The 121,896-nt window shown below is 39.7% G+C and overlaps 1 protein-coding gene and 1 non-coding gene across 2 annotated transcripts; one reads left to right on the forward strand and one right to left on the reverse strand.

Annotated features, from left to right (window-relative positions):
• Positions 1–58,459: 58,459 nt before the first annotated feature.
• SRD5A2 (steroid 5 alpha-reductase 2) lies at positions 58,460–115,624 on the reverse strand. The gene is made up of 5 exons (XM_068564959.1): positions 115,344–115,624; positions 68,117–68,280; positions 63,822–63,923; positions 61,290–61,440; positions 58,460–58,526 (listed from the first exon to the last, which is right to left on the reverse strand). Exons 1-5 carry the CDS (start codon positions 115,622–115,624, stop codon positions 58,460–58,462), a joined length of 765 nt encoding a protein of 254 aa, XP_068421060.1.
• On the forward strand, positions 73,075–73,181 carry LOC137778197 (U6 spliceosomal RNA). Its single transcript, XR_011076777.1, has one exon. It is a non-coding gene; the product is annotated as a U6 spliceosomal RNA (small nuclear RNA).
• Positions 115,625–121,896: the final 6,272 nt, after the last annotated feature.

The following is a 121,896-nucleotide window of genomic DNA, read 5'->3' on the forward strand; positions in this document are numbered from 1 at the left end:
CTTTAATTTTTGCCAATTTGATTACTATGTGTCTCAGCGTGTTTCTCCTCAGGTTTATCTTGTATGGGACTCGCTGCGCTTCCTGGACTTGGGTGGCTATTTCCTTTCCCATGTTAGGGAAGTTTTCAACTATAATCTCTTCAAATATTTTCTCTGGTCCTTTCTCTCTCTCTTCTTCTGGGACCCCTATAATGCGAATGTTGTTGCGTTTAATGTTGTCCCAGAGGTCTCTTAGGCTGTCTTCATTTCTTTTCATTCTTTTTTCATTATTCTGTTCTGCAGCAGTGAATTCCACCATTCTGTCTTCCAGGTCACTTATCCGTTCTTCTGCCTCAGTTATTCTGCTATTGATTCCTTCTAGTGTAGTTTTCATTTCAGTTATTGTATTGTTTATCTCTGTTTGTTTGTTCTTTAATTCTTCTAGGTCTTTGTTAAACATTTCTTGCATCTTCTCCATCTTTGCCGCTGTTGTTTTTCCGAGGTCCTGGATCATCTTCACTATCATTATTCTGAATTCTTTTTCTGGAAGGTTGCCTATCCCCATTTCATTTAATTGTTTTTCTGGCGTTTTATCTTGCTCCTTCATCTGGTACATAGCCCTCTGCCTTTTCATCTTGTCTATCTTTCTGTGAATGTCTGTAGGTGTTTTTAAAACTTTGCTTTGTTTCACTTTAAATGTTCTATTCTTTTCTAAAATAGCTGTAATTTCATACCTTCCACCGTTTCTAAGAACAATTGGTCAAAAACATGGCAATAAAAGTGTCAGAAGAAAAACAGAACTGTTAAGTGTTTGGTAGGTATGAAATATAAAAAATATTGTATGCAAATTGCAAATGCTTATAAAACAGGAAGTATCTAGACCTCAAATCTTCATAAGGTAAAGATAGAAATGTTGACTTGCAAGGAAAGGGAAATTGACTCCCTTTTATCTGGAAAAAGGTGTTTTTTTAAACAGGAAGGAACTTTTGCAATCTAATCCAAGCTCTTTATTTTAGAGACAGGGAATATGAATCCAGACGGTGGAAATAATGTGCCCAAAATGTTGATTTGTGGGCATGAGATACACCATGAAATAATGTTCCTGGATGGAGATGTAGGTCAAAAATCCAAGCATAAAATAGTAACTGCAAAAGCAAGATCATGTCTTACATTAGCTTCTCCATCCATGCAGGCTTAATAGATCACTTACATCAATCAGGGAAAAGGGAAGCCCTTGGCAGATTAAAAAAAAAGATAGTCAGTTGTGGGACAGTTACTGTCAACTGAGTAACAGTTGTAACAGTAACAATATTGGCAAAATCCAAAAATCCTACTAGTTTTGCAGTAGGTGGGTCAGACTACATATCCACTGAGAGCTTTTTATTTATGGTCTCTTTACTGAACTAACAAAGCATAACAAATTAATCTCTAACTGCTAATCATAAAGTCCACCAGGTATGTTTATAAAGAACTGCGTTTCCAAAGAAAACCATCCATTACTTTCCAGACACATCCCCTCTACAGGTTGGAGGAAGATTTAAATTGTGCTTTCCAAAAATCAACTTATTTGGGGATTGGTTCAAGATGGCGGAGTAGAAGGATGTGCTCTCACTCCCTCTTGTGAGAGCACCAGAATCACAACTAACTGCTGAACAATCATTAACATGGAGACACTGGAACTCACCAAAAAAGATACCCTACCTCCAAAGACAAAGAAGCCACAATGAGAGGGTGGGAGGGGTGCAATCACAATAAAATCAAATCTCATAATGGCTGGGTGGGTGACTCACAAACTGGAGAACACTTACACCACAGAAGTCCACCCACTGGAGTGAAAGTTCTGAGCCCTACGTCTGGCTTCCCAACCTGAGGGTCCAGCAACAGGAGGAGGAATTCGTAGAGAATCAGATTTTGAAGGCTAGAGTGATTTGATTGCAGGACTTCGACAGGAATGGGGGAAACAGAAACTCCACTCTTCGAAGGCACACACAAAGTAGTGTGTGCATCGGGACCCAGGGAAAGGAGCAGTGACCCCATAGGAAACTGAACCAGACCTACCTGCTAGTGTTGGAGGGTCTCCTGCAGAGATGGGAGGTGGCTGTAGCTCACAGTGAGGACAAGGGCACTGGCAACAGAAGTTCTGGGAAGTACTCCTTGGTGTGAGCCTTCCCAGAGTCTGCCATTAGCCCCACCAAAGAGCCCAGGTAGGCTCCAGTGTTGGGTTGCCTCAGGCCAAACAACCAACAGGGAGGGAACCCAGCCCCACCCATCAGCAGTCAAGCAGATTAAAGATTTACTGAGCTCTGACCACCAGAGCAACACCCAGCTCTACCCATCACCAGTCCACCCATCAGGAAGCTTGCACAAGCCTCTTTGATAGCCTCATCCACCAGAGGGCAGACAGCAGAAGCAAGAAGAACAACAATCCTGCAGCCTGTTGAACAAAAACAACATTCTCAGAAAGACAGACAAGATGAAAAGGCAGAGGGCTATGTACCAGATGAAGGAACAAGATAAAACACCAGAAAAACAATTAAATGAAATGGGTATTAAATGAAATGGGTATAGGCAACCTTCCAGAAAAAGAATTCAGAATAATGATAGTGAAGATGATCCAGGACCTCGGAAAAACAACAGAGGCAAAGATGGAGAAGAGGCAAGAAATGTTTAACAAAGACCTAGAAGAATTAAAGAACAAACAAACAGAGATGAACAATACAATACCTGAAATGAAAACTACACTAGAAGGAATCAATAGCAGAATAACTGAGGCAGAAGAACGGATAAGTGACCTGGAAGACAGAATGGTGGAATTCACTGCTGCGGAACAGAATAATGAAAAAAGAATGAAAAGAAATGAAGACAGCCTAAGAGACCTCTGGACACCATTAAACGCAACAACATTCACATTAGAGGGGTCCCAGAAGGGGAAGAAAAAGAGAGAAAGGATCAGAGAAAATATTTGAAGAGATTATAGTTGAAAACTTCCCTAACATGGGAAAGGAAATAGCCACCCAAGTCCAGGAAGCGCAGCGAGTCCCATACAAGATAAACCTGAGGAGAAACACGCTGAGACACATAGTAATCAAATTGGCAAAAATTAAAGACAAAGAAAAATTATTGAAAGCAGCAAGGGAAAAACGACAAATAACATACAAGGGAACTCCCATAAGGTTAACAGCTGATATCTCAGCAGAAACTCTACAAGCCAGAAGGCAGTGGCATGATATACTTAAAGTGATGAAAGGGAAGAACCTACAACCAAGATTCCTCTACCCGACAAGGATCTCATTCAGATTCGATGGAGAAATCAAAAGCTTTACAGACAAGCAAAAGCTAAAAGAATTCACCACCACCAAACCAGCTCTACAACAAATGCTAAAGGAACTTCTCTAAGTGGGAAATACAAGAGAAGAAAAGGACCTACAGAAACAAACCCAAAACAATTAAGAAAATGGTCATAGGAACATATATGTCGATAATTACCTTAAACGTGAATGGAATAATGCTCCAACCAAATGACACAGGCTTGCTGAATGGATACAAAAACAAGACCCATATATATGCTTTCTACAAGAGACCCACTTCAGACCTAGGGACACATAGACACTGAAAGTGAGGGGATAGAAAAAGATATTCCATGCAAATGGAAATCAAAATAAAGCTGGAGTAGCAATACTCATATCAGATAAAATAGACTTTAAAATAAAAAATGTTACACAAGACAAGGAAGGACACTACATAATGATCAAGCGATCAACGCAAGGAGAACATATAACAATTATAAATACAGATGCACCCAACATAGGAGCACCTCAATACATAAGGCAACTGCTAACAGCTATAAAAGAGGAAATCGACAGTAACACAATAATAGTGGGGGACTTTAACACCTCACTTACACCAATGGACAGATCATCCAAAATGAAAATAAATAAGGAAACAGAAGCTTTAAATGACACAATAGACCAGATAGATTTGATTGATATTTATAGGACATTCCATCCAAAAACAGCAGATTACACTTTCTTCTCAAGTGCACACGGAACATTCTCCTGGATAGATCACATCTTGGGTCACAAATCAAGCCTCAGTAAATTTAAGAAAAGTGAAATCATATCAAGCATCTTTTCTGACCACAATGTTATGAGATTAGAAATGAATTACAGGGGAAAAAATGTAAAAAACACAAACACATGGAGGCTAAACAATACATTACTAAATAACCAAGAGATCACTGAGGAAATCAAAGAGGAAATCAAAAAATACCTAGAGACAAATGACAATGAAAACATGATGATCCAAACCTATGGGATGCAGCAAAAACAGTTCTAAGAAGGAAGTTTATAGAAATGCACCCTATCTCAAGAAACAAGAAAAATCTCAAATAAACAATCTAACCTTACACCTAAAGAAACTAGAGAAAGAAGAATAAACAAAACCCAAAGTTAGCAGAAGGAAAGAAATCATAAGATCAAAGCAGAAATAAATGAAATAGAAACAATGAAAACATTGGCAAAGATCAATAAAACTAAAAGTTGGTTCTTTGCGAAGTAAATAAAATTGATAAACCATTAGCCAGACTCATCAAAAAAAAGAGAGGGAGGACTCAAATCAAAAAAATTAGAAATGAAAAAGGAGAAGTTACAACAGACACCACAGAAATACAAAGCACCCTAAGTGCCTAATACAAGCAACTCTATGCCAATAAAATGGACAACCTGGAAGATATGGAAAATTCTTAGAAAGGTATAACCTTCCAAGACTGAACCAGAAAGAAATAGAAAATATGAACAGATCAATCACAAACACTGAAATTGAAACTGTGATTAAAAATCTTCTGACAAACAAAAGTCCAGGATCAGATGGCTTCAAAGGTGAATTCTATCAAACGTTTAGAGAAGAGTTAACACCCATCCTCTTCTAACTCTTCCAAAAGATTGCAGGGGAAGAAAAACTCCCATACTCATTCTATGAGGTCTCCATCACCCTGATACCAAAACTAGACAAAGATGTCACACAATAAGAAAACTACAGGCCAATGTCACTGATAAACATAGATGCAAAAATCCTCAACAAAATACTAGCAAACAGAATCCAACAGCACATTAAAAATATCATACACCATGATCAAGTGAGGTTTATCCCAGGAATGTAAGGATTCTTCATTATACACAAATCTATCAATGTGATACACCATATTAACAAATTGAAGGAGAAAAACCGTATGATAATCTCAATACATGCAGAAAAAGCTTTTCACAAAATTCAACACCCATTTATGATTAAAACTCTCCGGAAAGTGGGCATAGAGGGAACTTCTGTCAACATAATAAAGACCATATCTGACAAACCCACAGCTAACATTTTTCTCAATGGTGAAAAATTGAACGCATTTCCACTAAGATCAGGAACAAGACAAGGATGCCCACTCTCACCACTATTATTCAACATAGTTTTGGAAGTTTTAGCCACAGCAATCAGAGAAGAAAAAGAAATAAAAGGAATCCAAATTGGAAGAAAAGAAATAAAGTTGTCACTGTTTGCAGATGACACTATACTATACATAGAGAATCCTAAAGATGCTAGCAGAAAAATACTAGAGCTAATCAATGAATTTGGTAGAGTAACAGGATACAAAATTAATGTACAGAAATCTCTTGCATTCCTATACACTAATGATGAAAAATCTGAAAGAGAAATTAAGGAAACACTCCCATTTACCATTGCAACAAAAGGAATAAAATACCTATGAATAAACCTACCTAGGGAGACAAAAGACCTGTATGCAGACAACTATAAGACACTGATGAAAGAAATTAAAGATAATAGAAACAGATGGAGAGATATACCATGTTCTTGGATTGGAAGAATCAATATTTTGAAAATAACTGAACTACCCAAAGCAATCTACAGATTCAATGCAATCCCTATCAAATTGCCAATGGCATTTTTTACAGAACTAGAACAAAAAATCTTAAAATTTGTATGGAGACACAAAAGACTCTGAATTTCCAACGCAGTATTGAGTGAAAAAAACAGAGCTGGAGGAATCAGTCTCCCTGACTTCAGACTATACTACAAAGCTACACTAATCAAGACAATATGGTACTGGCACAAAAACAGAAATAAAGATCAATGGAACAGGATAGAAAGCCCAGAGATAAACCCACGCACCTATGGTCAACTAATCTATGACAATGGAGGCAAGGATATACAATGGAGAAAAGACAGTCTCTTCAATAAGTGGTGCTGGGGAAACCGGAGAGCTACATGTAAAAGAATGAAATTAAAACACTCCCTAACATCATACACAAAAATAAACTCAAAATGGATTAGAGACGTAAATGTAAGCCTGGACACTATAAAACTCTTAGAGGAAAACATAGGAAGAACATAAATCACAGCAAGATCCTTTTTGTTCCACCTCCTAGAGTAATGGAAAAAAAACAAAAATAAAAAAATGGGACCTAAGGAAACTTAAAATCTTTTGCAAAGCAAAGGAAACTACAAACAAGATGAAAAGACAACCCTCAGAATGGGAGAAAATATTTGCAAATGAATCAATGGACAAAGGATTAATCTCCAAAATACATAAACAGCTCATGCAGCTCAATATTAAAAAAACAACATCCCAATCCAAAAATGGGCAGAAGACCTAAATAGACATTTCTCCAAAGAAGACATACAGAAGGTCAAGTAGCACATGAAAAGCTGCTCAACATCACTAATTATTAGAGAAATGCACATCAAAACTACAATGAGGTATCACCTCTCACCAGTTAGAACTGGCATCATCAGAAAATTTACAAACAACAAATGCTAGAGAGGGTGTGGAGAAAAGGGAACTCTCTTGCACTGTCGCTGGGAATGTAAATTGATATAGCCACTATGGAGAACAGTATGGAGGTTCCTTAAAACACTAAAAATAGCATTACCATATGACCCAGCAATCCCACTACCGGGCATATACCCAGAGAAAACCATAACTCGAAAAGACACCTGCACACCAATATTCACTTCAGCACTATTTACAATAGCCAGGTCATGGAAGCAACCTAAATGCCCATCGACAGATGAATGGATAAAGACAATGTAGTACATATATACAATGGAATATTACTCAGCCATAAAAAGGAACGAAATTGGCTCATTTGTAGAGACGTGGATGAATCTAGAGACTGTCATACAGAGTGAAGTAAGTCAGAAAGAGAAAAACAAATATCGTATATTAATGCATATATGTGCAACCTCGAAAAATGGTACAGATGAACTGGTTTGCAGGGCAGAAATTGAGACACAGATGTAGAGGACAAACGTATGGACACCAAGGGAGGAAAGCAGTGGGGAGGTGGGGGGTGGTGTGATCAGTTGGGAGATTGGGTTTGACATGTATACACTAATATATATAAAATGGATAACTAATAATAACCTGCTGTATAAAAAATAATAATATTTAAAAAATAAATAAATTGTGGTTTCCAAGCTGATATTTTATGGAATACCAGTTCTAACAGGTATTTAAGGGATCTCTTGGAAAAAGGTGTTCTAAGGTCAAATACATATGTGAAAAGCTGGCTTAAACAAAGCTTTAAAAATTTCATTGCAGGTCTTGTCAGCGACTTTTCTGTACTTAATGTGCTTTGTGTATGGAGAGTTCCCTAGCTGATTCAAACAACAGAATCTTCCTCTCATGAGTGCTTTCATGGAACACACGTGGAAAAATATGATTGAAAGAAATGCAGAGGGCTTCCCTGGTGGCGTAGTGGTTAAGAATCTGCCTGTCAATGCAGGGGACACGGGTTCGAGCCCTGGTCTGGGAAGATCCCACATGCCATAGAGCAACTAGGCCCGTGAGCCACAACTACTGAGCCTGTGCGTCTGGAGCCTGTGCTCCTCAACGGGAGAGACCACGACAGTGAGAGGCCCGCATACCGCGATGAAGAGCGGCCCCTGCTCGCCGCAACTGGAGAAAGCCCTCACACAGAAACGAAGACCCAACGCAGCCAAAAATAAATAAATAAATTTATTAAAAAAAAAAAAAAAGAAATGCAAAATTTTGCAAACAGCACAATATCTTTCTCACTAAACTTTTTTTTTATTGTGGTAGAATATATGTAACATAAATTTTATCATTTTTACCATTGTAACCATTTTTAAATACACAGTTCAGTGGCATTAAGTACAACACTCACATAGTTGTGCAACCATCACCAACCTCCATCTCCAGATCTATTTTCTTCTTTTCATACTGAAACTCTGCACCCATTAAATAATAGCTTCTCATTCTCCCCTCCCCCGAGACGCTGGCAACCACCACTCTACTTTCTGTATCTGTGAATTTGACTACTCTAGGTGCCTCATACATGTGGAATCATGCAGCATGTTTGTGACTGGCTATTTCACTTAGCATAATGTCTTCAAGTTTCATCCATGTTGTAGCCTGTATCAGAGTCTCCTTCCTCTTTAAGGCCAAACAATACTACATTTGTTTATCCATGCATCTGTCGATGGACACTTAGGCTACTTCTGCCTTTTGGCTATTGTGAATAATGCTGCTATAACTCATTAAGTTTTATTTACCTCAGATTTCACTCTGGTTCTATTTATGAAGTTGAAAAAACTTAGGCCAAAACATTCCTTTCACCCACAAAATCCTTACACATGAGTAAGGGTTTCTGGCCCTGACTAAGGCTCTTAAAAGCTTTGTGTAATCTGGTGTCAAAATGTCTCATAGACACTCTGTTCCACTCTTTCAGGGGAAGCATTTGGCAGCAGCATAGAACCTTCCAGAGAGCTCATGTTCCTACTCCTCCACTCAGCTATGTCCCCTTCCATAAGGAGAAGTCCCTTATACAAAGTGACTTCAAACCCAAATGCGAGTCCTTAGAAGCCTCACGTGGGCACCAGGCAGTGAGCTGTGTGACTTATCCTTGAGAATCAGTTGTTTCTAATTGGAGGAATATATTTTCCTCTCAAGGGAAAGGGCCTTTCATCAAGTAGTTAAAACTCTGCAGTTAACATATTTAGTGGGACAGAATTTTACTGATCTCCATCAAAGGTCTTTTAAGACTTAGAGAAAAAAGAGGAAGTACTATTTGGTGCTATGGGCTTTTTAAAGCCTGAGAAGCATGAGTCAGTATGATCTCCTGTTGTGTATTGACACAATGGGAAGAAAGTACAGGGATTATTTTAGGAATTAGCAGAAAACCGTGTTGGCCAGTCAGACAACATAGTGTGGGAGGAAACAAGTCTAGGAAATACTAGAAGAAAAGCTTCTCTCTCTGGCTTCCGGAAAGTTAAGTTATTAACATCTTCCAAGAGGTCAAGGGGAACTGTAAGAAGTTGAAATATCTGTTCCAAAGGCAGGACACAAGGGTCTACTTATGCTGTCTTGTACTTAACACCCTCCTCTTCTTTAAGCCAAACCTTGTAGCTCCTGACTGCACTGACTCTGGGTGCCCTGTGCTCTCGAGCCCACCCAGATTGCCAGTCCTTTGAGATTTAAATAAAAATGGGTTGAACTTGATCCTGCATAGTATGAGCACACAGCACTCTCCTTCCACCATGATCACTGGGAATTCTTAGTGAGTTATATATTCCAGTCGTTGTGATACTGAGCAGGACCCTGTGGGGTTCCTGGGCACAAAAACCTTTCTGTGTCTCCCATTTCTTGATTACAGGAAATAGGCTTCATTTAGCTTCCATGACCTTCCCTGAGTTCCAAGGGGCAGGTTCAAACAGTTGCTAATTAAGGAAGGGAGGGGATGTGGAGAAGAGGGAGGAACAGTCAAAAGAAACAATAGTGCAGCCTTGGGGCAGGGTCTTGTTTCTCCCTCAAGGGACACACATAACAATATTTTTGAGATGTTTTGCAGATACTGAAACCCTCACCAAGTGGGAGAAATTAATGATATGCTGCCCGCAAACACATAGACGCCAGACCGGTTGGAACCTGAAGGTTAATGATGCTGACTCCCACTTACCTCACCACCAACCAATCAGAAGGATGTCCATGAGCTGACCACGCCCTCTTTGAACCATTACTATAAAACTCCTCACTACCCCCTCCAGGTTGGGACACACAGTTTTGAGAGCATTTGCCCACTGTCTTCCCCTTGGCCTGGCAAAGCAACAAAGCTATTCTTTTCTACTTTACCCAAAACTCTGTCTCTGAGATTTAATTCGGTGTTGGGGTACAGAGGCCAGATTTGGCTTCAACTGCTTAATCCACCTCCTCCTTTCATAGAATTCTCATACTCTCTGCCATCTTCCCTCCTGGAGTGCTTTATCTTCTCCATCTTGCAGCAACCCAAACCTGGAGCTCAGTCCCTTTCCCTTGTTTTTCCAAAGCAACACCACATAAGCAGTTATGAAGAGAAAGGTTTTATTAAGGATCTTGGGACACAGACAGGGAGTCGCAGGCCCTACAAATTCCCCAAGCTTGGATACAGAACCTCTACCTGCCTCTCCTCAGCTGTGTGCACCTTGCTAAGTCCTCTCCCCTATACCCCCTCTCCCTTTTCCTTTGATTATTCCTTGTGCCTTTGGTGGAAGGAGGAAAATAAAGGGGACGGGGGCTGTCTTCACCTTTTCCCTTTTTAGCTTGGCCCTGGACACTCAAAACTCTGCTTTCATGATTTTTGCAGAAATGGTTTTGTCTTCTTTGATGCCAGCCAGCCCAGAAAATTCTTTGAGGGCTACTCTTTCATGTCAAAACATAGCTTATCAAAATGTTTTTCTAAATATAATCCTTTCTCTGAGAGTCCAAGTTTACTCTTCATTAGTCAATATTAAGCCTACTCTTCCTGATGATAACTGACCTTTGCTCAGATCTTACATATTTTTCTAAAGATACTGAGAGTTAGACAGAAATTAGGGCAAAGTCCTGGTTGAGTCTTTTGCTGGCAGATTGCCTAGAGAGGTGCAATCTATGTTTACATTGCAATCTCCCCCTTGCCTGCCTGCACCTCCAAGTCCAATTGTAAGGGAGCAGGACCCAATGGGGCCTTCCCAGGACAGGCTCTTCCCCCATATCCTCTGCCTTAGCTCCTCTCTGAAGTACCTAGATAACAGTATTTGATGCACATTCCCTGAGTTGTTTTACAGATGTGAACCCTCCCCCCAAATGGAAGATGTTAACTACTTGACGACCCTGAGCACAGAGCTCCCACACGTCCTGGAGCCTAAGGACTGATAATGTTAACCCCTGTGACACTACCCTGTTCCCTCACCATCAGCCAATCAGAGACTTGTGCACGAGCTGATCACATACCCTGTGACCCCCCCTCCCTCACCTGGCTTTTTTTGTTTTTTTGTTTTTTTGGCTGCATTGGGTCTTTGTTGCTGCTCACAGCTTTTCTCTACTTGCGGCGAGTGGGGTCTACTCTTCGTTGCGCTGTGCAGGTTTCTCATTGCAGCCTCACCTGGCTTTTAAAAATGCTTTGCCAAAACCGTTCGGGGAGCTCAAGGCTTTTTAGGGCATGAGCCGCCTGTCTCCTTGCATGGCCCTGCAATAAAACTTTCTCTGCTCCGAACTCCGACGTTTCGGTTTGTTTGGCCTCACTGTGCTTCGGGCACGCGGACTTGCGCTAACACTGTCTCTGTGTCAACACTTCCCAGCCCCCTCTTGGAAGCCCAGTTACATTTTCTCATTGAGCATGGACTTCTAGGGGCTGCTGATTGAGGGCCTTCACCTCTGTACCCAAGGCAAAGTTAAGATGCCAGAAGAAGTGCTAATATTCATATCTTCAAAATACATACGGGTGACTTGAAGAAGAGGTGCAGTGCCAAAAACCAAGTCTGGAAATTACAAAGAGAAATTCTATTCTTTTGGTAGAGGCTGTAGGATTAAAATCTCACAGGGTAATTTCCAAAAGAATTTCCAAAAGAATTTTCTTACTGACTCATCTGGGCTCCTCTCCCTGCTTTCTGCAGTTCTTTCATATTTATGGTAAATTCCACCTGATTGGCAGGCAGTATGTGTCAGCAGAGAGAAAATACCCTCTGCTCCAATAGGACTTCGGCTATACTTGTTAGCACTGACCTCTTGATTTCAGGTTGCTTTTGGACTGACTTATGACACCTGCGTGTACTTTTTGGTTGGCCTCCCTGTATTCATCCTGTCTAGAGCTCTCAAACTTACTGCTTCTTCTCCACCTAGAATTTCTCTCATCTGCCTAGAACCCATAGTCAATGCTTAGATGCTCACTCAGAGCTTTGACAGTTCTTATTTGATATGCAATTCTGACAAGGCTTAGTACCTGATTTGTAACCTACAGGTAGGTCATGGTTGATAAAGAGTAGGAGACATGGAACAAGAAAAACAAAGGAATGGAGAGGCATGTGGCTTTGAAACAAGTTAATCTATATCCAAATGAACCCCAGAGAGTATCATTACATTAAAAGTAACGGCTGTTTATATTGATAACCAAAAGTCAATAAGAAAAAGCCAAGTTAAGTTTGGTATTCTTTCTTTAGGAAGGCAGATAAGTAAACAATGTACTTTCCAAAGATTTATATTAAGATATTTTATATTATTAAAGTTATGCTCAAATCTGGGAGAGGAAAAAAGATCATAAAAAGAAAATTAATGTTATTAAATATGCAGCTACAAGCCAGATATTACAGTAGGTATTTTGAATACATACACTGATTTTACTTAATTTAATCCTCACAACAACCCTGACAAGTATGTGCTTTGGATAGTTTTTCTCTAAGACCTTGGAAATTGGAGAAGTAAGTTTATCTTATGAGATGTAAAACTGAGAATCCACTAATTATGAAATAGAATAGAGATATTCTTTGGTATTACCTAAGGAGCAGAATTCCTCCTAGGTCTTAAGATTTGTGATGTTTAGAATCAGAAGGAATTCTGGTCTGCCTTAAAAACATGGAAAGGAGGACCTCAGGGACACCATTTTGGAGAGTCCCCTCCAAGCACTGTCCAGCGGAGAGACTGCCCGAGACCCATGGTTAGTCTGGCACAGGAGGCAACTCCATCTCTGTATGGCTCTTTCTCTGTTTCTATAGCCTGTTCACCGAGCAGCCTTTGATAATTTTAATTCCATGTGGCTTCACCACAATTGACAGAGTTTCTAGTCAGGCTAAAACTTGCATCTGGTCTTCTTGGCAGTGCCTTTCTCATTATAAATGATTAAATCACCATTCTGATTTCATAAATTCTCATCTTGAGAGCTTTGTTAGCATGAGTCAGTGTTCAAGCCCCATCAACCCTAATATATCAGGTCCTAAGACGGTAAGCCAAAGGCCAGACCTGCACCTCAGTGTACTCTCCAAGGTAAATGCTATAGTATATTGTGAGTCTTCTTCATGTTGAACTGGTCTTTCCCAGGCAACACCCCTCATCCCTTTCTCAGGGTCCCTTTCTCCAATTCAGGAAATAGAAACTACTTTGAGAATTTTAAGCAAGAAAGGATTTGGTTCCTAAAATTAGGTTTTTTCAAAATCATCAGAAGGGCTTAAGGATCAGGTTCCAGACTGGTCCTCTTGGAATAATCCCCAGAAATAGAGAACTGATCCACCATGGGAGCTATTCCTCTGAGACTGTCACTGTAGCTATAGAAGCAAAAAGCCACTGCCCTGCCAACTACTTCTCATGCTCAGAAAATTGGAGAATGGACAGCCCAATCTGTGATCAGGATAAGAAGTCATACCAAGAAGCTGTGGACACTACCCCTCTTTCTCTATCCCCAGGAAACTGGAGACTTGACCCTGGAACCATCTGTAGAGATGTCATGTGTTTCCACAAATTTTTTTCCCAGAAAATGGCCTCCTTTTACCTCTAACTTTCTAAAAATCATACAAGTGTATCAAATTGGTAAAATCAAATTCATATTTTGAACTGAGAAATCTGAGAAATGTAGTTTTTAGTCTTCCAGCCTCTCCAGTGAGAAGAATGCTAAAATGGAGACTGGGTGACCCAATCCAGAGCATCCAGCACAGATGCTTTTATGCTCATTTTACAGATGAATTTTCCAAAGAGGGAAAGTAACTTAAACAAGTCTATCTAGTAAGTGGAAGAACTGGAACTTAAAAACAGATGTCTAGGGCTTCCCTGGTGGCGCAGTGGTTGGGAGTCCGCCTGCCAATGCAGGGGACACGGGTTCGTGCCCCGGTCTGGGAAGATCCCACATGCCAGGGAGCAGCTACGCCCGTGAGCCACAACTACTGAGCCTGCGCGTCTGGAGCCTGTGCTCTGCAACAAGAGAGGCCGCGACAGTGAGAGGCCCGTGCACCGTGATGAAGAGTGGCCCCCGCTTGCCACAACTAGAGAAAGCCCTCGCACAGAAACGAAGACCCAACACAGCCAAAAAACAAAAAAACAAAACAAAAAAACAAAAAAAAAACAGATGTCTAATTCATATTCTTTTTACTCCACCACTGTGATAGTCACATATCTGGGTAATTCACTTTTGCAAAGGCTCTATTCCCTGAACACGAGGTGACTGCTGCAGTTCAGTTACCATCCTCTAATGGAGTCTTGCCTCTTGGTGGTACTACACTTGTGCAGGACCCAGGGATGCAGAGGAGGAATGAAGAGACTGACCTCAGTGGCTGTAACAACGCTGTGCCTCTTCGTGGACTCACCCACCTAATGCTAAACCCCGTACGTGTGTCTCTGACTTCGCCCTCTGATGTCTACTCTGCCCACCTCCTTCTGAGTCCCAGCCCCTGGAAGTGTTCCCAGCCATCTCACTCCCTGCCTGTTCCCTCTCCCCTCTCGTCTCCGTGAAATTTACATACTGATTTCAGCTTAAGGTTTTGGGTGTGTGTTATTTACATACCTCTCCTTAGAATGGCTGACCTCCCACGCTCATGAGAATCTGATTGGCCCCTGTTTTTCCCCGCCTAAGGGTCACCTACTAACCTGGATAATATCAGTAGTATCTGATAAATGAGGTCAGAGATTAAATTTACCTACTCTGTGGGCCATGGTAAGAAGTTACATTTTATTCTAAAATAAATTGTGTGTGTGTGTTTAGGGGAATACAAAAATTAAAACATGGAGGCCAGTAAAAAAGCTATTGCACTGATCCTGGTAAGAAATAATTGTGTATATAGTGGGTTGAATGGCATCCTCCCACCCCCGCAAAAGATATGTCTACATTCTAACCCTTGGAACCTGTGAATGTGAACTTATTTGGAAAAAAAAGATATTTGCACACATAATTAAGTGAAGAATCTCGAGATGAGATCATTCTGGATTATTCAAATGGGCCCTAAATCAAATGACAAATGTTCTTATAAGAGACCGAAGAAAAGACATAGAGACAGAGAAGAATGTCATGTGAAGATGGAGGCAGAGGTTGGAGTGATGTAGCTACAAGCTAAGGAGTGCATGGGACTGCCAGAAGCTGGAAGAGGCAAGGAAGGATTCCTTCCTAGAGCCTTCAGAAGGAACGTAGTCTTGCCAGCACCTTGACTTCAGACTTCTGATCTCCAGAACTGTGAGGAAATGAATGTCTGTTGTTTTAAGCCACCTAGTTTGTGGTAATTTGTCATGGCAACTCTAGAAAACTAATAAAGTATATTATTTATATCGTTGAATAAGAAATTATCCTCAAACATAGCAGCTTAAAATGATAAACATTTATTGTCACACACATTTGTTTTCCAGGTGTGACTTAGCTGGGTAATTCTGGCTCGGGGTTTCTCATGAAGTTACAGTCAAGAATGTCAACTGGGGTGACATTAACTGAAGACTTGAATGAGGCTGATGGATCCACTTCCAAGATGGGTCACTCAGCCTCACCCCCCAACCCATATGGATTTCTCCAAAGGGATGCTGAGTGTCCTCATGACATGGCAGCTGGCTTTCCCCAGAGCAAAATGTGATTTCACATTGTCATTTCCACCACTTGTATTCATGAGACGTCACTAAGTATAACACACAATCAAGAGGAGGGGAGTTAAGCTCCAACTTTCGAAAGGAGATAATTAAACAATTCATAAAAATATTTAAAAACAACCACAAGAGCACAAACCAGAATGGTAAGAATGGAAATAAAAAGTAAATGAAAAGACTTACAATATATTTTGAAGATACAGTTGAAGGATTATCAAATGGATTGTATGTGAGCTATGAAAATGACTCCAAAGTTCTGACCTGAGCAACTAGATGAATGGTGACACAGCTTAATGAGAGATGAATAGGTTTGGAGGATGATCAAGAATTCTGTTCTGGATCTGTTACACTCATAATGTCTATTAAATATTTAAGTTTCTTTATTGAGTAAACAAATAGATTTATAAGATTAGAAGCAAGGGGAGACATCAAGAATTGAGATATAAATTTAGGAGTTATTAGTGTAATGTGAGAAGGACACAAGTTTTGGAGGGTCAGTGTGGAATGCTATAGACTGAATGTTTGTGTCCCCCACAACATTTATGTTGAAATCTTAACCCCCAATGTGATGGCATTGGGAGGCGGGGCCTTTGGTAGGTGATTAGGTCATCAGAGCAAAGCCCTGATGAATGGGATTAGTGGCCTTATAAATGCCCTTATAGACCCCAGAGAGCTTTCCTGCCCCTTCCATGATGTAAGAACACAATGACAAGATGGCATCTATGAACCAGGAAGTGGGCTCTCACCAGACACCAAATCTGCCAGCACTTTGATCTTGGACTTCCTAGCCTCCCGAACTGTGAAAAGTAATTGTTTGCTGTTTAAGCCACCCAGTCTATGGTATTTTGTTATAGCAGCCTGAATGCACTAAGGCAGAATATAAATGATATTTAAAATCATGCCATTATTTGAGATCACCTGGGAAATGAGCAGAAAAGCAATCTTAAGGTTGTGCTCTGGGGAATTCCAAGATTAGAGGTTAAGATGAGCGGGAGCCAGAAAGGAGATGAAGAAGGAGTGGCTGGAGAGGTAGAAGAAAAACCGGTAGAGTGTGGTATCCCAGAACCAAAGTGAAGACATGGTTTTGAGAAGGAAGAAGTGAAAACCTATTTCAAATATTGTTGAGAATCTGAGTCAGATAAGGAAAGAGATTTGACTATTGACATAACAAGCTGGAAATCTCTGTTAACCTTCAGAAGAATGGTTTCAGTGGAGGGATGGAATGGAGGTGGCTGAGGAGAGAATGGGAAGTAAGGATGTGGAGAAGAAAAATAGAGAAAAGCCTTTCAAGGAGTGCTGCTATACGGGGACAGTAGCTGGAGTTGGTGTGGGACCACAGAGGGTATTTTAAAAGAAGGAGCCTTCGATAGAAGCAGGAGTTGTTAACACACTGTCATAGGAGGGACACTATTGCTGGTTGGTGGGTGGGAAGGTGAGGCAGTTCTCTTTGTATTGCTTCTATTTTCTCACTGAAATAAGAAGTAATGTCATCATTGGCGGATAAGCAGGGGCTTGGGGATTGGAGGTTCACAGAAGGGAGGAAATGTGTATGAGTTGACTCAAGTAAAAGAGCAATTGATAAGGGAAATGCAGTTTCCATTTGTACTGAGGGTCCGTTTGTACTGTGTGGACATCAATTTAGAGCGAGACCAGCCTGCAGGCTGGTGTAGAGGCCCAGATAAAGCCAAGAGTCAGATTTCCCCAGGGCTGGGGCTTGCCAGATATGTAATGGGCTGGGGAGAGGGCATAGCAAGGGAATCGCCAGTGTAAGCAAGGAACTAATTATAGTGTCAATGACAGTCATTGGAACCAGGTAGGATAAGGAGGGAAGTGAGGCCATGAACAGGGATGAGAGAAAGTGAAAAGGTGGTGGAGTCCATGGATCTTGATATGGTTAAAGAATTGTTCTGGTGGGATTTCTGAGGTAGGTAAGAAGTAAGATTTTGGAAGAAAATGAAGTCTTGTGATGACTGAATATGTTTGACTTAAGATACTCTAGAACAATGGTCAGCAAACCATGGCCTGTAGACCAAATCTGGTCCACCATCTGCTTTTGCAAATAAAGTTTTATTGGAACACAGCCATGCTCATTCATTTGTACATTGTCCAGGATGCTTTAATGCTACAACCACAGAGTGGAGCATTTACAACAAAGACTGCATGGCTAACAAAGCCCCAAATGACTTCTGTCTGGCCATTTACAGAAAATGTTTGCTGACCCATGTTTCCAGCAGCCAAATCTGGTCCTTCCAATCTGTGCTCCCATGGAAAGAATCAGCCCTGAGCAATAACCCCATCACACCCAGGGAAGTGAGCAAACATGAGCCCAGTGGCCAAGCATGTGAACTTATTTGGAAAAAAAGAAAAGATCTTTGCACACATAATTAAGTGAAGAACCTCAAGATGAGATCATCCTGGATTATTCATATAGGCCCTAAATCTAATGGCAAATGTTCTTATAAGAGACCAAAGAAAAGACATACAGACAGAGAAGACTGTCATGTTAAGATGCAGGCAGAGGTTGGAGTGATGTAGCTACAAGCCCCCTCCTTGAAACAGCCATGACTGAAGGAAAGGGAAAAGCTGCAAACACACAGGGACCGCCTGAGACTAGGACTTTTCAAGACCCAGAGGGGGCTGATGAGAACCTAGGCTTGACTACTTCTCTAGGGAAATGTGGCATGTCTTATGGCAAAGGTATGTGTATATGCAGGGTGTGTGCATGTGTCGTTTAAAAGGGAAAGGGCAGCAAGAAATGGGAAGAGGAGAGTTAAGAACCCCTCTCACATGGAACTCCACCACCCAATATTTCATAGACCTGGCAAGGAAACTAACCTCTTGCTCAGGATAAAACAGGGAAGCATGAGAGCAGAACCCATGACACAGTGCCTGGTTTCCTGCCACCACCGCCAGCAGCCCCACCCTGTAAAACTTTACAGCACAGCCCTAAGCTTTTCTACAAAGATCTGCTCACTGCAGTATCAGGATCTACTGAAGAAAGATAGGTGAGAAAGACAGTAAGTTAGATCTTCTAAGTTTTCTGACCCCAGAGGGCTTGTGGAGGCTTGTTCTCTGTCAGAAAAATGAAGCCATTTACCCCATCAGTTACTCTGTTATTGCTTAATTATCTCTTCCCTCCCAGACTCTCAGCTCCAGGAGAGTAGGACTGCACCTGGTCAGCTCATCACTGCCTCTCCAGCACCTTACGAGTGAATTGCAGAAAGGCAGCAGCCTCAGTCAGCCAGAGGCCTTTACCCTCACAGCAACGTTATGAGACAGGGACTGTAATTAACTCCCATTTTACAGATGAGTGAACTGAGGCACAGAGAGGTTAATTTTTCAATATTGGTTCAACTTCTTGAATGTTCCAGGAAAAAAAAAATTAAAAGAGTGGTAAAAACCTATTTATAGGGGTGCACATTTTTCCTTTGGCCCCAGGCACCAATGTGGCTCAACATGGTGCTGGCTTTGGTTAAGGAAGAAGAATGTGACTCAGCTTTGGTGCCCAGGACCCCTGGAGCAGAGACAGAGGGAGACACTCAAGAGGTCCCCAAAGTCACAGTTACCTCTTCATACAGCACTGAGTAGAAGAGAGGAGGAGAGGGAGAAAGAGATGAAAATTACAGAGTAACTGAATAGACTGGACACCAGAGGTGGAGAGGGTGTTTTTCAGGAAGCTGATAGTCCAGTGTTGGAAATGAGAGCAAGAGCCAGCAACACCAGGTTTCACAGCGATGGGAGAATCAATTTTCCATATAGGACAGCAAGTAGGACAGGCCCACAACCACCTAGCCAGGGTCTGGTTTCCTGCCAAGTGTAGGTGGTGTGTTACCTTCAAAATAGATCATCTTCCTCTCAAATGTCCTGTTCTGCAGGTGGAAAAGGAACAGGATGATTTACCCTCAGCAGCTTTTTCTCCCAACTCTTTCTTTGTCACTTTTTCTGCCTACAAATTTCCACCACTCCCAGATTCCTTCTCTTCTTTCATCATAACTCTTCTCCAGCGTCCACATCTACATCTTTTATTCTATCCATGGGGAAAATGGCAATAGCGTGGGGGCCAGTGTATGCTCCCATTACTTAACCTTAATAAAAATGCCCTCAAACTGGATCCTTAAATTTAATTTCCTCCCCCGTCCACCTCCCTGCGGCTGCCCCGCCAGCCAAAAAGTTTCTCCAGGTGCGGAATTCCGGACTTGGCAACTACCAGCACAGAGTGTGCTTGCCAGTCAGGAGCCAGCCTGCATGATGGCTCAAAGCGTAGCACCTAGTAGGATCTCATTATTTGGTAGCTCTTACAGGACTTAGCGTAGTTGCTTGCACACAGTGGACGCACATTCGAGGAGACAGTATGGCAAAAGAGCAGCCTCTATGCGGACAGGGCAACTGATATGTCAGAAACTGAAGCAAGAAAGTACTCGGCAGAGGTCGGAGACAAGATGGCTGACTAGGAGGATGCAGAATTCATGTCTCTGCACAACTAGGGCACCTACCAGGCACCGGTGGGGGACCAGGGACCATGGACACCTAAAAGGACAGGAGGAACCCCAAGCCACCGACTTGTGGGATCTTGGTTCCCAGGCTGGAAGTCGGGCCTGAGTTCCTGTGGTGGGACCTCTGAGTCCAACCCGTGGAATACCAGAGAACCTCAGACCCCAGGGAATATTAATCGGAGTGAGGCCTCCTGGAGGTCCTAACCTCAGCACCAAGACCAGGTTCTATCCAACTGCCTGCAAACTACAGTGCTGCATGCCTCAGGCCAAACAATCAGGAAGACAGGAATACAGCCCCACCCAGCACACACACAAAACAATGAAACAACAACAAAAAATGTTACAGATGAAGGAGCAAGGTAAAAACCTACAAGACCAAATAAATGAAGATGAAATAGGCAACCTACCTCAAAAAAAATTCAGAGTAATGATAGGAAAGATGATCCAAAATCTTGGAAACAGAAAGGAGAAAATACAAGAAACATTTAATAAGGATCTAGAAGAACTAAAGAGCAAACAAACAGTGATGAACAACACAATAACTGAAATTAAAAATACTCTAGAAGGAATCAATAGCACAATAACTGTGGCAGAAGAATGGATAAGTGAGCTGGGAGATAAAATGGTGGAAATAACTACCAGGGAGCAGAATAAAGAAAAAAAAATGAAAAGAATTGAGGACAGTCTCAGAGACATCTGGGACAACATTAAGTGCACCAACATTCAAATTTTAGGGGTTCCAGAAGAAGAAGAGAAAAAGAAAGGGTATGAGAAAATATTTGAAGAGATTATAGTTGAAAACTTACCTAACATGGGAAAGGAAATAGTCAATCAAGTCCAGGAAGTGCAGAGACTCCCATACAGGATAGACTCAAAGAAAAACATGCCAAGACACATATTAATCAAACTATCAAAAATTAAATACAAAGAAAAAATATTAAAAGCAGCAAGGGAAAAGCAACAACTAATATACAAGGGAATTCCCATAAGGTTAACAGCTGATCTTTCAGCAGAAACTCTGTAAGCCAGAAGGGAGTGGCAGGACATATTTAAAGTGATGAAAGGGAAGAACGCACACCAAGATTACTCTACCCAGCAAGGATCTCATTCAGATTCGATGGAGAAATTAAAACCTTTACAGACAAGCAAAAGTTAAGAGAATACAGCACCACAAAACCAGTTTTACAACAAATGCTAAAGTAACTTCTCTAGGCAGGAAATACAAGAGAAGGAAAAGACCTACAATAACAAACCTAAAACAATTAAGAAAAGAGTAATAGGAAAATACATATCGATAATTACTTAAATGTAAATGGAATAAATGCTACAACCAAAAGACATAGACCAGCTGAATGGATACAAAAACAAGACCCATATATATGCTGTCTACAAGAGACCCATTTCAGACCTAGGGACACATACAAACTGAAAGTGAGGGGATGGAAAAAGATATTCCATGCAAATGAAAATCAAAAGAAAGCTGGAGTAGCAATTCTCATATCAGAAAAAATAGACTTTAAAATAAAGACTATGACAAGGGACAAAGAAGGACATGACATAATCATCAAGGGATCAATCCAAGAAGAAGATATAACAATTGTAAATATTTATGCACCCGACATAGGAGCACCTCAACACATAAGGCAAATGCTAACAGCCATAAAAGGGGAAATCGACAGTAACACAATTATGGTAGGAGGCTTTAACACCGCACTTTCACCAATGGACAGATCATCCAAAATGAAAACAAATAAAGAAACACAAGCTTTAAATGACATATTAAACAAGATGGAATTAATTGATATTTATGTGATATTCCATCCAAAAGCACCAGAATACACTTTCTTCTCAAGTACTCATGGAACATTCTGCAGGATAGACCATATCTTGGGTCACAAACCGTGCCTTGGTAAATTTAACAAAATTGAAATTGTATCAAGTATCTTTTCGACCACAATGCTGTGACACTAGATATCAATTACAGGAAAAAAACTGAAAAAATACAAACACATGGAAGCTAAATAATACACTACTAAATAACCAAGAGATCACTGAAGAAATCAAAGAGGAAATCAAACAAATGGCAATGAAAACACAATGACCCAAAACCTATGGGATGCAGCAAAAGCAGTCCTAAGAGGGAAGTTTATAGCAATACAAGCCTACCTCAAGAAACAAGAAAAATCTCAAATAAACAACCTAACCTTACACCTAAAGCAATTAGAGAAAGAAGAACAAAAAAACCCCAAAGTTAGCAGAAGGAAAGAAATCATAAAGATCAGATCAGAAATAAATGAAAAAGAAATGAAGGAAACAGTAACAAAGATCAATAAAACTAAAAGCTGGGTCTTTGAGAAGATAAACAAAATTAATAAACCATTAGCCAGACTCAACAAGAAAAGAAAATAGAAGACTCAAACCAACAGAATTAGAAATGAAAAAGGAGAAGTAACAACTGAGTCTGGAAATACAAAGGATCATGAGAGATTACTACAAGCAGCTATATGCCAATAAAATGGACAACCTGGAAGAAATGGACAAATTCTTAGAAAAGTGCAACCTTCCGAGACTGAACTAGGAAGAAATAGAAAATATAAACAGGCCAATCACAAGCACTGAAATTGAAACTGTGATTAAAAATCTTCCAACAAACAAAAGTCCAGGACCGGATGGCTTCACAGGTGAATTCAATCAAACGTTTAGAGAAGAGCTAACACCCATCCTTCTCAAACTCTTCCAAAATATAGTAGAGGGAGGAACACTCCCAAACTCATTCTATGAGGCCACCATCACCCTGATACCAAAACCAGACAAAGATGTCACAAAAAAAGAAAACTACAGGCCAATATCACTGATGAACATAGATGCAAACATCCTCAACAAAATACTAGCAAACAGAATCCAACAGCACATTAAAAGGATCATACACCATCATCAAGTGGGGTTTATCTCAGGAATGCAAGGATTCTTCATTATATGCAAATCAATCAATGTGATACACCATATTAACAAACTGAAGGAGAAAAACCATATGATCATCTCAATAGATGCAGAAAAAGCTTTTGACAAAATTCAACACCGATTTATGATAAAAACCCTCCAGAAAGTAGGCATAGAGGGAACCCACTTCAACATAATAAAGGCCATATATGACAAACCCACAGCAAACATTGTTCTCAATGGTGAAAAACTGAAAGCATTTCCTCTAAGATCAAGAACAAGACAAGGTTGCCCACTCTCACCATTATTATTCAACATACTTTTGGAAGTTTTAGCCACGGCAATCAGAGAAGAAAAAGAGATAAAAGGAATCCAAATCAGAAAAGAGGAAATAAAACTGTCACTGTTTAGAGATGACATGATACTATGCATACAGAATCCTAAAGATGCTACCAGAAAACTACTGGAGCTAATCAATGAATTTGGTAGAGTAGCAGGATACAAAATTAATGCACAGAAATCTCTTGCATTCCTATACACTAATGATGAAAAATATGAAAGAGAAATTAAGGAAACACTCCCATTTACCATTGCAACAAAAAGAATAAAATGACTAGGAATAAACCTACCTAAGGAGACAAAAGACCTGCATGCAGAAAACTATAAGACACTGATGAAAGAAATTAAAGATGATACAGATGGAGAGATATACCAAGTTCTTAGATTGGAAGAATCAACATTGTGAAAATGACTATACTACCCAAAGCAATCTACAGATTCAGTGCAATCCCTGTCAAACTACCAATGGCATTTTTCACAGAACTAGAAAAAAATTTCACAATTTGTATGGAAACATAAAAGACCCCAAACAGACAAAGCAATATTGAGAAAGAAAAACGGAGCTGTAGTAATCAGACTCCCTGACTTCAGACTATACTACAAAGCTACAGTAATCAAGACAGTATGGTACTGGCACAAAAACAGAAATATAGATCAATGGAACAGGATAGAAAGCCCAGAGATAAATCCATGCACATATGGTCACCTTATCTTTGGTAAAGGAGGCAAGAATATACAATGGAGAAAAGACAGCCTCTTCAATAAGTGGGACTGTGTAAACTGGACAGCTACATGTAAACGAATGAAATTAGAACACTCCCTAACACCATACACAAAAATTAACTCAAAATGGATTAAAGACCTAAATGTAAGGCTAGACACTCTAAAACCCTTAGAGGAAAACATAGGCAGAACACTCTACGACATAAATCAAAGCAAGATCCATTTTGACCCACCTCCTAAAGAAATGGAAATAAAAAGAAAAATAAACAAATGGGACCTAATGAAACAAAAGCTTTTGCACAGCAAAGGAAACCATAAACAATGCAAAAAGACAACCCTCAGAATGGGAGAAAATATTTGCAAATGACACAACTGACAAAGGATTAATAGCCAAAATATACAAGCAGCTTATGCAGCTCAATATCAAAAAAACAAACAACCCAATCCAATCCAAAAATGGGCAGAAGACCTAAATAGACATTTCTCCAAAGAAGACATACAGATGGCCAAGAAGCACATGAAAAGCTGCTCAACATCACTAATTATTAGAGAAATGCAAATCAAAACTACAATGAGGTATCACCTCACACCAGTTAGAATGGGCTTCATCAGAAAATTTACAAACAACAAATGCTGGAGAAGGTGTGGAGAAAAGGGAACCCTCTTGCACTGTTGGTGGGAATGTAAACTGATACAGCCACTATGGAGAACAATATGGAGGTTCCTTAAAACACTAAAAATAGAACTACCATATGACCCAGCAATCCCACTGCTGGGCATATACCCTGGGAAAACCATAAATCAAAAAGAGTCATGTACCACAATGTTCATTGCAGCACTATTTACAATAGCCAAGACATGGAAACAACCTAAGTATCCATCGACAGATGAATGGATAAAGAAGATGTGGCACATATATACAATGGAATATTACTCAGCCATGAAAAGAAATGAAATTGAGTTATTTGTAGTGAGGTGGGTGGACCTAGAGTCTGTCATACAGAGTGAAGTAAGTCAGAAAGAGGAAAACAAATACCGTATGCTAACACATATATATGGAATGTAAAAAAAAAATGGTTCTGATGAACCTAGGGGCAGGACAGGAATATAGATGCAGATGTAGAGAATGGACTTGAGGACATGGAGAGAGGGAAGGGTAAGCTGTGATGAAGTGAGAGAGTAGCAGTGACATACACACTACCAAATATGAAATAGATAGCTAGTGGGAAGCAGCCACATAGCACAGGGAGATCAGCTCAGTGCTTTGTGACCACCTAGAAGGGTGGGCTAGGGAGGGTGAGAGGGAGACTCAAGAGGGAAGGGATATGGGGATATATGTTTGCATATGGCTGATTCACTTTGTTGTTCAGCGGAAACTAGCACAACATTGTGAAGCAATTATACTCTAATAAAGATGTTAAAAAATTAAATATATAAATAAAAGAATGACACTGTTTTTTAAAAAAAGAAAGTACTCAGTGGTCTATGTCAGTGTCAGTGATACTGTGACAATATGACTTACTGAGAAATTGAGCGAAAAACTAAAGGAAATGCTTTCTGAACAGAGCTAAGAAAAAGATAACTATTTTTCGATCCACAAAATATCTGTCTTAAAAATGGGAAATGTAATATTTAAAGATTCTCTTGAAAGTTTGTGGATAAATATATATATGCAGTAAAATTTGAAGGATATGGTAAGCATGCTTTTAGGAGTACTGTTTGTAATGAAGGAACTCAGCTGCACTTTAAATAAACCTTTACATTATGAACATTTCTTTTCATTTTCTTAGTAAAAGTACTATAAATCAGTATTCTTAATGCATGTATAAAATGATGCCTTACACATCTGACATGGGACTTTTCTACACCAGCAGAGAGAAAGCACTATTTTTCCTAAACAGAAAGGCTGTTATTTGCAGATCTACTCTACTGCTCTGAGTCATTGATGGTTACAGGCTTTTATATTTAACCTGAAATGCAAAGCATTTTTTTCCAAGGCCTAAAGTACAGTCGTTTGGCAAGGTGCAAAAAAAAAAAAAAAAAATTTAATTTCCTAACCAAGACTTTCCATGCTCTAGGCTTAGAAAAGCATTTGCATGGGAATGGCAGGTAGCAACTATTACAGATAGTCTTCAGACTTCAAATTTAAAAATAAGACTCGTATTTGTAAAAACTGCCTGCAGGAAAAAAGATGGTGAGTTTTTACCAGCTTGGGGTGTTAACTACCACACCCTTAACACATTCATGTTTCCTTCCTACATAAATATAATCCAAGAATCCTCTGAGAATTTCCTTGAAGTCAACAGGGGAGGATGCCCCAGATAGGGGAGATAAGACCTCAGCAGGAGGGTGGGATTAGATTTTGCCATCATAAATTAGATAATTTCCAAATAAGTTATTTGAAAAAGGTGCTGATAGCAAACATTCAAAAGAAGACATGTATTTGCCCAGTAAATAATAAACATCTATAAAGGTCCATGGCATTTGTCCAAGGGAGTAAAGTACTGAAGCTCTATAAAAGAGTCAAAGTATTTTTCCAGGAGAGTAAAATGGTGAAGATCTATATAAAAGTAAAAGCATCCAAGAGAATAAAACATTAAAGACGCTGTGGTGGTTGAGATTTTATCTTTTAGAATCAACTGGGACTGGCCTGGGCAGATTGAAACGGAAGGTCATTCTACACATATACCACATTTAATTGCATTAGTTACTCTGACTCATTGAGAAACCCACAAGGTTGCCTGATTCAAATTCAGCCAAGAGCAAGAGAAGCCTCTGCAATTAGTCCGATTAATGAAAGCTGCTTGGCTGCTTGGGCCTGGTAACCCAGAAGATCCTGCGATGGTCACCGTGTCTGCAGCAGATAAGGATACTGAATGGAATTTCTGTCCAGCCCCAGTAGAGGCACAGAACCCTAAGGTTTTGAAGCAAAGCCATGTCCTCCGCTTCAAATGTCTATTCTCCTTTGAGAAACAGCTTCTGGCTTACTGCTGAGCCCTAGTTGAGACTGAATGCCTGACCATGGAGCTCAAGGTACAATTCCATCATGGCTATTCATTATGAGCTGGGTATTATCTTTTTTTTTTTTTAACATCTTTATTGGAGTATAGTTGCTTTACAATGGTGTTTTGTTTCTGCTGTATAACAAAGTGAATCAGCTATACATATACATACATCTCCATAGCTCCTCCCTCTTTTGTCTCCCTCCCACCCTCCCTATCCCACCCCTCTAGGTGAACACAAAGCAACAAGCTGATCTCCCCATGCTATGCGGCTGCTTCCCACTAGCTATTTTACATTTGGTAGTGTATATATCTTCATGCCACTCTCTCACTTTGTCCAAGCTTACCCTTTCCCCTCCCTGTGTCCTCAAGTCCATTCCCTATGTCTTCATCTTTATTCCTGTCCTGCCCCTAGGTTCTTCAAACCTTTTTTTTTTTTTTTACATTCCATATATATACATATATATATGTGTGTGTTAGCATACAGTATTTGTTTTTCTCTTTCTGACTTACTTCACTCTGTATGATGGTCTCTATGTCCACCCACCTCACTACAAATAACTCAATTTCATTTCTTTTTATGGCTGAGTAATATTCCATTGTATATATGTGCCACATCTTCTTTACCCATTCATCTGTGGATGGACATTTAGGTTGCTTCCATGTCCTGGCTATTGTAAATAGAGCTGCAGTGAACATTATGGTGCATGATTCTTTTTGAATTATGGTTTTCTCAGGGTATATGCCCAGAAGTGGGATTGCTGGGTCATATGGTAGTTCCATTTTTACTTTTTTGAGGAACCTCCATATTGTTCTCCATAGTGGCTGTATCAGTTTACATTCCCACCACCAGTGCAAGAGGGCTCCCTTTTCTCCACACCCTCACCTGCATTTATTGTTTGTAGATTTTTTGATGATGGCCATTCTGACTGGTGTGAGGTGATACCTCATTGTAGTTTTGATTTGCATTTCTCTAATGATTAGTGACGTTGAGCATCCTTTCATGTGTTTGTTGGCAATCTGTATATTTTCTTTGGAGAAATGCCTATTTAGGTTTTCTGCCCATTTTTGGATTGGGTTGTTTGTTTATTTGCTATTGAGCTGCATAAGCTGCTTGTATATTTTGGCGATTAATCCTTTGTCAGTTGCTTCATTTGCAAATATTTCCTCCCATTCTGAAGGTTGTCTTTACATCTTTTTTTTTTATACAGCAGGTTCTTATTAGTCATCAATTTTATAGACATCAGTGTATACATGTCAATCCCAATCTCCCAATTCATCACACCACCACCACCACCACCCCGTGGCTTTCCCCCCCTTGGTGTCCACACATTTGTTCTCTACATCTGTGTCTCAATTTCTGCCCTGAAAACCGGATCATCTGTACCATTTTTCTAGGTTCCACATATATGCATTAATATACGATATTTGTTTTTCTCTTTCTGACTTACTTCACTCTGTATGACAGTCTCTGGATCCATCCACGTCTCAACAAATGACCCAATTTCATTCCTTTTTATGGCTGAGTAATATTCCATTGTATATATGTACTACATTGTCTTTATCCATTCATCTGTTGATGGGCATTTAGGTTGCTTCCATGACCTGGCTATAGTAAATAGTGCTGCAATGAACATTGGGGTACATGTGTCTTTTAGAATTGTGGTGTTCTCTGGGTATATGCCCAGCAGTGGGATTGCTGGATCGTATGGTAATTCTATTTTTAGTTTTTTAAGGAACCTCCATACTGTTCTCCATAGTGGCTGTATCAGTTTACATTCCCACCAACAGTGCAAGAGAGTTCCCTTTTCTCCACACCCTCTCCAGCATTTGTTGTTTGTAGATTTTCTGATGAAGCCCATTCTGACTGGTGTGAGGTGATATCTCATTGTAGTTTTGATTTGCATTTCTCTAATGATTAGTGATGTTGAGCAGCTTTTCACTTGCTTCTTGGCCATCTGTATGTCTTCTTTGGAGAAATGTCTATTTAGGTCTTCTGCCCATTTTTGGATTGGGATGTTTGTTTTTTTAATATTGAGCTGCATGAGCTGTTTATATATTTTGGAGATTAATCCTTTGTCTGTTGATTCGTTTGCAAATATTTTCTCCCATTCTGAGGGTTGTCTTTTCGTCTTGTTTATGGTTTCCTTTGCTGTGCAAAAGCTTTGAAGTTTCATTAGGTCACATTTGTTTATTTTTGTTTTTATTTCCATTACTCTAGGAGGTGGATCAAAAAAGATCTTGCTGTGATTTATGTCAAAGTGTGTTCTTCCTATGTTTTCCTCTAAGAGTTTTATAGTGTCCGGTCTTACATTTAGGTCTCTAACCCATTTTGAGTTTATTTTTGTGTATTGTGTTAGGGAATGTTCTAATTTCATTCTTTTACATGTAGCTGTCCAGTTTTCCCAGCACCACTTATTGAAGAGACGGTCTTTTCTCCATTGTATATCCATGCCTCTTTTTTCATACATTAGTTGACCATAGGTGCATGGGTTTATCTCTGGGCTTTCTATCTTCTTCCATTGATCTATGTTTCTGTTTTTGTGCCAGTACCATATTGTCTTGATTACTGTAGCTTTGTAGTATAGTCTGAAGTCAGGGAGTCTGATTCCTCCAGCTCCGTTTTTTTCCCTCAAGACTGCTTTGGCTATTCGGGGTCTTTTGTGTCTCCATACAAATTTTAAGATTTTTTTTGTTCTAGTTCCATAAAAAAAATGCCATTGGTATTTTGATAGGGATTGAATTGAATCTGCAGATTGCTTTGGGTAGTATAGTCATTTTCACAATACTGATTCTTCCAATCCAAGAACATGGTATATCTCTCCATCTGTTGGTATCATCTTTAATTACTTTCATCACTGTCTTAAACTTTTCTGCATACAGGTCTTTTGTCTCCCTCGGTAGGTTTATTCCTAGGCATTTTATTCTTCTTGTTACAATGGTAAATGGGAGTGTTTCCTTAATTTCTCTTTCAGATATTTCATCATTATTGTATAGGAATGCAAGAGATTTCTGTGTATTAATTTTGTATTCTGCAACTTTCCCAAATTCATCGATTTAGCTCTAGTAGTTTTCTGGTAGAATCTTTAGGATTCTCTATGTATAGTATCATGTCATCTGCAAACAGTGACAGTTTTACTTCTTCTTTTCCAATTTGTATTCCTTTTATTTCTTTTTCTTCTCTGATTGCTGTGGCTAGGACTTCCAAAACTAGGTTGAATAATAGTGGTGAGAGTGGACATCCTTGTCTTGTTCCTGATCTTAGAGGAAATGCTTTCAGTTTTTCACCACTGAGAATGATGTTGGCTGTGGGTTTGTCGTATATGGCTTCATTATGTTGAGCTAGGTTTGCTCTATGCCCACTTTCTGGAGAGTTTTTATCATAAATGGTGTTGAATTTTGTCAAAAGCTTTTTCTGCATCTATTGAGATGATCATATGGTTTTTATTCTTCAATTGTTAATATGGTGTGTCACATTGATTGATTTGCGTATATTGAAGAGTCCTTGCATCCCTGGGATAAATCCCACTTGATCATGGTGTATGATCCTTTTAATGTGTTGTTGGATTCTGTTTGCTAGTATTTTGTTGAGGATTTTGGCATCTATATTCATCAGTGATATTGGTCTGTAATTTTCTTTTTTTGTAGTATCTTTGTATGGTTTTAGTATCAGGGTGATGGTGGCCTCGTAGAATGAGTTTGGGAGTGTTCCTTCCTCTGCAATTTTTTGGAAGAGTTTGAGAAGGATGGGTGTTAGCTCTTCTCTAAATGTTTGATGGAATTCACCTGTGAAGCCATCTGATCCTGGACTTTTGTTCGTTGGAAGATTTTTAATCACAGTTTGAATTTCATTACTTGTGATTGGTCTGTTCATATTTTCTATTTCTTCCTGGTTCAGTCTTGGAAGGTTATACCTTTCTAAGAATTTGTCCATTTCTTCCAGGTTGTCCATTTTATTGGCATAGAGTTGCTTGTAGTAATCTCTTAGGATGCTTTGTATTTCTGCAATGTCTGTTGTAACTTCTCCTTTTTCATTTCTAAATTTATTGATTTGAGTCCTCTCCCTCTTTTTCTTGATGAGTCTGGCTAATGGTTTATCAATTTTGTTTTTCTTCTCAAAGAAGCAGCTTTTAGTTTTATTGATCTTTGCTATTGTTTTCTTTGTTTCTATTTAGTTTTTTCTGCTCTGATCTTCATGATTTCTCTCCTTCTGCTAACTTTGGTTTTGTTTGTTCTTCTTTCTCTAGTACTTTTAGGTGTAAGGTTAGATTATTTATAGGAGATTTTCCTTGTTTCTTGAAGTAGGCTTGTATAGCTATGCACTTCCCTTTAGAACTGCTTTTGCTGCATCCCATAGGTTTTAGACTGTCGTGTTTTCATTGTCATTTGTCTCTAGGTATTTTTTGATTTCCTCTTTGATTTCTGTAGTGACCTCTTGGCTATTTAGTAACGTATTGTTTACCCTCCATGTGTTTGTGTTTTTTACATTTTTTCCCCTGTAATTCATTTCTAATCTCATAGCATTGTGGTCAGAAAAGATGCTTGATATGATTTCACTTTTCTTAAATTTACTGAGGCTCGATTTGTGACCCAGGATGTGATCAATCCTGGAGAATGTTCCATGCGCACTTGAGAAGAAAGTGTAATCTGCTGTTTTTGGATGGAATGTCCTATAAATATCAATTAAATATATCTGGTCTATTGTGTCATTTAAAGCTTCTGTTTCCTTATTTATTTTCATTTTGGATGATCTGTCCATTGGGGTAAGTGAGGTGTTAAAGTCCCCCACTATTATTGTGTTACTGTCGATTTCCTCTTTTATAGCTGTTAGCAGTTGCCTTATGTATTGAGGTGCTCCTATGTTGGGTGCATCTGTATTTATAATTGTTATATCTTCTTCTTGGATTGATCCCTTGATCATTATGTAGTGTCCTTCCTTGTCTCTTGTAACATTCTTTATTTTAAAGTCTATTTTATCTGATATGAGTATTGCCACTCCAGCTCTCTTTTGATTTCCATTTGCATGGAATATCGTTTTCCATCCCCACACTTTCAGTCTGTATGTGTTCCTAGGTCTGAAGTGGGTCTCTTGTAGACAGCATATATACGGGTCTTGTTTTTGTATCCATTCAGCAAACCTGTGTCTTTTGGTTGGAGCATTTAATCCATTCACGTTTAAGGTAATTATCGATATGTATGTTCCTATGACCATTTTCTTAATTGTTTTGGGTTTGTTTTTGTAGGTCCTTTTCTTCTCTCGTATTTCCCACTTAGAGAAGTTCCTTTAGCATTTTTTGTAGAGCTGGCTTGGTGGTGGTGAATTCTCTTAGCCTTTGCTTGTCTGTAAAGCTTTTGATTTCTCCATCGAATCTGAATGAGATCCTTGCTGGGTAGAGTAATCTTGGTTGTAGGTTCTTCCCTTTCATCACTTTAAGTGTTTCATGCCACTGCCTTCTGGCTTGTAGAGGTTCTGCTGAGATATCAGCTGTTAACCTTATGGGAGTTCCCTTGTATGCTATTTGTCATTTTTCCCTTGCTGCTTTCAATAATTTTTCTTTGTCTTTAATTTTTGCCAATTTGATTACTATGTGTCTCAGTGTGTTTCTCCTTGGGTTTATCCTGTATGGGAATCGCTGCGCTTCCTGGACTTGGGTGGCTATTTCCTTTCCCATGTTAGGGAAGTTTTCATCTATAATCTCTTCAAATATTTTCTCTGGTCCTTTCTCTCTCTCTTCTCCTTCTGGGACCCCTATAATGTGAATGTTATTGCATTTAATGTTGTCCCAGAGGTCTCTTAGGTTGTCTTCATTTCTTTTCATTCTTTTTTCATTATTCTGTTCTGCAGCAGTGAATTCCACCATTCTGTCTTCCAGGTCACTTATCCGTTCTTCTGCCTCAGTTATTCTGCTATTGATTCCTTCTAGTGTAGTTTTCATTTCAGGTATTGTATTGTTCATCTCTGTTTGTTTGTTCTTTAATTCTTCTAGGTCTTTGTTAAACATTTCTTGCCTCTTCTCCATCTTTGCCTCTGTTGTTTTTCCGAGGTCCTGGATCATCTTCACTATCATTATTCTGAATTCTTTTTCTGGAAGGTTGCCTATCTCTACTTCATTTAGTTGTTTTCCTGGGGTTTTATCTTGTTCCTTCAACTGGTATATAGCCCTCTGCCATTTCATCTTGTCTATCTTTCTGTGAATGTGGTTTTTGTTCCACAGGCTGCAGGACTGTAGTTTTTCTTGCTTCTTCTGTCTGTCCTCTGGTGGATGAGGCTATCTAAGAGGCTTGTGCAGGTTTCCTGATTGGTGGGACTGGTGGTGGGTAGAGCTGGGTGTTGCTCTGGTGGGCAGAGCCCAGGAAAATTTTAATCCACTTCACTGCTGATGGGTGGGGCTGGGTTCCCTCCCTGTTGGTTGTTTGGCCTGAGGCAACCCAACACTGGAGCCTACCTGGGCTCTTTGGTGGGGCTAAAGGCAGGCTCTGGGAGGGCTCACACCAAGGAGCACTTCCCAGAACTTCTGCTGCCAGTGTCCTTGTCCCCACGGTGAGCCATAGCCACCCCCCGCCTCTGCAGGACACCCTCCAACACTCGCAGGTAGGTCTGGTTCAGTCTCCTATGGGGTCACTGCTCCTTCCCCTGGGTCCTGATGTGAACACTATTTTGTGTGTGCCCTCCAAGAGTGGGGTCTCTGTTTCCCCCAGTCCTGTCAAAGTCCTGCAATCAAATCCCACTAGGCTTCAAAGTCTGATTCTCTAGGATTTCCTTCTCCCGTTGCCAGACCCCCAAGTTGGGAAGCCTGACGTGGGGCTCAGAACCTTCACTCCAGTGGGTGGACTTCTGTGGTATAAGTGTTCTCCAGTCTGTGAGTCACCCACCCAGCAGTTATGGGATTTGATTTTGCTGCGATTGCACCCCTCCTACCGTCTCATTGTGGCTTCTCCTTTGTCTTTGGATGTGGAGTATCTTTTTTGGTGATTTCCAGTGTCTTCCTGTTGATGATTTTCCAGCAGCTAGTTGTGATTCTGGTGTTCTCACAAGAGGGAGTGAAAGCACGTCCTTCTACTCCACCATCTTGGTTCAGCCTCTCAAGAGGAATTGTCTTTTTGTCTTGTTTATGGTTTCCTTTGATGTGCAAAAGCTTTTAAGTCTCATTAGGTCCCATTTGTTTATTTTTTGCTCTTATTTCCATTTCTCTAGGAGGTGGGTCAAAAAGGATCTTGCTGTGATTTATGTCAAAGAGTGTTCTGCCTTTGTTTTCCTCTAAGAGTTTTATAGTTTCTGGCCTTACATTTAGGTCTTTAATCCATTTTGAGTTTATTTTTGTGTATGGTGTTAGGGAGTGTTCTAATTTCAGTCTTTTACATGTGAGCTGGGTATTATCTGAATCCCAGTTTATAGCATTGGGCATGCATGACACCATGCTGTAACTGAGTAGAAATGGTTCTAAAACATAAGCAAGTTTGATGAATAGGTGGCTCAGTCTTCCATGGCACCTACTCCAGCTGTATCGCTGCTACAATTGGAATTACATCTGATTAACTCTCCAAAAATGTACAGTCATTCTCCAAGATGCATCTGCCTTATGGCCAGACCAACAGGCAAATTAAGTAAGGATATGGAAGGAATCACCATTTCTGCATCTTTCAAGCCTTTAATGGTAGTACCAACAATTGCAGTTCACCCAGGGATTAGTAGGGAGAGGAAGCCCCAGCATCTTCTGCTTGGATCTCCCTACTTTAATAACCTTCAGCCCATAAGTGAAGGAACGAACTTGGTAATTCTGCCAGTTGCCAGTGTGTCTATTCCAATCATGCATTTGGGAACTTAGGAAATAACCTGAGGTAAATTCAGACTTTCTAGGCCCACTGTGAGGTCAATTTAGACTAAAACTCTGCTTATCGCCCAACCTTCACAGGCCCCCACTCTGGCAGACTACAGGTGCATTTCAGGTCCCCAGGGAGTAACATTCATTCCAACTTATTGTCTACAATTCCTAAAGATATTGTTATTTTTCTTTCCTTAAATTTCACTATCATCATGCTATATGGATGCAGGTCCTTTGGGGGAAATCTTGGAGGAATATTTACACTCTGTAACTCTGGTCGTGTCATGGGCTTCTTCCTCAAGGAGACCCAGTCCCTTCTTCATTCAAGAGGCTACAAGTCACTGAACTGGCTTGAGTCTGGGATCAGGGTGAGAGCACAAAGTTCTACAAGATCTGTGTCCAGGTCTCAAATGTTTCTGATTATATTTATTACTTTCGTTGAATGCGCATCTATCAGTCCTAAGGACACAGATCAAATTGTCACAATGGGTCACAATATTCACATTGCTGTCCCATCCCTACTGACCATTTCAGGACCTGGGCCATGTTGTCTCAGGCAGTTAAGTGCTGGCACTTAGTCTCAGCCACTCTGGGGGTGTATTGTAAAGTGGCATCTATCACTTTCATGCCCAGGTAGCAAGAGACAGACAGTACAGAGCTTTACAAAATTATGGTGTTTCTCATCAATGCGTTTCTCAATGCTTTGGGTCTTCCTGGAGACACAGTGGAATATAGGAGGGTCACACCTGAAAAATGTATTCCAACTTTCTTCTCCCTAAGCTTCTGGATTTCTTCCTTTCTGTTTCACCAAAGAAGTTATAGCACCTCAGATTCATTGAATTAGGCCACTGTTGAGTCCAGATTTCAGTCAACTAAACAAGCAAGCTGATAGCAATCACTCCAGCTGCTCTTGATAACACAGTTTTCAAAATCTCTGGCAATTGTACCTATATCAATAGATGCAGTTTGATCCAATATGAATGCCATCATCCTTGGTAGCAAATACTGTGTCCATCAGGATTTATTCAGAAAGAAATGGAAATCACCTTAGGTATTTTCAGCTCAAAGGGATTTAATGCAGGAGATATTGCTTAAAAGTGTTAAAAGGACTAGAGAACCAAAGTGGGGAGAGGTGGGGAGAGGTACTGTCACCCAGAGATCAGGCACTACAAAAGTCACTACCATCTGTATTAGTCTGCTCCAGCTGCCATAATAAAGTTAGAAAGCTACTGTAATCATCAAGGGGAGTGATCATGGCAGCTGTGATTGGGGTGATAGCTGTGGCAGTGGTTAGAACATGGATTTGTTGATGAATTGGATGTGGAGCGTATAAGAGAGAAAAGTTCTGGATAGCTCCAAGATGGCTCAGTGGCAATTTTTACAACAAAAGCCAGAGTGCCCTTGATCCACAGACCTCTTCTCTGACCCCTCTACACTCACGCCCATAGTGATCACACCCAATCTCATGGATTTAAATGCCATATATTTCTGTATATACCTCCAGCCCTGATATCCAACTCATATACAGTATCTTCAGACATGTGCATCCAACTGTCTTCCCAATAATTTCACTTGAATAACTACTAGATATATCAAAGTTATTCTACCCCAAACTGGACTCAGTTCCTCTTCTACATTTTTAAAAATGTTTCTCCTCAGATAGTCCCCCATCAGTTTCAATCAATTGCTCAGGTCAAAAAACCCAAAACTCTTAGCATTATCCTTGACTTCTCTATTTGTCTCACACATTACATCCAATCCATCAGCCATGATATTGGCTCTACCTTTAAAATATAATGTAAATCCAAGCACTCCTCACTCTCTCCATCACTACCACTCTGGTTCTTGCCACCACCCTATCTCACCTAGACAACTGCCCTAACCCCTGGCTGGTTTGCTTTGTTTTATATTTGAGGCCTTATTGTCTATTCTCCAAAAAGCAAGCAGAGTCATTCTTTTAGCACTTAAGTTTGCTCATGTCTGGCACCTGTCCACTTGAGCGCCTTAATGGATAGAACATACTGCATTCTCCATTGCTCACCATTCACCTGAGGCTAAGTCAAGGAACCACAAAATTCTTCCAAACACTCCCGAACCATCAAAACATAAGCCTAGGCGTTAGGAGGTTTGCCAAATCTCTCTGTATTTGATTCTCAGCCTTTTAAATAAAATGATACTTCTTAGTCTTTCATCCTCACATTAGCCTTTGAGCTCCACACCTCTCTTGCACCATCTTCTCCACAAATCCCTTAAGTGAATGGGTCATAATCCTTCTCACCTTTTATTATTCTCCAGGTAGTAACAGAAAGAATACAGGTTTGGTAGTTAGCCAGTCTTTCAAATCTCATATCTTTCATCAATATTATGGACATAATACCTACTTATCAGGGTTTTATGACATTAAATGGGATAAAATATACAAAATGCCTGGCTATAGTCAGTTCTCAATAAAGGTTTCCTTTCCCATTCCCTTCCCCCAATATCTACTTACTCTCCCTTTCTTCTTTTTTTATCCTGCTTTCTTCTTGAATCGAGTCAACTTTGTATACACTCAGCCACAGGAGATCTGCCAAGATAAAAAGGAAATTGAAGCAGATGGCCAAGTTGCTTTGACATTCTCAAACCCTACTTTTAATGATGGGAAGTAAGACTCCCAGGTTAAAGCAGCAAATGGTGCCATTTGAGACTAATTTAATTCTCTGGCTTCACTTGATTTGAGGAGACCAGGTTTTACTCCCCAACCTGTTCAACCTGAATCACTGTAAAAATGACCAGTTTCTTCTGTTGCCAAAAGTAGTAAGATCTCAGAAATATGGTGGCTCAGAGAGGGGAAGTCAATGTGGAGTTGATTTCATTTGATAGGATACTTAAATCTCAGTGCCTGCAGAGAAACTCTATTTTGTTGAAATATGAGTGTATTTGGCTCACACCATATTTTTATTTATATAATATAGCTTAGTATAGTGAAAAAGAGAAAAAGCTATTATATGCACACCCTCTCAAAGAAACCTATTCTTAAAATGTTTCCCCCATTTTATGACAGGAAATATATACAGTATATATACTTCTGGAGGGCCCTGAAAAAATTAGGTTCCTGAAGATCTTTATATGTGGAAAAAATATGATAGTAAATACAACCAGCAAACTGCAGCCAGACAAGGTGATTTGTGGCTGTTTAGCAGAGCAGAACCCTGATTACACCTACAAAATGTTATCAGGGGACTGAAACAGATTAAACAGACCATCTATCACTTAGTAGCAGTTTTCTTTGTTTATAATCTATTCCTACATGTTATTTATCCCTGATTTAATAATATAATAAATTACTGTTTGGAGTTTTCAAAAGCATCATTTTCTGTTTCATTTATAAAGAAGCAGTTGTTCGGGCTCAGGTGTGGGCCCTGGAAAACCCTGTTACATGGAGCTGAGGCTACTAACCCATGACCCAGTGTTTCCAAAGCCTGGCACAATCTCTTACCTGGAAGCACATCTCAGGAAGGAGCTAAATCTCCAAAAAGTGTGAGCGACTGCCCCACTTCCTGGGCACTTGACTCCACACCCACTGGAATAAATCTGTGGCGTAAAAAAGTGATACAGCTCCTATCAAAACGGATGACCTGGAGAGCTGTATTCAACAACAACCCAAGCAACTCAAATAAGTGGGTCCAACTAAGAGAGCAGAAATCACTGAGCAAACTTGAGTGGCTCGTTCATTGAGCTCAGGTGGGATCTTAACTACAGTCTTTGGACTAAGTATGCTCTATCACACAGCTTATTTGCCATGTTTAATGAACAACATAATTAAAAACAGCAGGGGCAGAGAGCAGCTACCACAGATACTAAAAGGAACACGTCTTCATTCATAGGAAACTTGGCTTCACTTTCCTTCATTTAGAGGTTGAGCTGGAGCAATGGTAAATCCCACATTTCCTATGCTAGTGCAATAGTATCTATATTCTTTGCACATACAGTGAATATTTCTGCAAAAGCACCATCATGTTTCCACACAAATCTATGACACAACTTAACTACAAGGTCTGTACAAGTAATAATAATTTTAAAAAAGCAAAACATGTCAGGTATCTTGCTGGAGATCAATAGGCAGTAGTGGGGACCATGACAAACTGCACAGCATATTGGATGGTGTGTACTTAGAATAAAGGGGGTAGCTGCCAATCGGCTCCCACTTATTGTTGTCATGTGGAAATTCAGGTTTAAAGGGTAAATGAAAATCTGGATTTTTGTTATTTTTCATTTATTTTAAACACTATTTAGTTTAAACAAACAAAATATTCCTGAGGCTCCATAATTTGCAACCTCTGATTCAGCCAATCACTCTGACTTTGCAGAGACCCCTGATGTTGGGGAGCAGTTGAGGTCCCAGACCAGTCACTGATGATGACCACAGGAAGACAAGGTATGAAAGGAAGATTATGAGTTCAGCTTGAGGCCACCGAGTTTGGGAGAGGAAATCAGGGACCTGAGGGCATTTTCCTGGGAGCCCACCAAGACTTAGGAAGCAGGAGGAGGAGGAATGGAGACTGAGAATTAACCACCCAAGAAGTGGAAAGAAAACCAAGGCAGGGGACAAACATCAAGAGAGAAGAGGGGGTTAAGGAGGGAATGGTCAGGTGAGAGAAATCATACATGGGGTTGAATCCCTTATTTGGTATCTTACTCAGTTTGAGCTTCTGTAACAAAAATGTCACAGTCTTGGTGGCTTAAACAACAGAAATGTATTTCTCACAGTTCTGGAGACTAGGAAGTCCAAGATTAAAGTGCCAACCAATTCAGTTCCTGGTGAGAACACTCTTCCTGGTTATGTCCTCATACGGCAGAGAGGGAGAGGAAGCAAGCTCTCTCACATCTCTTCTTATAAGGGCATTAATTCCATCATGAGGGCTCCATCCTCATGATATATTTACCTCCCAAAGGTCCCACCTCCTAATATTATCACAGTGGGGATTAGGGCTTCAACATATGAATTTTGGAAGGACGCAAACATGCAGTCCATAGTACTTGAAAAGGACAGTTAAATGTCTGCTGTTTTGGGCCAGTAAGAGGTCCTTAGTGGTGACCTTAGTGAGTGTTGTGAACAGACTGAAAGATGGACCCACTGATCCCACCTGCTGGTATTCACACCCTGTGTGGTCCCTCTCACATTGTGCCAGGTTGGTCTGTGCGTCAGATGGAAGGATGAATGTCTGAGTGGATAAATGTATGTGTGGACTGACTGACAGAAAGGAACTCTGGCAATTTTGTCTATCCTTGGAGCACCCCCATAAGTAGAATGTATCCCTTAGGATTATCTTACTTCATTTTTGCGTATCTGTGGGGAACACATGAGACAATGGCATTAAAGATTATTTTCAGTTCTGACAGCTAGCTGTCACTCATTGGGAATTAGTTGAAGGTCATCCTGATAATAAGCATCTAATATCTCTGCAGTTCCAGTTCTTGGTTTCAGAGGCCCCCATGGCTGTGTGTTTTCCACTTCAAACCTGCCAAAATGAGAACAAGTCCCACAAATCGACTGCTGCAGAAGAGGCAAGAATCTGTCAGCATTCAGAGAAGGCTTTCCTAGTCATCACAATTCGTTTTCATAGCTACTGTGTGAGATTAGTTAGGCAAGTGTTAATCCCATTACACAACAAATCTTTGACTAAATTCCATTCTGTCAAAAATACAGTAAGTCCTCTACATATGAACCTTCAAGTTGCCAGCTTTCAAAGATGCGAACATGCCCCTGTATGCCAGCTGTTGTACTGTACCACTGTACTTTTCAAGGTACTGTACTGTAAGATTAAAAATATTTTATTTTTTGTGTTTGTTTGTTTTTTATGTATTATTTGTGTGAAAAGTATTATAAATATATTACAGTACAGTACTATATAGCCAATTGTGTTAGTTGGGTACCTAGGCTAACTTTGTTGGACTTAAGAACAAATTGGACTTACGAACGTGCTCTCCAAACGGAACTCGTCCGTATGCATGGGACTTACTGTACGTATATGCATTATGTTAGTAGCCTTTCACTTTTTTCAGGGACACAGTCACATGTGCTTATGGTGTTATTCTTATTTGAGCAGAGTTCCGCTTCTCCCTGCTTTAAAGTTGGGGGGAAAGCACGAGGTACATGGAAGGTCTCAGACAAAAAGGAAGGGAATGAAAATCTGCACTAATGTACGGGAGCCTACAGTTTATAGAATGTCTACCGTGCCAGACACTTGATGTGTATGTCACTTTGACCCTCATAACAACCCTGAAGGGCAAATATTGTGATCCTTGCTTTACAAACATGAAAATTTGAGAAAGTAGTGCTATGATGATGTGGAGCAATTAAAACTCCCATTAAATTAAATTTAAACAATTAAAACTCATTGTGTGAGTGTAAAATGGTCCAAACTCTTTGGTAGTTTCTAATAAATATAAACATACACCCACCTTATCCAAACATTCCACTTCTATGTATATAGCTAGGAGAAATGCAAATATACGTCCACAAAAGGTCTTTTCCTAATAGCAGCTTTTTTCACAATAGCCAAAAATGGAAACAACCCCCATGTCCATCAATAAGTGAAATAAGAAAAATAAATTGCAGTATATTCATACCATAAAATAATAGTCATTAAAAAATAATAAATTAATGATACACACAAAACTATAGGTGAATCTGCATATATAGCTGTATCCTATGCGAATCTGTGTCAGCAGGGTGTAAACGGTCGGTCACATGTTCACCAACCTTGGATACCATCCCTCTATTTCTACCCATCTCTCTTGGGTTTTAGTATTCATTGTCTTGTGAGTGGTTTTGCCTGGTTTGTGAAATCACTCTGGTGTTTCCTCTTGTTTGGAAACCCCTTACTCTGTCTTCTGACCTGCTGGGAAATTTGGACACTAAGTAAGAAGGTGCAAATAAATTGACTTAGGTGACCTCTGAACCAGACCTTAGCAGGAAAACCCCCTCCTCCTTTAGCCTTTAATGGGCTTTTCCTTGACTTTGCATCTCTTAAACTTTCCTCACTGGGGAGGCTGAGAATAAGGAATGGCCCAGGACAAGGGATCAAAAGACCCCCTTACCTGCTTTTGATGTCAGTGTTAACCCATTCTGAAGCTGAGTAGTCAGCCAGCTCACCACGTATTTGAGGGAAAAACTGCAATAATACAGTGTTATTGCCTGGAGCTCTTCCTCTGTATAGCTCCCTGGAGAGCCTGTGCTGGCCACTGTGGCTAAACTTGGGGGATCCTGGGAGCTGGCAAACGGTCACCTCAGTTGAACAAACAGCTACATAAGAATTAATTCTCATTCCCCAAACTCATGTTCACTTTTACAACACAGTCACCATGTGGACAAAAACAGCATGGCAAGCATCTTTCTGCAATCGAATCTTCTTTTCCAAAACACTTTCTTTCTTTTGCCCATCCCAGGAGACCTCAACTTAGGCAGCCTTTTGCCATTCAAAAGGCCCTGAATTGGCCCTTTTAGAAGAGGATCAATTAGCAAACCAGCATTAGACTATTCTCCTTTATTCCAGGCTGCAGCAGTATAAGGCACTCGTTAATAAAATAGAGTCACATTTAATATCCATTAATAAAATGGATAGAGGAAAAGGAGAGACCCAGAGAATAAATTAGCTGTCGTATTGATTATAATTTTTTTGCACAAACTGTGGGCTCTGTTTCTGATAATGAAGACTAACTTAATAGAAAGAAGGCTGAGAGGGATTACGTCAGATTTCCTTTTACCAGATCTCTTGGTTCCAGAGCACTTTGCTCTGCATCTAAGCTTCAGATGTTTGTTTACTGGAGAAAAGCTTCAGTGAGCCATGAAGAGTCCTTTAAACATCAATTCCCTCTTGGTTGCAATGTTCTAAGCAGATGAAGCAGGCAAGTTACTTGGTACAGAGATAAGCTTGAGGGGCAGGAGACCCAACAAGATTTTAGGTTCTCCTTGAAGGAGAGATAAAACAACTGATAGTTTAAAATAGAGACAACGTGTTAAGAGAACACACACCACCCTCCCCACTACTCCATCAGGTATATCTTTGGTCAGGTACCTACATTTCCAAGGAAGGAAAAGTTCTACTTTTCATGCTGGTGGGAGGCAGATTGGGACTTGCTCTACCAGAGGCATTAGATCTACACTTGGTGAGCTGAGAATTGTTTGCAGGAAAATGTTCATAAACTTGCAGATCCCTTCAGGAAACTCCTTCAAACTCCAGAAACACAACACATCTAAAGAATTCCAGGGAACAAATAAATTACCCCTAAAGGGCTTGCACGTAGGCTCACTCAACAAAAACCAGTGCAAAAATACCAGATTGAAAAGCACATGAACTATAAGTGAAGGGAACCCACTTAGTAATCTTGAAGCATCTGCCAAAAAGGCAGGAACCAGTTAGGACATTTCCTGGGGACTGAGTCTCTTGTGGGAGCCATTTATATGATCTTAGGCTACCTTGATAATACCAGCACTGGTGGACACCATTTTGGAACTCTCTATCTAACCTGTTAGACCAGTGGGTTTGCCCCATCAAGAGCCCCATCCACTCCTGCACATTGGCCAGGCCTCACAGCCAACTGAGCAATAGCCTCACCCACCAACACCCCATGGCAGCTGCCACTGGGCCCTGCAGCCATTCCAGGAGCCAGCCCCACCCACCAATATCCCAGTGGCAGCCATGGACCCACCACAACAGAAGGGCACACACAGCCCACATAGGGGACATGCCTTAAACACTTGGCTTTGGTGACGAGGGAGGATTGCACTTCTGAGCCCCAGAGGACATCTCCTAAATAAGGCCACTCCTTCAAGGCTGGGAGAGAGAGCTGATTTACCTAATACATAGGAACAAACACAGAGGGAAAAGGTAAATATGTAATAAAGGTAGTAGATCCAATCACTTATAAAACAAGCATGAAGGTTAAAAGACAAAAGTAGTAAAAAAAATTAACTAAAATTACAATAATTAGTTAAGGGATGCATAAAGTAAAAAGACATAAATGTGTCATCAAAAGAATAAAAGGTGGGGGGTGGCATAAAATGATAAAGCATTGGAATGCATTCAAATTTAAGTGCCTACCAACTTAAAACAGACTGCTACATACATAGGATGTCATAGGTGAACCTCATGGTAATCACAAGGGAAAAAATATAGTAAATACACAAAAGAAAAGCAGAAAGGAATCTAAACATAACAATGAAGAAAACCACCGTAACACAAGGAATGAGGGAAAGAGAAGAAGAAAGGAACAGAGAGGAACTACATAAAAAACCATATGAAATATGACATATCAAAATCTACAGGATGCAGCAACAGTGGTTCTAAGAGGGCAGTTTATAGCAATACAGGCCTACCTCAAGAAACAAGAAAAATCCCCAATAAACGATCTAACTTTACATCTAAAGGAACTAGAAAAAGAAGAACAAATGAAGCCTAAATTAGTAGAAGGAAGGAAATAATAAAGATCAGAGCAAGAATAAATGAGAGACTGAAAAACCTTTTTAAATCAATGAAACTAAGAGCTGGTTCTTTGAAAAGATAAACATAATCAACAAACCTTTGATTAACCAAGAAAAAAAAGAAAGGACTCAAATAAATAAAATCAGGGATGAAAGAGGAGAAGCAGCAACTGATAACACAGAAATACAAAGGATCATAAGAGATTATTATGAACAATTATATGTCAAAAAAATGGACAACCTGGAAGAAATGCATAAATTCCTAGAAACACAATCTTCCAAGACTGAATCATGAAGAAATTGAAAATCTGAACAGACCAATTACTAGTAAGGACATTGAAACAGTTACCAAAATCTCCCAATAAACAAAAGCCCAGGACCAAATGGCTTCACTGGCAAATTCCACAAAACATTCAAAGAAGATTTAATACTTATCCTTCTCAAACTTTCCAAAAAAATTGAAAGGAGGGAATCCTTCCAAACACATTTTACAAAGCCAACATTACCCTGGTACCAAAACCAGACAAGGACACCACAAAAAAAGAAAGTTACAGGCCAATATCCTTGATGAACATAGGTACAAAATCCTCAACAAAATATTAGGAAACAAATAAAACAATGCATTAGAAGGATTATACATCACAATCACATTGGATTTATTTCAGGGGTGTAAGGATTGTTCAACCCCCACAAATAAATCAACATGATACATCACATTAACAAAACGAAGGAGAAAAATTATATGATCATCTCAATAGATGTAGAAAAGGTTTTTGACAAAATTCAACATCCATGTATGATAAAACTTCTCAAAAAAGTGGGTCTAGAGGTACCTCAACATAATAAAGACTATATATGACAAATCCACAGCTAACATTATACTCAAAGGTGAAAAGCTGAAAGTTTTTCCTTAAGATCAGGAACAAGGCAAGGAAGCCCTCTCTCACCACTTTCATGCAACATAGTATTGGAAGTCCTAGCTAGAGCAATTAGGCAGGAAAAATAATAAAAGGAATCCAAACTGGAAATGAAGAGGTAAAACTGTCACTATTTGCAGATGAGATGAAACTATATATAAAAAACCCTAAAGATTCCACCAAAAAACTCTTAGAACTAATAAATGGCTTCATTAAATTCCAGGATAAAAAATCAATATACAGAAATCTATGGTGTTTTTATACACGAATAATGAACTATCAGAAAGACAAAACAAAACAAACAAAAAAAAAAAAAAAAGAAAGAGAAAACAATCCCATTTAAAATCACATCAAAAAGAAAAAAATACCTATGGATAAAGTTAACCAAGGTGGTGAAAGACCTGTGTACTGAAAACTATAAGACACTGATGAAAGAAATAGAAGACACAAATAAATGGAAAGATATTCTGTGATCATCAATTGGAATAATTAATATTATTAAAATATCCATATTACCCAAAGCAACCTACAGATTCAGTGGGATCCCTATCAAAATTCCAATGGCATATTTCACAGAACTAGAACAAATAATTCTAAAATTTTATGGAATCACAAAAGATCACAAATAGCCAAAACAACCTTGAGAAAGAAGAAAAAATCTGGAGGTATCATTCCCTGATTTTAAACTATCCTACAAACCTATAGTAATCAAAACAATATTGTACTGGCACAAAAACAGATACACAGATCAGTGGAACAGAATTGAGAGCCCATAAATAAACCCATACATATATACAATTCATGTATGACAAAGGAGCAAAGAACATACAATGGGGAAAGGATAATCTCTTCAATAAATGGTGTTGAGAAAACTGGACAGCAACATGTAAAAGAATGAAAGAAGACAACTATATTACACTATACACAAAAATTAATTCAAAATGGATAATGAGTCTAAGACCTGAAACTACAAATTCTCAAAAGAAAACATAAGCATTGACATTGGTCCCAGTGATGCTTTTGTGGATCTGACTTTAAAGGCAAGGAAAACAAAAGCACAAATAAACAAATGGGACTACATCCAACTAAAAATTTCTGCACAGAGAAGGAAACCATTGTCAAAAAAAGAAAAGGTAACTTACTGAATGGGAGAAGATATTTGCAAATCATATATCCAATAGGGGTTAATATTCAAAATATATAAAGAACTCATACAGCTCAACAAGATAAAAACAAACAACCAGATTAAAAAATGAGCAGAGGATCTGAATAGACACCTTTGCAAAGAAGACATACAGATGGCCAACAGGCACATGAAACTATGTTCAACATCACTAATTATTAGGGAAATACAAATCAAAACCACAGTGATATGTGACCTCTCACTTGTCAGAGTAGCTATTATCAAAAACACAAGAAATAACAAATGTTGGATAGGATACGGAGAAAAGAGAACCCTCATAAACTGTTGGTTGTACTGTAAATTGGTGTAGCCACTATGGAAAACAGTATGGAGGTTCCTCAAAAAATTAAGAATAGAGTTACCAGCTATTCCACTTCCAGGTATTTGTCTGAAGAACACGAAACCAGTAATTTGAAGAGATATGTGAACCTCTATGTTCATTGCAGCATTATTTATAGTAGCCAAGATATGGAAACAACCTAAGTGTCCACCAATGAATGAATGGATAAAGAAAATGTGGTATACATATACAATGGACTACCACTCAGCCATAAAGAAGAATAAAATTCTGCCATTTGCAACAACATGAATGGACCTTGAAAGTACAATGCTAAGCAAAATAAATCAGACAGAGAAAGACAATACTGTATGACTTCGCTCATATGTGGAATCTAAGACAAACAAGTGAACAAACAAAATAAAATAAGAACAAAGATACAGAGAACAGGTTAGTGGTTACCAGGGGGCGAGGGGATTAGAGGGTGGGCAAAATGAGTGAAGGGGGTCAACTGTATGGTGATAGATAGCAGCTAGACTTGTGATGGTGACCACTTTGTAGCATACACAGAGGTCAAATTATAATGCTGTACACCTGAAACTTAGAAAAAGGAAAAGAGAAGAGCAGAGAGTCAAGGGAAGAAGAGTGAGTTGAGGGAATTCTGAAGCAAACTATCAAATCAACAGCAGTTACTGAGCCCTGTATGCCTTCACACAATGCTTTGTGCTAAAAGTATATTGAAGTGGGAGACATGTGCTCTAGAACTCAGAGGGGACTAGACATGGATCCATAAAATGACCAAGAAACCATCCTAGGCAGGATGTAAATCATGACCAAGTTGTGTGGGACCACTGGGAAATTCATGAACTACAAATCAGCAGAGGGAGGGAGTCTGGGGAACTTGAAAGAAGGGAGTGACACTTGAGCAGGATTCTGAAGAAGAATTTGAATTAGCTGAGGAGAAAAAATGCAGTGGGGGAGACATTCCTAGTTTGGGTAGAAAAGGAACAAAAACTTGAAGGGGTAATTGAGTGCAGAATGTTCATGTGACAAGAAGGAAGTAAAGTATAGAAAGAGTGGATAAGGGTTTCATAAGAGTCAAGCCATGGAAGATCTTGTAAGCTGATAGGTTTGTTTGATTTCATGTTTGGGGAAATACAAAGCCTTATTAGTAAATCTATCAATTTAGCTGCTATCAGGGCCAGGACTAGAACGAGGCAAGTGAGGTGAAAGAAGCACTTGCCTCTACTGCAAAATTTAAGAAGGCACAAAAAACTCAGTAATCAAGATAAATAATATTCTAATGCAGCAGTTAAAAGACAAATCAATGTACAAAAAGTCCATGATGAGCAAAATATCAAGGTTTTAAATAAAGGCAGAATCAGTAACAGTGGCACACTGAGCTATATTAAAGCCTGAGACAAAAGCAAAAATAAGTAATATCTTGTCCTCTTTTTGGAAACTCAGAACATGTATTAGCATATTAAAGGTTTTGAAAAATACTGCAGAAAAGGACCCTATTCAACTTTGCTTAATCCTACAGATCCCGAATATATTTAACCACACAACATTTTTGCAAGCAACATCTCTTATCACTGTAGAATATTTTTCAGGGAAGGCCAGTATAGTCTAACTTTTTTAAAAACTGATAATGAAACCGAGGCATTGAGAGTCGGCAAGATCTTTCTAGTTAACTAGGAGTAAATCAATGAAAAATGTTATAGATGTATGAGTTCTTTTCTTCATGAATAAGTGTGGTATAATGAACAGTTTTTAATTTTTCTTTAATTATTTTTTACAGACTTTAAGTCGTTATACCTATTGATTCATTGAGAACCATCTGTGAAATACGGCTGTATAAATCATGAGTGGTTGGGTTAAACCCATGCTGACTTCAAGGTAAAATATTACCTTTAGTTTCTGCTTACTGTATTGGGAAATGAACACCTAAAAACCTGATCTTGCTGCAAGTAAGAGTTATAAAATCTGGACAAAATATGAAAACAACTACCTGAGACTCTAGAGGTGGAACAAAAGCAGGCAGTTTTTGGAGGAGAGTTGAAATCTGCTGCATGGGAAACAATAACATCCCCTTCTTGTGGCTTTCTTCTGAAAGCAGTAACTTGAAGATGGATCAATAGAAAGTATACAGTCTAAACAACAGGAAAAAAAGTCAACACAACCTCTTGGATATATGGAACAATTTCAAAAGGTCTAACATATGTGTAAATGTAATTTAGACAAAGAAGAGAGAGAAAAGGGAGCAGAAAAAATATTTGAAGAAGTAATGGCCAAAAACTTCCAAAATTTGGTAAAGGATTTAAATTTACAAATTCTGTAGTTTCATGAACCCCAAACAGGATAAATTTGAAGAGGCACATGAGGTTCAAACAGTTGAAAAACAAAGATAAAGAGAAAATCATGAAGTATGATTTCCGAAAAAAATGACACACAAAGTTCAACAGTTGTTTGAATGATCACAACTTCTCATCGGAAACCAAGATGAACTCTCAACTCATATCTCACATCTTACAAAAAATTAACTCAAAATGGATTATAGACCTACATGAAAAACATACAACTACAAAACGTCTAGAAAAAAAGTAATGACGCAGCCACTTTGGAAAAACAGTTTGGCAGTTTCTTCTTTTTCTAAAAAATGAAACCGTTTAAACTAAAAGAACAAAAACAAAAACCGTTCACCCACCTCAGTTTCAGAAACAGTTTGGCAGTTTCCTGTAAACATAAGCATATCATAATCCAACAATCCCTCTCCTATGCAGTTACCCAAGAGAAATTAAATTTTTGTTTGTACAAAAATCTATACGTAAATGTTTATAACAGCTTTATTTATAATCGCCAAAAACTAGCAACCGTTCAAATATCCATCAACATGTGAAAGGATAAATAAAATGTATAGATTTTGGCAAATTTAATGCAATATTACTTCGCAATAATAGGGAATGAACTACTGATCCACACAGTAACACAGACGAGTCTCATGACTGCTGTGTTACGCCCAGCGAAGGAACCAACACATACTAGCGTATACACTGCATGATTCCATTTAGGTAAAATACAAACTAACCTGTAGTGAGGAAAATCACATCAGTGGTTGTCTGTGACTAGCGGTGAAGGGAAGAATGGACTGCAAAGAAGCATAAGGAATCTTTTATGAGGATGAGGAAATATTCTGTATCTTGATTACAGTTGTAGTTTCACTGATGTATATGACTGTCAAACTCATCATGTATACACTAGAAACAGATGCAATTTGTTGTAAATAAATTTTTCTTATCAAGTTGATAAGGAAAAGACATCTCTACTATCATTTTGCTTTCTTATGTTCTTCTTTCTCCTAAAAATGAATGAAAAAGAAAAAAGTTTGTCTAATAAAGTGATTTACATAATCAAGTCACTGATATATCATCTTTCTAGAGCCTTTTCTCCTCTATCACAGTTTCTCCATCTTTTTTCCTTCACTAGTTCCCTTGAATGCAAGTAGTACAAGTGTTTTGGAGCACTAACCCCACTTCTGTAGACAGAAGTTCCGTAGTTGTTGCCCAGAATCTGGTGCTCCAGGAGGTACAGCTTTCCCTGGAACTGAGCTAAACTTCTTGAGTCCTGCATTTTTCCATCCACACACATCCAGGTGTTACTGGCTCAGACCCAGAACCCAATGCAACCGAATTACTGATGTCTTGAGAGATCCTAGGCAGGGCTGGATTGATTTCCATAAACCAATTGGAACTGTAGGCCAGGTTGGCCCAGGAGAACTTGTCAACCAGGAATTTTGTCAATGCCTAGAGCTTAGAGTCACAAACTTTGAAGGGCTTAGAGAACACTAGTCTAAACCCTGGCTTCCATTCAACCTGACCTTCCCCAAGTCATCTTCCAGCCTCTTCTTTTTTTTTTTTAATTTTTATTTATTTATTTATTTAACATCTTTATTAGAGTGTAATTGCTTTACAGTGGTGTGTTAGTTTCTGATTTATAGCAAAGTGAATCAGCTATACATATACATATATCCCCATATCTCCTCCCTCTTGCATCTTCCTCCCACCTTCCCTATCCTACCCCTCTAGGTGGTCACAAAGCACCGAGCTGATCTCCCTGTGCTATGCGGCTGCTTCCCACTAGTTATCTATTTACATTTGGTAGTGTATATATGTCCATGCTACTCTCTCACTTCGTCCCAGCTTACCCTTCCCCCTCCCCATGCCCTCAAGTCCTTCCTCTACGTCAGCATCTTTATTCCTGTCCTGCCCCTAGGTTCTTCAGAACCATTTTTTTTTTTTAGATTCCATGTATATGTGTTAGCATACGGTATTTATTTTTCTCTTTCTGACTTACTTCGCTCTGTATGACAGTCTCTATGTCCATCCACCTCACTACAAATAACTCAATTTCGTTTCTTTTTATGGCTGAGTAATATTCCACTGTATATATGTGCCACATCTTCTTTATCCATTCATCTGTCGATGGACACTCAGGTTGCTTCCATGTCCTGGCTATTGTAAATAGAGCTGCAATGAACATTGTGGTACATGACTCTTTTTGAATTATGGTTTTCTCAGGGTATATGCCCAGTAGTGGGATTACTGGGTCGTATGGTAGTTCTATTTTTAGTTTTCTAAGGAACCTCCATACTGTTCTCCATAGCCCAGCCTCTTCTTGAATGCTCCAGTGATGGGGAATTCACAGCCAGGTTCTTTGTCTTCCTTATAGTTAATCAAATCTCTCTCCCTTGAGGTTTACCCCTTGTTTCATTTCTGGCCTCTCTCCCCCAGTCCATGGGGTGTCCATAATTCTCATCCCAACCCCCAGTTGCCCACAGCCCCTGCTGCACGTCTAAACAATCCCCACCGGAGGGCACTCCAAGCACTGCCCAGTCTCTCCCCTCTGTCGGCTCCTCCTCTGCTTCCATTTCTTTGCCCTGCTGCAGGCCGACCCTGTGACAAAGGGTCAACCAAAGTAACCCCTGCCAAGAGACATTTAACCGAGTGTCATTTCAGGTCACTTGGTGCTGTAACCCAAGTAGAAGAAGGTACATACCTAGAATTGCTGGGTTATAGGGTAAACCTAAGTTTAACATTTTCAGGAACATTTCAGGAACTGCCAAACTGTTTTCCAAAGATGCTGCACCATTTTGTATCCCTACCAGCAATGTGTAAGGGTTCTGGTTTCTTCACATCCTCATCAACCCTCATCATTATCTGTCTTTTTGATTATAGCCATTCTAGTGTGTGCGAAATGGCGCCTAACTGTGGTTTTGATCTGCCTTTCCCTAATGACTAATAATGTTGAGCATCTTTTTACGTCCTTATTGGACATTTGTATATCTTTTTTAAAGAAATGTTTATTCAAATCCTTTGTCCATTTTTAGTTGGATTCTCTGTCTTTTTATTATTGAGTTGTAAGAGTTCTTTATATATTCTGGACATGAGTCCCTTATCAGGTATATGATTGGCAAGTACTTTATCCCAGTCTGTGGGTTGCCTTTTTACTTCCTTGGTGGTGCCCTCTGAGGTACAAAAGGTTTTAATTTTGATAAAGATCAACTTGCCAATCTTCTCTTTTATTGCTTGTGCTTTTGGCATCATGTCTAAGAAATCATTGCCTAATCCAACATCATAAAGATTTAGTCCTATGTTCGCTTCATTGGGTTTTATAATTTAGGCTCTTACCTTTAGCTTTATGACTCACTGTGAGTTAATTTTTGTTCATTGTGTAAGATAGGGACTCAAATCCATTCTCCTGCATGTGGATATCCAATTATCTCAATATAAATTAGCTTAATGAATGAAAAATTTGATATGACGTGTCTTCAGTGATCGCCAGGCGTCTGGGTTTTTCTTACAGTTCTTATAGGCTAAAGGAAAATGATGAATCTATCAAACTAGTACAGGGCAGAAGAAATCTGCTTTTACCTAACATATTTCTATGGCTTTTAGGGTGGAGGAGAGTGCATTAGAACTGTTGATAAAGTGTGGTGGTGTTTCAGCTACATGAAGCTCTGCTAATAATTCTGCTAGTTGCCAAGTGGGGGATGGAGAGGGTTAGAGCATTCCTGGCACCTGTAAATTTGGGAAGAGTAATGCCTCATATGTCGGGGAAGAGTAGACTTCAGCTGCATTGAGAAGACCAGGTAAGGATTAGATAGAGCCCCCAGAGTCCAAATGACTACTGTATAGAAGGCTACAGGGCTCATTTTCATCTCTTACATTTTTCTATCTTAAATTTTCAATAAAATATATTGAGAGTTTTGTCCATATTTAAAATTCATCTCTAGTTTCATAATGGACATAATGAGGGCCCAGTTTATGTGACTGTCCCTATGAACCCTTCCCAGACTCCTCACAAATACCATCTCACTATTTTCTATTCTCCCCTTCTGGGTTTTTTTTTTTTTTTTTTTTTTTAATTTCTTCTGCTTTTACTGCACTATTTTGGGATTGAGTAGTTTTTTGATTGTTTTTCTTTTCCACTATTAGTTTATTATTTATATCTCTTTTCTAAGTTGTTGCCCTAGAGTTTGTACAATATATATCTTTAACTTAACACAGTTTACATTTATATTTATACCTCTCTCTGTATAGTGTAAGAATCTTACATTATTGAAAATGAATTAATGAATTAATTAACAAAATTTAATGGATTTTTATGGTATCTGCTTTCTAGTCAGTGCTGAAAAATGCACCCCAAAAGGATCCTCTTCTCTGGGGCCTCTGGAGTAGCGGAAAACAAAGACCACGACAAGGGAAAACCCTGACGGATGCTGACTCCTCGGGCTGCCCTCCCCATTGGCCTCACGGAACTTGGATGCTGCCATACGCTTCTCAGAACAATTCCTTCACCTCTTTTTCACAAGTGTCACTTCTGCACAGACTGAAAACCATCTTTATGAGGTGAGCGGACAGAAATACAATTAAATTATTTATCATGAGGCACAGCCATATGGCTTGTGTTTAAAGGAACTCAGCTTCTTCCCTTATAAAAAAAGGAGCTCCAAGAAGAGCTTATTTTCTCTCTCAGAGGGATTTTTTTTCCCTGCGAGGATAAGGAAAGGATCTGGCTTATACAGACCTGGACACAAGGGGAAGAGAAGAAACCACTCCGTCACGAGAGGCCACCCTCTCCCAAGGCCCTTTGCCTCACTTCACTGCAGACCTTCCACCACCCCATCCCATTCCTCCCACATAAGTCCCCACCTTCCTCCACTTTCTCTCTCTGTTCCCCTCCTCCTCCCAGCCAGTCTGCCACGTGGGAGCGGATACCGGATATCCTTCACTTAGACTCTGACTACAGTGAGAAAAGCCAAGCCCTGCGCCCGCAAAGGTTAGGACAAAAGGAACTAACACAGCTTAGTACATACTTTAACCTTCCCCAAAGACATATTTCACTCATCCAAATCCCAAGCTATGGTTAGTGGGAAGAAATAAGACACAAGTAACACAGAACCTTTTAAGATCAAGGCTCAGTGGACTTATAGAGAGAAAAAGCAAATCTCTTATTTAGAAATTAAATCCATTCAATGGCTATTAAATCATCCAAGCACCCACATTACCATGTGGTACCATGCCTCTTTTTTTTTTATCATGAGATAGTATAGATGCTATAAAACAATCAGCAGCCTTCTCTAGAAGGTTTTGCCTTACCTTTATTGTTACCCTGCTTATTTGCCATGCCCGGACCTCAGCCCACAGCCTATCAGAGAATCAAAAAGCCAGGCAAGAATGGAAACGACTCTTCACGAGTCCATTCCTTCACATGCCAAGAGCTTTCTCTTGGTGAGATTGCCATGAGGTTACCACAAGAAGTCAAGATGGCTATTGCAAAACTACAGGACAGTAAAATCATAGATTTATTTATTGGCTTTTGAAAGAGTTTAAACCACCCAAGTCACTATTTAATTGCAAATTTCTCATTAGCAGTCTTTCCTCCTTCTGAACGTGGCAGAACCAATGTTGCTCTGCATGAAGATAAGTGTTTGGGATGAGGGGAAGTTGTGACTTAACATCTTTTCCATGCTGAACACAAATGTCATCTCTACTACACCTTCATTTTATCAAATAGGTTCAAGATAAGGGCATCAGCCAGCTCCTCCCCCACAGAGTGAAAAAAACAGTTTCCACCCAATGCCCAGGACAATCAGTGTGTATCTGAATTGTGACACAGCACTTAAGCTCTGGCTATTTTTCTCCTGCATGAGTTCTTCAGAAATCCAAATGGCAGGCCCTAAATGGCAAGAGTCATGTCTAATTCAACAATATCCTCCCACCCCTTACCATTTTTCATATCATAAATACTCAAAAATGATTGCTGAGTGAATGAGTGTGTTCAGGCCTCAAATTCACACCTGTCTGGGTAGGCTCTGCTGGGTCTCTCTTGTAAAAGTCTGCTGTGCTTTACGAAGAAAAAAAGACTTCTGATCCTTAAAGGGACAAGTTAAGACCAGCTATGCAACACCTTGGAAGGCATTTAACACTGGGTCTTAGTGTCTGCATCTGTGATACAAAGGGGTGGACCTAGCTGATGTCTTTTTTTTTTTAACTATCTTATTTTGTTTAGATTGTCTTATTTTACATTTTTTTGCTTGTTTTTATTTTTTATTTTATTTTTAATAATTTTATTACTTTATTTTTAAAAAATTTTTATTGGAGTATGATTTACAATGTTGTGTTAGTTTCAGGTGTACAGCAAAAAGTGAGTCAGTTATACATGTACATATATCCACTCTTTTTTAGATTCTTTTCCTATATAGGCCATTACAGAGTATCGAGTAGAGTTCCCTGTGCTATACAGTAGGTCCTTATTAGTTATCTATTTTATATGTAGTAGTGTGTATATGTCAATCCCAATCTTAGCTGATGTCTTAAATGTGCTTTGGCCCTTTAATTCTGAAAACAAAACATTACAGCACCTCCTACAGGCCAGTAGGAAAACATTCCCACCAGGAAAAGCCACTGTCATATTTTAGCCCCTAATTTCAAAAACCACTCCAAAGAAGCCTAAATTAACCATACTTTTGTTGCACTCCAGTTTTAGGAGAAAAGGGAAATATGTTTAGGGATGAGCAAGGCTTCAGACCTTTATTGTATTCCTTCTGCATACGTATTCTAGACCTAAACAGAGAAATCTAGTTGAATAGCCCTACAGCAGAGAATACCTCAGTTATCAAGAAAATATTTAAAAGTACATAAAGGTTATTCGACCCTATTTTTAAATTAAGAAGGTCCACGATCATGTTAACTTGAAATGACAGTAGAATTTCTTAAATTTCCAGACATGCGTTTCCTAAGTAAATCAGGGTTGGCCTAAATAAAATTCTAGAGAGCACCCTCTAGTGGCAAAAACATGCAATTGCTGAATAGCAGTTTCGTCCTGAGATTGCACACACTGGGCAAATAGTAGCTATCATTTGTTGAGCACTTATTACATTTCAAGGACTGGTCTGGATGTTTTACATGGTAATAAGATAAAGGATTTAATAAAGGCAGTTTTCAATGTCACGGAGAGAACAGGGAGTCTTTTATTTCACAGAGGCCAAGCAAGCTACACTTTAAGATTTATTTCACTGTGTTTCTCCCACTCCCCCGTGTATCCCTGAACACTAGGAGGGGCCTCCAGCCTTAGCACATTCTCCTGCGCCTTTATTGCACCTGCTTGGACTTCTTAGCTGTGTGACAAGCTCTATAAGTCATATTTCTCTTTTATTTTCAGCTCAGAGCCCTGAGTTTCAAGTTAGCAAAATGAAGAGAGAAGAGAAAAAAAGGAAGCAACACTTGGAGGAAAAAAAAAAAAGAATAAAGGGGGAACAAACACAGTGCAACACTTTATGAAAATCTTCATGAGTCTGGGGATCTTTTAATTCAAAAAAATTACTTAACATCCATGATTCGAGAGGCACTTAAACAGCAAAACATGTATATATATGATTACAATTTATATTTTTCAGTAATCTACATCATCTTCAGGTCTTCTGAGTGTCCTGTGTGTTTTATCCTAGTGAATTTCTGCACTTAGCACTACATCTGATAAAACTGGTGCTCATTCTCAAAGGGGTTTGCTAAATATTACCAATGCTGACTACAAACCTAGACCTACAGAGACAAATATCGTCGTACATTCTAATTATGAATGTTCAGCCCCCTCCTTAAAGAGCCCAAAGTCTCAGCACCCATGCAAAGGTGACCCCTCCACCGAGGCTGCAAATTCTGATGTCTACCAGCTGATCAGTCCCAGCTCTTAGCTGGCTCCATGGGTCCAGATCCTCCAACTTTTTAAAGGACACTAGAGAATGCAGAAACCTCCTAATTTTTAAATTTTGGAAACTTTGAATGTAAACAAAAAAAGAAAACCAGACTCTGTGAGAAACACTGTCGGAGCCAAACAAAGCAGGTTTTCTGCCTAGAGGCGTCCCTCTGGTTGCTTTTGAGAACTGATGTTCAAGGCACCCCCTAGGGAACGCCTTCTTGATCAGATCCTGAGGACTGTGACGCAGAAACTCCAGAAGGGAAGAGTTGTTGGGTGCTTCTGAGATGCTTTACCATCATGGTACACGTCTTGTCCAGGCAAACAACATATGCTCTTATTCGGTGATTTCCTTATCTGACACTCATTATTTGGATATTCCCACCAGTTTCTAAGAATGTAAGAATTTGCCGTCTATTGTAAAACACTTTTTTGCTCTTGGTAGTCAACCAGAGTCATCTCTTCTTCTTTGTGGTCATTAAAATCTGACCTTCAATAAAACCCACACCAGCTTTCTGGATTAGCCTATGATATCTCTAACAGGGATTGTGGACTCTGCAGGAAGACAGAGGCACTAAGACAATGCACACATTTGAAATGGAGTCAATGCGTTGTTGCATTTTCAGCAATATGAAGACAGAACTCCCCTATTAAAAGTCTACTTAATCATTTCACATTTTTCACAGTTAACTAAGGAAAACCCACGTGAGTGGGTTTTCATTTGGAAGAAAAGTTGCTCTGGGTCCGTGCAGCTTCAGAATTTAAATCGCTGCAGATTTGTATACGTGTCAAATGTGCACCTTTAATAAATTCTATAAGCACTGCCCTCAACTCAAAACTTTCTCGACTACAGAGCTGTCTTACACTGATACAGAGCAGGTATAAAGCCACCTGCACTTGGGTCTTTCAAAGAAAAAAATACATAGGGAACTTTGCACTTTCTAGGAGGAATAGCTAAGAAGTAGATGTCTTTGCGTAAAACAAAGGGCCTTGTTGAAGCTTCAGTAGGAGATCAGGACAGGGAGGATGGGAGGAAACACTAAGGGGACCCATGCAGAACCCTCAGGCCAGCTGCCGGAACGCCAGAGGCCTACTATTACATATACACAATGGGACTTTAAAAAGTTACAGGTTCAGCAGCTTGATGGTTTTCAACAGGATTGTGGGAGCTTTGTTCCCTTTTTACTTGGTTTCTTTAAAAGATGACTGGAATGAGGGCTTTCCGAGACTTGGGGTAGTCCTCAAACATCTTGAGGTAGAATCTAAAAGACAAGAGAGGAATAATTATAAATACAACCAAGCAGTGGTCAACGACTGAGGTTTGATCTGTTTGGAATCCCTGTTACAAATCAGCCTGCAGTTGTTCAGGGTCTGACACTTCCAGATGGCCATCTATCTATCTTCTTCCTCCCTCCTGCTTCCTATCTCTTGTAGATGCTGAAGCTTCTCATGTTGAGAAATAAACGTAATAGCCAGAGGACAGCAGCGGTGGCCGCACAATAGGATGAGCGCACCTGATGCCACTGGATTATACATGTAAAATTGTTAAAATGGTAAATTTTATGTGATGTGTATTTTACCCAATGAAAAATACATCATAGCCAGAAAGAAGTACTCAGTGGATTCAACTGAGAAATACAGGGAACCAGAGACCCCAAAGAGCATGGGCAACGTTAACCCTAGAGAACTGGTCATGTTCCCAGGAAAAATAGCCCTTCATGAGGCCTGGGAATGCCAAGAAAATGTTACCTTGTATTATGGGTTGAATTGTGTTCCCCCCAAATATATGCTGACGTTCTAACCCCCAGTTCCTGAGAATGTGACCTTATTTTGGAAATAGGGTCGCTGCAAATATAATTTATTAAGATGAGGTCATACTGGAGCAGGGTGGGCCCTTAATCCAATATGACTGGTGTCCTCATGAGAAGGGGAAGAAGAGACACAGAAACAGACACATATGGGAGAAGGCCACGTGAAGACAGAGGCAGGGATTAGAGTGATGCAGCTATAAGCCATGAACACCAAAGATTGCCGGCCACTTCCAGAAGCTAGGAAGAGACAAGGAAGGATTCTTCCCTCGAGCCTTCAGAGAGAGCGTGGCCCTGCCCACACCTTGATTTCAGACTTCTGCCTTCAGAACAGTGAGAGAATAAATTTCTGTTCTTTAAGCCACTCGGTTTGTGGTCATCTGTTTCGGCAGCCCAGGGAGACTAATACATCTTGTAAAAAGGCTTTCCCTTTAAGTGACCAGGCTGTTCTCTTACCTAGTTGAAGCTGGCAGCTCTCAAGTTATAATTAAGATGGTACTCTCTGTTCAAGTACCATAGTTTGAACTGGGGGACAAATAGTATTAATATGTCACAGGAGGTGGCTGGTTTTCCGTGCTGTGATTTGAGGTCTGCTGAGCTGCCTCTCACAAACCCCAGTAAGCCCTGTAAAAAGATGCCCTCCGCCCTTCCCTCTGAAGCAGGCTGACATAATAGGACAGGGCCTCAGTTTGGATTTTGCTGTTGTACTAGCTAGAACCCTCTGGTGGGATTGCTATCCCTCCCGTGACCAAGCCCAGCACAGGCCACCCTTCTCAGGGCCCCTCCAACTGCTGGCTGATGCCCTGTCCTCTCCCCCGCCCCTCTGACTCTGGTGGGCAACAGGCCTACCTGAATGGGGGAGAACTATTACACTGACCCTCTTCCAGGCTGGGGACCCTCTGGCGCCCTTCCCCACCAAGCAAAGGAAGGGGTAAGAATACGTCATGAGGAGAGTTGCTGTTTCATTCATTTCTCACAGGTCTCTGCATAAATTCCACTCCAAGGAAAAGAACACATTCTTATTTAAACCTTCAAAACTTTGAAATTAATCATTAGCAGGACTAAAACACCTATGCAGGAGTATAAGGGGTTCCTTCAGGGTCCTGGTTCCAAGTCCGTTCTCTCTTTGGGCATCCATCCCCTCTGTCACCAGTAACCACAGGCTTTCTCTTTCCTCCAGCCCCATTTCAGCGAAGGGATCTGACATTTGCCTTTACAGCCTGATAGCAACTTAGTCTGTAACCCTTTCCCTTCCGGTGATACTTTTCCTTAACTCTTTTGTCCTCACCCCATCCCAGGTTCAGGGATTGGGAGGGAGGTAGGAGTTAGTAAAGCTTTAGGCTAGACCCACAGGGGAATGGGTCTAAACCCCTGCAATTCCCAGCATTCCCCAACAGATGGCACAGTCCTGAAACTGCACCACACAAGTACATAATTGTTGACCCTATCTTCCCAGGAAGCCAGCAATGACCTTGGTAATGATTTATGGAGGGTGGAGGTAGAGGAAGGAGGAGAGTACCAAGATAAGCCCTGGTATTACACAGATTCCAAGAAAATAATCCTAGAGTTTCCAGGGCTCTGTGATTACCTGAACAGTCAGCACCAAACCTAGAATTAAAAATAGTAGGCACACTAGGTACAGGGCTAGTACTTTTCCCCAGTGGTTATCCATCCTGGCTGTGCCTCAGAATTACCTGTGAAGCTTAGGAAAGTGCAACCTGGGCTCCCACCTATGGAACACACTTGGAGAGATGTGGCGGAAGTGAATTGAAGCACGGAAATGGAATCTACATCTTGTACCTCCTCTTACCTGTAGCCCACTGCCAAACAGCAGCCATTGCCAGATAAGCCTGATAGGAGGGCACAGAGCCTGGGTCAACTAACTCATGTGGACACTGAGTGCTTCTCTCTGGGAAGCCTTCTTCAACAAGGAGGCATGTGGCTTCCCAAGTCACTTTGGTGCTCCTGTCTACCTGGGTTTGTTTTTGCTCATAGGAAGAAAAAAAATTGTTACTGTTACTGTCATCCAGCTAAATTCCAACCTCAGTGAAAATCCAAAAAGTCAGAATTTATCCGTCTGGATAATTGTATCAACCTTACCTTTTAAAAAAATAAAATAAAATCTCTTCGGTGTCTGTATCTGACTCCGTGTGTTAATAAAAGCCTATTTGGAGAAGAAAGCTACGTGGACACTGCCACCTTGATTGAAAAGTTTACCTATGGTGGTGAAAAGCTCTCAGCCCAAGGAAACAAAGTGAGAAAAATGCAAATGCAAGTGCTGGGAGGGACCAAGTGGCCAGGGCATAGCCGATCCATTCAATGATCTCACCAAGGAAATTGGCTCCAGAAACGTATGTGAACAAGCCACCTGCGTGCAGAAGAATCAACAAGTCAATCATCAGTGCTAGATCATTGCCGCATTAAAACCCCTGTGCTTTGTTCCAAAATACATAAGGGAACCTAGGATGAATGTGGGGCTGGACTGCCTTCAGAGTAATGGGAGTTTGGTGGAATCCTCTTGGGGAGAAGGGAGAACAGCATCAGCATCCTGTAGCCCTCAGAACATCCTGGAATCGTGAGGAGTGGCCCCAACTGCTGGATGAGCTCCATCCAAATCTCCAACAGCTGCTGGACTACTGGTTCCGGACAGGACAAGGATGAGGTGCAGGAGGTTGGGGATTGTTTCGTTCTATTAAGTAACATTTCCAGCTACCACTCACCTTCTCACTCCTTCCCTGGACACCCACACAGCACGTCCACCGCACACAAATTAAAAGAACACAGCACGTGAAAATAATAAAAACCTGAACTGATGTGAGAATTAGTCAGATACTCCTTTGGCATTTGCCCTCCCACTTCTGCAAAGCAGTACACTCTGTTCAGGTTTAAAGTACAGAGTGGGAGCTGCAGGGGTTTTGCCCTACTGGAGGCTGGTGAAGTCTGTTTCTATTGATTTTAAAGATTTCCTATTCTATCCAACCTCTATTTCTGACCTCAAAACTGTATCTAGAAGTCAACACATTTATAATGTTAGGAAATATATCTACACTCAATATTTCTGCCCCACGCTAAACTGGGAAAGTTTCACCCCAAACAATTTTTTCTTTCCATACTTATACAAAGAAAATTTTGTTTTTAAGTCATTATCTAACATAACTTAATAGTTGGGGACTAACTTTGGCAATTTAACTTTTAAGAGCTTTCTCTGCTCTTCTCTATTTTTCTAGTTACTGAATGAAGACAAAAAATCAAAGCCCCTTAAAGTTATCTTCCTTAAGGATGATATTGCATCAGCAGTTCCTGACCTGTAATTCCCCAGGAGGAAACACTGGCCTACTGCAAAGGGTCTATAAGTAGTCTGTGAATATAGCAAATGGTGTATCTCAACATACAGTATTATTTTTGTTTGATGTAGGTACTGAAAGGATGTTAGCAACATTCAAATTCATTTAAGTGTTACCGAATTCAAAGTAGCTTTGTCATTATTTTTTTAATCAGTGGATATTAGTCTATGCCAACATCATGTCGTAATTCAGTAATTTTTAAATGTAAATAAAGAGTTGCATTTACATCAAAAAGGGTGAGAGCCATTGACCTACACAAATACCCACCTAAAAATGTTGAAGGATGACTTGGACGAATTCACTCCCACCTGCTTATACTTGTCAACCTCACACCTTGGTTACTTGGGAACAGTTAGGACTTCAAATATTCTGCACCTTAATCTCTGAAAATGCACTTGTACTTGTTAGACTTCCCATCCTAATTTTTGATTACGTAAATATGGTTCTCTACACCTTTTAGAACATACGAGTGGCAGGAAATAAACAAATACTACCCCCTGACTGCTCACTAGGTAAGTCTAGTGAGACTTATTGAAGAGGATAAATTTGTTGGTCATGCATGATTAGGCTTCATTTGCTAACCTAGGAAGGATGGACACTCCGTACATACGATTGTTAATTTTTTGTGTCAAGTTGACTGGCCATGGGGTGCCCAGATATTTGGTTGACCATTATTTCTGGGTGTGCCCGTGAGGGTGTTTCTGGATAAGATTAACATTTGAATCAACAGACTGAGTAAAGCAGATTGTCCTCCCCAGGGTTGATGGGCATCCAATCCACTGGAGGCCTGAATAGAACAAAAAACAGGGTAAGGGAGAATTCACTCTCTGTTTTTGAGCTGGGACATTGGTCTTCTCCTGCATTCAGACTGGAACTTACACAGAAGCTCTCCCAGTTCTCAGGCCTTGGGACTCAGACTGGAAATTACACTGCCTACTCTCTGCGGGCTCCACCATGTAGATGGAAGATCATGGGATTTCTCAGCCTCCATAGTCATGTGAGCCAATTCCTCATAATGAATCTCTTTATTTATCAATATCTATATCTATATTCTATTGGTTCTATTTCTCTGGAGAACCCCAGTACAGCACATAATAATCTTACCTACTGCAACTAAGAGGCAGCCTACTTTCACCCTACCCCAAACCCCTCCCTCCCCCCCACCTTCAGGGTATTGTGATCATGAACCATCCTGGGGGCTCTTCTCTTGAACTTCCAGGTTCAGATGAGGACTGCAAATGTGCTGTGGGGTAGGATGGGATGTGGAGGAGAAGTCAGGGACATATTGGGATATATTGTGTCATCTGTGCCCTCTCTGCCCCCTGTCCCTTTGTTACTCATAGTGTAATTCCTGAGACAGGCTCTCAAGGAGGAGTGGGAATCTGGAGTGCAGGGGAGACATTACCTTGTGGAATCCTATAGATGATTTCTCCAGGCTTCCTGAGCTGGCGCAATATATGGTCACTATGAATGTTGATTCCCATTCCCAAAATAAATAAGAAGACACCTTGGCAAAGAAGAGGGGGAGAAATTAAAAATGTATCCTGTTTTTCGTGTTTTTCTCACAATCTAAAGTTTTTGTTGTTGTTGTTGTTTTTCTAAAAATGAAGGGAAGGGCATTTGACTTCGAATTTTAAGAATGAAACTAAGGCAAAAAGGGGGGGAGGGGGCAACTAACCCTGGTCCTAAACTTGAATGAAGGGGCTGTGCTGTTTCATAAACCAAAGGGCTGAAAATGCACAGTGTCACGTGATAGAGGCAAGTGGGAAAGGAGAGAGGGAGGCCCTACCATCATGCAATACTTAAATAAGTAAATAAACAAATAAATGAATGAATAAATAGCAAGCTTTCAGCCCATTCACAGATAATCAAACCATGGTCAGTAAACTCAACAGCCAACTCTAATCCCTTCTCCTTTGCCACCCCCACTACAGAGGCTGAGAGACGGTCTTGTGACCTAGTTCTGCCAAGAGGATGTAAAGGGACGTCTTCTGGAGGTTTCCTTGGAAATCTTCTGCTTTTCTGATAAAGGGGGCCAAATGGGACCAGTGCCTCTATGGCTTCCCTCTTCCTTCGTTGCCAGATGCGATGCCTTGAGCTACAGGAAACGTCTTGCAGCCATGAAGTGGCTGTGATGAGGACTAGAAGTAAATATGCTCACAACAGTGGAGCAGAAAGTGCCTGGGACCTTAAGGACACCAGCAAGCAGCTGAAGGAATGCCGAAGCCACCTACCTTCGGACAATCTTGTTAGTAAGAAATATCCATTCTTAATTATTTAATGACTTATTGCTGAGAGCACTACTGATTGATATACCCACGCTCATGGAAGTAATTGGAGAGCTTGGCACCTAGCAAACTGGTTTCCACCACGGCCAGTTCACACACACACTCCCCTTCCCCATTCACAGGTACAGAAAGGGCCCTGGCCTGAGATGAGGAGAGCTGGGGTCAGGAATGCTATGTATTACGTCCCAATGGGCCCAGAATCACTCACTGTTCCACATAGACGCCCAACCCCAGCTCTCAGCCAAGTGTATTTGTGCTGATCAAAATACATCAGGCAGGGGACTTCCCTGGTGGTGCAGTGGTTAAGAATCTGCCTGCTAGTGCAGGGGACATGGGTTCGATCCCTGGTCTGGGAAGATCCAACATGCCACGGAGCAACTAAGCCTGCAAGCCACAACTACTGAGCCCGCTCACCACAACTACTGAAGCCTGTGTGCCGCAACTACTGAGCCCACATGCTGCAACTATTGAAGCCTGTGCACCTAGAGCCCGTGCTCTGCAACAAGAGAAGGCACCACAATGAGAAGCCCGTGCACCACAACAAAGAGTAGCCCCCGTTTGCCGCAACTAGAGAAAGCACACATGCAGCAACGAAGACCCAACGCAGCCAAAAATAAAAATATAATAAAATAAATCTAAAAAAACAAAATACATCAGGCAAAAAGCAAGAACAGTTGAATTAAAAACAGTCACATCTACTCTCACCTCATTTGCTATGATATGAAACAATGATTGATAATGTTGTCTTGTCAAAAGATTATTAGCCTGGAAGAAAGGAAACCTGGGAAGGGACACCGGTGGAGGGAGGACAAGGGGGTGGGAGAGGGAGGGGAGATAGCATGCACAGCAGTGGAAAAGCAGGCACCTTAGATTCGATGTCTGTGTGTCCTTGGACAAGTCACTTAACCTCTCTCAGCCTCAGTTTTCTTATCTGTAAAATGTAGATTCTAACAGTACCTATCTTACAAGGATGGTATGAGACTCATTCATGTGTTGATTCTTTCATTCATTTATTCAGATAACATGTGTTGAGGTCTTACTATGTACCAAGCACTGTCCTAAACACCAGGGATATAGTAGTGAGAAAAACAGTCAAGGTGTCTGTTCTCATAGAGCTTACATTTCAGTGGAGAAACACAGAAATGAATTAAAATAATGAAAAATTTTAAATCACATAATATCACTACAAAGCAGAAAATCAAAGTAGGATAAGGAGATAAGGAGTGAATTGGGGTGGGGAGGAAGTGTCTCTACTTTAGATGAGGTCAATAGGGAAAGCTTTTCTGAAGATCTGGCATCTGTCCTATGATTTGAATAATGAGAATACAAAGATCTGAGGAAGAGCATTCTGGTAGAGGGACTAATAGATGCAAAGGTCCTGAGGCTAGTATAGGTTTAGCATGTCTAAGAAACAGAAGGAAGGTGCTACATTTAATGCTTTAAGATAGATGGGGGAGGGGTGGCGGGGGGGTGGTAATGAGGAGATGAGAAGAGGATGGTAACTTTCAAAATGCCATCAAGCTCTACAGGATACGGTGAGGAGTGTGGATTTTTAACTGCAACAGGAAGCCGATGGCAGGTTTTAAGCAGGGGAGAATAGGATCTGATGTCAGTTTATTATCATTACAAAAGAAGTATATATGTTTTGTGGAAGATGAAATGCTAATTAGCAGAAATAAGGAAACCAAGACACTTTGTTCCTACCACCCAGGAACTACCACCATTAAACACTTTGGTGCATGTCCTTCCAGATCTTCATCTTATGTAACATCTAGGCATATTCCAATTTCCTCAAATGTCCCCAGAATACCACTTCTAGCTGGTTCATGTAAACCAAAGTCCAATATAGGACCACACCTGACATCTGGTCATTACATCCTTTAAGGCCATTTTCATCTAGCCCAGACCCCTGTCTTTTTTTTTTTTTAGGACACTGACTTCTTAAAAAGACCAGACAGTGGTCCCTCAGAAAGCCCCCCTTTCTAGATAAGACTGGCTTACTTCCTCATGGTGGCATCTAACTTATTTTATTCTTTGTATTTCCTGTAAACTGGCATAAATCATTTTCTTGTGTGGTTATGGGATCAGTTTAATAACTATACAGTTAGGTACATTTATTTATCTGTTCTCAGTGTTGAGCGACTTTCATTTGGATTTTTAATTAAGTTATGAAGTTTCATGATTCAAAGGACAAAACTATATTAAAAGAAAATTTCTGCCCACCATCCCATTCTCTTTACCCCAAACCCTACAGATACCCTTTTTAAAAACAGTTTCCTTTTTATCAATCCAATAGTTCCTCCTCCAATTTTTTACACAAAAAGCAGCATACTATACACACTGTGCACACTTTATTTTTATTTAACCACGTGTTCTAGAGATGTCTCCAAATGAGCACAGAGACATTCCTTGCTTTTGTTTTGCTTTGTTTGATTGTTTTTGTGGCTCCAGAATACTCCATTGGGTGCATGTACCAGCATTCGTACAACTAATCCTCTGGCCATTCGTGTGTTCAAATGTTCCCTCTGACTGCTGTGTGGAGAAGGAGCTGCTGAAGGTCAGGACTGGAAGTAGGAAGTTTAGCCTAAAGGTCACCATGGCAGTCCAGGCAAGAGGTCATCCTGGCTCAGACCAGGATGAAGTTAGTGCGGTCATGGAGAGCTGAGCTCAGTCGGCACATGTTTTAGAACTAGAGGCAGCTGTACTAAGCTGATGGAGAGAACACGATATGTGATGTCAAGAGAGGGATTAAGGATAATCTCTGCCTTTTTCCTTTGAGCCAAAATAATGTACAAACAGTTGAACCTTTACTTTAGTAAAGAACTTTAGCTCCTCTTGCAGATAATGAAAAAAATTCAATGATCAGTGTTTTCTACTGCTTTGGATAGGTGGTCAGGAAAAGTCTCTCTGAGGAGGTGTGAATTAATAGAGACCTAAATAAAGAGAGGGAGCAAGCTCCCCAAGTATACAGGGACTGAGCATTCTACACAGAGGGTGTAGTCTATACAACAGCTCTGGAGCAGGACAAACTTGAGTATTCCAGGTCCAGCAGGAAAGCCACTGAGGCTACAGCACAGTGAGATGGATGGAGATAGGAAATGAAGTCAGGAGATGGGGCAGGACCAAGAACATTTGGGTTTCATAGGCAGTGGTAAGAAATTTGTATTTTATCCTGAGAGTAACAGAAATGCATTGGAGGGTTATGAGATGGGTAATGACACGATGTTTTTCAAAGATCTCTCAGGCTGCTATACAGAGAAAAGACCAGGGTGGAGGTGGTCGTGGGGTGGGTATGGAAGGAATGGAATACTTGGAAGGTTATTGCAATAGGATAGGGAGAGGTAATGGTGATTTAGCCTGTGGGAAGGGGTGTTAACTGGGGTATGGGTGAGAAGCAGTCAGATTCACTTACCCAAGCTAAACCGTATGTCTGTGTACCACTCAGCAGGGTATTCAGCACAGTAAACCAGATAGTAGCCTTGGAGGAGTCCATTTCCCATGCAGAAGACAAAGCCTCTGAAAAGGAATACAACTGGAAACGGCCTCCCTCTAGTGAGCAGTGAGTAAACAAATGTCCTAGGGTATATGGGGGAGAAAGGTCAGGATCCATTGTTAAAAAAAAAAAAATCAACCAATGAGATGAAGCAACAGGCAATCACATCAAACCCATTTTTAAAAACCATTTCCCTTAAATGTATGCAATGAAAGAACATTATTATCTGGTTCTAGAGCAATCATTTAGGCTATTATTTCTCTTGTTTCATTAAAATACATAGTAGCCACCATGCATTTCAAGCCACAACAGCCTTGAAAGGTAAATTTCATCCTTATAAATTAAGTGAATAAATTCAATCCTATAAACACAGGACTGGAGGTCAGTTTTATATGGATCTAGAAGCGAAATCCAGATTATACTGGAAGAAAGATAAAGCCAGGCTTATCCCACGTAGCAGTGGAATGGAATCGTGATAGGAGTCATTCACATATATGTGGCTTTCCATATGTCTCTCTAATATGATTTAATTACTGATATTGTAGCATTCCGTAGAAAGTGGGCTGCAGAACCCCTTGAGAAAAGTGAGAGATTCCTTTAAATGCTAGGAACTATGAATCTAGAGGAATCTAGGAAGACGTTAAAAAATATAAATAATGTCAAAATTAAAATTTGCCCAAGATATAATGCTAAATACTAGACAGCAAACTATGTCCTGTTTTTGATTTTTCTTCTTTTATGGTGCAATATAACCATCATACAGGAAAGTTCATAAACCTATGTGAACAGTTTAATGAATTACTATCAAATAAACACCCATAAAGTCACTAACCCAAGTCAAGAAACGGAATATTGCCATCACCCAGAAGCCTCCTATGGGTCCCTCCTGTTCACAGTATCACCATTACCCCAGAGGTAACCACCATCCTGATTCCTGTAATAATCACTTCCTTTTGCTTCTTTACAATTTTACCTCATTTGTATGCATCCCTAAAAATATAGTTTATTTTGCTCATATTTAATTCCATATGAAAGGAAACTCATCATTATGTTTCTAAGACTCAAGCATGTTGTTGTGGATGGCTATAGTTCATTTATTTTCATTGTTGTATATTATTGTCATTCATGTATGAATATACCACATGTGCTTATCTATTTTACTTTGATGAATATTTGAGTTCCTTCCATAGTGTTTTACTTACTCAAAGATAATTTTCCCAACCCACACACATATGGTCGCCTTATATTTGATAAAGGAGGCAAGAATATACAATGGAGAAAAGACAGCCTCTTCAATAAGGGGTGCTGGGAAAACTGGACAGCTACATGTAAAAGAATGAAATTAGAACACTCTCTAACACCATGCACAAAAATAAACTCAAAATGGATTAAAGACCTCAATGTAAGGCCAGACACTATCAAATTCTTAGAGGAAAACATAGGCAGAACACTCTATGACATAAATCATAGCAAGATCCTTTTTGACCCAGCTCCTAGAGACATGGAAATAAAAACAAAAATAAACAAATGAGACCTAATGAAACTTAAAAGCTTTTGCACAGTAAAGGAAACCATAAACAAGACAAAAAGACAACCCTCAGAATGGGAGAAAATATTTGCAAATGAAGCAACGCACAAAGGATTAATCTCCAAAATTTACAAGCAGCTCATGCAGCTCAATATCAAAAAAACAAACAACCCAATCCAAAAATGGGCAGAAGACCTAAACAGACATTTCTCCAAAGAAGATATACAGATTGCCAACAAACACATGAAAGAATGCTCAACATCACTAATCATTAGAGGAATGCAAATCAAAACTACAATGAGGTATCGCCTCACACCAGTTAGAATGGGCATCATCAGAAAATCTATAAACAACAAATGCTGGAGAGGGTGTGGAGAAAAGGGAACCCTCTTGCACTGTTGATGGGAATGTAAATTGATACAGCCACTATGGAGAACAGTATGGAGGTTCCTTAAAAAACTAAAATTAGAACTACCATATGACCCAGCAATCCCACTACTCGGCATATACCCTGAGAAAACCATAATTCAAAAAGAGTCATGTACCACAATGTTCATTGCGGCACTATTTACAATAGCCAGGACATGCAAGCAACCTAAGTGTCCACTGACAGATGAGTGGATAAAGAAGATGTGGCACATATATACAATGGCATATTACTCAGCCATAAAAAGAAACGAAATTGAGTTATTTGTAGTGAGGTGGATGTACATAGAGTCTGTCATACAGAGTGAAGTAAGTCAGAAAGAGAAAAACAAATACCATATGCTAACACATATATACGGAATCTAAAAAAAAAATATATGGTTTTGATGAACCTAGGGGCAGGACAGGAATAAAGATGCAGACGTAGAGAATGGGCTTGAGGACATGGGGAAGGGGAAGGGGAAGGGTAAGCTGGGACAAAGTGAGAGAGTGGCATGGACATATACACACTACCAAATGTAAAATAGATAGCTAGTGGGAAGCAGCCGCATAGCACAGGGAGATCAGCTCGGTGCTTTGTGACCACCTAGAGGGGTGGGATAGGGAGGCTGGGAGGCAGACACAAGAGGGAGGAGATATGGGGATATATGTATATGCATAGCTGACTCACTTTGATATAAAGCAGAAGCTAACATACCATTGTAAAGCAATTATACTCCAGTAAAGATGTTAAAATAGAAAAGATTATTTCCCCATTATTTTAATGATTTTTCATTTTATGTTTAAACCTTTGATACATTTGGAATTTATTTTGTTGCAAGAAATTAGATAAGAATCCAACATAATTTTTTCCTAATGTTAGTAAATTCACTAAATATCTCTTCCTCACTGACACCTCAATGACACCATTGACATTATACACTAAATTATCATACATATTGGTTTCTCTTCTAGACTCTTGTTTCTGTTCCATTGATCTATTTATTGTCAGTACTATGTTATTTTAATAATTGTACTTTTAAAATATGTCTTAATACTAGGTGGGGCTGTTCTTATATCATTACTTTTTTTAAGGATTTTCAAGTTACGCTTCACTGTTTATTTTTCATGTGAACTTTAAAACTAACTTGTGAAACACCCACTCCCAAATCTCACAAATGTTAGAAATACCATTGACCTTTGAACAATGGGGGTTTGAACTGCCCAGGTCAACTTATCCACGAATTTTTTTCAATAGTAAATACTACAGTACTACACTATACAGGGTTGGTTGAATGCAGGGATGCAGAACCTCAGATAAGGAGGAATGGCGTTTACTGAGGAACCACAGATATGGAGAACTGACTATGAGGTACACATGGATTTTTCAATTGCTTGGAGGGTCAGTTTCCCTAACACCCATACTGTTCAAGGGTCAACTATACTCTTAAATTTAAAAATTAATTAAAAGAGTGAAACTGCAGAAGGAGAACCTCCAAGAGCACTCCTCCATAAAAGTAAAACAAAAAAACTGACAAAAAAATGTCAGACCTCTGGGAACCAACCAAGGCTTGCAGCAACCCAGGGAGCATTTAGGCAAGAAAAAGGCTAAATCTCAGGAAGGATGGCAAGCTTTGTGGCATTTTCAACTAACCTTAATCCCATCTCCCACTTTCCAGTTCTGCACAGCGTTGAAAAGTAACAGCTTCCATTCCCAGGATTGGAGGGAGCAAAACAGGGCTTGAGCTCTTTCAAAGCCCCATTTCCAAAGAGAAGTCATTATTTTACCTGTCTGGTAGTTCCCTGAAAGACTCCACTCAAAAGGCTTGTCTTTAGTCCACCTCACTCAAACCTACCTAGTGCTAAAACTTTCTGGGGATGGGGGGATGTTTTTGAATGTTTTAGCAGCACAGTGGCCTGAGGTAATGGATAACAGGTGGGGCAAATATTAGACTAATCAAAAAGCTTAAAAGGAAAGACTGAGGAATGAGATGCCCATAGGGGCTTTGAAAATCTCATACATATTTCTGGGAATCTAGACAGTCATGCACATGCATAGGGCCATGCACACACTCAAAAGAAGACCTGAAAATGTCCTAAGCTCTCACCTCTGATTGACCTTGAGGTCTGTGCAAGTAGCAAGTGAGGCCAAAGCAGAGTTGTAATCTATATGAGTGGTTGTTGAAGGACTTCTCTAAGATGCACACAGAGGCCCTCAGCAAAGACTGGGAGACTTATTGGTCGCAGGTGTTTAAGGAAATCTCTGTCTGATCATTAACTGGTCATTAAGAAAACCACGTAGTGACTTCAGTGGCCACACCAACCAAGAAAAAGGCTTCATAGAATGAGTTCAGAAAAGCTACTAGGCAAATAGAAACAACAAACCCTGGGAGGAAGAGAGAATCTGATTTCCAGAGTTGCTACACAGTATTATTTGAAATGCTTAGTTTTCAACAATAAAGTATGGAACATGCAAAGAAACAAGAAACTATGACCCATACATAGGGAAAAATGCAACCAATTGACACTGTCTCTGAGAAACGCAGACATTGGACTTACTGGGCAAAAACTTTAAATTGACTATTTTAAATAAGTTCAAAGGGCTAAGGAAACCATGTCTAAAGAACTAAATGAATTTATAAGAATGAGAGACTATCAAATAGAGAAGATCAATAGAGATCAAAATTATAAAAAGGAACTAAATAAAAATGTGGAGTTGAAAAGTATAACAACTGAAATGAAAATTTCACCAGAGGGACTTAGCAGTAGACTTGAGCAGGCAGAAGAAACAATCAATGAAATTGAAGATAGGTTAATTGAATTATTCTAGTCTGAGGAATAGAGAGAAAAAAGAATAGAGAAAAATAAACAGAGGTTCAGAAGTCTTTAGGACACAGAGATAATGACAAAGAGACAGAAAGAATATGTGCAGAAATAATGTCCAGTGCTTGCTTCGGCAGCACATATACTAAAATTGGAATGATACAGAGAAGATTAGCATGGCCCCTGCACAAGGATGACATGCAAATTCGTGAAGCATTCCATATTTTTTAATAGGCAGTCTATCTGAAAAAGAATTCAGAATAATGATAATAAAGATGATCCAAAATCTTGGAAAAAGAATAGACAAAATGCAAGAAACAATTAACAAGGACCTAGAAGAACTAAAGAGGAACCAAGCAACGATGAACAACACAATAAATGAAATTAAAAATACTCTAGAAGGGATCAATAGCAGAATAACTGAGGCAGAAGAACGGATAAGTGACCTGGAAGATAAAATAGTGGAAATAACTACTGCAGAGCAGAATAAAGAAAAAAGAATGAAAAGAACTGAGGACAGTCTCAGAGGCATCTGGGACAACAATACACGCACCAACATTCGAATTATAGGGGTCCCAGAAGAAGAAGAGAAAAAGAAAGGGACTGAGAAAATATTTGAAGACATTATAGTTGAAAACTTCCCTAATATGGGAAAGGAAATAGTTAATCAAGTCCTGGAAGCACAGAGAGTCCCATACAGGATAAACCCAAGGAGAAACACACCAAGACACATATTAATCAAACTATCAAAAATTAAATATAAAGAAAACATATTAAAAGCAGCAAGGGATAAACAACAAATAACACACAAGGGAATCCCCATAAGGTTAACAGCTGATCTTTCAGCAGAAACTCTGCAAGCCAGAAGGGAGTGGCAGGACATATTTAAAGTGATGAAGGAGAAAAACCTACAACCAAGATTACTCTACCCAGCAAGGATCTCATTCAGATTTGATGGAGAAATTAAAACCTTTACAGACAAGCAAAAGCTGAGAGACTTCAGCACCACCAAACCAGCTTTACAACAAATGCTAAAGGAACTTCTCTAGGTAAGAAACATAAGAGAAGGAAAACACCTACAATAAAAAACCCAAAACATTTAAGAAAATGGGAATAGGAACATACATATCAATAATTACCTTAAATGTAAATGGATTAAATGCTCCCACCAAAAGACACAGACTGGCTGAATGGATACAAAAACAAGACCCATATATATGCTGTCTACAAGAGACCCACTTCAGACCTAAGGACACATACAGACTGAAAGTGACGGGATGGAAAAAGATATTCCATGCAAATGGAAATCAAAAGAAAGCTGGAGTAGCAATTCTCATATCAGACAAAATAGACTTTAAAATAAAGACTATTACAAGAGACAAAGAAGGACACTACATAATGATCAAGGGATCGATCCAAGAAGAAGATATAACGATTGTAAATATTTATGCACCCAACATAGGAGCACCTCAATACACAAGGCAAATACTAACAGCCATAAAAGGGGAAATAGACAGTAACACAGTCATAGTAGGGGACTTTTAACACCCCACTTTCACCAATGGACAGATCATCCAAAATGAAAATAAATAAGGAAACACAAGCTTTAAATGATACATTAAACAAGATGGACTTCATTGATATTTATAGGGCATTCCACCCAAAAACAACACAATACACATTTTTCTCAAGTGCTCATGGAAGACTCTCCAGGATAGATAATATCTTGGGTCACAAATCAAGCCTTGGTAAATTTAAGAAAATTGAAATCGTATCAAGTATCTTTTCCGACCACAACGCTATGAGCCTACATATCAATTACGGGAAAAAAATCTGTAAAAAATACAAACACATGGAGGCTAAACAATACACTACTTAATAACCAAGAGATCACTGAAGAAATCAAAGAGGAAATCAAAAAATACCTAGAAACAAATGACAATGAAAACACGGTGACACAAAACCTATGGGATGCAGCAAAAGCAGTTCTAAGAGGGAAGTTTATAGCAATAAAATCCTACCTTAAGAAACAAGAAACATCTCAAATAAACAACCTAACCTTACACCTAAAGCAATTACAGAAAGAAAAACAAAAAAAAAACCCCAAAGTTAGCAAACAGAAAGAAATCATAAACATCAGATCAGAAATAAATGAAAAAGAAATGAAGGAAACGATGGCAAAGATCAACAAAACTAAAAGCTGGTTCTTTGAGATGATAAACAAAATTGATAAACCGTTAGCCAGGCTCATCAAGAAAAAAAGGGAGAAGACTGAAATCAATAGAATTAGAAATGAAAAAGGAGAAGTAACAACTGGCACTGCAGAAATACAAAGGATCATGAGAGATTACTACAAGCAACTATATGCCAATAAAATGGAAAACCTGGAAGAAATGCACAAATTCTTAGAAATGCACAACCTTCCAAGACTGAAGCAGGAAGAAATAGAAAATATGAACAGACCAATCACAAGCACTGAAATTGAAACTGTGATTAAAAATCTTCCAACAAACAAAAGTCCAGGACCAGATGGCTTCACAGGTGAATTCTATCAAACATTTAGAGACGAGCTAACACCCATCCTTCTCAAACTCTTCCAAAAAATTGCAGAGGAAGGAACACTCCCAAACTCATTCTACGAGGCCACCATCACCCTGATACCAAAACCAGACAAAGATGTCACAAAGAAGGAAAACTACAGGCCAATATCACTGATGAACATAGATGCAAAAATCCTCAACAAAATACTAGCAAACAGAATCCAACAGCATATTAAAAGGATCATACACCATGATCAAGTGGGGTTTATCCCAGGAATGCAAGGATTCTTCAATATGTGCAAATCAATCAATGTGATACACCATATTAACAAACTGAAGGAGAAAAACCATATGATCATCTCAATAGATGCAGAGACAGCATTCGACAAAATTCAACACCCATTTATGATAAAAACCCTCCAGAAAGTTAGCATAGAGGGAACTTTCCTCAACATAATAGAGGCCATATATGACAAACCCACAGCCAACATCGTCCTCAATGGTGAAAAACTGAAACCATTTCCACTAAGATCAGGAACAAGACAAGGTTGCCCACTCTCACAACTATTATTCAACATAGTTTTGGAAGTTTTAGCCACAGGAATCAGAGAAGAAAAAAATAAAAGGAATCCAAATTGGAAAAGAAGAAGTAAAGCTGTCACTGTTTGCAGATGACATGATACTATACATAGAGAATCCTAAAGATGCTAGCAGAAAACTACTAGAGCTAATCAATGAATTTGGTGACGTAGCAGGATACAAAATTAATGCACAGAAATTTCTCGCATTCCTATACAGTAATGATGAAAAATCTGAAAGTGAAATTAAGAAAACACTCCCACTTACCATTGCAAAAAAAAAGAATAAAATATCTAGGAATAAACCTACCTAAGGAGACAAAAGACCTGTATGCAGAAAACTATAAGACACTGTTGAAAGAAATTAAAGATGATACCAACAGATGGAGAGATAGACCATGTTCTTGGACTGGAAGAATCAACATTGTGAGAATGACTATACTACCCAAAGCAATCTACAGATTCAAGGTACTCCCTATCAAACTACCACTGGCATTTTTCACAGAACTAGAACAAAAAATTTCACAATTCGTATGGAAACACAAAAGACCCCGAATAGTCAAAGCAATCTTGAGAAAGAAAAACGGAGCTGGAGGAATCAGGCTCCCTGACTTCAGACTATACTACAAAGCTACAGTAATCAAGACAGTATGGTACTGGCACAAAAACAGAAATAGAGATCAATGGAACAGGATAGAAAGCCCAGAGATAAACCCACGAACATATGGTCACCTTATCTTTGATAAAGGAGGCAAGAATATACAATGGAGAAAAGACAGCCTCTTCAATAAGTGGTGCTGGGGAAAGTGGACAGCTACATGTAAAAGAATGCAATTAGCACACTCCCTAACACCATACACAAAAATAAACTCAAAATGCATTAAAGACCTAAATGTAAGGCCAGACACTATCAAACTCTTAGAGGAAAACATAGGCAGAACACTCTATGACATAAATCACAGCAAGATCCTTTTTGACCCAGCTCCTAGAGACATGGAAATAAAAACAAAAATAAACAAATGGGACCTAATGAAACTTAAAAGCTTTTGCACAGCAAAGGAAACCATAAACAAGACAAAAAGACAACCCTCAGAATGGGAGAAGATATTTGCAAATGAAGCAACTGACAAAGGATTAATCTCCAAAATTTACAAGCAGCTCATGCAGCTCAATATCAAAAAAACAAACAACCCAATCCAAAAATGGGCAGAAGACCTAAGTAGACATTTCTCCAGAGAAGATATACAGATTGCCAACAAACACATGAAAGAATGCTCAACATCATTAATCATTAGAGAAACGCAAATCAAAAGTACTATGAGATATTATCTCACCCCAGTTAGAATGGCCATCATCAAAAAATCTACAAACAATAAATGCTGGAGAAGGTGTGGAGAAAAGGGAACCCTCTTGCACTGTTGGTGGGTGGTGCACTGTTGCACTGTAAATTGATACAGCCAGTACAGAGAACAGTATGGAGGTTCCTTAAAGAGCGAAAAATAGAACTACCATATGACCCAGCAATCCCACTACTGGGCATATACCCTGAGAAAACCATAATTCAAAAAGAGTCATATACCAAAATGTTCATTGCAGCTCTATTTACAATAGCCAGGACATGGAAGCAACCTAAGTGTCCATCAGGAGATGAATGGATAAAGAAGTTGTGGCACATATATACAATGGAATATTACTCAGCCATAAAAAGAAACGAAATTGAGTTCTTTGTAGTGAGGTGGATGGACCTAGAGTCTGTCATACAGAGTGAAGTTAAGTCAGAAAGAGAAAAATAAATACCATATGCTAACACACATATATGGAATATTAAAAAAAAAACGGTCATGGAGAACCTAGGGGCAAGATGGGAATAAAGACACAGACGTACTAGAGAATGGACTTGAGGATATGGGGAGGGGGAAGGGTAAGCTGGGACAAAGTGAGAGAGTGGCATGGACATATATATACTACCAAACGTAAAATAGATACCTAGTGGGAAGCAGCCACATAGCACAGGGAGATCAGCTCAGTGTTTTGTGACCACCTAGAGGGGTGGCATAGGGAGGGTGGGAGGGGGGGAGACACATGAGGGAAGAGATACGGGGACATATGTATATGCATAACTGCTTCACTTTGTTATAAAGCAGAATCTAACACACCATTGTAAAGCAATTATACTTCAATAAAGATGTTTTAAAAAAAAAGCTAAGGAAGAATATAAACAGCTCATGCAGCTCAGTATTACAAAAACAAACAACCCAATTCAAAAATGGTCAGAAGACCTAAATAGACATTTCTCCAAAGAAGACATACAGATGGCCAAGAGGCATATGAAAAGCTTCTCAATGTCACTAATTATTAGAGAAATGCAAATCAAAACGACTATGAGGTATCACCTCACACCAGTTAGAATGGGCATCATCAGAAAATCTACAAACAACAAATGCTAGAGAGGGTGTGGAGAAAAGGGAACCCTCTTGCACTGTTGGTGGGAATGTAAATTGATACAGCCACTATGAAGAACAGTACGGAGGTTCCTTAAAAAACTAAAAATAGAACTAACATACGATCCAGCAATCCCACTACTCAGCATATACCCAGAGAAAACCATAATTCAAAAAGACACATGCACCCCAATGTTCATTGCAGCACTCTTTACAATAGCCAGGTCATGGAAACAACCTAAATGCCCATCGACCGACAAATAGATAAAGAAGATGTGGTAAATATATACAATGGAATATTACTCAGCCATAAAAAGGCACGAAATTGGGTCATTTGTAGAGACGTGGATGGATCTGAGACTGTCATACAGAGTGAAGTAAGTCAGAAAGAGAAAAACAAATACCATATGCTAACTCATATATGTGGAATTCAGAAAAGTGGAACAGTTGAACACTTTTGCAAGGCAGAAATAAAGACACAGATGTAGAGAACAAATGTATGGACACTAATGGGGAAAGTGGGTGTGTGTGGGGGTGTGTGTGGGATGAATTGGAAGTTTGGGATTGACATATATATACTAATATGGATAAAATAGATAACTAATAAGAATCTGCTGTGTAAAAAAAATAAATAAAATCAAATTCAAAAAAAAAGCTAAGGAGAAAAAAATAGATTAATTGCACTTCATCAAAATTAAGAACTTTTGTACAGCAAAGAACATTATTAAGAAAGTAAATTGACAATCTACAGAATGGGAGAAAATGTTTCCAAAGCAATATCTGATTATGGTTTTATATCCAGATATATAAAGAACTACAACACAGCAACAAAGAGAAACAACTCAATTAAAAGGGCAACGGATTTGAATAGACATTACTCCGAAAAAGATAAACAAATGTTCAATAAGCACATGAAAGGATGCTCAACATCTTTAGAGATTAGGAAAATGTCAACCAAAACCATAATGATATACCACTTTAAGGCAACTAGGAGGGCTATAATTTAAACAAAAAAGAAAAGAACAAGTGTTGGTGAGGAGAAATTAGAACTATTATACATTGTTGGAGGGAATGTAAAATGGTGTCGCCACTTCAAAAAAAAACAGCCTGACAGTTCCTCAGAAAGTTAAACAGAGTTACCATATGACCCAGAAATTCCACTCCTAGGTATCTACCCTAGATAAATGAAAATGTATGTTAATACAAAACTTGTACACAAATGTTCATAGCAGCATTATTCATAGTAGCCAAAAAATAGAAACAATGTCCATCAACTGATGAATAAACAAAAATGTTATAAATCCATACTGATGGCATATTATTAAACTATAAACCACATGGATGAACCTTGAAAACAGTATCTTAGGTGAAAGAAGCTAGCACAAAAGCAACATATTTTATGATTCCATTTATATGAAATATCCAGAATAGGCAAGTCCTTAGAGACAGAAAGTAGATTGAAGGTTGGCAGGGGATGGGGAATTAAGGAATGGGGAGTGACTGTTACCAGGTACAGGACTTCTTTTTGGGGTGTTGAAAATATTCCGGATTAGATAGTGGTAATGATTGCACAATTTTTTGGATATACTAAAAACCAGTGAATTGTACATTTAACATGGTTCATTTTATGATATGTGAGTTACATCTCCATTTTTTCGGTTAAGTAAGAGAAAATCCTGGCAGTGGAGCACAGAGGTTAAATTGTAGGGCCTCTTCCACTTACCAGATGGATGACCCTGTCACTTAACTTCACTACGTCTGTTTCTTCCTCTACTCATTTCATAGCGTTGTAAGGATTAAGTGACTTAATATACTCAAAGTGCTTAGAACAGGACAAATAATAAAAGCTGAGTAAATATGTTATTTTTGTAAACATTATCTTTATTAGGTTGTTGTTGACATTACTCTTCTATTCAGGTACAGGATGTTCCTTTCCACATATTTGGGTCTTTTTTTGTGCATCCCTCCGTAGGTTTTAAAGTTTTTTCATATATATTTTGCACATTTTTAATGTTTAAACCCAAGGGTTTTTACAAAGGGTTTTAAAAAGTTTTTTTTCTTTTTTAAATTGTGTTACTGTAAATAGGATTTTCCATTTACATCTGTAACTGTTTTACATATACAAGAAGGCCTTTGATTTTTTAACATTTTGTTAATTTTGTTCCCAGCCACATCCTGAACTCCCTTATTATTTATAATAATTTTTCAGTATATTTTCCAGGTCTATCAGCATCTGCAAATAATGTTACACTCCTCTCTTTAAAAAGAATCTGGAAGCATTTGTTCTTTGACCATGCTCTGGAATGACATAAATAGCACCAGAATTACCCATATTTAAATATTTGGTAGAAGCCCTTTGTGAAATCTACCTTGGACTGTATTATTGGGAGGAGGAGTTGTTAATATTATTGATCATATTTCTATTTCTCTCATGGTAATCGGTTTGTTTAGATTATCTACGCCTTCTGGGGCATCCTAATAAATTCTGGAAAATTTATATTTTCATAGAAAATCATGCATATTATTCAAGCTTTTGAATGCATCTGTAAAAAACTAAGATAGTATTTTATGACACTTTTAAACTTCAGTATATTTGCTTATTACTCCATCACCACAAGGATTCTATATGCTGTCTTTTCATAGCCACAGATGTATGCCTACCCTCTTCCGACCCCTGGTAACCACTAATCTGTTCTCCCTTTCCATAGTTTTATCATTTCAAGAATATTACGTAAATGGACTCATAAATATGTAACCTTTGAAATCAGCTTTCTTCACTCAGCATATCTCCCTCGAGATTCATCCAAGCCCTAAGACATATTTGTTAGTGAAAAAAGAAAGCTGTAAAATAGTATCTAAAATTTGCCACCTTTTCATAATCAAGAAAGGGAAATAAGTATATACATATTTGCTTATTTTTATAAAAGCTTTATTGAGATAAAATTAACATACCTAAAATTCACCCTTTTAAAGTGCACAATTCAGTGTTTTTTAGTATATTCACAAAGGTGTGCAGCCATCACCACTATCTAATTCCAGAACATCTTCATTACCACAAAAAGAGACTCCATACCTAGTGGCAGTCAATCCCAATTTCTCCCACTCCCTAGCCCCTGGAAACCAGCGATCTATTGCTAATATCTGTCTGAAAGGATTTGCCTGTTCTGAATATTTCATATAAATGGAATCATATAATATGTGGTCTTTTGTGACTGACTTCTTTCATTTAGCATAATGTTTTCAAGGGTCATCCATGTTGTATCACTACTTAATTTCATTTTTATAGCCAAATAATAGTTAATTGTATGGATATATGACATTTTGTTTACCCATTTGTCAGCTCTTAGAAATTTGGGTTGTTTCCACTTTTTTTTTTAACATCTTTATTGGAGTATAATTGCTTTACAATGTTGTGTTACTTTCTGCTGTATAACAAAGTGAATCAGCTATATGTATACATCATATATCCCCATATCCCCGCCCTCTTGCATCTCCCGCCTACCCTCCCTATCCCACCCCTCTAGGTGGTCACAAAGCACCGAGCTGTTCTCCCTGTGCTGTGCAGCTGCTTCCCACTAGCTATCTATTTTACATTTGGTAGTGTATATATCTCTATGCTACTCTCTCACTTTGTCCCAGCTTACCCTTCCCCCTCCCCATGTCCTCAAGTGCATTCTCTACATCTGTGTCTTTATTCCTATCCTGCCCCTAGGTTCAGCAGAACTTTTTCTTTTTTTTTTAGATTCCATATATATATGTGTTAGCATACGGTATTTGTTTTCTCTTTCTGATTTACTTCACTCTGTATGACAGACTCTAGGTCCATCCACCTCACTACAAATAACTCAATTTCGTTTCTTTTTATGGTTGAGTAATATTCCATTGTATATATGTGTCACATCTTCTTTATCCATTCACCTGTCAATGGACACTTAGGTTGATTCCATGTCCTGGCTATTGTAAATAGTGCTGCAATGAACATTGTGGTACATGTCTCTTTTTGAATTATGGTTTTCTCAGGGTATATGCCCAGTAGTGGAATTGCTGGGTCATATGGTAATTCTATTTTTAGTTTTTTAAAGAACCTCCATACTGTTCTCCATAGTGGCTGTATCAATTTACATTCCCACCAACAGTGCAAGAGGGTTCCCTTTTCTCCACGCCCTCTCTGGCACTTATTCTTTGTAGATTTTTTGATGATGGCCATTCTGACTGGTGTGAGGTGATACCTCATTGTAGTTTTGATTTGCATTTCTCTAATGATTACTGATGTTGAGCATCCTTTCATGTGTTTCTTGGCAATCTGTATATCTTCTTTGGAGAAATGACTTTTTAGGTCTTCTGCCCATTTTCGGATTGGGTTGTTTGTTTTTTTGATATTGAGCTGCATGAGCTGCTTGTATATTTTGGAGATTAATCCTCTGTCAGTTGCTCCGTTTGGAAATATTTTCTCCCATTCTGAGGGTTGTCTTTTCATCTTGTTTATGGTTTTCTTTCATGTGTTTGTTGGCAATCTGTATATCTTCTTTGGAGAAATGTCTATTTAGGTCTTCTGCCCATTTTTGGATTGGGTTGATTGCTTTTTTATTATTGAGCTGCTTGTAAATTTTGGAGATTAATCCTCTGTCAGCTGCTTCATTTGCAAATATCTTCTCCCATTCTGAGGGTTGTCTTTTCGTCTTGTTTATGGTTTCCTTTGCTGTGCAAAAGCTTTTAAGTTTCATTAGGTCCCATTTGTTTATTTTTGTTTTTATTTCCATTTCTCTAGGAGCTGGGTCAAAAAGGATCTTGCTGTGATTTATGTCATAGAGTGTTCTGCCTTTGTTTACCTCTAAGGGTCTTATAGTGTCTGGCCTTACATTAAGGTCTTTAATCCATTTTGAGTTTATTTTTGTCTATGGTGTTAGGAAGTGTTCTAATTTCATTCTTTTACATGTAGCTGTCCACTTTTCCCAGCACCACTTATTGAAGAGGCTGTCTTTTCTCCATTGTATATTCTTGCCTCCTTTATCAAAGATAAGGTGACCATATGTTCGTGGGTTTATCTCTGGGCTTTCTATCCTGTTCCATTGATCTCTATTTCTGTTGTTGTGTCAGTACCATACTGTCTTGAATACTGTAGCTTTGTAATATAGTCTGAAGTCAGGGAGTCTGATTCTTCCAGCTCCATTTTTTTCTCTCAAGACTGCTTTGGCTATTCGGGGACTTTTGTGTTTCCATACGAATTGTGAAATTTTTTGTTCTAGTTCTGTGAAAAATGCAAGTGGTAGTTTGATAGGGATTGCATTGAATCTGTAGATTGCTTTGGGTAGTATAGTTATTTTCACAATATTGATTCTTCCAATTCAAGAACATGGTATATATCTCCATCAGTTTGTATCATCTTTAATTTCTTTCATCAGTGTCTTATAGTTTTCTGCATACAGGTCTTTCGTCTCCTTAGGTAGGTTTATTCCTAGGTATTTTATTCTTTTTGTTGCAATGGTAAATGGGAATCATTCCTTAATTTCTCTTTCAGATTTTTCATCATCAGTGTATAGGAAAGCAAGAGATTTCTGTGCATTAATTTTGTATCCTGCTACTTTACCAAATTCATTGATTAGCTCAAGTAGTTATCTGGTAGCATTTTTAGGATTCTCTATGTATAGTATCATGTCATCTGCAAACAAGGACAGTTTTACTTCTTTTCTGATTTGGATTCCTTTTATTTCTTTTTCTTCTCTGATTGCTGTGGCTAAAACTTCCAAAACTATGTTGAATAATAGTAGTGAGAGTGCGCAAACTTGTCTTGTTCCTGATCTTAGAGGAAATGGTTTCAGTTTTTCACCATTGAGAACGATGTTGGCTGTGGGTTTGTCATATATGGCCTTTATGATGTTGGGGTATGTTCCCCCTATGTCTACTTTCTAGAGAGTTTTTATCATAAATGGGTGTTGAATTTTGTCGAAAACTTTCTCTGCATCTGTTGAGATGATCATATGGTTTTTCTCCTTCAATTTGTTAATATGGTGTATCACATTGATTGATTTGCGTATATTGAAGAATCCTTGCATTCCTGGGATAAACCCCACTTGATCATGGTGTATGATCCTTTTAATGTGCTGTTGGATTCTGTTTGCTAGTATTTTGTTGAGGATGTTTGCATCTATGTTCATCAGTGATATTGGCCTGTAGTTTTCTTTCTTTGTGACATCTTTGTCTGGTTTTGGTATCAGGGTGATGGTGGCCTCGTGGAATGAGGTTGGGAGTGTTCCTCCCTCTGCTAATTTTGGAAGAGTTTGAGAAGGATAGGTGTTAGCTCCTCTCTAAATGTTTGATAGAATTCACCCATGAAGTCATCTCGTCCTGGGCTTTTGTTTTTTGAAAGATTTTTAATTTCAGTTTCAATTTCAGTGCTTGTGATTGGTCTGTTTATATTTTGTATTTCTTCCTGCTTCAGTCTTGGAAGGTTGTGCTTTTCTAAGAATTTGTCCATTTCTTCCAGGTTTTCCATTTTATTGGCATATAGTTGCCTGTAGTAATCTCTCATGATCCTTTTACTTCTTCAGTGTCAGTTGTTACTTCTCCTTTTTCATTTCTAATTCTATTGATTTCAGTCTTCTCCTTTTTTTTCTGATGAGTCTGGCCAATGGTTTATCAATTTTGTTTATCTTCTCAAAGAACCAGCTTTTAGTTTTATTGATCTTTGTTATTGTTTCCTTCATTTCTTTTTCATTTATTTCTGATCTGATGTTTATGATTTCTTTCCTTCTGCTTATTTTGGGGGTTTTTTGTTCTTCTTCTCTAATTGCTTTAGGTGTAAGGTTAGGTTGTTTATTTGAGATGTTTCTTGTTCCTTGAGGTAGGATTGTATTGCTATAAAGTTCCCACTTAGAACTCCTTTTGCTACATCCCATTGGTTTTGGGCCATTGTGCTTTCATTGTCATTTGTTTCTAGGTATTTTTTGATTTCCTCTTTGATTTTTTCAGTGATTTCTTAGTTATTTAGGAGCGTATTGTTTAGCCTTCATGTGTTGTTGGTTTTTTTTTTACAGTTTTTTTCCTGTAATTGATATCTAGTGTCAAAGTGTTGTGGTCGGAAAAGATACTTGATATGATTTCAATTTTCTTAAATTTACCAAGGCTTGATTTGTGACCCTAGACATGACCTATCCTGGAGAATGTTCCATGAGCACTTGAGAAGAAAGTGTATTCTGTTGTTTTTGGATGGAATGTCCTATAAATATCAATTAAGTCCATCTTGTCTAATGTGTCATTTAAAGCTTGTGTTTCCTTATGTATTTTCATTGTGGATGATCTGTTCATTGGTAAAAGTGGGGTATTAAAGCCCCCTACTATTATTTTGTTCCTGTCGATTTCCCTTTTATGGCTGTTAGCATTTGCCTTATGTATTGAGGTACTCCTATGTTGGGTGCATAAATATTTACAATTGTTATATCTTCTTGGATTGATCCCTTTATCATTATGTAGTGTCCTTCTTTGTCTCTTGTAACATTCTTTATTTTAAAGTCTATTTTATCTGATATGAGAATTACTACTCCAGCTTTCTTTTGATTTCCATTTGCATGGAATATCTTTTTTCCATCCCTTCACTTTCAGTCTGTATGTGTCCCTAGGTGTGAAGTGGGTCTCTTGTAGACAGAGACAGCAGCATACATACGGTCTTGTTTTTTTATCCATTCAGCCAGTCTATGTCTCTTGGCAGGAGCATTTAATCCATTTACATTTAAGGTAACTTTTGATATATATGTTCCTATTATCATTTTCTTAATTGTTTTGGGTTCGTTTCTGTATGTCTTTTCCTTCTCTTGTGTTTCCTGCCTAGAGAAGTTCCTTTAGCATTTGTTGTAAAACAGGTTTGGTGGTGCTGATTTCTCTTAACTTTTGCTTGTCTGTAAAGTTTTTAATTTCTGCATTGAATCTGAATGAGATCCATGCTGGGTAGAGTAATCTTGGTTGAAGTTTTTTCCCTTTCCTCACTTTTTTTTTTTTTTAAATAAATTTATTTATTTATTTATTTATTTATTTATTTATTTATTTTTGGTTGTGTTGGGTCTTCGTTTCTGTGAGAGGGCTTTCTCTAGTTGCGGCGAGCGGGGGCCACTCTTCATCGTGGTGCATGGGCCTCTCACTATCGCGGCCTCTCTTGTTGCAGAGCACAGGCTCCAGACGCGCAGGCTCAGTAGTTGTGGCTCACGGGCCCAGTTGCTCCGCGGCATGTGGGATCTTCCCAGACCAGGGCTCGAACCCATGTCCCCCACATTGGCAGGCGGACTCTCAACCACTGCACCACCAGGGAAGCCCCCCTTTCCTCACTTTAAATATGTCCTGCCACTCCCTTCTGGCTTGCAGAGTTTCTGCTGAAAGATCAGCTGTTAACTTTATGGGGATTCTTTTGTATGTTATTTGTTGCTTTTCCCTTGCTGCTATTAATATTTTTTCTTTCTATTTAATTTTTGATAGTTTGATTAATATGTGTCTTGGCATGTTTCTCCTTGAATTTATTATCCTGTATGGGAGTCCCTGCACTTCCTGGACTTGACTGACTATTTCCTTTCCCATGTTAGGGAAGTTTTCAAGTATAATCTCTTCAAATATTTTCTCAGACCCTTTCTTTTCCTCTTCTTCTTCTGGGACCCCTATAATTCGAATGTTGCTGCATTTAATGTTGTCCCAGAGGTCTCTGAGACCATCCTAAATTCTTTTCATGCTTTTTTCTTTATTCTGCTCTATGGTAGTTATTTCCACTCTTTTATCTTCCAGGTCACTTATCCAGTCTTCTGCCTCAGTTATTCTGTTATTGATTCCTTCTAGAGAATTTTTAATTTCATTTATTGTGTTGTTCATTATTGTTTGTTTGCTCTTTAGTCCTTCTAGGTCCTTGTTAAATGTTTCTTGTATTTTCTCCATTCTGTTTCTGAGATTTTGGATCATCTCTACTATCATTACTCTGAGTTGTTTTTCAGGTAGACTGCCTATTTCCTCTTCATTTGTTTGGTCTGGTGGGTTTTTATTTTGCTCCTTCATCTGCTGCATATTTCTCTGTCTTCTCATTTTCTTTAACTTACTGTGTTTGGGGTCTCCTTTTCACAGGCTGCAGATTCATAGTTCCTGTTGTTTTTTGTGCCTGCCCCCAGTGGGTAAGGTTGGTTCAGTGGCTTGTGTAGGCTTCCTGGTGGAAGGGATTGGTGCCTGTGGTCTGGTGGGTGGGGCTGGATCTTGTCTTTCTGTTGTGCAGGGCCACATCCAGTGGTGTGTTTTGGGATGTCTGTGAACTTAGTATGATTTTAGGAAGTCTCTCTGCTAATGGGTGAGGTTGTGTTTCTGTCTTGTTAGCTGTTTGGCATGGGGTGTCCAGCACTGGAGCTTGCTGGCTGTTGGGCGAAGCCGGGTCTTAGCGTTTAGGTGGAGATCTCTGGGAGAGCTCTTGCCGATTGATATTACATGGGGCTGGGAGGTCTCTGGTCGTCCAATGTCCTGAACTCAGCTCTCCCACCTCGGAGGCTCAGGCCTGACACCAGGCCAGAGCACCAAGACTCTGTCAGCCACATGGCTCAGAGGAAAGGCAGAAAAAAAAAAAAAAAGGAAAAAAATAAAATAAAAATATAAAAAATAAAATAAAAATTTTAAAATTATTAAAATAAAAAAATTAAATTAAAAAAAGAGCGCCCAAACCAATAAACAAATCCACCAATGATAACAAGTGCTAAAAAAGTAAACTAAGATTAGCATAAAAATCATAAACAAATCAGTAGCAGACAGCAAACCCCAAGTCTACAGTTGCTCCCAAAGTCCACCACCTCAATTTTGGGACAATTCTTTGTCTATTCAGGTATTCCACAGATGCAGGGTTCATCAAGTTGATTGTGGGGATTTAATCCCTGCTCCTGAGGCTGCACAGAGAAATTTCCCTTTCTCTTCTTTGTTCGCACAGCTCCTGGTGTTCAGTTTTGGTTTTGGCCCCAACTCTGCGTGTAGGTTGCCCTCAGGCATCTGTTCCCCACCCAGACAGGACGGGGTTAAAGCAGCTGCTGATTATGGTGCTCTTGCTCACTCAGGCTGGGGAGAGGGAGGGGTATGGTAGTCTTAATTGGAATGTGGGGCAAGCCTGCAGCATCAGAGGCTGGCATGACGTTGCAACCGCCTGAGGCATGCCGTGTGTTCTCCCGGGGTTGTTGTCTCTAGATCACGGGACCCTGGCAGTGGTGGGCTGCACAGGCTCCAGGGAGGTGTGGATAGTGACCTGTGCTTGCACACAGGATTCTTGGTGGCAGCAGCAGCAGCGTTAGCGTCTCATGCCCGTCTCTGGGGTCCAAGCTGATAGCCACGGCTCACGCCCATCTCTGGAGCTCGCTTAGGCAGTGCTCTGCCTTCTGTGGGCACATGGAGAAGGAATCCTCTCTCCTCATGCACCTCAAAACCATGGTCTCTTGCCTCTTTGGCAGGTCCAGACTTTTCCCCAGACTCCCTCCCGGCTAGCTGTGGCGCACTAGCCCCCTCAGGCTGTCTTCACACAGCCAACTCCAGTCCTCTCCCTGGAGTCTGATCTCTGAAGCCCAAACCTCAGCTCCCACCCTGCACCCACCCCGAAGGGTGAGCAGACAAGCCTCTCGGGCTGGTGAGTACTGGTTGGCACTGATCCTCTGTGTGGGAATCTCTCCGCTTTGCCCTCTGCACCCCTGTTGCTGCGCTCTCCTCTGTGGCTCCAAAGCTTCCCCCACCCCACCCACCCCCCATCTCTGCCAGTGAAGGGGCTTCCTAGTGTGTGGAAACTTTTCCTCCTTCACAGCTCCCTCCCCGAGGTGCAGGTCCCTTCCCTATTCTTTTGTCTCTGTTTTTTCTTTTTTCTTTTGCCCTTCCCAGGTATGTGGGGAGTTTCTTGCTTTTTGGGAAGTCTGAGGTCTTCTGCCAGTGTTCAGTAGGTGTTCTGTAGGAGTTGTTCCACATGTAAATGTATTTTTGATGTATTTGTGGGGAGGAAGGTGATCTCCACGTCTTACTCCTCCACTATCTTGAAGGTCCCTCTCTGTTTCCACTTTTTAACTACTATGAATAATGCTGCTATGAATATTCACATCTAAGTTTTATGTGTATGTATGTTTTCATTTTTCTCAGATAGATACCTAGGAGTGGAATTTTGGGGTCTTATGGTTAACATTTTGAGGAATTGACAAAATGTTTACCAAAGTGACCATATTTGCTTACTTCCCCCCCCCCAAAAAAAAAACCCTGAAAGGATAAATGAGAAAGTAATTTTAAAAGATACTTACCTATAAAGGGCAGAAGGATGGGAGGGGATAAAGAGTGGAAGGGATTGACATGAAGTGAAACATTGCTGAATTTACCTTCTTCATATAGTTTTGAACTTTTGACCATGTAAATGCCTTTAAATACAAAAAAAAGATATCAAATATCAAATATCAAAAAGTGAAGAAAGCAAACTGTAAAACTGAAAACAAACCAAAATATCGATATGAACCCAATTGTATATAAAACCAGTAACACACACACAAAAAGAATAATTTCAAGTGACATTTGAACATAGTGCTCTGACCATATAGCCTTAGTGGGCTATATTCATTCTAAGCACAGAAAGAATGGCAAATATATAATAAATTTTAATTTATTCTATTTTTACCAATAATAATGGTATTGTAGCTTATAAATTATTTTATGAATATTGTCAGATAGAGAAAACAAGGAAATATGCTATGTGACTAAGAACTAAGATTTTCAGTGTAGAAGACACAAATATAAAATTAAATGAAAAGCTGTAATGTTAAATTTGAATTGAAAATATCAGTATGGATCCATGACTTTTAAAACTGGCCCACTCAAAGATCTAGGAGAAATGGCACACCAGCAACAAAAACACACTAAGCAACTGGGTTTTCATTTGTAAATACCATTACCTAAAGGAAGCAGGGCACCACGGAGAAGTAGCTCATTCTAGATCAAAGTCAGGAAAAGTACAAGGTTGAGTCAGAAATGTTTTTTTGTGTTGGAAAATAAGGAAACAATTGAAGATTAAGTGGGAGACAGGAGTTGTCAAAATTACATAGATGCCAACTGGAAAGGAATTCTACTGGCCAAATTTGTGACCAACTGGGTATCAAAAAGAATAATGACCATAGTTGATTATAAACATATGTAAATGGAGGTTAATCATTACTACCTCACTGGATTCTTATAAAAATTAAATAGGATGGTGTAAGAAAAATTGCCTGACACAGGATAATTGCTAAACAATTTGTTTCTCCTCCTATTTATATAGGTTATGAAGCTTTGAGGGTGTGAAGGTGGCTTAAGTTCTTAGAGGGAAAGGGTTTTAGAAGGCTAAAGAAAGCCTATTAAAAGATAGCTGTTGGCCTCCCAATGTGGCCCTGTCAGTGCCTACAATGCCCTCAAAACAAGCCCAAAGGCAAAGTCCTTGCCTTTTGAAAGCCCAGGACATACTGCATGTAGCCATTTTCCAAATTAAATCATGTATCCATCCAACCTCTACCTTCTGGATGTTATAAGTTGTTTTTTTTTTTTTTTTTGGTAATTCTTTTTTTTAAATTAATTAATTAATTTTTTAAATAGAACTTTAGTTGCTGCATGTGGGATCTAGTTCCCTGACCAGGGATCGAACCCTGGCCCCCTGCATTTGGAGCACAGAGCCTTAGCCACTGGATCACGAGGAAAGTCCCCAGACTGTCTAAGTCTGAATGCAAAGTCAGTACTCAATCACTTCTCATCCAAAGAGTATGTTCATCAGGACAGGCTCGCTACTATAATAAACAACTCCAGACAGTTTCCACGTAATAAAAGCTCATTTCTTGCTTGTGTCAAGAACAGCACAATGCTGTTCAGGGGTGATGCTCTGCTCTATAATCATTGAGGATCCAGGCTCTTTCAGTGCATCTTCCTCCTCTGGCCAACAGACAAAGACAGCGTGGAGGATTGTGTAAAGGTTTTCTTAAGGACCAGGCTGCGGACTACAAGTAGCACATATAACTCCCACTTTCATTCCTTTGGCGCCACCCAACTGCAACAGCGACTGGGAAATGCAGCCTAGCTGCACAGACAAAAGACTCTGGAAAGCCAGGAGTCCTGGAGAACAAATAAGATTCTTCTGATCGGAAAATCTTTGCTATTGGAAAGCTGGGAGCCGTTCAAAATAAGTGTTTCCGTGTAGAAAGTGATAAAAACAATGGAGAGGAAGGGGAGGAGAGTCCACCCAAGAGGCTAATAACCATTAGTGCTGTGGGGGGTTGCAGGTGAGTTTCACCTTCAGATCCCAATATGGCCTGAGACTCAGTTTCCCTGGGGTTTGGAACCACTTCCCTTTAATTCCCTCCTACACGTCTAATGTACATTTTCATTCTTTTGTGTTTGTTCTGATACAGAGCCTGATAAGCACTATGTAAATATAAAGTTTTCTATCACAGCTAAGTAAATATTCATTTGGGGGGATGCTTATTGGAAAGGGTTAACTGAAATTGCAAATCCAAATTAAACTAAAGGAAAAACCTTTAAAATTACACATCTTGCATAGACTGTCTCATATTTAACTAAGTCTTCTTCAAATATAAATGCTATTGCTGAGATTATCAAGCCTATTGAAGACTTCTCACTATATTAAATTTTAGACTTCATTGTCAATCAAAATAAATTCAAGTTCTATATATAAATACAAGGCTTCCATGTATACATTTACTTGTTATGTATAGTAATAACTCCTTCCTCAACCCCATCTCCCTCTTCATCCACTACCTCATTTTTCTGCTTTCCTTTACAGCAGAACTCCTCCAAAGAGTTGTCTATACTTTCCATCTGTGTCTTTTCCTCCTTATTTCCTCCCTCTCCCCCAATAAAAACGGATCTTGGCGAGACCACCACAGACCTCCACATTTCCAAATCCAAGAGCCAATTTTCAGCTCTCTTCTTATTTGACAAGTTAATCACTCCATCCTTCTGGAAACACTGTCTTTACTCAGCTTCCAGCACACCACTTTCTCTTGATTCTTCTCCTACCTCACTGATTTCTCTTCATTTTCGATTGCTGGTTTCTCTTCATCTCCTTGACCTCTAAATATGGGAGTACCCCAGGGCTCAGGACTCTTTCTTTCTTTATTTACAGCCATTGTAGATGTGATCACATCTAGTCTCATACCTTTTAATATCATCTGTAGAATGACAACTCCCAAATTTATGCCTCCAGGCAGGATGTCTGCTGTCCTTGAACTCAGACTCATGTAGCCAACTTCCTACTAGACATCTAATTAAAGGACATCTCAGACTTAATACATCCAAACCCAAACCCCTGATTCCCTACTCTTCCCAAAACCTGCACCTCCCTGAGTCTGCCCCATCTCAGTTCATTCTTCTGCTTGCTCAGACTGAGGACTTGAACCCTCACTGACTTCTCCCTCTTCTCTCTTTCTTCTTCTTCTTCTCCTCTCTCTCTCTCTCTCTCTCTCTCATAATCCACATAGAATCTGTTAGCAAATCCTGTCAGCTCTACCTTCAAAATATTTTCAGAATCTGGCCACCTCTCACCATATCAATCAAACAGAAAGATGATAAGAAAATCTCCAAAACTTGGAAACTTAACATCACACTTCCAAATAATTTACGTTTCAAAGAGGAAGCCTCAAGGGAAATTTAAAAACTATATTGAACTCAATGAAAATGAAAAATACAATATATCAGAATTCGTGGGACACAGCTAAATCAGTGGTCATAGAAAATTTTGTAGCACTAAATACATACAATAGAAAATAGGAAGGGTCTCAAAACCTCTACCTTAAGAACCTAGAAAAAAAAAAAAAAGAGAGAATAATAAATCCAAAGGAGGCAATAAAAAAGATAAGAGCAAAAAATCAATAAAATAAAACTGATGACTGATTAAAAAAATCAATAAAATTCAAAATAGTAAAACAATAATAAAACTAATTCTTTGAAAAGATTAATAAAATTTACCTTTAATTAGAATAATAAAGAAAAAAGAGAAAACATAATCAGGAAAGAAACAGGGCATAACATTACAGAACCTGCAAATAACAAAAGGATATTAATGAAATACTATGAACAACTATACATGCATAAATTTGACAGTTTAGATGAAATGGACTAATTCCTTGAAAAACACAAGCAATCATAACTCATCCTAATGAAACAGACCATTTGACTAGCCTTATAACTACTAAGGAAATTTAATTCATAATTTAAAAACTCCTCAAAAATGAAATCTCCAGGTCCAGATGGTTTCACTGGAGAATTCTACCTAACATTTAAAGAAGAATTAACACTAATTCTACACAATCTCTTCACTTTATAAAGCTAATATTACTCTGATACAAAAACCAGACAAACACAGTACAAAGAAAAAAACTACAAGCCACTAATGCCAATGATTATAGACACAAAAATTTTTAACAAACTGTTAACAAATAGAATTCAGCAATTTATAAAAAGAATTATACAGCATGACCAAGTGAGGTTTATTCCAGGGCTGCAAGACTGGTTCAATATTCAAAAATCAATCAATGCAACCCAACATTTTAACAGAATAAAAAAAGAAATATTATGATCATATCAATCATTGTAAAAAAAATGATGAAATTCAACCCCTATTAATGATAAAAGCTCTGAGAAAACAGGAATAAAGGAAAGCTTTCTGAACTTGATAAAGCACACCTACAGCTAACATTATACTTAATGGTCAATGACAATGTTTTCCCTCTAAGATCATGAGCAAGACAAGATGTCTTTTCTCACCACTCTCATTTAACAAAGTGCTGGAAATTCTAGTCAGTGCAACAAGGCAAGAAAAAAATTAAAAGCATACAGATAAAAAATAAGAAATAAAACTGTTCCTGTTTGAAAATGACATGATTGTCTCTATAGAAAATCCCAAAGAACCATCCATAAAAGGAAAAATTCATAAATTGGACTTAACCAAAATTTTTTAAACTTTTGCTTTTTGTAAGACCCTGTTAAGAGAATGAAAAGACAAGCTACACATTGGGGAAAATATCTGGAAACCACATATCTTACAAAGAACTAGAAGTTTAGAATGCATAAAGAGCTCTCTTAACTCTCTCTTAGGTACCATCTTTTCAAGGAAATCATATCAAAAAATATATATTTTTTTAACTATCACAATGACCTTGGCAACTTAACTCCTCTGAACCTCAGTTTCCCATTGGTAAAAGGAGGAGAATAATAACCAACCTCAGAAGGTTGTTGAAAGAATTAAATGGCATTATTAATGTAACTGGCACATATTAAACTTAATGACTAAGTGTTTCTTTCCCCAACCAAGGAAATATATCGTTAGAGTTTCTCTGTATAAAGCCGAGGGTCAGCCTAAGACCAATGGCGAAAATGGTCTCTCTGCCCTAGTCTTTGGGTCTGCTCAGATCATATCCCCTGTGGGGCTCTCTCCCACTGCTTCCCTCTTTTTCCTAGGTTCCAGGATCCCAGACACGCCTGACACAGACATGCATGACCGTTCCCCAAAATGTTTATTTTTCCTGGAAATTTCCCAGTCTTCAAATCTTTTCTTTCCAGTTCTTTTATTGAAACCTACCATTCCTTTGTCCTAATCCCTCAGGATGCTCTACTTCCTATTATCTTCTAAGCAACACCTAAAACCTATGGGCAATAATCTCTCAGAAGTGGAGTTAGCACCTGCTATAAGCACATTTGTAACTGATCTTTGGTGACTAGGAAAGAGACCTAAGTATCCTTCTCAAAAACTCTTACACCAGGGCTTCCCTGGTGGCACAGTGGTTAAGAATCTGCCTGCCAATGCAGGGGACACGGGTTCAAGCCCTGGTCCGGGAAGATCCCACATGCCACGGAGCAACTAAGCCCGTGCACCACAACTACTGAACCTGCACTCTAGAGCCTGTGAGCCACAACTACTGAAGCCCGTGCACCTGGAGCCCATGCTCTGCAACAAGAGAAGCCAGCACAATGAGAAGCTCGCTCGCCGCAACAAAGAGTAGCCCCTGCTCACCGCAACTAGAAAAAGCCCACGCACAACAACGGAGACCCAACACAGCCAAAAATAAATAAATAAAATAAATTAACTTAAAAAAAAACTCTTAAGCCAAAATAGAAGATTGAAGACAAATATTGTTTATCCCCTGAAAGAAAGTTGAGCCTGTCCCTCATTCATGCTTTGCATAAATACTTCAATCAAATAGTAATCAGATGGCACTCACCCTACCTAACATCAGTTCCAGTGTGAAAATGAGAATTGTGATTATGGAGAAGAGAGTCATTTCACAACTAGAGACACTTGGGGAAAGGAGAACACTAGACAAGAGTTTTTCCTTGTGGAGGTTTCCTATGGCTTTGGGTATCGCTAGGGAACATGAAGGCCCTGCCTGAGTGAAAGGAGAAATAGTGAGAGAAGAATCCTAAAATAGAGGAGGAAGGAAGAGAAAGCATTTTTCTCCAGGTCTTAATGGTTGCCTTGCATGTGGCAATAAAAATCATCTCACAAGGTGACTTTCTCTGGTTCATCCCCTCCAAGATGGCAGATAAAGAGTAGTGAGTGATGCAAGATTTCCTGTTGCCTCTCCTTGGGGTTTTTTTGCATTTTTTACCTGGCTCCCTGGAGACACATTGCTTTAAACCAAAGAAAACACTTGAATGGTAGGAATTTCAGACATGTTTCAGGGCCACAGAAAAGAGTTGTAGGGGCAGATGGTTTTTTGGTACCGATCAGATTGTGTTCAGGTAGGCTTATTGTTTATGCACCCTGCTGTCCTGATAAGAAGGCATCTATCCTGAGTGTGTGTGTATGTGTGTGTTTGTGTTACTACTACTGGGCCAGTGAAGAATATGAAACTCACAGAGGTGTGGTAATTTTCCTAGGGCCACACAGCTACAAAGGGGCAGCAGAGATGAGATTTAAATGAGGGTCTCCTGCTTCAAAACAACTCACTCATTTCCAGTTGGAAAGGAAAATTCAGATCAAAACATACAATTGGAAAAAGAAATCTCACATGCCCTTCAAAAGAATCCATGTTTGGTTTTCAGTCATTTTAGTCCAAGGATCTTGTTGCATCTCTGGTAGTCATTTGTTGTATTTGCTACCCAGCATTCATTCTTCCTTTTTATGGTAATTACCCTGGTTCTCCACTCTCTTTCCATCTTAGCCCATGAGAGGGTTCATCCTCAGTCAATCAGAACAGTGACAGCCCTATTACACTGGTTGTTTCAGAGATGGGCATATGACCCAACAAACCCCAATAAGGTTTTTCTTATGTTTTTTTCTAGAACTGTTTTTTGCCACATGCCTTGGATCTGAGAGTACATATACTCTTAGACGTTACAGTTGCCTTGCCACCACCAAAGGACAGCCTTTCTGAAAACAGAGCCAGTAAAAGAAGTAGAGCCAAGAGCTGGAGAGAGAAACCAAGTCTTGATGGTATCTTTGGAACCACTACATCAATCTGGACCTTAAGTTAGAATTTTCCAGTCATGAGAGTTAATAAATTCAGGTTTTACTTAAACCTACTTGAATTTTCTGTCACTTGGAACTGAAAGAGTCCTGATTAATGCACCACCACACTGTTCTCTTTTGAAATAAGCATCAAACTTTTCCAAGTTTGAAACCAGACTTGGTGAAGGTTTTGAGTTGCATTTAATCATAAAACAGAGTTTCCCCAAAATTATTTTCTTGGAGCAGAACTCACCAAGAGGTCTTTCCTTGTTGGAGCCTCTATGTATGCCAAAGGGCATTAGGCCAACCCGTCCTCTGAGCCCTTGGCCCACTTCCCCAAGTCCTTCCCAAGATATAACAAACAGTGAAAATGAACAGTCACTTGTCTATATACTCAGATGATACCTGTCATTGTAAGTAATGGTTTTGGACATATTAGAAAGTGGGAAGGGCAGGCCAAATGCAAAGGTGACTAAATACAGAATGAGTCAGTGGTGCATCCCATCCAAGTTTATGTTTTACTATGGACCTTGTGTTGTGGTTTGAATGGTGGCCCTCAAAATATGTTTATGCCCTAATCCCCAGAACTTGTGAATACTACTTCATTATAGCAAAAGAGCGAATATTCTTACATGGCAAAAGATGAGTTTAAATTAAGGATCTTGAGAAGATGGAGTTATCCTGGATAATCTGGATAGACCCTAAATGCAATCACACGTATCCTTATACAAGAAAGGAGCAGAAGAAAAGAAAGATACACAGAGAAAAAGGCAATGTGAAGACAGAGCATAGAGATGTAATCACAAGCCAAGGAATGCAGACAGCTACCAGAAGCTGGATGAGGCAAGGAACAGATCTTCCTTTAGAGCTTCCACAGGGAGCCCTGCTGGCACCTTCTGGCCTCCAGAATGACGAGAGAAAAAATTTCAGACTTCTGGTTTCCAGCATGATGAGAGAAAAAATTTCTGTAGTAAAGATAAATTTCTGTAGTAAATTTCAAAAGTAAAGAGCATCAGAAATGGCAAATACATGGGCAAATACATGTTTTTTATTATTTGAATCTCTTTAAAAGATAATTGTTTAAACAAAAATAACAGCAATATGTTGAAGCTTCTTATGGCATGTGTATAAGTAAAACAAATAACAACAGTATAAAGGTCAAGAGGGAAGAAATGGAAGTATATTATTTCACATTCCTACACTATACATGAAGTGGTATGATATCACTTGAAAATAAATAGTGATAAATTTAAGATACATGCTTTAAAGCTTTAATCAAACTAACAAAAGACAGCGTTATAGCTAATAATCCAACAAAAGCTATAAAATGGAATAAAATAACACTCAATTCAAAAGATGGAAGATAAAGGGAAAATGAAAACAAATAACAGAGAGACAAAAAGACACAAATAGCAATGTGATAGATTTAAACCAAACTACATAAATAATCCCATTAGCTATAAACATTCTAAAAGTCCCAATTAAAAAGCAGAGATTGTCAGTATTGAGCAAAAAGCAAGACTTGACCATACGCTGCCTTCAAGAAACATACAGTGAATTTACACACAGAGACAGATTGAAAGTAAAATGTTGAAAAAATATGCCATGCCAACCCTCATAAAAAGAAAGCCATAGTGACTACATTAATATTAGATAAAAGTAGATTTCAGAGCAAAGAATATTATCCGGAATAAGGGTAATGATAATGAAGTAGTGATAATAAAGGAATAATGATAAAAAGGATCAATTCATCAAGGACTTAGCAATCCTAAATGCTCATGCATCTAATAACAGAGCTTCAAAATACATGAAGAAAAACTGATAGAACTTTGAGGAGACATAGGGAAGTCCTACTTTAATCAAACATAAATCAATACTCCTCTCTCAGTACTTACAGAAAAAGTAGACAGAAAATCAGCAGGATATAGAAGATTTGAAAAGCACTTTCAATCAAGTTAACCTATGGACATTTTTAGAACACTCCCCCTTACAGCAGAATACCTATTCTTTTCAAGTTTAAAGAGCACATTTACCAAGACAGACCAAATTCTGGGCCATAAAACAAGTTTTAATTCAACAAGTAAAAGGCTTTAAGTCATATAAAGTATGTTCTCTGTCCATGATGAAATTATATTAGAAATTGGTAACAGAATATATCTGGAAAATCCCTAAACATTTGGAAACTAAATAGTACCGTTCCAAATAACCCATGGATCAGAGAAGAAATCAAAAGAGAAATATCAGTATTTTGAAATGAATTAAAACAAAAACAACATATTAGAATTTGTGAGGTGCCATAAGCAGTATTTTGTGATTTTCATAGCAATATATGCCAAATTAGAAAAGGGAGGTCTCAATGTATAACCTCAGCTTCTGCCTTGAAAAACTAGAAAAAGGAGAGCAAATTAAACCCAAAGTAAGAAGAAGGAAGGAAATAATAAAGATCAAATCAGAAAACAAATAGGAAACATAAAAATCAATAGAGAAACTCAATGAAACCAAAATCTGGTTCCTTGAAAATATCAATAAAGTTGATAAAACTCTAGCTAGACAGAGTAGGGGAACAAGTGAGAAGACATACATTACCATTATCAAGAATGAGACAGGTGACATCCCCATGTATTCTATACATATTAAAAGGATATTTGTGTATTGATACTTTACCAGGTAACATGACTGCCTTTTAAGGGATCTTCAACATCCTAACTCAAAGGATCAATATGAAAGATGACAATTTCAGAAGTTAGTGATGTCATAGTGGCTTAGTGGGAGAGATCTTACACATTAATGGTGACTTTTCTCTCAAGGCAATGCTTATTTGTAGAAATGTCTTGATCTCTATTGGTATTTAATTGCATGCTCAGTTTGCGAGGTAATTCTTAAAATCTTGTAATGTCAGTATTATTTCTTCTATTAGGTATAGTGGGAGTTATGCCATTAAACACTTTGAAAATATTACATAAAAATCTATAAACCAGGGAGTTCCCTGGTGGCATAGTGGTTAAGAATCTGCCTGCCAATGCAGGGGACATGGGTATGAGCCCTGGTCCAGGAAGATCCCACATGCTGCAGAGCAACTAAGCCTGTGCATCACAACTACTGAGCCTGCGCTCTAGAGCCCATGAGCCACAACTACTGAGCCCACGAGCCGCAACAACTGAAGTGCCTAGAGCCCGTGCTCTGCAACAAGAGAAGCCACTGCAATGAGAAGCATGCACACCACAGCGAAGAGTAGCCCCCGCCTGCTGCAATAAGAGAAAGCTCGCTCACAGCAACGAAGACCCAACGCAGAGAAAAATAAATTTAAAAATTTATTTTAAAAAATCTATAAACCAAAAGTATCAGCGATTCACATCACTTTATATTCTAATCATTATCTATATTAATGCATATGTGTTGATGTGGACTTATTTAGAGCATACTCATTGTGTGCTATTTTTTCACTAAATGACTTTATATTCTTATTTCCATCACAGATATAGATCCAAGAAGGTAATATTTTTAAATTATACATAATATTCAATCATACTGATTACAATCAGCCCTTAATAGTAGAACATTTAAGTAACTTCCAGTGTTCTACAGTTGTGAATAGTAACAGTATAACTTTGTGTAAATTGATTTCTTTCTTTTGGACTATTTCCCTTGAGTATTCTCTCTAAGTGAAATTCCTAGGGGAAAAAAGTGAACTGCTTTTCAGCTACTGTTAAACATTGCCAGATTAGCTTCACAGAAAGTTTGAACAATTCTCAGTGACACAGGGCCACACATACAACAATTTTTTCAAAGGCCTACCTATAGGTTTGTTTTTTTTTAATCTTTACTGAGGTATAATTAACAATCAACTGCATGTATTTAAAGTATGCAATTTGATAAATTTTAAAACCATCATGATATCAAAATAATGAACATATCCATCTCCACCAAAATTTTGCTCATACTCTTCATGATCTCATCCTTCTGTCTCTCCCTTTGTCCCCAGGAAACCACTGATGTACTTCATGTACCATACGTTAGTTTGAATTTCATAGAATTTTATACAAATGGAGTCATAAAGCATGTACTGGGCTTCCCTGGTAGTGCAGTGGTTAAGAATCCGCCTGCCAATGCAGGGGATGCCGGTTCGAGCCCTGGTCCAGGAAGATCCCAAATGCCGCAGAGCAACTAAGCCCATGTGCCACAACTACTGAGCCTGTGCTCTAGAGCCCACAAGCCACAACAACTGAGGCTGCGTGCCACAACTACTGAAGCCCACGCGCCTAGAGCCCGTGCTCTGCAACAAGAGAAGCCACCACAATGAGAAGCCCACACACTGCAACGAAGAGTAGCCCCTGCTTGCCGCAACTAGAGAAAGCCCATGCGCAGCAATGAAGACACAATGCAGCCAAAAATAAATAAATAAAAAATAAATAAATTTATTTAAAAAAAAAAAAAAAGCATGCACTATTTTTTTTGTTTGGCTTCTTTACCCAGAATAATTATTTAGACTTTCATCTTAGTGTAGTTCACATCAATAGTTCACTCATTTTTATTGCTGAGTAGTATTCTATTATATGGTTATACCACAATTTGTTTACTCATTCATTTTTTGATGGACATTTGGGTTGTTTCTGGTTTTTGGCTGCTACAAATAAACCTGCTAAAAACATCTGTATAGAAGTCTTTGTGTCGACATGTGCTTTTATTTTGCTTGGAAAAGAGCTAGCAATGGAATGGGTAGGTCACATGGTATGTTTATGTTTAACTTTTTAAGAGACTTCAAAATGTTTTCCAAAGTGGTCGTCATTTTACATTCCTATCAACAAAGTATAAGAATTCTAGTCTTCCACATCCTCAGTAGCACTTGGTATGCTCAGTCTTTTTATTCTAGCCATTCTAATGGAGGCATAGTAGTATCCCACTGTGGTTTTATTAGCATTTCCCTAATGACTAATGATGTTGAGCATCTTTCCCCGTTTTTATTTGCCATTCATATGTTTTCTTTAGCAAAGTATCTGTTCATATCATGAGGTGCAGGAGCAATTTCATTAGAGAAAGAAAAGTATTTTCAACAAATGGTACTGGAACAATTGGCTATCTATGGGCAAAAGAAAGAACTTTGATTCATATTTCTAACCCTATATAAGAATTAACTCAAAATAGATCATAGACATAAATGTAAAACCTAAAATAATAAACCTTTTATAAGAAAACATAAGAAAAAAACCCGTGTGACTTTAGACTAGGCAAAGATTTCTTAGATTTAATTGCATGAAAACAAATAGAAAAATTGGACTTCACCAAAATTAAAAACCTCTGCTTTTCAAAAGATATGGTTAAAAGAATGAAAAAGACAAGCCACACAGAGTAGGAGAAATTATTTGCAAAGTATATATCTGGTAAAGAATTTGTATCTAGAATACATAAAGAACTTTCAAAACTCAATAATAAGAAAACAAAGGACCCAAAACACTAGTATTTAGATTTGTTTATCAGATAGGTAACTTTGGGTAAGTAAAGAACATTCACCGGGAGACTGAAGTGAGACCAAGTACTGTTGTTGAAAGAGGACAGATAGAGGCAGGAGAGAGAAACAGAGACTGTACACAGAAAGGGAGTTGGGGATTTTTCATGGTCAAATAGGAAACATGTCAAAAGCAAATTGCCTTATTTTCTTCACAGTAACTTTTAGGATCAGCCTTGACAACATGAAGCAAGTAAATGGAAGAATTTTGAAAATGGCCCAGACCTGACTTAAGGCTTGGATAGTAGGATCAGATATTATGGCATAGATACAAAAGATATTTGGTATTGTGGGAAGCAGCCGCATAGCACAGGGAGATCAGCTCCGTGCTTTGTGACCATCTAGAAGCGTGGGATAGGGAGGGTGGGAGGGAGACGCAAGAGGGAGGAGATATGGGGATATATGTATACGTATAGCTGATTCACTTTGTTATAAAGCAGAAACTAACACACCATTGTAAAGCAATTATACTCCAATAAAGATGTTAAAAGAAACAAAAGATATTTGGTATTAAAAAGGTATTCTAAGACGGAGTACAAATGGTGCACAGGGCAATTTTAAGTCATAGGTCACCAAACAGACCCCTTTTCCTGACTGAACATCTCATTCCCACCCACATAAACCATCTTTCGAGGACCAGCTAAGTGCTTACTCATCACTCCCCCTCACTCCCACCAATCACTGCAATCAGACAGAGTGCAATTATTTGTGAAATTGCATTAATAACAGCGATTGTCTCAAGGATAAAATGAGATAACTGATGTAAAACACATAACATAATTCCTGGAACACCCAGAGCTCAATAAATATTGGTTTCTCCTTCCCATATCCCCCTTCCATAACCAAATGGAAGGCAAATTGCACTGTTGGCCCTGGTTCAGAGGGTTTTAAAATTTAGAGCTCCTATGATGAGTCTCCTTAAAGGCTGCTGGGTTGAGCACAGCAACTTTTTAAACATCTTGAGTCCAGCCTTTAATGTCTCCATTGCCATATGTGGCAAGGAGTCAAAAAGCAGAAAGGGAAGTGCCCCAGGTTCCAGAACCAAGCTGCCAGGCTCTGGCAAAAATCAACAGGTAGACAACTTTCATATTCTATCTTGTAACAGAAAACATTAATGTTCTCCCTCCTGCTGGCCGAGGACCCTTCATTTGAGTATACCTCCTTGCCTTTCCACTCTCCCTCACTCATTGCTCCTCAGGAAAGGAGAGGTAAATTACCCAATTGGTAAATTTGAAAGCAGGACCTCTCAAGGGGTGTGTGCACCTCAGCCCTTCTTCCGTTCTGCTGTCTTTCCAGAACAGGCACCACTGGGTAAGGCCCATGGTATTCAGCCATCGTTGTCACTGAGTTTTTCTGAGGGACAGTGTTAGGATCCAAAATGGAAGCCATGTTGCCCCAAACCAGCTTTACCACTAATAAGGGTAGTAATTTGTCTCTAGTTGCCTAATTCCTGGATCTGTCTCTCAGTTGATTATGAACTTGGGTGGGGAAGAAGGGTGCCATTTACTGGGTTCCCTCAAAACCCACCCACCCATCTGCCCACTATTCCATGCACACTCAAACACAGACAGGCACCAGAGACCACAGCATGTTCAGTGGCATGACCATGGTGCCCCTTGTGGACCATGGTCCACATGTCCCTCAATTGCATTTTCCCACCTGTCCTGGGCCTCTCACACTGACATTGCCACCACCAAACTTTCACACCAGAAAGTGTCAGACACACTATGATGCATTTTCCTGCCTTTCTCCTGAAGGGCAAGCACCAGCTTTGTGTTTCTTTTGTGTCCTCCCCTAGGACCCAGCACAGTTCTGAGCATGTGGAACTCTGATAAAGAATTAGGACACCTAAGTTCAAGCCCCACTCTGCCCCCTCCTCACCATGTAACTTCATACACATCACTTAACCAGCTTGGATCACTGTTTCCTTATCTTGTTTGTTAAGTGACATTAAATTAGATTTAAAATGAGCAAGAAGTTGGACCTTTCTTCAATGTGGTAAAAGTGGTCAAGATCCCTAAATCTTGTTTACATTTTTGGCAAACATAGCTGTATATGTTTCAGATGTGCTTATGATGTCATCCCATTTAGAATGCAAACTCCAAGACTCCTACTATTTCCCACAAAGGTTCAAATAAAGGACTTGCAACCCAGGAATTCACAGAAAATGAGATTTACTACCAAATTCCTATTTAAATGTAGCAGAAATTTTCTAGACTATGCCCAGTTCTTTGCTATAGGATTTAACAAAATTTTATAATAGAATTACCAGGGCACTGAATGTAAAGCTATGCCACACATGGTTTTCTTAAGGAGAGGCTAGCAAACTATGACCCACAGGCCAAATACAGCCCGCTATCTATTTTTGTAAATAAAGTTTTATTGGAACATTACCTCACTCACTTGTCTACATATTGTCTGTGCTGTTTTCATGCTACAAGAGCAGAGTTGAGTAGTTGTGACAGAGACTGTCAAAGCCTAAAACAGCTACTATCTGGCTTTTCTACAGAAAAAGTTTGCTGACCCCCATTTTAATTGATCCAAATTATGCCTCATGAATGTCCTTAACACATGATTAAGTGACCACAAGAATTCAGTTTATTCTGCCTGGGACTTTCTTCTCAGTGTGTAAAAGGAGAGATTTTTCTAGGTGGTTTCCAAAGTCCACATTAATCATCATTCTGATTCTCAGCCAATGAGTAATTTCCTTCATGAGGTTTGATTACTTCTGAATATTTGACACATCTGCAGGTCTTATGAGATTGGAGAAGAATTGACAGGGCACATGATGAGACTCAAGCTCCAGTGCCCTCTTTGCCCCTAATTGTCTTAACTTTGTGGTGCTCTGCTTCTATAAAATGAGGAGGCTGGACAGATATGACGTTTCCTTAAAATAGAGAATTATGATCCAGTGTGTGAAATGTCTCATAGAAGGCCACACTGGCTGCTATGAAAACCACACCTTGACTTACAAAAGGAGAAAGGACACAGAGAAGCCTTCTTGGAGGAAGTGATGCCCGATCTGAGTCTTGAAGGATGGGGAAGAATTCATGCTGCTGGAGAATGAACTGAGCAATCGAGCAAAAAGGCCTCTTATTGAGACATTGGTTCAACATGACGGAGTAGAAGGATGTACGTGCACTCCCTCTTGGGAGAGCACTGGAATCACAACTAACTTCTGAACAATCATTGACAGGAAGGCACTGGAACTCACCAAAAAAGATACCCCACATCCAAAGCCAAAGGAGAAGCCACAAAGAGACGGTAGGAGGGGTGCAATCACAATAAAATCAAATCTCATAATGGCTGCGTGGGTGACTCACAAACTGGAGAACACTTATACCACAGAAGTCCACCCACTGGAGTAAAGGTTCTGAGCCCCACGTCAGGCGTCCCAACCTGGGGGTCCGGCAATGGGAGGAGGAATTCCTAGAGAATCAGACTTTGAAGACTAGTGGGATTTGATTGCAGGACTTTGACAGGACTGGGGGAAACAGAGACTCCACTCTTGGAGGGCACACACAAAATAGTGTTCACATCAGGACCCAGGGGAAGGAGCAGTGACCCCATAGGAGACTGAACCAGACCTACCTGCGAGTGCTGGAGGGTCTCCTGCAGAGGCGGGGGGTGGCTGTGGCTCACCGTGGGGACAAGGACACTGGCAGCAGAAGTTCTGGGAAGTACTCCTTGGTGTGAGCCCTCCCAGAGCCTGCCTTTAGCCCCACCAAAGAGCCCAGGTAGGCTCCAGTGTTGGGTTGCCTCAGGCCAAACAACCAACAGGGAGGGAACCCAGCCCCACCCATCAGCAGTCAAGCTGATTTTAAAGTTCTACTGAGCTCTGCCCACCAGAGCAACACCCAGCTCTACCCACCACCAGTCCCTCCCATTAGGAAACCTGCACAAGCCTCTTAGATAGCCTCATCCACCAGAGGACAGACAGCAGAAGCAATAAGAACTACAATCCTGCAGCCTGTGGAACAAAAACCACATTCACAGAAAGATAGACAAGATGAAATGGCAGAGGGCTATGTACCACATGAAGGAACAAGATAAAACCCCAGAACAACAACTAACTGAAGTAGGGATAGGCAATCTTCCAGAAAAAGAATTCAGAATAATGATAGTGAAGATGATCCAGGACCTCAGAAAAAGAATGGAGGCAAAGATCGAGAAGATGCAAAAAATGTTTAACAAAGACCTAGAAGAATTAAAGAACAAACAAACAGAGATGAACAATACAATAACTGAAATGAAAACTACACTAGAAGGAATCAATAGCAGAATAACTGAGGCAGAAGAACGGATAAGTGACCTGGAAGACAGAATGGTGGAATTCACTGCTGCAGAACAGAATAATGAAAAAAGAATGAAAAGAAATGAAGACAGCCTAAGAGACCTCTGGGACAACATTAAATGCAACAACATTCGCATTATAGGGGTCCCAGAAGGAGAAGAGAGAGAGAAAGGACCAGAGAAAATATTTGAAGAGATTATAGTCGAAAACTTCCCTAACATGGGAAAGGAAATAGCCACCCAAGTCCAGGTAGCGCAGTGAGTCCCATACAGGATAAACCCAAGGAGAAACACACCGAGACACATAGTAATCAAACTGGCAAAAATTAAAGACAAAGAAAAATTATTGAAAGCAGCAAGGGAAAAATGACAAATAGCATACAAGGGAACTCCCATAAGGTTAACAGCTGATTTCTCAGCAGAAACTCTACAAGCCAGAAGGGAGTGGCATGATACACTTAAAGTGATGAAAGGGAAGAACCTACAACCAAGATTACTCTACCTGGCAAGGATCTCATTCAGATTTGATAGAGAAATCAAAAGCTTTACAGACAAGCAAAAGCTAAGAGAAATCAGCACCACCAAACCAGCTCTACAACAAATGCTAAAGGAACTTCTCTAAGTGGGAAACAAAAGAGAAGAAAAGGACCTACAAAAACAAACCCAAAACAATTAAGAAAATGGTCATAGGAACATACATATTGATAATTACCTTAAACGTGAATGGAATAATGCTCCAACCAAACGACACAGGCTTGCTGAATGGATACAAAAACAAGACCCATATATACGCTTTCTACAAGAGACCCACTTCAGACCTAGGGACACATACAGACTGAAAGTGAGGGGATGGAAAAAGATATTCCATGCAAATGGAAATCAAAGGAGAGCTGGAGTAGCAATACTCATATCAGATAAAATAGACTTTAAAATAAAGAATGTTACAAGAGACAAGGAAGGACACTACACAATGATCAAGGGATCAATCCAAGAAGAAGGTATAACAATTATAAATATATATGCACCCAACATAGGAGCTCCTCAATACATAAGGCAACTGCTAACAGCTGTAAAAGAGGAAATAGACAGTAACACAATAATAGTGGGGGACTTCAACACCTCACTCACACCGATGGACAGATCATCCAAAATGAAAACAAATAAGGAAACAGAAGCTTTAAATGACACAATAGACCAGATAGATTTAATTGATATATATAGGACATTCCATCCAAAAACAGCAGATTACACTTTCTTCTCAAGTGCACATGGAACATTCTCCAGGATAGATCACATCTTGGGTCACAAATCAAGCATCAGTAAATTGAAGAAAATTGAAATCATATCAAGCATCTTTTCTGACCACAACGCTATGAGATTAGAAATGAATTACAGGGGAAAAAACGTAAAAAACACAAACACATGGAGGCTAAACACTACGTTACTGAATAACCAAGAGATCACTGAAGAAATCAAAGAGGAAATCAAAAAATACCTAGAGACAAATGACAATGAAAACACGACGACCCAAAACCTATGGGATGCACAAAAGCAGTTCTAAAGGGAAGTTTACAGTTCTACAAGCCTACCTCAAGAAACAAGAAAAATCTCAAATAAACAATCTAACCTTACACCTAAAGGAACTAGAGAAAGAAGAACAAACAAAACCCAAAGTTAGCAGAAGGAAAGAAATCATAAAGATCAGAGCAGAAATAAATGAAATAGAAACAAAGAAAACAACAGCAAAGATCAATAAAACTAAAAGCTGGTTCTTTGAGAAGATAAACAAAATTGATAAACAATTAGCCAGACTCATCAAGAAAAAGAGGGAGAGGACGCAAATCTATAAAATTAGAAATGAAAAAGGAGAAGTCACAACAGACACCCTAGAAATACAAAGCATCCTAAGAGACTACTACAAGCAACTCTATGCCAATAAAATGGACAACCTGGAAGAAATGGACAAATTCTTAGAAAGGTATAACCTTCCAAGACTGAACCAGGAAGAAATAGAAAATATGAACAGACCAATCACAAGTAATGAACTTCAAACTGTGATTTAAAATCTTCCAACAAACAAAAGTCCAGGACCAGATGGCTTCACAGGTGAATTCTATCAAACATTTAGAGAAGAGCTAACACCCATCCTTCTCAAACTCTTCCAAAAAATTGCAGAGGAAGGAACGCTCCCAAACTCATTGTATGAGGCCACCATCAATCACCCTGATACCAAAACCAGACAAAGATACTAGAAAAAAAGAAAATTACACACCAATATCACTGATGAATATAAATGCAAAAATCCTCAACAAAATACTAGCAAACAGAATCCAACAACACATTAAAAGGATCATACACCATGATCAAGTGGGATTTATCCCAGGGATGCAAGGATTCTTCAATATACTCAAATCAATCAATGTGATACATCATATTAACAAATTGAAGAATAAAAACCATATGATCATCTCAATAGATGCAGAAAAAGCTTCTGACAAAATTCAACACCCAGTTATGATAAAAACTCTCCAGAGAGTGGGCATAGAGGGAACCTACCTCAACATAATAAAGGCCATATACGACAAACCCACAACAAACATCATTCTCAATGGTGAAAAACTGAAAGCATTTCCTCTAAGATCAGGAACAAGACAAGGATGTCCACTCTTGCCACTATTTTCAACATAGTTTTGGAAGTCCTAGCCACGGCAATCAGAGAAGAAAAAGAAATAAAAGGAATACAAATTGGAAAAGAAGAAGTAAAACTGTCACTGTTTGCAGATGACATGATACTATACATAGAGAGTCCTAGGGATGCAACCAGAAAACTACTAGAGCTAATCAATGAATTTGGTAAAGTTGCAGGATACAAAATTAATGCACAGAAATCCCTTGCATTCCTATACACTAATAATGAAAAATCTGAAAGAGATATTAAAGAAACACTCCCATTTACCATTGCAACAAAAAGAATGAAATACCTAGGAACAAACCTACCTAGGGAGACAAAATACCTGTATGCAGAAAACTATAAGACACCGTTGAAAGAAATTAAAGATGATAGAAACAGATGGAGAGATATACCATGTTCTTGGATTAGAAGAATCAATATTGTGAAAGTGACTATACTACCCAAAGCAATCTACAGATTCAATGCAATCCCTATCAAATTACCAATGGCATTTTTTATAGAACTAGAACAAAAAAATCTTAAATTTGTATGTAGACACAAAAGACCCCAAATAGCCAAAGCAGTCTTGAGGGAAAAAAACGGAGCTGAACGAATCAGACTCCCTGACTTCAGACTATACTACAAAGCTACAGTAATTAAGACAATATGGTACACAACACAAAAAACAGAAATATAGATCAATGGAACAGGATAGAAAGCCCAGAGGTAAACCCACGCACATATGGTCAACTAATCTATGACAAAGAAGGCAAGGATATACAATGGAGAAAAGACAGTCTCTTCAATAAGTGGTGCTGGGAAAACTGGACAGTTACATGTAAAAGAATGAAATTAGAACACTCCCTAACACCATACACAAAAATAAACTCAAAATGGATTAGAGACCTAAATGTAAGACCAGACACTATAAAACTCTTAGAGGAAAACATAGGAAGAACACTCTTTGACATAAATCACAGCAAGATCTTTTTTGATCCACCTCCTAGAGTAATGCAAATAAAAACAAAAATAAACAAATGGGACCTAATGAAACTTCAAAGCTTTTGCACAGCAAAGGAAACTACAAACAAGACGAAAAGACAATCCTCAGAATGGGCGAAAGTATTTGCAAATGAATCATCAGACAAAGGATTAATCACAAAAATATATAAACAGCTCATGCAGCTCAATATTAAGAAAACAACCCAATCAAAAATTGGGCAGAAGACCTAAATAGACATTTCTCCAAAGAAGACATACAGATGGCCAAGAAGCACATGAAAAGCTGCTCAACATCACTAATTATTAGAGAAATGCACATCAAAACGACAAGTTGTCACCTCATACCAGTTAGAATGGGCGTCATCAGAAAATCTACAAACAACAAATGCTGGAGAGGGTGTGGAGAAAAGGGAACTCTCTTGTACTGTTGGCAGGCATGTAAATTGATACAGCCACTATGTAGAACAGTATTGATGTTCCTTAAATAACTAAAAATAGAAGTACCATATCACCCAGCAAACCCACTACTGGGCATATACTCAGAGAAAGCCATAATTCAAAAAGACACATGCACACCAATATTCATTGCAGCACCATGTACAATAGCCAGGTCATGGAAGCAACCTAAATCCCCATCCACGGACAAATGGATAAAGAAGTTGTGGTACATATATACAATGGAATATTACTCAGCCAAAAAAAAAAGAACGAAATTGGGTCATTTGTAGAGACGTGGATGGATCTAGAGACTGTCATACAGAGTGAAGTATGTCAGAAAGAGAAAAATATCGTATATTAACGCATATATGTGGAACCTAGAAAAATGGTACAGATGAACCTGTTTGCAGGGCAGAAATAGAGACACAGATGTAGAGAACAAACGTATGGACAACAAGGGGGGAAAGTGGGGGGAGGGTGGTGTGATGAATTGGGAGATTGGGATTGACATATATACACTGATATGTATAAAATGGATAACTAATAATAACCTGCTGTATAAAAAAATAAATAAAATAAAATTCAAAATTCAAAGAAAGAAAAAAAAGGCCTCCCATTTAAGCCATCATTTTATTTGGCTGAATAGAAAATGTCATTATTTTCAGCATCTAAATCCCAGGAAAGTTCTTTCCAAATTCAAACAGACTCTAATGTGTGCATTGCCCTCTGCTTCTGCATGTGCATCAAGGAAGGTCACACTGCCAGCAACTTTTTACAGAATAGTCACCTTTATTTGAAAAGAGAGTTTTCTTTTTCATCTAAATACCAAGGTCACACCCAAGTCTTGAAAAAACATAAGCTTCCACAGGCATAGGTGTTGCGATGACCATTGCGTGAGACACCAAGGCATCTTGAGAAAATGATCAATCAGAGAGTGGGGGCAAAGGATCATTCCAGGTCATAGTCAAGGTCAACAAGAGGTGAGATAACTCTGACTTCAAACAACTCTAGATGTGGGATTAGGCAACATGCTTACACAGCAGTCATTTTCATGTAGCTAAACCAACCAAATATCCACAACAATAGATTCTGAAGGGAAGAGAATGATCTGGGTTGACCTAGCCATGCAATCTCAGCAATGATTCCTAAGTAATTGCTAGCTCTCCCACAATTCTGACTGCCTGTACTGATGTCAGAAGCAGAGTTCATTCATGCATTCAACAAATTTTAGTGAGTACCAAATATGTACTGGCACTTTTCTATACACTGAGGACACAGCCATGAACAAGTGAGATAAAAATCCTTGCCCTTGTGGGACTCACATTCTTGCATGTCACCCTTGTATGGAGAAAAGTGCAAAGAGTTTCACCTTCTATCCAATGGGACATATTGCTTTTCTGAATAGCCCCCAAGGGACATTTTGCAACAGAGTCTAAGCCACAGCTGAGCCAGCTTTCTCCTGAACCCCTGTTCCTCCATCGTATTCTCTGTGTCATAGCTACGCACAGCACAGGGTAAAGCCAAGGCATCCTGGAGCTTTTTCCTTAACGTGCCCTCACTATCAAGCCTAATGACTCCTAAAACCTCAAGGCAAAAATGCTCATAACTTTGAACCACTTCTGGGAATCCTGGCTAAGAGAATAGTGGTGACTTCTGAAAAAAAATTTAGGTGCAAAAATGTACATCACAACCTTATTTAACCTTATTTAGCCAAAATAAAAAGACAAATTAAATGTCCAATTTAATATAAATTATATTTTTAAAATATTAAAATTATCAAAAAACTATAGATTAATGGATAAATTATGGTTTTTAGATGAAATAACAAGCAGCCACTAAGATGATATTTACAAAGGTTCTATGATAATGTGGAAAAATATTTATTATAGACAGTAATCAAGCAGAACTAAAACCTATATATATTCAACATAGCAAGCATGTATAAAAATTGACCAAGAAAAATTAGAACCTTGATGGAAATGTTCCAAAACATTAACAATTAATGTACTTAAGTGTTGAAATTATGGGAATTTTTCTACTTTTGTACTTTTCATTTTTTCTTTAGTAAACATTCATTATTTTTATAATTAAAAAATAATTTTAAGCTTAAATATAGTTTTTAAAAGGCAAGAACAAGGCAGCAAGAACAAATATAAAACAGTTTATCATGGTAGCTAAGAGCCTGAGATCTGGATTCAAATTCCCTGGGTCTGAATCCTGGCTCCCTGGTTACTCTGTGACCTTGGGCAAGTTATTTAAGCTTTTCTCGCCCCAATTTCCCACCTGCAAAATGGGGGTGATAATAGTGCTTCCTCAATGGGCTGGTATGAGGATTAGTAGAGAACTCACATAGTGTTTAGCACAGAGCGTAACCCCTTGTAAGCACTCAGAATGATAATAGATTCAACAGTCCAGTGGCCACAAAGAAAGAGTTCACACAAAGGGAATGGTGGACAAACATCACATCTTCATTCCTTAGGGACAACTCACTCACCCTGAGTTGTGTTTTCTGTGGGGAATTTTCCCTCAGGCAGAATCAATCCCCAAATCCTCTAAATTTTACATTTTAACTTTTCCCCTAAAGAAGGTGAACAGTATGTTGATATTCATTTTATGAGTAATTATTTCCTTGGTTTTTTAAATGTACTTGTCATAATTTATTAAGGCAAAGTACCTTTTGGCTTTAAAAAAAGTCTAAAACTTATGTTAATAGGATTGTCAGAAAGCACTAATCAATACTGTAAGATGAAATGAACTCATAAAAATATTGTTAATGGTGCTAACAGACAGTAGTTAATTAGAAGTTAAAAGTAATTGCCTGATAAAATCACATTTTTCTGTCAAATGTCTTCTCCAGTAACAGTGAAATCAAAAGCTGTTCTCTTATCTCCTACACCCAACATCCTTCTTTCTGTGCAAATTAAACCACCTAAATCTGGATAAAATAAAATGGTTAGTAAATAGCTCCAGAAAGGACACCCATTTATGAAATGGTTGCTTGGCAATAATTATTAAAAGAGTGAGAATCCAGTTAAAATTGCATAAATATTAAATCTTGACCAATAAAAAAGATCCAGAGGATAAGAAGGGATTATATGCAAAGAGAAGTTAAAACTTGTTTCTCTACACTTCTTTTCCCAAAATGAGGCATCACTTTTCCCTTATGATCCTTATGAGAGAGGATCATGCCTTTCAGCTTCCAGAGGAATTCTTTACCCTAGTTTCTAATCTAGATTTCCTTGATTTTTTTTTACCCCATAAATTCTCTATGCAAAATAAGGCTGTGCCTCTGTTCCAGTTCTTGATTTGGCTTGGCAACTTTTCTCTGTCCGTGGATTCTGTTTTCTCCTTGCAGAGTATCCACCTGCTTAACATGGTGGAAAGGTCTTAAACGATGGAGTTTCACAGGCTTAGATTTGAATTTGGCTGGGCACTAGCTGTATCATCTTCATTCAGTCACTTAACCTTACACAGCCTCAGTTCCTTTGTCTATAAAGTGGGCACAGTAAATACATATCTCACAAGGTTACAATGGGGCTACATGGGACGACAGAAGGTAAATGACTAGGCATGGTAGGCAACTGAATCTTGCGCTCTTCTCTTCCACTATGAGTCTCTTTTGAGCATCTATTCTCCGAATCCTGAAAGCCCTTGGTTTTTTTCCTGTCTTTCCTTCTCAGAGCAGAAGGTAAAGTTCTCCTGAATTTGGGATTTTTAATTCAGAAGAACATTTCAGCTCTAAGTTAACTTCAACCCATCCACACTTAAGTGCCAGGGGAACTTGAAACGAGTTGGTGGTGAGCGCGGTCCCTTTTCGGTGGGTCCTGAGAAGTGGGACTCTTGCTCAGGTCAGTGGGTTCCCATCACGTTCTCTTTCTCACCGTTGAAGTCCAGGGTCTGGGTCTGCCCATCTCCCTGCGGAGATACGTTGATCCAGTCCCTCTGAGCCGAATTTCCTTCGGGAGATGCCAATACTTAGACTCCCTCAAGATCTCAGAACCAGCCCGCCCCCACCCTGCAAAGGAAAGGTGAAGGAAGAACGAGAAGGGGTGGTGGGCAAGACGCCACAGGTGACGCGGGACGGCGCGGAGCTGGAGAGGTAACTGTCTGAAACAAGAGCTCTGCCCAGCTTGAGCTTTCCAGCTTGCCTCCCGCCCCGCTCCACCGCTTTCCCCGGAGCAGTCCAAGGATTCGAAGCGGACCCGAGACGCGCGCGGGGCCGTGGAGAGTGAAGGCGGCGTCTGCCCGCGATCGCTCCTCCACTAGCCCGCGTCTGGCCCGCAGCCCCGGCCCAGCCAGGTGCTCCCCTCGCGCCGCGCTCCGCGCTCCTTGCAGCGGCTCGCGCCGCCCCTCCGCGCTCCTTGCAGCGGCTCGCGCCGCCCCTCCGCGATCCTCAGTGCGCGCCGCGCGCTGCGCTCCTGGACGCCGGGAGCCTGGCAGTGCGCTGCGCTCCGCACCCTCAAGGGAAAACGCTACCTGTGGAAGTAATGTGCGCAGAAGAGGCCCAGAAGCACAGTCGCAGGCTGGCCGAAGAGAGAGCGGGGCTGCCCGGCGAGGATCCCCGCGGGCACCGCGAAGGAGGGCAGCTCCTGCAGGAACCAGGCGGCGCGGGCGGACAGGCGGGTAGCCACGGGCATCCGGCTCTCCGTGTACTTCCCGTAGCCGGCGGGCTCCGCGAGGCACAGAACCAGTGCCCCCAGGGCGGCCAAAGTGGCGCTGCCTGCCAGCACCGGACTCTCCTGGCAGCGAACGGACATTGCGCCCTGTTCCCCGCTGGTGGCCGCTGCCAGCGCAGAAGAGAGCGCGGGCCCCGCCGCCCCTTTATGAAGAGCTAGACGCCACCCCGTGTCCGCCCCTTCGGCCTTGGCTCCCGCCCCTCCATCCTACGTCCCATCTCAGTGCGGCCAGCCCTGGCTAGGCTCAGCAGCGATGCCCCTTTCGCAGGGCTGGCACTTCGGAAAGCAGCCAGGCGGAGAGTGGATGAAGGCTTTCGCGGAGCCAACTTCGTGTCCTGCGCCCTTCCTTTAGCCCTTATTCGCGCCTTCGCCCGCGCGTCCGCCCCTCTCCACAGCCTGCCACTGTTCTCTCCTTCTAACTGCCCTTCGAAGATTTGTTCTTCACCCATCAACCTCTGATGCTGCAACTTCTGGGACTAGGAAATAGAAAACTACAGGTACGACTTAGCCAGGGTAGTTCTCCCGCCCTAACACACACCCTCTGTGTGGTCGCCACGCAGTCCCCACCCTCTGACCATCCGCAGCCAGAATCTCCCCAACCCCTCCGGTTCCCTGTGCTCCTTCACTCTCCGCCAGCTTCCACTGGACCCTGGGCCCAGCCTCCAGCCACTTCCCGCGTCCCCCAGGCCTTCTGCGCTGGGGCGCCGCTTTCCTTGGCCACTTTCGGCATTAGTGGCCGCTCCGCACCACCTCGCCCCCAGGCAGGTACCAGCCTCTCCCCATCCTTGTTTCCTCCGCTTTCTCTCTGCTTTGAAGAGACGAGTCGACTGAGCGTGGGCGTGGAAGCACGGATTTCGACCCTGAGTAGTGATCCTGTCTGTCTGCCCTAGCCTCTCCTCCTCCGCGGGACTTCCCGAGCTGGCCCAGATTCAGGCTCATGTCTAGGGCTTCAGCCGCGGGACGCCCTCTCCCATTTCCTGGAGCGGATGAATCGAGTTCCATATGATGTTGCCCTTCGAAGTGCAGCTGGGCTCTAGAACACCTAAGACGCGGTTCTTTCTCTCTCCCTTCTGTTTGCTGCCCTCCTGTCATTCTTCACCCCCTCGTTCATTATCTGTTTCCTCTTCCCTTCTCTGATTCAGTATCCATACTTCCTTAACTGCCTTCTTCATATATTTTGTACCCCTTTTTTCCTCTTCTTTCTTTAATCCAGTTTCCTCCTCTCAGGTTGGCCTCCTCTTCCCACCTGCTGTTTAGCCTCCTCGTCTTCTTGTCCCACCTCCCTTGATTGCTTCATCCCTGTTAATTTTCTTCTCTTGTCCCTACTTCAGGCTTCACCCATCTTTCCCTTGCTCTCCCTCCCCTTTCTTGGGCGCTTTCTTCATCCTTCGCCCTTTGCTCCCACTAACTGCCGCTCAGGAGCCCCACTCAGTATTACTCCATCCACTCCTGCCCTGTCCTACCGGCTATTCCAATGAAAGGTACATAGTGTTTCATCTGCCCAGTTTGAGGTTGTTTCCTGATTCCTGGGACACGGTGGTGTATGGTGATGCCCTCTGCTTGCTGAAGAGGTATTCACCACTTTCCTGTTGGGTTAAAAATTAAATTGTAAATAGGCTTCAGTTTTCAGTTGACCACCCTGTAGGAACCACCCATATTGGCTGAAGCACCCTCCATGGAGTGGCCAGGCTCAGCTCTCACAGCTACCTAGAGCTGTATTTGCACTGGCTTTCCAGATCCAGTCCCAGATTCCTTATTTACTATTTGCTAGTTGAGAACACCCAAATCTAGATCTCCAGCAAAGACTGGAGCTTCTCATCTGCATTTCCTCCCTGCTGGACAACTCTACTTGGATGTCCTTCAGAGACCTCAAATTCAACCCTACCCAAAACTAAACCCATTTATCTTCCCCTCCACTCTCCTCCACCCACACCCAGATCCTCCCTGTGTGTTCTTGGTTACCTCTTCTCTGTCCGAAATAGCCATAGCCTCCCTGGGAGGCTGGCTTGCAGACTCAGGAAATTCTAGATTTCTTTTTTTTTTAAGATTTTTTTGATGTGGACCATTTCTAAAGTTTTTACTGAATTTGTTACAATATTGCTTCTTTATGTTTTGGTTTTTGGCCATGAGACATGTGGGATCTTAGCTACCAGACCAGGGATCGAACCCGCACCCCCTGCATTGGAAGGTGAAGTCTTAACCACTGGACTGCCAGGGAAGTCCCTATATTTCTTGATAACATACAGCATCAGGATAATAGGCAGTGTGACATTTCAAACCCAACTTGATGGAATACTTTTTTTTTTAATGAAATTTCTCCTTTCTCAATTCTCTCCTCTCTTTTCTTACAACTGTGCCCAATTTTGGTCCTCATCATCTTTTTTCCACTACTGTATCAGTTAGCTTTTGCTGCATAACAAACTACACTAAAAGTCAGTTATCTTCAGATTATGCATCTGTGAGTCAGATGGAGGTCAGCTGTCCTAGGCTAGGCTTGGCTGATCTTGACTATGCTCACTCATTCATCTGTTGAGCAGCTGAGAGGCCTGCTCCAGGCTGGGTTTGGATGGAGAACCTTAGCTGAGACAGCTCTGTTCCACATGGCTCTGGTCCTAGCATAAGCGAGCTAGCCCCACCATATCTATACAGTCTCAATAACAGAAGCACAAGAGGACAAGAAACACAAAAGACCTCTTGAGGCTCAGGCCAAGAACTAGTACACTCTTACTTTGTACTTTTTCTGTTGTCCAAATCAAGTCACATCGTGGATTCCAGAGTCAGAATAGGAAAGTATTGCAAAGTTACATGGCAAAGGACAGGGATACAGGGAGAGGTAGAGAATTGGAACCAGTAATGCAACTGCTCTGAATTACATGCATAAAGAAAGTGCTCAGATTGGAAATATACAACTTGATTGATTTGCACAACCTGAACACATTCTTGCAACCAGCACCTAAGTCAAGAAACTGCTTGCTAGCATACCAGAAGCTCCCCTCAGGGCTCCTTACATCCCCTCCCAGAATAACCACCACCCTGACTTCTGACATCATAGTTAGTTATGCCAGCTTTTGAACTTTACATAATATAATCATACAGTATTTACTTTTTGTGTGTGTTTTAATGGTACTGGAAATTTATTTTAATCAGTATGGTGAGGCACGCAGACATGGAAATGACCATCATGAAGGAAGTTTATACTCACAGATCCCCAGAAACGGGAGACACAGCAAGCCACACAAGACCACACAGGGAAGAATCAGGATCAGTCAGTAGGCAGAGGGAGTGACAGGAAATCATGGACAAGAGCTTTATTGTGGTTTCTGCAGGAAGGAATGGACAAGGTAAGGTAAGAAGACTTAGGATTGGCTAGTTTGAATACTTTCACTGGGCTGTTGGTTGTAGGGGCTATTTCTAGTTGTCTGGTACCTGGCACTGGGGTGATTAAGGCAGGCGAATAGTGGTCCAGAGTATAAGAGCTTGATGTAAGAGATGATCGGGGTATGGCTGGTGTGTGCATGTGTGTGTGTGTGTGACAGAGAGAGAAAGAGATCACCTGGGAAATTCAGTAGTGATCCCAGAAGGACATGCTTTAGTGGTAGGAATAATTTATTTTTAGAGTGAAGACTACCTTCCTAACAAAATGTTCAATCAATCCCCCCAAAAGATCAAGATGATTCACAAGTAATTTAACAATGTCCAACCCTCTTTAAAGGAAGACAATTACATACAGACAAGTAACAATGTAGCCTTCACAATATCCAACATCCCCCAAGTTACTAGACATGTTGTGTTGACTTCTGACACCAATTACTCAAGTTCAGCCAAACTTCACAGGTTTAGGACACAGTCCTCCACAAGACTGCCCTCACTTCAGATGCAAGTAACTTCGGGGGTCTCCAGGCCACACATACTTCTGAACAGCTCACTACAAATATGAGGGCTCCCACTAAACCTTCAGGTTCAATAATTCTCTAGAGCAACTCACAGAACTCAGGAAAGTAATATATTGATGATTACAGCTTTACTATAGCAAAAAGACATAAATCAGAACTAGCCAAAAGAAGAGATTAGGTTGAGGGGGTGTCCCAAACATGAAGTTTTCTTGTCCTCTCCCCATGGAGTCAGGATCCACTACCTTCTCAGCACATCAATGTGTGACAACTGCAGTGGCTTGCCTACCAGGAAAGCTCATCCAAGCTTCAGTGTCCATATTTTTTATTAAGGTTTCATTCACAATTGATTGATCACCGGCTATGTGGTTGAACTCAATCTCCAGCCCTGCTCTGCTCCTCAGAGGCCAGGCTGATATCACATGGCCCAAATCCCAACCCTCTAATCACATAGTTGGTCATTCTGGCATGGCCAGCCCCCATTCTGAGTCATCTACTTAGTATAAACTATCAGGGCCCCCATGAACAGCAAAGATATTCCTATCACTAAGGAAATTCCAAGGATTTAGGGGCCACTTCCCAGAACTGGGGAAAGGGCCAACCAAATTCTTTATCCCAAGGGTTTAGAGGCTATCCCCAAGGAACTGGCACAAAGACCAGACCTCTCTTTGGATAAATTTAATTCTTCACTACACACGTCAAGAAGCAAAAAAATGTGTCACATAACCAAGAGGAAAATCGGTCAATAGAAACAGACCTAGAAATGACAGAGATGCTGGATTAACAGACAAATACTCTAAAATATCTATTTTAAGTATACTCAATATGCTTAAGGATTTTTTTAAATTAACATAGTGAGATAAATGGAAAATATAAGAATGGAACTTACAACAATGAAAAAGTTGGAAGTGAAAAATTCCCTGGATGTGATTAATAATAGGCTAGACATTTCACAAGAAAAGATTAGTAAATTTGAAGACATCATAATAAAAATAATCTAAAAGAATTATGAGATTTCTCACAGAGAAAAATGAGATCGGGGTTGTAGAGGGAGGAGGAAATAAATGGAGACTCAGTGACCTGCTGGACAATATCAAAAAGTCTAACAACAGATAGAATCCCATAAAAAGAAGGAAGAGTGCCAGAAAAAAAATGAAGAAATAATATTTGAAGACTTTCCAGATTTGATGGGAACTCCATCTTACAAATTCAAGAACCTTGATAAACCTCAAGCAAGATAAACACACACACTCAAATCACACCAACGTATTTCATAACCAAATTGCTGAGAACCAGTGAAAAAAGGGAAAATCTTAAGTAGCCAGGAAAAAAAGACGTAGAGGAACAAAGGCAATAAGTACAACAGATTTCTCAGAAAATATGTAAGCCAGAGGACAATGAAATATTTAAAATGCTGAAAGAAAAAGTTTTTTCAACCAAGAATTTCATATCCATTGAAAATATCCTTCATTTTTATGAAGGTAAGGAGATTTGCTACCAGGTATCATGATGGACTAATATTCTGCCAGACACACAAACACACACACACACGCCAGAAAGCAATGATAAAACCTAAAAGCAGGACTTCCCTGGTGGCGCAGTGGTTGGGAATCTGCCTGCCAATGCAGGGGACACGGGTTTGAGCCCTGGTCTGGGAAGATCCCACATGCCATGGAGCAACTAAGCCTGTGTGCCACAATTACTGAGCCTGCGTTCTATAGCCTGCGAGCCACAACTACTGAAACCCACACACCTAGAGCCTGTGCTCCTCAACAAGAGAAGCCATCGCAATGAGAAGCCCGCACACGGCAACAGAGAGTAGCCCCCACTCGCCACAACTAGAGAAAGCCCACGCACAGCAACAAAGACCCAACACAGCCAAAAAATAAATAAAATAAATAAATAAGTAAATAAAAGAAAAAAAAACCTAAGAGGAAGAAAACCTACCTGAAGGTACTGGAGAATAAACAGCAGCAGACAGATACTGATGGGGAGTTTATGTTCACATGGAAGGGGGATGTGGACAGCTATAGGCATAAATTCCTCTTTTCTGAGACTCTTAGTCTGGCCTAAGTGCAGTCTGAATCGTCTACACAGCAGCAACATAGACACATGGGGAAAAACCTACCATATTCCTGGAAAGGAAAGAGCCAGAGAGGGAATCCCCAAATTCTGTCTACCCTCATCTGCACACATGCAGAAAAGACTCAAAGCAATTCAGCTTAAGACAAAAGTTCTGAACAAAACAAAAGAAAGTTTGAAGTTCAAGACCAGCCAGGGAAATTACCATCTAAAACAAAGGAAATAATATTCATGAGAGAAAAATAATACAACCCATAATCTATACAACTTAACAGACAAGGACAAGAGACACAGATTGGGGCATTAAAAGTATGCAAAGAAATAATGGCTGAAAAATTCCCAAAATTGATAAAAGACAGAAATTGACAGATTCAAGGTATT

This window comes from Eschrichtius robustus, chromosome 15 (genome assembly GCF_028021215.1).
Source record: "Eschrichtius robustus isolate mEscRob2 chromosome 15, mEscRob2.pri, whole genome shotgun sequence".
Taxonomy (NCBI): Eukaryota; Metazoa; Chordata; class Mammalia; order Artiodactyla; family Eschrichtiidae; genus Eschrichtius; species Eschrichtius robustus.

Excerpts from the sequence above, each read along its gene's own strand:
- SRD5A2 (XM_068564959.1), bottom strand. The coding sequence starts at position 115,624 with ATGTCCGTTCGCTGCCAGGAGAGTCCGGTGCTGGCAGGCAGCGCCACT. Across the intron at positions 68,281-115,343 it reads TGCGCACATTACTTCCACAG|GACATTTGTTTACTCACTGC; the intron begins GTAGCGTTTTCC and ends CATATACCCTAG. Across the intron at positions 63,924-68,116 it reads AGACATACGGTTTAGCTTGG|GTGTCTTCTTATTTATTTTG; the intron begins GTAAGTGAATCT and ends TTCTTTGCCAAG.